General features: G+C 39.6%; 2 protein-coding genes across 6 annotated transcripts; one reads left to right on the top strand and one right to left on the bottom strand.

Annotated features, from left to right (window-relative positions):
* Positions 1-24,341: 24,341 nt before the first annotated feature.
* LOC136881181 (hemolymph lipopolysaccharide-binding protein) lies at positions 24,342-85,218 on the bottom strand. 5 transcript variants are annotated; one of them, XM_067153871.2, is made up of 5 exons: positions 85,175-85,218; positions 73,934-74,059; positions 63,171-63,297; positions 54,022-54,258; positions 24,342-24,511 (listed from the first exon to the last, which is right to left on the bottom strand). In XM_067153871.2, exons 2-5 carry the CDS (start codon positions 74,054-74,056, stop codon positions 24,354-24,356), a joined length of 645 nt encoding a protein of 214 aa, XP_067009972.2. In that variant the 5' UTR covers positions 74,057-74,059; positions 85,175-85,218; the 3' UTR covers positions 24,342-24,353. The 5 variants fall into 5 exon arrangements, with proteins under 5 accessions (XP_067009972.2, XP_067009965.2, XP_067009982.2 ...); XM_067153864.2 differs by lacking the exon at positions 85,175-85,218 and adding an exon at positions 82,490-82,587; XM_067153881.2 differs by lacking the exon at positions 85,175-85,218 and adding an exon at positions 82,486-82,555.
* A 41,533-nt stretch (positions 85,219-126,751) lies between these two features.
* On the top strand, positions 126,752-128,323 carry LOC137502252 (uncharacterized). The gene is made up of 2 exons (XM_068229309.1): positions 126,752-127,123; positions 127,444-128,323. The coding sequence occupies exons 1-2, from the start codon at positions 126,929-126,931 to the stop codon at positions 128,053-128,055; spliced, it is 807 nt and encodes a 268-aa protein (XP_068085410.1). The 5' UTR covers positions 126,752-126,928; the 3' UTR covers positions 128,056-128,323.
* The last annotated feature ends 15,856 nt before the right edge of the window (positions 128,324-144,179 follow it).

Here is a 144,179-nt window from a genome sequence, read left to right on the forward strand (position 1 = left end):
TCCCTAGAAAAATCTAAAATTCTCAAAATTCTCTAAGAGGGACACGTTGGGAGTTTTCAAATCTGCATAAGAACACTGTCGGTGATATTTATTCTGAAGGATGACCTATACGTTTCATGGGCTTAAAAGTTTCCTGAAAGTCCTAATTTTTAACTCCCTCCCCCATATCAAGATGGCAGCACAATCTCCCAGACGAGTTAGAAAATAGAAATTTGGCAAAATTAAAGCTTTTTGCCTGTAATCGATGGAAGATTTACGAGATGTTTAAAAAATAATATTTTACCCCCCAAAATATCGAAATATGGAGGCAATTTTAATGACGGTGCAGACTTTCTTTTCGAGGTGTTTGGTGGCTAGACGGTGAGTGGTATCACAGAACGGATGGCACAATCTCCGTTCAATTTAGAGTGATCTACAACTTTGATCCTATAACTTTTTGTTGTATCTCTATCCCTTATGTTAAATTTGGCTCTATTTCTGGAATTACCTAAATTTTGCACTTTGTACACGTAAATTGATGGTTTGATTCACTTATAGGAAAGATGGGATCATCAAATTCTACACGAATATTGGCCCACCCAGCCAAATTCTATGTTTGAAGCTGTCGCATAAGTATCTGAAAAGTAATTCACTGTATGAAAACCTTACACAAATTTCACCCTATTCAACGGCTCTAAAATAATCTTGCCTTTAAATAGATGAGATACGAGGAAATACCATAGGGTCAGCCATTTAGATAGCTAAATGAGGCCAGAGTCGTCTTTTAATACAATCCATTTTTCAATATGAATGCACCGTTTAGCAGCAGTTATTCTGTAAACGAAGGTGAGCATGCATATACTTCCGTATGTCGATCTACATTTATTAATTTAAGTCGATTTTTAGCGATCTAGAAAGGGGTGTGTCTTACATTGTAATTAATACTTTACAAATCAAAAGTGTCTCTCAGCAGGAGGGCGTCTGCTGTTGTAATCAGTACTCCCCACATCGACCTTAACTAGCAATAGGAAAGGGGTAGTTCTCCAACGCCTGTGTACCGTTGTAATGTATAATTCCCTTCTTGATTTGACTAGCAGAAGGCAAGGGAGCGTGCATTTTTTTTAACTCTTTTACCTGATTCTCTTTATCATTAGGTATAGGTGCACCCAATCATAAACAAATTTACCCATCAAAATGTGACTGACGTTACGCATAGTGAATTGCGGCAGACAAGTGGACCTGTCGTTATCATCACAACTCTGCAACTCGCACTTTACATTGGAAACAACGTCTGCGGACCTCCCTATGCTTTTTCTCGGATAACGCCAAGAGACATGCAATTAAATTTTTTTATTCACTTCATGTACAGCAATTTACTTCGATCCGTATACATTGTAGAATACCGTAGCGAAGCACGGGTACATGTGCTAGTAAGAAAATAAAAGGATGTCATTATGATCTCCTCCTCATTTTGTTGCTTCATTTCCAAGAAACTATTTGCTCCAAAACAACCAAAACTTAGTTCACCTTTTAAAACCAACTATTGTACATAAAAATGCATGCATAATATCAACTACCTGTCTGCGTTAATTCATTAACATGGACGCGAAAAGCAACAAATTACGTTTAAAAATAAAATTTCTGCCACAACTTTAGGTACAATCTTCAAGAAAGAAATTACATTATTAGTCTGTCTTTTTGGCATGTTCTTAACATTTCTACCTACAATAAAGCTTTACAAGTGTATCCAAAATATTTTTACCCTAATAAAATGGGCTATGAAGGGAACATGATTAGTTCAATGGCTTAGCAGCTCGCTCCCTGTCCGGAAGGCTAATGTTCGAATCCCGACCTATGAAGGTTGGCATTTTCATCTCAAAAATCTCATGGTGCCAGGAAGGGCACCCAGCCTTAACCTCAAAACCAAAATGAGCCTGGGTGGCTCCACCGACCCCGGAAATATCTGAAGAACAAATTTGTGCTCTCGAAAAGTACTTCCCCACTCAAAAAATTTGCAAATGGTTTGTGTGTAACTACTTACACTTTTTAGGAAAATATAGTGTTTATAAGTCATCCTTGTAACTTTTAGGTAATTTCAGATGTGAACAGAGATTGCTCGTTCTAGTTCTAAAATGGTTCCTGAGAAAAGTGTAGCTAAATGTTAACAAGAACATCACGTTCAAAATCATGTTAGTTGACAGATGAGGAGTGGTTGTGGTGCTGTTATAATCAAATAGCCTTTTACAATACTCTTTTGTTCCAGGAACTTACACATACTGGACCGATTGCAGAAACGGTATTTATACTATGTTTACCGTTAAACAACGTCTAAGTATGGCTGCTGCATTGGAAAGACGTTATTTATCACATAGACACTGTTTAAAACTGATGTTCAACCGGCCATGTTTAAACACTGCCGAGAACACTGTTTAATCTCAAATTCTAGGATCTAATCACAATCGGAGGTTATGTACCATGAAACATATAATTTATTATCATGTTGAAACGATTCCTGGAAGAAAAGTTAGTCCGACGGCCATCTGTACTTCGTCTGCTGCGAAATCGCAGGAATTCATTTGAAATGTACGGGGATGTACAGTTTAAAATACGATTTCGCTTTTCAAGAGATAATATTATAACGTACTTGTTTCATGAGCCTGATACAAGCGACAGTCCAGTAACTGTCAACTTGACTACAATTCTTGTCAACCGGAATTTATTATATTTGTGATAATTTCTCTGGAATTACAGGTCATGTCGACTATATAAATCCCGACCGTCAGAGGCTGTCACATAGGGTCTACACTAACCGGGAGGGACTTTGTTATATATTTACTGCCGAGAAAGCACACATGATAGTGATACTATAAATCTTTTTCGGATCGTCGTGCTAATTCAGATAAGTTTTCGGCAACTATGAGATAGGGAAAGGTGAGGACGGGTAAAGAAGAGCAGCAGCCATAATAACAGCCCCAGTATTTGGCTGGTGTAAAAATGGGGAGACTATAGTAAACAGTCTTTAATGCTGCCGGTGGTGCGTTTCCAACCTATGATATCCAGAATACAAGCTACATCTATATGGCCCGTAAACCTCATTTACCGGGCGAGTTGGCCGTGCGCGTAGAGGCGCTTGCATCCGGGAGATAGTAGGTTCGAATCCCACTATCGGCAGCCCTGAAAATGGTTTTCCGTGGTTTCCCATTTTCACACCAGGCAAATGCTGGGGCTGTACCTTAATTAAGGCCACGGCCGCTTCCCTCCAACTCCTAAGCCTTTCCTATCCCATCGTCGCCATAAGACCTATCTGTGTCGGTGCGACGTAAAGCCCCTAGCAAAAAAAAAAACTCATTTGGCTACACAGTACTTCGCCGCTGCTCCTTAGATTACATTCAACGTAACAGCGCTATAATTAAAGCTACATTTTCCCGTACAGTGGTATGTCGCTTTATTCTGGATAATATGAGATTTCATCGCCACCGAAAGCGACAGTGATATTCTATCTGTGGCAAGTCATGTTCATGCTTGGCCATATTTGTGTCTAACGTTTGGCGCGTGCACCGTCGAATTTCATTGGTTGCGACAAGCAAAGAGTTACGTGGAAGGTACTTTTATTTCCATTCTCGAACCAATATTGAAACTTCAAACGACGCCTAGCTAAACACCGGCTGAACATTGTTTATGCAATGGAACATCGTGCATGACTTAGATGTTGTTTAGGTAGATGTTGTCTAAGGCTTAAAACTAGTCATCCTTCCTGTAATCGGCCTACATTTTTTTTACTCAGGAAACTTAGGCCTCTGTTATACTAAACACCGGTGTCGCCAACGCAGAAGTTCGGTGCACTAGTATACAGCATTTCGTTTTAAAAGATGTCGTCATCAAGTGAGGACCTACTTTTGCTAGTTCTGCTTATGAAAAAAAAAAAGCAAGAAGAAAGCGTTTGGAATATATCCAATGTTGGCTTCGAGGCAAGAGAAAGGAATGTTCTGTTACTCTTTACGGTGAACTTTGCGCAGACGACAGTAAATTTTAAAATTACTTTCCTATGTTTTATTTTGCCTGCTGCCATTTCTTGATGGATACAGTACTTTTGTATCCATCTCTTAGCACAGGCCAGAGTAAAGTGTAGCTTCCACCGAAGTCCCAGTCTCATCCATGGCTGTGACAATATGGAAGCTGCTGGGGTATGGGTGGTGCTGAGTAATGACATTCAGAGCAAGTCTAGTGCATCTGAGTGTTATGAAAGGTGTTGCTCATAGGGTCAGTCGTGCTGCAATAGCACTTTCTGACCCAGTGAGGAAAGCAATGGCAAACTACCTCACTCCTCGTCTTGCCTAGTACGCCTCATTTTGGTGCTGCCGTTGGTTTTTGCGGTTTCCTTATAACCGCATAACTTTTGGTGGTGCTATTTGAGGATCCAACCAGCCTCTGGGCTGATGACCTAACAGACAGACGTTTTATTATTCATCCACCTATTCAATACAATACAATCTTAAACTTTAGGACATTGTCCTTATCAAAATTGTTAACATGAAATTATATTAGATAGTACATGTTTCGCCTATCAATAGTACGCATCATCAGCCATATTTTTCACCTTAGAAATAGATCAGGTACCTGATTGGAAATAATTTATGAATGCTGTTAAAAACTATGTCGTTTAAAATGTATTGGAGATTTTTAAACAACTAATACAATATAAAATATAGTATGCTGTCACTTGACAATATTTGTGATAATATTAGAGTCTAAAAATATGACAATTATTTGAGGATTATAACATATTAAAAGATATTACAATAAGGATAAAAATCAGAAAACACATTCCATTTAGTTGTCAGATGGCGTGTTGTTGAAAACTTATGGAAAGTTGAGCAATGGTAATGGTCGTTGGTTCTTGAAGTAAATGAATATTGATTTTCATTTATTTGCTTATACATTTTGAAGAATTTTCATAAAGCCTGGTTCCTTTTGAGATAATATTAGTTTGAAATGTTGGTGCCGTAGACTATATTGAAGTCTTTGTAGCCGTCATTAGACCATCTTTGATGTGGTAAGAGTTTGTGATGGGTATGGCTCTTTGCTGTTGGACGTGTTGAGGTGAGCGTATTAGTTGGAAGGGAACGTTGTTGTCATTCGGTGGTTTGGCAAAGGTATGATGAATTCCCTTCGAACGTAAGCTAACATCTCAGCGGTCGAAGGGAATTCATCATACCTTTGGCTAACCATCCAACAGCAAAGAGCCATACCCTTCACTAACTCTTACCACATCAAAGAAGATGGTCTAATGACGCCTACAAAGATTCAATATAGCCTACGGCACCAACATTTCCAACTAATATTATCTCAAAAGGAACCAGGCCATATGAAAATTCTTCAAAATTTATAAGCAAATAAATGAACATCAATATTCATTTACTTCAAGAACCAACGACCATTACCATTGCTGTTGACTGTTGTTAGTGAATTTATACAAGTTACAATGGCATCCACTGATCAGATACCTTCGTGTTTGGGTGGAACGGTGGAGGAAGTGGACTTGAACAACGAAAGTGATGGTAATGAAATAAATGAGGTTTACGGAAGTGATCATAACTCTGAAACAGAGCGTCTACAAGTTCTGAGGTACAAAAGGCATGAAGAGGATATAATTACCAACTGGTAATCCCGCTGCAAATGTTGGAATCCGGAAACAAAATTTACAAAGTGTTCCAAGAAAATTCTGAAAGCAAAAGAAGTTATGTCTGACAGTAAAAAATTTTTGTTTCATATTATGCAGGATTATATGTTCGCATAATTTAGTTCATATTGATCATATTTCTCCTATTCAAATTTGTTAAATGTAAGTATTCGTGTTCTTAAATTAATTGTTTGTCAACTTCTTAGTCTCGTTTCTCGATACGGAGTCGGCAATGGGGTGAGATGAATTTATATCACTTGTTTTACGGCCGGATGCTCTTCCTGATGCCAGCCTCCGTTGAGGAGCTGATGATGGTGAATGAAGTTGGGTGTGCAGATGGATGGAATAGACTGTGGCCTATGAATGGAAACTGCCCCTGCATGTGCCTGCAAGCGTAAACAGCAAACCACAGAAAACCATCCTCAGGACAGCCGACAGTGGGGTTCGAACTCACGCTTCTCCCGAATGCAGGTGTTGGCTCCTTAGCACTCCAGTGTTTCTAAATAAATAATTATCTCAAATTGACGTATTAAAAATACCTCAGTCTTTATATGGGCATATAGTGAGCGCTGTGCTCACTAGCGAGTAACGGCGCACGTAAAGACCTAGAGAGTAATGCTAGACTAACACGAGAAACAAATTCACTGATTACTTTATCTGTGAAGAAGGGGTTCTCCTTTGGCAAATGGACCGTAAAGTAAAGTTTGAGATGTCGGCTATAGCTGCAAATTGGTACTACAAGTTTAAAATATTCGTGAGTTAATAAAATGTGTATTGGAGTAACTGATGTCAATTGCTTTTGAGCACCTTTTATTGGTAGACCTATGCAATGTACAAAAATATCAAATATATTTATGAAATCTTTTGTAAAGTTCCTAACTCCTTTACTGAATTTACAAACATACTAATCTGCATTTAAATTGAAAATTATGAAAATTAATATTCATTAAATAAAATACACAATCGTCGGACCTTGTACTCACAATTACTTCTTACCTGCTTACTTACACAGATGTTATTTGAAGGGCGCCAGCTACAATTCAGTGCAGCAATAATAGAATGAGAATCTTGACTATCTCTAGGGTGTGGGGTAATAAGCTTACTTTTGACAACGTACCATATAAGTTCTGGGAAAAGGAGATTGGCGTTCGGTTTGCCCATTAAATTTGAGGTTAAAAAATTTTACTGTATAAATGAAACGAAAGATTAATTTGATAGAACAAAATATATTCTTGAAATTGTGTATAAAAATAGTAAGTCTTGTTGCGATAAAACAGATTTGAATATGAAATCATGACATTGCAACTGAAAGAAACTAGGCATGAATTTGAATTCTTCTTGACCAGACATTTAACAATGTATACGAAATATACCCCTCACTGTTTCACTTGACTGTACCTTCAACACTTTGAGTGTAATTACGACGTATTCCTTAGATCTGGTGTTTACTGTAGATGTGTCACGCCTAATTTGGTGATGTATCCATGTGACTGCTTCTTCTCCATATCATATGACTTCCTTGTAAGTCTGTATGGTATGAGTTCATTGAAAGTGTATCCTTCTATGACTCCATCACTGTTCACCATCCACTTCTTCTCTCTTCACCTTCCGTTTAACTAATGACTCCCGTTGACTGACTGAGGCCACTCCATTTCGTTCACTTAATGGCCAACTGTGGTCTCTCCTTCCAGTAGAATAATGACTGACTGACCGACTGAGGTCTCTGCATCTCGTTCACTTAATGGCCAACTGTCGCCTCTCCTTCCAATAGAATAATGACTGACGCTACAATATGCAGCCACCTTATATAGACGTTAGGTTGACGCACCTACGTAATCTCCAGAAATAACAATAATCTACTCCCACCTCGCGACAAGTATTACATACAATGGTGAAATAGCCCGGGGCTCCCTAGGTAAATCCAAGACCGTGAGCGCATCGCTAAATGCTCACGATGACGTAGCCATGACGTAGCGATGACTCTGCAGAAACGCCAGCAGTACTGCACAATGTAACAATGTCACATCCACATCTGACATACAGCAACTCTTTACTGTACATGTATTTAGTATTAATCTACACACACGTATATATACATACACTGACTGACAGAGCAAATGCAACACCAAGAAGGAGTGGTCAGAACTTTATGCCAATTGCAGGGTAGACTGACGTCACTGAGGTATGCTCATGATGTGAAATGCGCCGCTGTGCTGCGCACGTAGCGAACGATAAATGGCACACGGCGTTGGCGAATGGCCCACTTCGTACCGTGATTTCTCAGCCGACAGTCATTGTATAACATGTTGTCGTGTGCCACAGGACACGTGTATAGCTAAGAATGCCAGGCCGCCGTCAACGGAGGCATTTCCAGCAGACAGACGACTTTACGAGGGGTATGGTGATCGGGCTGAGAAGGGCAGGTTGGTCGCTTCGTCAAATCGCAGCCGATACCCATAGGGATGTGTCCACGGTGCAGCGCCTGTGGCGAAGATGGTTGGCGCAGGGACATGTGGCACGTGCGAGGGGTCCAGGCGCAGCCCGAGTGACGTCAGCACGCGAGGATCGGCGCATCCGCCGCCAAGCGGTGGCAGCCCCGCACGCCACGTCAACCGCCATTCTTCAGCATGTGCAAGACACCCTGGCTGTTCCAATATCGACCAGAACAATTTCCCGTCGATTGGTTGAAGGAGGCCTGCACTCCCGGCGTCAGCTCAGAAGACTACCATTGACTCCACAGCATAGACGTGCACGCCTGGCATGGTGCCGGGCTAGAGCGACTTGGATGAGGGAATGGCGGAACGTCGTGTTCTCCGATGAGTCACGCTTCTGTTCTGTCAGTGATAGTCACCGCAGACGAGTGTGGCGTCGGCGTGGAGAAAGGTCAAATCCGGCAGTAACTGTGGAGCGCCCTACCGCTAGACAACGCGGCATCATGGTTTGGGGCGCTATTGCGTATGATTCCACGTCACCTCTAGTGCGTATTCAAGGCACGTTAAATGCCCACCGCTACGTGCAGCATGTGCTGCGGCCGGTGGCACTCCCGTACCTTCAGGGGCTGCCCAATTCTCTGTTTCAGCAGGATAATGCCCGCCCACACACTGCTCGCATCTCCCAACAGGCTCTACGAGGTGTACAGATGCTTCCGTGGCCAGCGTACTCTCCGGATCTCTCACCAATCGAACACGTGTGGGATCTCATTGGACGCCGTTTGCAAACTCTGCCCCAGCCTCGTACGGACGACCAACTGTGGAAAATGGTTGACAGAGAATGGAGAACCATCCCTCAGGACACCATCCGCACTCTTATTGACTCTGTACCTCGACGTGTTTCTGCGTGCATCGCCGCTCGCGGTGGTCCTACATCCTACTGAGTCGATGCCGTGCGCATTGTGTAACCTGCATATCGGTTTGAAATAAACATCAATTATTCGTCCGTGCCGTCTCTGTTTTTTCCCCAACTTTCATCCCTTTCGAACCACTCCTTCTTGGTGTTGCATTTGCTCTGTCAGTCAGTGTATATTTAACTACAATTACGCCAGCGACAAGCATTGTAGAATTGAATTGAATAATAATAATAATAATAATAATAATACAGATATCACCTTGTAACGGGATTTGAACCGTTACACTTTATAAAAATATTTCAAACAGGATGGAGAAGTAAAGAAGTTATGACACAAATAAGAATAACTAAATTAAACTGGGACCAACATATCCCCATAAATCATATGGCAATACAATTTTGAGGTTGCTGAGCTACTACAGCCATCAACATAACCATTCTTCGCCCCCTTAGCCGTATGAACATTTGCTTGAAACATTTGCACATGACAGTTTTGAAGATATCTGAAAACTAACAATTTTAATTTTTAACACCCATTCATTACTTGGCCTATAGTTTCATTGAAATCAACAATACAAAAATAAAAATTGATAATTGCATTTTTTATTTATCACATAAATATTAAAATATACATTAATTAAATTAAACTTTTTGTAACAATAACAATAAATATTTCATTTACAAATATTCCGTTGAATTATATGAAATGAAATGGCATATGGCTTTTAGTGCCGGGAGTATCCGAAGACATGTTCGGCTCGCCAGGTACAGGTCTTTCGATTTGACACCCGTAGGCGACCTGCACGTCGTAATGATGAAATGACGATGAAGACAACACATAGGTACACCCAGCCCCTGTGCCAGCGAAATTAACCAATGATGGTTAAAATTCCAGACCCTGCTAGGAATCGAACCCGGAACCCCTGTGACCAAAGTCCAGCACGTTAACCATTTAGCCATGGAGCCGGACGTTGAATTATATGTGGCCTTAGCATATTTCCGCGTAATCACATACTCTGAGCTACTGACGTGGAGTCTCAGAGACGCTTCCATTCAGACCTTTCACTTCACATCCTTTTTGTTCCTGGTGCATTCCTCTTTCATCTTCTTAAGCAATCACGCAGTTTGTCATTATTGAGCAATAATGTGGAACTGAAATAGTGTATGAATCTTGAAGACTCCGCGTCAGTACGGTGATGTACGTGTCAGTTTTTAAATCAGTTATGACAAAACAAATATATTTTGTAAATGTTTATTTATCAAAACTTTATGATGTTGTAATCTGGTATTTATTTATGCACTGTTTAGTTTTTATTTGATGAGAACCAATGTAAAAATGTTAAGAATTTTTTTCGGTCATTAAAATGTATGTCAGCGTATTACATTTCTAAATGAAACACCATACATAAAAATATATAAAAATGTACAGAGAATTGAAATTCGCTTCCCTCAAGTAAGGTGCTGTTTGCGAAGTTGTTTAATTATTATGAAAAAATTAAACATAACTAAAATATTTTTGTCAGCAACATCCTTGTCCTCAAAATCGGGTCAGAAATACACCACAATTTCCTTCCACGCATTATATTTGGCATTTCTATCCCTGTACCCGTCGATTTCATTGTTCCTGATTATTGGGTATTTTCAACTCGGGCTATTAAATCCTTTGTATTTACTTGCTTATATATTAAATTAGCAAACTATTTCATCTTATACCCATCACTACTGTTCTTCATGACGTTTCTCTCAGCCAGCATAAGCACAATACTGTAAAGAGAACAGCTTGAGTCGAATTGATTGAGGAAAAAGCGGGTATGGAGGGGGAAATGGGTCATAACCAGGTGGCGCCATCAGTGGCCTATTAGAGCATCCGCAGTTAAGAAAAGACTACAGGCATATGGGCTTGCTGCGTTCCACTGTTGCCATATTCGCTTACTCACCGCGGTTCGGACACTGCTTGTGAAATACAGTGACGACATAAAATTATACGTCGCTTGGCACAGCTGTTGCAAGACTGTGTAGTAGATATAATCTATATATAGTGTGATTCAGCAGCCCCATCGACATTCTCCGTCAAAGTATTTCTTACGCAACTCGCGCAAACACCCATCTACTATGGTCTGAAAAGTCCGCTGAGCGCTCCGACAACGGATGTTATAGCGAGGCAGATGATCGATCGCTGCAGGGAGCCAGCCAAGGCTAATTGGCGTCATGGTCGAACATTCCTTTGCTTCCATTTCATTATCTCCAAAGTGGAATGTCCAATCAAACTTTTAACCACGTCATCATGTAGATCCTCATAACAGATAATAATGTACTAATTTCAAGAAAATCGGCGGAGGAATAGCTGAGTTATTATTGAAGAATCTTGTATTTGAAACCTCGCAGTCCAATCCACGCATATAAAAGAAGCGTACTGGCTCAGTAGAATTCAGAGTACGAGCTTGACTGTGGTAGCGGAAGGACGTACGTGCCTCTCACTCCGCTCTCCCTCTCCTCGCCAGGCGATCTGTACTTTCTAAGTACTAATCAAGCAGTTGTACTTGTTGGTACACTTCCGAAAGAACATTTTCTACTGTGTGTACTTTTAAGTACGCAGTGAGCTTTGTCAGGAAGCACTTTTTAGTGCTATTTCTCTTTCAGGTTTTTATTTCAGGAAGCAACAGGAACGATGGAACTGCGAGACGACCTACCAGAGAACTTCAAGGAAGCAGTGGAGGAGATTATTCTGTGGGTCGACCACAGGACCGTCCCACTAAACCAGGCCATCCCTGCTCTGTTGGTGCAGTACCGACCGGGGCACGACACCTACAGGGAGGCCTACCTCCTCATCGAGCTCCTCACTATGCTGGACGGGGCCGCAGGGAAGGACCTCTCCACCGACCCCATCGAGAACTGGGCGATAATCATACGCCCCACGGACCCAGGCCAGATCAGCCGCTACGAGAGGTGCTTTTTTGCTTACTTTCAGGTCACCCGAATACCAGGACAGAGAAACTGTCCTATCAGCATCGGCAGCCAGACGTCACAGGGGACGTCTACAGCTGGAACGCAGACAGCCAGGAGGCAGAGGCACAAGCAGGTGGGAACGGACCCACACTTCTTGGCTCCTCCAGAGCCGTGGAACGAGGAAGACGGCGGAGCTCCCGAGCGCTGCGATGGCGCGACCCAGGTTGACTTGCTGTACTTCACGATGTACACACAAACCAACAAGGCCGCCAACCAGGAACGTCCACCATCTGCCCGGGCCACCCAAAGAAGGCCCACCCCCGGGCGCAGACCAGGAAGGCGACCTGGTCGGCGGAATGTGGCGCGGACACGGACACCCTCGGACGTCCAGAGGCTGCTACCCAGACCCGGCCTGCTAGCAGCTCGTTCACGATGCAGGGAATGCACAGAGATGCCAGAAACGAGTGACGCCACCGCCAGCCAGGAGGGAGAAGACGGACCTGCAGTGGGCCACCCGCCACACCACGGTCAGCAGGCAAGGAGGAGGAACGCTCCCAGGACGCGGCCTCTTCCCCCGCCGAGAAAAGACCACCGCCGCCAGGAAGCAGACGCCGTCCCCCGACCAGGAAGGAGAAGAAGAAGACGAAAACGACATCGGTCTACCAGAAAAGGGACAACCGGCCGCAACCCAGGACTGTGACATGGAAGGCAGCCTAACGAGGAGCCAATCAGGAGAGGACCTCAACGTGTAGCGGCAGACAGGTGAGAAAAGAACATCCCCCTCAGCAGCTCTTGCAGTGTTTCCGCTGTTTGAGGTGGGGCCACAGTCAGGTTAGCTGTGGGCTCCAGGTGAGGTGCAACCGCTGTGGTGGTTATCATCATTACACGGCCTGCGCTACACTTGGGGAGGCGCCGGTGAGCGCCAACTGCGCGGGGGCCACCCGACCTCCCATCGCATAGCGCGGCAGAGAGGAAGGAGGATCGGCGCCATGTTCCGCATCCATCCAGCAGGTCTCCGCCTCGCGGGCTTGGCCTCATTCTCCGCGATAGGAGACTGGGTACGAGGGACCCCAAGGATGTCGGGCGTTGCGATAGACTCTAGTGGCTATTGCCGCATGGCTCGGCAACCGGCAAGGCCCGCGCTAGCCACAGCAGTGCTCAGAAGAACTGATCTTCTGAATAACTGGACTGGCGAGGAATAAGCTTATGACTTGTGCATGATTCCTATTCCCAACTAACGCAATTACCTGGACCTCTCCAGAACCACATCCTTGCATGTGCTATCTACAAAATGTCAGGTTTTACATGTAGGCATCTTTCTACTTCCGCCTATGTGGTTTTGTCCTGACCCTTACTACCCTACGAGAGTCTGGGCTGCAATATCAGTCTCCGATACCTTGCTCTCAGAAATACGTGCGAAGTTCTTTCTCACTGCTTTCAAGTTTTGTAAATGGAACAATGTGTCAGATGCTTACATTATAATGTGCTTTAGACTTCCATCACTCTCAATTGAAGTTTGAGCTTCACTAATAGCCTTGATAGCCCTCAGTATACGCCACTGACCCGAACAACTAATCTTACTCTTAAGAGTGACAAATCCCACTGAGAATATCTTCCCAGTCCCCAGTACGCAGTTTAATTTATGGTATTTGCCATCAACTTATCTCTCTGTGGTTGCCTTTCGCTAACATTCTATAAACAAAGCCGAAGCTGGCTGATTATTACGAGGAATTTAGAATTTAGAAGGTATATTTAGTCAGTGAACAGCATGTCTTCGAACTTCCGGAGGGAAGTCCATAAATAGCCACAACATTCAGAAATATAACGTAAGATACACTGTTAAAAAAACAAGACTGTAATCGTAAAATGAGAATATGAGCACCATTTTATAACGCAGTAGCATTTTAAATCTTAAATATTGCCGATTTATATGCTTATTATGGATTTTCTTAAAATACGTATTTGCATATTAAAAATGTTAAAATGTGTGCTATTATGTGATATAAGATTAGGTTTTAACGCTTGGAATGCACAATAGGAATAATAAACGTTAATTGTGTTAAACATGTGCAAAAAGTATGTAACTACATAAAAATCCGCTCCCTAATAATAAGCACCATATAACCCAACGCCCGCGTCTACTGGTGACGCCACCAGCGTCCTAGTGTAATAGGGGCCTTAAAGAAGTGAAATGAACGAACTGTGATATTTTATTACTTTCTACATCCAGGTGCCATAGATAAATTTTATTGTGTATTTCCCTAAACATAGGCTAGTGTCCAAAAGTGATTTAACAAACCAATTACTTTTTCTTCTGCTTCTTATGCCGTCTCTTCGCAGAAATGTTGCAGCCATCATGGAATTTTGTATCGGAATATGCAGTCTCACTTCCTTGGTCTCGCCTGCAGCAACTTTCCCGGCTCTAGCCTACAGTCGGCTCACTGACACCGTAAAGCAGCGTCGATAACACGACTTACCAACGAATTCGGATGTCCCCTGCTGTAGTTACAGAAACACACCCTTTCCAATGCTGATTTTGGTTTGGATTCCAACACCCGGATGCCATTCTTGAGATAATTAGCATATTCAGAATTCAGTTCGATAGAAAAGACTTTATTGTACACACTTGAGACTTGTGTACAGGTGCAATAATTTCGCTGATTTTCGTTATAATGGTGTATACAGTATTGGTAGAAACGTCCACACTACAAGAATATGCCCAGTTACGTAAATGTTCTAGAGAAAATCAGCACAGAATATGTTTCATGTGTTTTGTTTACTCACAGTTCAAGTTATAGCCAACGAAGCTCAGAGAGTACAGTCGGTGGCTGAAAAGCTTGAGATCCCTTGAGTACACTTCCGTAATATTCGGCTCTGTGTCACAGGGGCGTTTTAAACGTGTAGTGCACATATTACCCAAGTCATATACAACCTCTATGTCACTCACCAATGATCTGGATTCAGAGCTGTCGCCCAGGTGGCACATTCCCTATCAGTTGTGTACCTACCCTTTTCTTAAATGTTTTCAAAGAACTTGCACATTTATCGAACATTTCCCTTGATAAATTATTCCAATACCATACTGCTCGTTCAATAAATGATTCTATATATATTTTGTCCTCTTGAATTCGAAATGTATCTTCATTTTATGATCTTTGCTACTTTGAAAACCTCAGCTCAACCTTATTTGTCTACTAATGTCACTGAACGCCGTCTCTCCACTGATAGCTCGAAACATACCACTTAGTCGAGCAACTCGTCTCCTTACTCCCAAATCTTCCCAGCCTAAACTCTGCAACATTTTCGAAACCCTGCTTCTTTGTCGGGAATCGCACGGAACAAATGGTGTTACTTTCATTAAGATATTTTCCGATTCTCGAATCAAGTACAGTAATTTGGTGCGGGTCCCACACTCTGGAACCATACTCAAATTAGGGTATTACCAGTGACTTACACGCTCTCTTCATTTCATTCTTTCAACAACAACCCTAAATACTTTACAATAACAAAGCTTGCAACCCTAGACACCCTCCGAAAACTATGTATAGAGACATATAATCTTTCTTTACAACCTCGTTAATGTGATTACCCCAATGAAAATTATTTCTTACATTAACACCTATGTTCTTAACAGTGATTCCCATCAGGTAGCATCACTCCATCGACACTGCAAATAAAACAGAGAGGACTTCTCCTCTTGATGAAACTTGCAAATCGGCTTTTCATCCCGTTTGCCATCTGCTGTCCATCTCACAACATTTTCTAGGTTTTTGTAGTCGCCCACAATCCTGTAACTTATTTACTACTCTGTACAGAATAGCATCAACCGCAAATAGCCTTATCTGTGGTTTCAGAACTTTACTCATATAATTCACAAACATAAAGGTCCAATAATACCGTCCTGTCGACGCCCCCTCCCCCCTTTAATCATTACAGGATCACATTTCACCTACCATAAGCCTATTCTAATTCTCTTGAGTTCTATTTTCTTAAGATTTAGCCACGCATTCATCCACTCGTTTGTCTAATCCAACAGCCTTCATTTTCGTCTGTTCTCGCATAATATACGATACCTGTAATGGTAAGGGTAAGGATGTACCTGCCCAAAGGCAGGTCCGAACCTCCGCAGAGGTGTGCCTCAGCCGGTGTTTATGTACGCTAGGGTGACCAGTTCCTTTCCGCTCCTCCATTCCCTTACCCCCCACCAACAGCGCATGGCAACCCATCCACATCTTGACCACGCCCAATCTTGCTTAACTTCGGAGATCTCACGGGATCCGGTGTGTCAACACGGCTACGGCCGTTGACTGACATCTGTAATGAAACAGAAAAAAATTGTCCGTTGTACAAGGAAGTACAAAGGCGTGCCAAGCAGCAATACGAACAGAGGAAGGAAATAATGCCAAATCCTGTTCTCTTACTGCTGAAAGATAGCGCAGGCGTAGTAGATCAGTCACTTACCCCAAGTAAGTTTGATGTCTTCAATTTGCACTGCTAAATATACTAATGATAATGTTGTTTGTTTTACGTCCCACTAAATACATTTTTGTGCCTTTCGGAGATACCGAGTGAAGGAATTTTGTCCTCCAGGAGTTCTTGTACGTGCCAGTCTATCTACCGACACGATGTTGGCGTATTTGAGCACTTTCAAATACCACTAGGCTAAGCCAGGATCGAACCTGCCAACCTGAGCTCGGTGAACCAGCGCTTTACCTGTCTGAACTACTCAGCCCGGCGCTAAATATACTTTCAAGGCTTGTACACAGATGGGTTTACGTGTGTTTTGCATCCACCTCATCCTATTTAGTTCCATCACTCAGTAACTAAACACAGCTAAACGGCGTAAACATCTATACAGGAAAGAAAGAACGTGCGGCAATCCATCTGACGAGCCTACTGCTACACCGGGGCGAAACGCTGATAATTTCACGATTGGAAATTTCTTAAGAGCTCGAATATTTTTAGTATTTGAAATCGATGAAATTAAATTATGGTTTCCTTCCGGGAACTTAATTTTTACCGAGCAAGTGGCTATGTGGATTGGGTCACGTAGCTGTCAGTTGCATTCAGGTGATAGTGGGTCGAACCTCACTGTTGACAGCCCTGAAGATAATTTTCCGTGGTTTCCCATTTTCACACCAGGAAAATGCTGGGGTTGTACCTTAATTTAGGCCATGGTCACTTTCTTCCTATCCCTAGCCCATCGTCACTATAAGACCTATGTGTGTCGGTTCGACACAAAGCAAATTGTAAAAAAAAATATCATATTTGAAACTACACTGTAGTATTAAGCACAAAATTTCGTCCCCAGACACCCACTTTCTAGTGTAGTCTAACGAAAGTACCTCGAGTATTGTTAAAAGTATGAACCTGGATATTTGGAAAGCATTATAACATTAGATACATAATAGGAAACCATCGTGATTGATTTCCTTGAATTGGAGTAATAGCTTGCAGTGAAAGCAAGCAGTGCTGAGTTAGCTTCGTTAACTCCCAATAATAATAATAATAATAATAATAATAATAATAATAATAATAATAATAATAATAATAATGAGAAGAAAAAGAAGATTCAACCTTGTGCCATTTCTTGTTGGATGTTGGATGCAGCATGTTTGCATCTGTGTTTTGGCACAGTCCAGAGCAAAGTATAGCTTCTACTGAAGTCCCCGTCTCATCCATAGCCGTGGCAATTTGAAGGCTGCTGAGGTATGGGTAGTGTTGAGTAATGATATTGACAGCACGGCTAATGCGTCTGAGTGCTATGAAATGTGTTACTCATAGGGTCAGTCATGCCACAATAGCCCTTTCTGGCGAATTACCTCACTCCTCATCTTGCCTAGCAATGTATGCCTCAGTTTGGCGCCATCGCCGGTTTTTGCGGTTGCCCTATAACCGTATAACCTCTGTAGGAGTATTTTGAGGATCCGCACTGAATCTGGCCTGACGAGCTAACAGGCAATAATAATAATAATAATAATAATAATAATCTACAGCCTTTTTCCAGTCATTCGACCGGGTCAGGAATGGAATGAATGAAGCCCCATCTAGCGGCGAGGATAGGAATTGTGCCGGCTACCGAAGCCTGCCACACTCCTCTCGGGCAATGATTAATGAATGACAGATTATGAAATGAAATTATATTGGAGAATGTTGCTGGAATGAAATATGACAGGGAAAACCGGAGTAACCGGAGAAAACCCTGTACCGCCTCCGCTTTGTCCATCACAAATCTCACATAGAGTGACCAGGATTTGAACCAAGGAACCCAGTGGTGAGAGGCCGCCTGAGCCACGGAGTCTCACAATAATAATAATAATAATAATAATAATAATAATAATAATAACCAGCATCATACGGCCTCAGCTATCGTGTGCAGGTATTTTGATTGGTGCCATTTAAGCTGTCTGCGTGTCAATTACGACGTTCTGTTTCACTTTACCAGTTGACATAGAAACGGATCTGTATCACCAGAGTTTCACATGCCAAAATCGTACTACATGGAGCGCTGAATGGACTCTGTTCGAACCTCAAAGATCCGTGTTTGAACACACGCTCTTGAGATGCAGAGGCCAGCACTCTATCACTAATCCACAGAAGCAGGTAGTTACATAAAGTAGACAGCTATTCCATCTATAACAAGAATTATTCCTCACTAGACTTGTTTCCGAGTGCTCAAGAATGTTAACAGGCGGGAAGCAGCTGTCTAGGACCACTGAACTGTATAGCAGCGATTGTTTATTGGCCAAGGGATTCCACGCAGGCTTTCAAACATTGTAGATACAAATGCGTTACTGAACGTGAACTATAGAATAATACACCCTCACTTAATCTATGGTATATTTGTTTGGGATTACATGCCAAAGGAATATTTAGAAGGACTCTTCATTCTCATAAAACTCCAAAATTATTTTAGAGGATTCAGAGCTGAACTGGACCAGGTCCGTCAAACCATATTTTGGGTTTAAAGTTTACTTCCCGGCTCTGCTCGGGTACTCTTTTGAATGTTTACTTTCAGGGTTTCATTCGTATTAGGCTACCTGTTTGAAGTGAAATTTTGTAGATATTTTTATTCTGACGTTGATTGATAATTTACGAACACTTTTGTAGGTTTAGAAATATTGTTCTATGTATAATTTTAATTTGAGAGTATGTAGCTCCTCGTTAAACTATTTCTTTGAGGCACCCCAGATTGACTGGGAAACAAATAATAATAGTAAGTTATAACTGTACGTATTTACGCGTCGTGCTATAGATATGATGTACACGAATCCAACTGCAGATAACCAGCCTAGTGGCCCCGAAAACTTTAGAATCAACACTCCTTTTCACCCCTTCTGAACCCTTATGCCGATGGAGGCTGAACTTAGAGTTAAATTGCATCCAGAGTGTTACAATTCATCTCAGCGACCCCATGGATTCGACACTAATATAGGTCGTTCATTTTTACCCCTCCCTTAGGAATGTTAGGGATGTCCCCACAGTATTTTTTCCAGCTATGCTGGAACATACACACATCCAGAATCTCGGTCATTTTAGACATTTCCTTTTTCACCCCTTCCCACCCTCCATGCCGATGGAGGCTGATCTTAAACAACATTTCGAGTGCCACTATTCATCTCGAAGACCCCCAAAACTATGTATTCTACATTAATATGGGTCGTTTTCTATTATTTTTATATTTCAACCCCTTTTCACCCCCTCCCCTAGGGTCGTTAGTGTGGTCTTACCCCCCACAGCAGCTTTTTTTAAAATATAGTATGTCGTATGAATACCAAATTGAGATCTATGCTGGAACATACATCCATAATCTCAGCCATTTTGGACATTCTCCCGTATTTAATCCCTTCTCAACCCCCATTCCGACTAGGGCTGAATTATTACTTAAACGGGATCCTGAGTGTCACAGTTCATCTCGACAACTATGTAAACTATGGATTCGATAATAATATCGGTCGTTTTCGGTTACATTTTTTACATTCCTCCCCCTCTCCTAGAGGTGCTAGAGGTACCTTAACCCCACAGTATGTATTTGTTTTCGGATATCAAGTCATATGTGTTCAATTTTGATTGACAGCTATGTGAAAAAATACTCATACATACATAATCCCGGCCATTTTGGACTTTTTCACCCCTTCTTGGCATATACTGAGGACGACTACTGAAAGATGAAACCTTGGGAAAAGTAGAGGTTAACGTCGAGAAGCACAAATCCCTGAACTCCTGCAGAGGAGTTATCTTCCATAGGGATTTGATTAAGGCTTCCGATTATGACATGATCAGAAACGTTGTTCGTCGGAGTGTAACCGACCTTCGAAGCCCAGACTCTGCAGGAACAGATAAATTTTTCAATGTACCGCCTGACTGTACACCCGTATATTCCAGCACCAATGAGGTGTTAGAATTGCCAGAAATTTGGCCATATCTCATTACGATATCAAGGTTCAGCGACCTGTAAAATGTGTTGGAGATACGGGCATACTGAGGACTACCAAGGTTATCGGTGAAGCCCTAACATTAAATGGGAACGATGGAAATTATAATGTGAGTATCTGGACCTGCAACAACTGTACCAAGTGGTGTATAATTTTATGTTGTCACTGTACTTCACAAGAATTTCCGAGCCGTGGCGAGTGAGGGACTATGGCCACAGTGGAATGCAAGTAAACCCAAAAGACCTGTAGTTTTTCCTAACTCCGGGTGCTCTATAACTACTCGTGGGACCAAACACGGAACCCTACTCTTCTTTTTCTTTCCACAGGGTGGCACCCTCATAACAGCACCCTTGACAGACAAAAAGCGCAAGAGATATTCTGCAGTTTCCGTTGATTACGAAAGTGACGAACGTCTTCCTCGAATCCCGGTTGCCTCCAGGGTCGATGGAAATAGCTTCTTAGACGAGAGCCATTTCTAATCAGCAACGCAGTTGAAGAAATTGTTCGTTGTGAAGTTGACGAGATGCGAAAGCTGAGCGTTCCGGACGACTACTGAAAGATGAAACCTTCGTAAAAGTAGAGGTTAACGTCGGGAGGTACAAATCCCTGAACTCCTGCAGAGGAGTTACCTTCCATAGGGATTTGATTAAGGCTTCCAATGATGACATGATCAGAAACTTTGCTCGTCGGAGTGTAACCGACCTTCGAAGCCCATACTCTGCAGGGACAGATAAAGTTTTCAATGTACCTCCTGACTGTATACCCGCACATTCCAGCACCAATGAGGTGTTACAATTGCCAGAAATTTGGCCTATCTCATTACGATATCAATGTTCAGCGACCTGTAAAATGTGTGGGAGATACGGGCATGCAAGTGTCGAATGCACACAATCACTTGCATGTGTTAGCTGTACATGTGTGCATGCCTCAATCTCAAAAGATTGTCCCACATTCAGGGAGGGGAAGAAGATCAAGGAGATCAAAACTCTGGATAAGTTATCAAGATGCCCGGAGAAAGTTCAAATCCATAGCTGCTCCGGAGTTCTCTGTCTCTTTTCCAGAAAAGATCACAAAAGTGCGGATCACCCCGCAGAGTTTTATCAACAACAAGTACACAGCAAACATCGATAAGTACAGCCCACGAACACGATGGAGGAAGTAAACAACCTAGAGATCCCTGGAAGGTATCCGTACCTCCTGGGAAGCCAACAAGTGGCGTCATTGCCGACGTTGCCTGGAAAGGGTCCTTCCCACCCTGGTGTGGGAAGACTTCCCCAACTAGGGCTGGTAAGTCCAGCCCTCCTACTAATGCCCAGAAACATCATGAAGAGAAGAGGAAGCCACCACGCTCCCCTAAATAGTTGGAGAAGAAACCATTTCCACCCAACTTGGGGGTCATCGCATCCCCGAGGATTACTGACAAAATATCTGCTCGCTCTCCTCCAAAAAGTACAGAGACGGTGGGCAAGAGCGAGGGGCACCGAGGGCCTTCTGATCGATCCTTTTCTTGGGAAAGTAATTCTCCCAAAAAGAAGGCCCACAGTTCCCGGTCAGACGGCTCTGCACCCATGGAGCGTTCGGTGTCCGTGTCTCTCTCATCTGAGGAAAAAGTGGTGGCTGAACCCCTCATCATCGGAGATGGAGACGACGAAAATGACAGCGGAGAATGGCAGATAAGTAGACGAAATAAGGACAATCAATTTTCCTAATTTCATTGTTCTAGTCATTCACACAACGGCACTATTGCAATGGAACTGCTGGATGTCACCATGAGGAGCCGGGCACTAGTTCTCCTGTTACGATGGCAAGTACACGATGACCTCTGCGATAGTGACCATTTCCCGATATTGCTAATGCTCATGAACCAAATACAGCCTGAAGTACCGAAGCGCTGATTACTTCGACGGGCAAATTGTCCAGAGTTTTTCAAACGTGCAGTAATAACCGACGAGCTGCTAGGGTTTCTTAACCACCACGTTTCTTCAATTACAACTGACATTCTGGCTGTTGCAGAGGAAACAATACCTTCTTCGTCCGGTATCTCTCGTCAGGAACAGGTCCCACTCTGGCATGACGAAATTGCAGCGTCAATACGTGATCGTCAACGGGCTTTTAAGTGTTATCGTCGGAATCCTACGATGGCCAGCCATATTGCGTTAAAGGCCTCCATTGCTTGATTCGAGCGAGTAAGGAAGCTACTTGGGAAAAGTATGTGTCTCCCATGTCGGCACATAGTCCGTCGTTACAAGAGTGGGTAAAACTCCACCTTATTGTCGGAGTCCAGAAAAGTCCATTAGTCCCCGGAATCTCCATTAATGGAGATATATTTACAATCCCGTCAGTCATTACAGATCACATCGCGTCACACTTCGCCGATACCTCCAACTCTGGCAGTTATGACCTTGCATTTCTGCCTATCAAGCGTGACGCGAAGGTTCATCACGTCAATCGCCTCTACTGCTTCGCATTCATATAAGGTGTCTTTTGAGGAAAGTACTCGCGCTGTGCAGGGACACGGCTCCTGGGTCGGACGAAATATACAATCAATGCTTAAATATTTGAGAGACAGACGTCTGAGAAAAATCCTCACCCTGTTCAATAGAATATGAAGTGAATATGGGCTCTCGAATAGTACTTCCCCTCTCAAAAAGCGTGCTGGTGGTTTGTACATTACCACTTACATTTTTGGAGGGAGGGGAGAATGCACTGTTTGCCAAGTCAACGTTGTAGCGTTTATAAAGTTAAAGAAGTGTACGGAGATCGCTCGTTCTAGCTCGAAAGGTTCCTGAGAAAAGTGTAGTTAAAGAATAAAAAAAGAATATCACTTTCGAAGTTACGTTAGCTGATAGGTGAGGAAGAGTTGTTGTGGTGTTGCTATATTCAAATTGCCATTTACAATACACTTTTGTTGCAGGAATATACACATATTATATATTTTCAGATTTAGGAAACTTACCCAAAAAAGTGAAAAATCCATACTGTGAATTTTTATGACATTCTACGTTCAGATGCCCTTAAGAATTTGGATCTTTCCATAGGGTAATTTTATACTTTATTTCCTTAACCATAGGCTAGTGTCCAAACAGGATTTAACAAACCTACTTCTTCTTCTTCTTCTTCTTCTAATGCCGTCTGCTTGCAGAAGTTTCGTGGCCATCGTGGAGTTTTGCATCGGAATTAGCAGTCTCACTTCCTTGGTCTCGCCTGTGATAACGTTCGGATGAGCAACTTGTCCGGCTCTAGCCTACAGTCCGTTCATTGACACCAGAAAGCAGCGCCGATAACACAAAATATTTCAGGTCATGCCAACGAGTTTCGCAAGATGCAGCAGTTACGGAAACACACTCGTTGCTATACCGATTCTGATTTTTATTCCATCACCCGGACGCCGTTCCTGAGTTAGCCAGTACATAAGTACTGTAGTCTTATATACAGAATTCAGTTCGATAGAAAAGACTGTTCCGCCTCTGTGGTGTAGTGGTTAGTGTGATTAACTGCCACCCCCGGAGGCCCGAGTTCGATTCCCGGCTCTGCCACGAAATTTGAAAAGTGGCACGAGTGCTGGAACGGGGTCCACTCAGCCTCGGAAGGTCAACTGAGTAGAGGGGAAGGGTTCGATTCCCACTTCAGCCATCCTCGAAGTGGTTTTCCACTTCTCCTCCAGGTAAATGCCGGGATGGTACCTAACTTAAGGGACGGCCGCTTCCTTCCCTCTTCCTTGCCTATCCCTTATCTTACCAACACCCCCCGCCCCCGCCCAATAAGGCCCCTATTCAACATAGCAGGTTAGGCCGCCTGATCGAGGTTCTGGTCCTTCTCAACAGTTGAATCCCCGACCCAAAGTCTCACGCTCCAGGACACTGCCCTTGAGGCTGTAGAGGTGGGAACCCTCGCTGAGTCCGAGGGAAAAGGAAAGTAAACGTATTAAGAAAGAAAGAAAGAAAGAAAAGAAAGAATTTTCTTACATTTCAGCGACAGTTGTTTACATGCATTTCACATATAAATCCCATTTTCCATTTACAGTCTCCATCACACATTTTGGCGTCTGAATAGACGAAACCACAGTTCTGGTCAGGTCCGCCATCCGGTTGTCCAGGTCGCCATCTTGGGTAGTCCAGTGGATCTCCTGCGAAAGGAATTCAGATTATTATTATTATTATTATTATTATTATTATTATTATTATTATTATTATTATTATTATTATTATTATTATTATTATTATATAAAGAGTGAAACCATAATGTCTGTGAAAAAATAGTACATCTTTGTTCATTCTGCATGGATTCTGGCGGTTTGGAACTATGTGAATTTAGTTATCCGATTGATATTGCCATAGTCCATGCGTTACTATATTTTACCTCAGTTTGGATATCGAATTCCATCATTGCTACACAAAGGACGTTGACATTCCGAAGATAATATGGTGCACGTATTCCTCCGAAAAGAGACACAATCCTGGATTTAGTTAGGAAGTTGGAAACAACAGGTTATTTGCTAAGCGATACTGGTTAGCATCGCACATCTCGTTTTCAAAACGCGGTGAAAGATGTCCGGGCCCACGTATAGCAATCTCTTCGCAAATCATTATCTTTTGTCTCAGGAGACAGGTTACACCACACGTCAAATTTATCTCTCGCTGTAAGAGGAGTTTATATGTAACTTGTAAACAAATGATGAAAATTAAAAAACGACCATGTTGTAACCGTACAACAGGGTTACAGACTCCATTCTGTATTTATTATTATTATTATTATTATTATTATTATTATTATTATTATTATTATTATTATTAGTATTATTATTATTATTATTAACCCGATTCATTAGATTTTATATATTCTGTTTCTCATCATTTAGACTGTAATAATTAGGTATCACGTATATTATTGTATTTCATCATAGGTTAAGTGAATATGTTTGTAATTATTCTGTATGGTAGTAAGTGAGATTTGTTGGTTTCATATTGTCATGCTGTGGCTTGTAACTTTGGCTAGATGAGCTGGCATAGTATTTTGCAATCGAGGCTATGTTTAACTGTGCAAGGAGATTTCCCGGTGACGCATTCGGCCTAGTCATTCTCGATCCGCTTGGGTAAGCTTAGACAACGCTTGACTGATGACATCAGTGCGTGGACACGTGATTGCGACCAAGTGTCAGTATTCGCCAGCTACTGTATGTGGAAGTGGAAGGGATGAACAGTGAGTGGGGAGATGAGTCGTCATCGCGAGGTGTTATAAGGTGATGCTACGGTAGGGAGAGGTACTCAGTTCATAAGCAGTTGATATCGTGCAGATCATATGTAACAGTCAGATGTATCAAATGGAAGAAGTGGTCTTAGTGTGATGGTCAGAGCTAAGAGTTGTGTTTGAAGAGGTAATCATCGAGGAAGTCTACAAGTGGTGGTTGTATCCGAGCAGAGACGGGTACTATGCTGATAAAGAAACATCATCTTCTTGTGAGGATGGACTTCACAAGATGTTTCAATAACATTTTCCAATTATTTAAAATATATTGAGTGGACGTAATTACATTGGAGCTCCCTACACGCGTACATGGTATGTAGGCCAACTCCTTGTTATATAAGAAGATTACAACAGACGGCTCCCGACTTCAGCTCACAGGTTTTCCCAAGAATTTCAAGTTCAACAGCGGTGTATGCAGACAACAGGTAATTAAAGCATCAGACATGTTATGCATTCATAACATGAAGAAGAGAGTTATCAGCGGCGATATCACATCTCACTTCAAGTTCATGCCAATAGCTTTTTTTGTTTAGATTAAATTTTCCTTTTCTTTGTACCGCAAATCTCACAATATATTTCTTTTGTTAAATTAAAAGACGTAAATAATTGTTCATTGTGACGTAAATTTAGTCATAAACTCAGTTTTATTTTAATTATAATAAGTGATTCCAGTTCCATGTACAATCCGCAATTGTGGAAATGCAACAGTAATTTAATATTGTCCTGATCCATATCCCTGTATATTGCCAGATATTTGAGTTTATCACCTCACGCCTTGAGATAATTGATATAAGAGGTATGCTCTACCGAATTTTGTTGTTTTTCTTAAAAAAGCAACTGGCGCTCAAACAAATGTTATTTATATTATGTGTGAAGGAGATGTAAGTATAAGAGTAGTGGTTGGAGTAGCCACATCGTGTCGCCAGCAACGTGGGACTCGAAAGGTTCAGAAGAAGTGTTTCTGAATGGCAATATACATGGATCAGTTCTTTTAATGAGTACGCACATGTTAAATTCACCGAGTAATGTTAGGAAGGTCATTTTGTTGAAGTTTGTATTTAAGGGGTAATGTCAGAGGAATTGCAAGGGGAAATAGCTTTGAGATCGCGAAAAATTAGTAGGAAACCGAAGATGGACAAGGATAGCAATATGCAGTCAGGTGATGAGGCTGAGGTTATTGTGTCCAAGGAAATCCAAGGTGGTAACATAAATAGGAAGATGGTGACTAAGGTGGGACCTACTGAAAGTCAGAAAATAGTAGAAACTGAGGAAAACGCTGTCACGCAAGATCAAAGTAAAGGGGTGATTGACCTGGGTTTATTTAATTTGCTGATGTCCAAAATGACTGAGCAGAATAATGCTATGAGTGAGAAAATTGAATCTCAGAATAATATTATGAGTGAGAAAATTGAATCTCACAATAATATTATGAGTGAGAAAATTGAATCTCAGAATAATATTATGAGTGAGAAAATTGAAGCGGTCATTAGTGAGAAAATTGAATCTCAGAATAATATTATGAGTGGGAAAATTGAAGCTCAGAGTAATGTCATAAATAGTATTAATAAGAAGATTGATGATGTTAGTAATAAGATAGATCATAAGGTGTTAGAAATAAGTAAGCAAATTAATAATTTAGAAAGTAAGGTAAATAGGGAGTGTAGTGACATCAGAGCTGAGATGGAATTGGGTCGGAGCAATCTCCATACGGAAATAGAGCAAATTAGTGAGACATGCTTCAAACAGATTGATGAATTAGGCGCCAAGATCGAGTCTAATAAAGGAGAAATCAATGAGTTAGTAGAAGAAAGGTTTGAAAAGATAACCAATACAGTGGGGCAAGAAACTAGGAAATGTATTAGTAGGGTAGAACATGTGGAAAGAAAACTTGGAGAAGTAGGTGATCTAGAGAGTGAACAAAAATCATTATCACAGAAGGTGAGAGAATCGGAAGAAAAGTTGCAAGAGGAATTAAGAAAAATTCAAGAAAGGGCTGAGGAAACAGTGGAAGAAAAATTTCTGAGTTGCCAGAGAGTACTCCAGCAAGAAGTGCGTGATAGTAAGAATGTACGTGAAATAATTGTAAATAATGGTTTAATCACTAGAGATCATGACTTACCTAAGTTTTCTGGGAAAGAATTTAACCCGATGGAATTTATGAGAGTAGTAGAGAAGAAATTTGCTGTTCAATTAAGAGACAATATTATTAGCTGGGAAACTGTATTGGAGATCTTATCTAATGCTTTCGTAGGAGAGACTAAGTCTTGGTTTCAAGTATATAAAAGCTCGATGTCTAGTCTAACTGAATTTAAGGAGAAATTCATGGCTAAATTTTGGAGTGAAGGTGTTCAGAGTAGAGACAGAGAGAGAGTAATGTTTGGCAGGTATAATTCTAACGAGGGTGTTAGAATGACTGAATACTTTTTGGCTCATGTTTTGGTGTGGAGAAATTTAGAATGTATTGGACCTGAGGCTGATATAGTTAGACTTATGGCTAAGCACTATCCCGATAGAATAAGAGAAGCTGTTTGTATGCAAAGAGTGGAGACTATTAAGGAAATGGAGATTTTGTTGGAAAGTTTTGATGCTTTAGGTAGTAGCTTGAATAATAGTAGGACACTAAATAGGAATGTAGAAGGAAGGGGTAACCAATCTAATAATCAGGACAGGACTATGAATAATCGTAACTACAGAAGAGAATATCAGGAGAGACCTAATAATAATTTCCACAGGGAGAGAAACTATCAAAATAGTTCGGAAAATTTCAGGACTGGGAGGCGTGATTATGGTAATCAACCAGAAGCTGGGAGGCGGGAGAATACAGGCCATAATAATAATAATAATGACGCTAGAGGAAATAGGCAACAGGGGAGGCCGACTGAGGTGTGTAACCAACAAGTCGTAACCGAACCAAGTACTTTAAACGCGCAACGGACTGTATAAACAGGTCACTGAGACAGTCCGTAAATGGTAAGTTCACGTATAAGGTAGATAAGTATGTTAATGTCGACCAGCCTATAGTTGTAAGTGAACATGATTGTGACCTAAGTAGCAATAATTCAAATATTTTAAGTGACGACTTAATCGTAGACAATAAATTTTATAAGTGTAATTTAAATTTAGATATAAGGCAAGATTTGTTAAGTGATCTTATATTATGTAATGAGGATAATTTAAGTAGTGTTACTGTTACACCGACGATTGAACTGCTGATATGGGGCAGAAAAGTTAAGATTTTGTTGGACTCTGGTAGTGAGAAGTCATGTGTAAATTCCAAGCTGTATGAGGAAGTTTTGAGAGAGAAGTATGAGGTAGCGGAAATTCCAGTGAGGAATACGTTCATCGTAACAGCTGTTGGAAACAAGTCTCAAAGAGTGAATAAACAAATAGCTGTCCCCATTAGCATAAGTGGAGAATGTATTTTCCAACCATGCTTAGTAGTGCCTAATTTAGTTTATGCCGTTATTTTAGGTACCGACTGGTTAACGTGTCACAAGGCTAAATTAAATTTTGATCTGTGTAATGTCAATCTTATTTGGGGAAAGAGTAGCAGGGAAGTCAGTTTACCATATGATGTTTTGTCAGAAATTAGTGCGAATAAAGTGTGTTCTAGTACGGAAGGATCTTGTGAAATTCCTAATATGAGGAAAAATATTGATGTCTGCCATGTGTCTATACAGAGAGATTCTAGAGATGAATTGTATGAGACAGTGGAGAAATGTAATTTAGCGGAAAGTCAGAAGGACGAATTGTGTGAATTATTGATATCACATAGTGATGTTTTTAGCGATCGGCCTGGTAGAACACATCTTTACGAACACAAATTTAATGTTATTGATAACTCAACTTTTGTAGGACCGAAATATCCCATTCCGTTAAAATACGCTAGCGCTGTTGAAGAGCAGATTGACATTATGCTAGATTATAATATAATTGAACCATCATGTAGTCCTAATTTAAATCCACTTGTTATTATACCTAAGAAGGATAACACGGTAAGACTGTGCATTGATGGCAGATTAATGAATATGAGAATTGAAGCCGATCAGCAAAGGGCGGAGACGGTAGAGGAACTTATTCAACGTATTGAAGGTAGAAAATGGTTTTCTACTTTTGATTTGTCGTCATCTTTCTGGCAGATTCCACTTAGAGAAAGTGACCGTCCACTTACGGCCTTTGCATACAAGAATTGCTTGTATCAGTTCGCCAGGGTGCCCTTCGGGACCCGTACTTCTTCTGCAGCATTAGTTAGAGCCATGAATAAAGTATTAGGGAGAGATACGGATAGTTTTGTGACCATGTACATCGATGACATTGTTATAGCATCCCACACGTTTGAGGAACACATGAAACACTTACAGATTGTTCTACAGAAAATCAGGGAAGGGGGATTTACATTAAAACTGAGTAAATCGACATTGTGTTCACAACAAATCACATTTTTGGGACACACTGTATCTGAACAGGGGGTAAAACCGGAACAGACGAGATTAGACAAGATAAACAATACTCCTACTCCACGTAATGTTAAGCAATTGAAATCTTTTCTGGGAATGTGTAATTACTTTCGACGTTTTGTGGGTAAATATTCTGCGCTGTTAGAGCCGTTTCGTGAGCTATTGAAAGGAGGTGCGAAGTGGAAGTGGAGGAAAGAACATGATGAGGCTTTCCAGAAGTTGAAGGATGGATTTAATGAAGCTGTTATGTTGAGATATCCTATGTCAGATCGTGAATTTATTCTCATGACTGATGGTTCAGAGAAGGGAGTTGCTGGATGTTTATGTCAGAGAAATGATAACGGCAATTTAGGCATAGTTTCCTTGGCAAGTCGTGGGCTCAGTATGACAGAAAAGAGATATACGATCACTGAGATTGAATTTCTTGCAATCATGTATTCATTAAGTAAGTTTAGAATGTATGTTTTAGGTAATAAATTCGAGATATGGACTGACCATCAGGCTTTGGTATTCTTAAATACTTATAAATTAACTAGTAATCGTATGACTCGTTGGATTTTAGCCATAAGTGAATATGATTTTAAGATACGTCATATTAAAGGGAAAGATAATGTTATGGCTGACTTTCTCAGCAGGTATCTCCCTAAGGAGGAAAATACTGTCTCTTTAGAGGTGAAAGAAGGTATTTTGATTTGTGTTGGCTCGATGACTGATAATACTGCAGAAAGAGATAGACTTCGTTATCTGTTGTCCGAGCAGGAAAATGAAGAAGAGTTGGCGGGACTGTTGACCTCGCTTAGAGATAAGGAACCAGGTACTGTTCTAGTGAACGGTAAATTTACGTATAAGTTATGTAATGGTTTTCTCACTCGGAAATGTTATTCTGGGAAGTTCAATGTATGTGTACCTAAAGCCCTGCAAGAGGATATGATTTGGTTTTATCATAAGGAGCTGGGTCATTTTGGAGCAAATAAGGTCTTATATGCTATTCAGGGTAACTTTGTGTGGAGGAATATGGGAAGGCACGTGAGGAAAATACTCGCTACGTGTGATCTCTGCCAACGCTCTAAGCACCCGACTAGACTTCTAGAGGGGCCCAGGCAGGCTGTTATTGTTGACAGACCCGGGAAGCTTATTAGTGTTGATCTGTTTGGACCGTTAGTTAAATCCAGATATGGTTACCAATTTGTTTTTGTCTTGATTGATGCCTTCAGCAAATATGTCAAGATGTACCCATTGAGGAAAGCTACAGGGAGGGGTTGTCTCAAACAGGTCGTGGACAGATATATTCCTGAGTTCGGATGTCCCCTCAGAATATTATCTGATCATGGCAGCCAGTTTATTTCGAAGATCTGGAATACCAAACTTAATGAACTGGGGATCAAAACTATATTTTCATCGGTACGTTGCCCGCAAAGCAATATGGTTGAAAGAACGATGCGTGAAATAGGACGTATATTTAGGGCATATGTGCATGACAAACACAACTCGTGGTTTTCACAGTTGGGTAATGTCGAACGTTGGTGTAACATCACGTTGCACGAGTCCACTGGATTTACGCCCTATGAAATTCATCACGGCAGGAAGCCTACTGATGAAATTGCGAGTATGTTAGGTTTGGACTTGGGAGAGGAGAAAACTAAGGATTTTTATATCCAGCTGGCTAGGGAGAATTTAAAGAAAGCAGGAGATAAACGTATTCGCCAGCAGAAAAAGACTACATTGGATGAATTTGAGCTTGGTGACAAGGTTTTACTCAGAGTGCCACTCCCGTCATCAGCAGAAGCTGGTCAATTTTCTAAGTTTTTCTTGTTATATCAGGGATACTTCACCGTAGTGAAACGGATTGGGAAATGTGCTTATTCATTAGAAGACAAGGAAGGAAATATCGTAGGCACATACAATATAAGAAATCTTAAGAAATATATCATGTGAGTTTGTTGATTAATTTTCATTATTATGTTAATTCACCATGTTTTATGAAGCTGGCATTGCGAACAGGACTACAGTGAAATTAGCGTGTGTTGTGATATTAAGTGAGGCACGGCAGTGCAATAAACTCCAGTGCTTGGAGACAGTGTATATAATGAAATGTCTTCGAGAATTACTTTTGAACACTCAATGAACGTTTGAAACGACAGAAGTGAGAAAGAAATGTAATCTATATGTAAATAATACTGTATAATCAAAGTGAAAATGATAATTGATAAATGTTTTATATGTGTAACAACGAACATCCAGATGGATGATGCTATGTACCAAATTTGTAAAGGGCATTTTTATACATGTATCTATGGTGTACTCGATTTCAGGTGATTGTGTAGATATTTCATGAATCAATCGATTCATTTAATCGATTATTTCATGAGGGAGGCGTTCTGTAACCGTACAACAGGGTTACAGACTCCATTCTGTATTTATTATTATTATTATTATTATTATTATTAGTATTATTATTATTATTAACCCGATTCATTAGATTTTATATATTCTGTTTCTCATCATTTAGACTGTAATAATTAGGTATCACGTATATTATTGTATTTCATCATAGGTTAAGTGAATATGTTTGTAATTATTCTGTATGGTAGTAAGTGAGATTTGTTGGTTTCATATTGTCATGCTGTGGCTTGTAACTTTGGCTAGATGAGCTGGCATAGTATTTTGCAATCGAGGCTATGTTTAACTGTGCAAGGAGATTTCCCGGTGACGCATTCGGCCTAGTCATTCTCGATCCGCTTGGGTAAGCTTAGACAACGCTTGACTGATGACATCAGTGCGTGGACACGTGATTGCGACCAAGTGTCAGTATTCGCCAGCTACTGTATGTGGAAGTGGAAGGGATGAACAGTGAGTGGGGAGATGAGTCGTCATCGCGAGGTGTTATAAGGTGATGCTACGGTAGGGAGAGGTACTCAGTTCATAAGCAGTTGATATCGTGCAGATCATATGTAACAGTCAGATGTATCAAATGGAAGAAGTGGTCTTAGTGTGATGGTCAGAGCTAAGAGTTGTGTTTGAAGAGGTAATCATCGAGGAAGTCTACAAGTGGTGGTTGTATCCGAGCAGAGACGGGTACTATGCTGATAAAGAAACATCATCTTCTTGTGAGGATGGACTTCACAAGATGTTTCAATAATATTTTCCAATTATTTAAAATATATTGAGTGGACGTAATTACATTGGAGCTCCCTACACGCGTACATGGTATGTAGGCCAACTCCTTGTTATATAAGAAGATTACAACAGACGGCTCCCGACTTCAGCTCACAGGTTTTCCCAAGAATTTCAAGTTCAACAGCGGTGTATGCAGACAACAGGTAATTAAAGCATCAGACATGTTATGCATTCATAACATGAAGAAGAGAGTAATCAGCGGCGATATCACATCTCACTTCAAGTTCATGCCAATAGCTTTTTTGTTTAGATTAAATTTTCCTTTTCTTTGTACCGCAAATCTCACAATATATTTCTTTTGTTAAATTAAAAGACGTAAATGATTGTTCATTGTGACGTAAATTTAGTCATAAACTCAGTTTTATTTTAATTATAATAAGTGATTCCAGTTCCATGTACAATCCGCAATTGTGGAAATGCAACAGTAATTTAATATTGTCCTGATCCATATCCCTGTATATTGCCAGATATGTGAGTTTATCACCTCACGCCTTGAGATAATTGATATAAGAGGTATGCTCTACCGAATTTTGTTGTTTTTCTTAAAAAAGCAACTGGCGCTCAAACAAATGTTATTTATATTATGTGTGAAGGAGATGTAAGTATAAGAGTAGTGGTTGGAGTAGCCACAATGTTCAAATATAGCTGGCTATCATAATAAGTGATGAAAGTTTCATTCTTCTATCACTGATAGTTTCTGAGAAAAGGTTCACTAATTTTTTTTAAATCAAACTCTCGGGAAACTAAGTTCAAAGAAAAAATACATTTTAGTCCATCCCTGGCTCGTATGATGGGTTATCTGTATCCTCATCCATGTCATCAGCTAGTTTTCTTTTGACACTCCTCCTCTTGCTCCTAGCAGTCTTCTCTAATTCTTTTTCACCCCTTTTCGCACCTCGAAGCCTCTCCTTATCGATCTTCTTAAATTCTGTCACAGCGTTCCTTCCAGGTTCGATGCCCAGTTTCTTGTAAGATGCTATAACATCATAGACACCAAGGTGAAGAGTTTTAATGCCGACAAATACATTTTTTGGAATACGGCTCCATATTGCATTATTCACGCTTTCATTTGGGTTTTGCGTTTTTCCATGCCTGCATTTGTATTTATCCCAGAAACAGATCAGACAAGTCCTTGAAAAATCGGTCTTGCTTCTTTCATAACAGCAGGCGGTAAACTGTGGACATGATGATATACTTGATTTGTTCCTTTGCATCTATTGTATTTACACCATGTGTTCTGAGAGGATGGGCAGAGTCCCTGGTTTGGTTTTCCATCTGTTGAGATAGAATGTTAATAAATAGCCCACACAGCTCTTCTCATAGCTTCTGTACTATGAGTAATCTCCCTAACAGCAAACCCATAATACCTTTGCAGTCTATCTATTGCGTCATCTGTCAATAGTCCCTTACCACTAATAGGTTTACTGTCTGACAACATACTGCGAGCAAGTGAAGTTTCTGGAGCCCATCCTCGTTTCAACATGGCCCACACATTCCAGTATTTTTACTGCAATATCGGAGCTATACGGTTGATTTTCTGAGACTGCTTTGTATGCTTTCGAATCCCCATCACCTAGGTAATTTATGCAGCGAACGTTATACCAAGCTAGAGAACGCTGAAACATTCTTACGGGTACAAATGTCGTCCACCACCCACACTCATTGCTTGCAGTATGCAGTTCAAAAATTAATTTTGAACCTTTCCAAAAGAATGTCCGTACAAATTATACATCAAATTAATCAGAAAATTCGGCACTACATTTTAAGCCGAAAAAATTTACATTTTTTTAGATTTTCAGGGACCGGCTCCCCGTAATCGAAAATTTCTTTGTTGATTGAATAATTTCACATTTACCAGACTTTTCTTTTGAAGTCACCTTAAATATCGTTTTTCTTATGAAGTCACCTTAAATATCATGTATATCGTAATCGGCCAAGAACAACTGGCGATTTGAAGAAGGATATTGTCATCAAAATCTACAATATTGATCCATAGGCACTGCAACGAACTGCCAAAAACATACTACGGCGGGTACGGATGTGTCGACAGGCAGAAGGAGGTCATTTTCAGCATCTACACTCCTATGATGGTAAGTAATTCTCACTCAGGTACTGCATATTTAGAAACTTATTGTACGTTTGTAGCTATCACCAAACGAAATAACACCCATTTTATATGAATCACTCCGTATGTTGAGTCCTTAGACTGAATGCTGATTGGAACCCCAGCAGGTCTACAATAACCAATCCTATTTCGCCCAGGCATCACTGAAGAGCCGTAGCAGGAAAATGGAGTAGTTTTCTGTAACTTTTCTCACTGGGTCAGAAGGTGCCCTTATGCATCAGTACGCCAAAACCACTGACTCTATGAACGATACCTTCACATTACCCATCACAGAGGCTAGCTACGTGAGGAATTGTCTTACTAGTATAGGCCATACCTCCGTGTCAATTTTATATTGTAAAAGCCAAAGGTGGGGCGGAGATAGATGAGTGAAGGCAACAAAACTGTTCAAGCCAATAACAGAAGATACAATGCAATCGCTTTTGAAACGAACTTCTGTCTCACAGTCATTCGTGTAATCGCCGGAATGTGTTCTTGTTTGGAAGATGCCTATTAAGAAAAGATCTGCGTATAGACGTCGTACTTCTGCTGTGTTACATTCGGCGAGTCCATACATCGAATGTGTATTTTTTGGTTTGAATAAACCATCTTGTCACGTCTGGCATACACCACCATATCAAAGGATCTTATTATTATTATTATTATTATTATTATTATTATTATTATTGTTTTTGTTGTTGTTGTTGTTGTTGTTGTTGTGAATATCCAATACAAATGAAACCTATTTAACAAAGTATTTTAGGGTTATAGTTGAAACACACTGATCTTCTTAAGCATGCAATCTGATGTGACCCATATATTCTACCTAGTCATCAGCTCGTGAGGATATGGAGTATGATGTGGCTGGATGTGCATTGTGCATTGAACGTGGTAGAAATCTAAACAGCGTCCGCCATAATGGGTCTTACACAGCGAAGCGGTTCTTCGCTATACCCACGCGGACATGATTACCTTGTACACACATGCACATAAATGGTGTCACATATACAGTAAATCAAGCATGTCGTCCCCCCACCTCCTCGCTTAACGCATTGCTGCAGGCAGACAGCCTGCTACAAGATTTTGTTTTGATTGAAATGGGTACAGAGGCGGAAGTATAGCAACGCACACACTGTGCTTTCAGCACTATTAAACCGGTTTAATCTCTTCCCCTCCTTTTCGGTACTGGAGTGACCTTCAAGACTACCATTTCATTCTCTCCCCTTCTCAGTACTAGAGTGGGACAGTGTTGATTGTTTATGTCGGGACACCATTTGTGTGCATGCGTGTTGCGTGTACGTTATGGAAGCTTACGCAGCTAAACGAAGGTACCGCTACGAATTGGAGCTCTCCGCGTGGCCCTTGCCTCTCCGCGCCTCCGCTCGTCCGCTACGGATCACATGATTTCACTGCTATAAACTAAAGCGTGCACAGCTAGGCAGGCTCCGCGTCACGACGTTATCAGTCTGGGAGTGTAGTTGTAATAAACAACATATACCATTCGACTTAACACATAGTTCTTAGAGTACGGTAATTAAAAACAGCTGAAGTGTGTGTTTGTGTACTCGATAATCTATATATCTAAAATAACTTGTCCTGACTGACTGACTGACTGACTGACTGACTGACTGACTGACTGATTGATCATCGCCGAGCCAAAACTACAGGCCATAAAGAAATGAAACTTTGGGGATACATTCATACTAAGATGTATGTGCTCGCTAAGAGAGGATTTTTGGATATTCTTCGCTAAGGGGGTGAAAAAGGGGGGTGAAATTTTAAAATGAGTGTATCTATATCTCAAAACTTTGAAAGTTTACAGATGTAAAAATTGGTATTTAGAATCTTCATTAAAAATAAAGAAACACGTATTTCTTGTTTTCGGAAAATCCCAATAGGAGAGATAAAAAGGGGTGAAAAAGAGGTTGAATGCCTTTAATCAGGATACGGGTACTTATATCTCAGAAACTGAAGATATTACAGACCTAAAAATTGGTACTTTTAATCTCTTTTGAAAATAAAGAAACACGTATTTTTTTGTTTTTGGAAAATCCAATTAATGGGAGGGTGAAAAGGGGGATACATTTTTAAAATGAGTGTATCTATATCTCAAAACTTTGAAAGTTTACAGATGTAAAAATTGGTATTTAGAATCTTCGTTAAAATAAAGAAACACGTACTCTTTTGTTTTCGGAAAATCCCAATATGAGGGATGAAAAGGGTTGAAAAATGGGTTGAATGCCTTTAATGAGGCTACTTATATTTCAGAACCTGAAGATATTACAGACCTGAAAATTGATGTTTGGGATCTCCTTTAAAAATAAAGAAACACGTACTTTTTTGTTTTTGGAAAATCGAATTAATGGGGGGTGAAAAGAGGGTGAATTTGTAAACTTGGTGTATCTATATCTCAAAACTTTTAAAGTTTATAGATGTAAAAATTGGTATTTAGAACCTCCTTTAAAAATAAAGAAACACGTCTTTTTTTGGTTTTCGGAAAATCCCAATAGGAAGGGTGGAAAAGGTTGAAAAATGGATTGAATGCCTTTAATGAGGCTACTTATATTTCAGAACCTGAAGATATTACAGATCTTAAAATTGGTATTTGGAATCTACTTTAAAAATATAGAAAAAGGTATTTTTTCGTTTTTGGAAAATCCAAATAATGGGGGGTGAAAAGGTGGGTGAAATAGTAAAATGAGTGTATCTACATCTTAAAACTTTAAAAGTTTGCAGATGTAAAAATTGGTATTTAGAATCTCCTTTAAAAATAAAGAAACATGTATTTTTTGTTTTCGGAAAATCCCAACAGGAGGGGTGAAAATGGGATTGAATGCCTTTAATGAGGATACTTATATCTCAGAAACTGAAGATACTACAGACCTGAAAATTGGTATTTGGGATCTACTTTAAAAATAAAGAAACAGGTATTGTTTTCGTTTTTGGAAAATCCAAATAATGGGGGTGAAAAGGGGGGTGAATTTTTAAAATGAGTAAGTCTACATTTTAAAACTTTAAAAGTAAAAATTGATGTAAAGATGTAAAAATTGGTATTTAGAATCTCCCTTAAAAATAAAGGAACACGTATTTTTTTGTTTTCTGTAAATCCCAATAGGAGGGGTGTAAAAGGGTGAATAACGGGTTGAATGCCTTTAATGAGGATACATATATCTCAGAAACTGAAGATATTACACAACTGAAGATTTGTATATTGGATCTCCTTTAAAAATAAAGAAATACATATTTTTTTGCTTTTGGAAATCCCAATTAATGGCGGTTAAACAAGAGTGACAAATTGGGGTGAATTTTTTGAAAGACTATATCTACAGAATATCTGAGAAACGTAAAATGTTACAGACGTAAAAAGTGGGTATTTGGAATCTCCTGTAAATATAAAGAAACATAGGTGATTTGTTTTTGGAAACTCCACGGGAACTAAAAAGGGGTGAAATTTTAAAATGAGAATTTCTACAGTATATCTCAAGAAACTTAACATGTTACAGAAGTGAAAAATGGTATTTTTATCTCTATTAAATATAAATAAACGTGTACTTTTAGTTTTCGGAAATACCACTCGGGTGGAGGGGGGTAAAAGTGACTGAAAATGGTGTTGAATTCATTTAATTAGGCTACTGATATCTCAAAAATGAAGATGTTACAGACGTGAAATTTGATATTTGGAATCTGCTTTAAAAGTAAAGAAACATGTATTCTCGGAAAATCCAATGAAAGGGGGGGAGTGAAAGAACTGAAAAAATAATTGACTTAATTGTATGAGAATAAAATAAAAATAAAAACTAAAGTTTTTACAAACGTGAAAATTGGTATATTGATCTCCTTTAAAAACAAAGAAAGCGCGTTTTGGGGGGGAACCCTCTTGGGGGGCGGAGTGAAAATGAGTTGAATTCCTTTCATGAGGACACATAAATCAAAAACTGAACAAGTTAGAGTCATGATAATTGGTATTTAGAAGATTATTTACTATTAAAGAAACAAGTATTTTTTGCTGGAAAATTCACTTGGGGGGGGGGGGTTGTGAAAAGAAGTAAAAAAAAAAGTTAATTATTTTTATGGGGATACTTATATCCCAAAACTGAAGGTAATAGACGTGAACATTGGTGTTTGGAATCTCCTTTAAATATAAAGAAATACGCCTTCTTTTACTTTTTTTTGCGGGGGGGAATAAACTTAACGGCGGTGACATGTAAAAGGAGGTGAGACCAATTGATTTTACTGTTCAGAATGTACTTATAAGGAGCCTCCGTTGCTCAGACGGCAACGCGCCGGCCTCTCTCAGCTGGGTTCCGTGGTTCAAATCCCGGTCACTCCATGTGACATTCGTGCTGGACAAAACGGAGGCGGGACAGGTTTTTCTCCGGATGCTCCGGTTTTCCCTGTCATCATTCATTCCAGCAACACTGTTCAATATTTCACTTCATTTGTCATTCATCGATCATTGCCCCTGAGGAGTGCTTCGGCAGCCGGCACAATTCCTATTGCCGCTGCTAGATGGGTCTTTATTCATTCTATTCCTGACCCTATCGAATGACTGGAAACAGGCTGTAGATTTTCGATGTACTTATTCTGATCATAAACCGATCATTTTTAATCTTACCTGGGTTTGTTTTCAACAGCCATCTTTTCCTTCGGAGAACGTTCTTAGATTACAGTAGATTCCCCTGGCATATAAATAACAATGTAAACACACTCGAAATAAACGATAGGAATGAGATTGACCATCAAATTGTTCACCTCTATATAAGGTCAATAATGCACGGAAGTATGTCATTCGTATCGTCAGAAATCCCGCACACTTGCCTACGCGCGACAATGGTGTTGGTCACATTGTCAACAATGACAATGGCAGCAGATGTAATTTACCGCCAAGTAGCGGTCTTGCATCTTACTGTGGGGTCCAGAACATCTAATAATAATAATAATAATAATAATAATAATGTTCTGGACCGTCGTCAAATGTGCGGACCGCGCTGGAAACGGGTCCTGGACGGATGATGACTACTATTGCAGTCCGGCCGCGGGTTCAGTACCGCGAAGGCACCCAAGATCTCCTCAAGGATTTGATCCATATTTAAAATGCTTATAGGAAAAGGTGGCAAAGATTTAGGGAGCCAACTGATGGGTGGAATGCCTGGACCTAGCCCGGTAAGTACGAATCCCATTGCTGGAAATAAAAATTGAAAATGGGAGGAACTTAGCCGTAATCTCTCAGAAAACGAGTCAGATCGCGAATTTCGGCGGATTATACATAAAACGTTAAGCATTCAATTATAAATTTCAGTATAATACCGTAGCGAAGCACGGGTATCTTGCTAGTGTACGGATAAAAAGGTGTATATATTCAAACATATTATTTTCTCGTTCTGTTTTTTTAATATTAATTAATATTATTAATCTTGTAGACGTCACCGAAATTGAGTTGTTTTAGTAGAAACAAGTACTTACAGTAAAGTAACAGCTAGGCGTTCCACAGGACATATTGAAACTTTGTATGTCACAACGTCTTAAATGGAGTCCAGTCTTCGCAATCAACTCATCGAACGATCGAACAGACAAGCGGAAGTAGTTTAAACAATTGCTTTTATCTTCACGCAAGTTTCTAAAGAGTTATAAAAGCACCCTTGTTGTTCCTTGAGCAACTATCGGATGTATCCAAACAGGTTTCCTCCGTTTCTTCCGCCCCATGTTTTGGGATAGATTGTCAGCAGCTACTACTTTAGTGTATAATGCGTTCATTTTGAAGCACTGGATCGGAGTGACATCCACTGTTTTTTCATGGTAGTTATTTTATTTCTCATAATTTACAAGGTATAAAACTAACAAATAAAAGTAACACAACAAATAATACACAGCCGTCAGTCAATCTCTTGTTACAGTATAATGTTCACTTGTCACATGTCCCTTTGATCTTTGAACAATACACTTTACATTATTTTTCTCTTACACTATTCGTTTAGAAAATAGTTAACTCAACTAAAGGAAAAATAAGAGCATTGGTACAAACCACACCATAAAAAACAGATTGTGTGAAAAACACTGTACTGTTCACTACACGATCATTGGAATGTTATAATGCAACACTCTTGAGTTCCTTAACGTGATTTTTCTCTGTCGGTGGCACACGTTTCAATAATTTTTGTTTAGCATCTTTTAGGAGGAGGATGAATGAGTTCAGGGATCACTGTTTGTTTTTCTGGACATACACTGACTGACAGAGCAAATGCAACACCAAGAAGGAGTGGTGAGAACTTTATGCCAATTGCAGGGTAGACTGACGTCACTGAGGTATGCTCATGATGTGAAATGCGCCGCTGTGCTGCGCACGTAGCGAACGATAAATGGGACACGGCGTTGGCGAATGGCCCACTTCGTACCGTGATTTCTCAGCCGACAGTCATTGTAGAACGTGTTGTCGTGTGCCACAGGACACGTGTATAGCTAAGAATGCCAGGCCGCCGTCAACGGAGGCATTTCCAGCAGACAGACGACTTTACGAGGGGTATGGTGATCGGGCTGAGAAGGACAGGTTGGTCGCTTCGTCAAATCGCAGCCGATACCCATAGGGATGTGTCCACGGTGCAGCGCCTGTGGCGAAGATGGTTGGCGCAGGGACATGTGGCACGTGCGAGGGGTCCAGGCGCAGCCCGAGTGACGTCAGCACGCGAGGATCGGCGCATCCGCCGCCAAGCGGTGGCAGCCCCGCACGCCACGTCAACCGCCATTCTTCAGCATGTGCAAGACACCCTGGCTGTTTCAATATCGACCAGAACAATTTCCCGTCGATTGGTTGAAGGAGGCCTGCACTCCCGGCGTCCGCTCAGAAGACTACCATTGACTCTACAGCATAGACGTGCACGCCTGGCATGGTGCCGGGCTAGAGCGACTTGGATGAGGGAATGGCGGAACGTCGTGTTCTCCGATGAGTCACGCTTCTGTTCTGTCAGTGATAGTCACCGCAGACGAGTGTGGCGTCGGCGTGGAGAAAGGTCAAATCCGGCAGTAACTGTGGAGCGCCCTACCGCTAGACAACGCGGCATCATGGTTTGGGGCGCTATTGCGTATGATTCCACGCCACCTCTAGTGCGTATTCAAGGCACGTTAAATGACCACCGCTACGTGCAGCATGTGCTGCGGCCGGTGGCACTCCCGTACCTTCAGGGGCTGCCCAATGCTCTGTTTCAGCAGGATAATGCTCGCCCACACACTGCTCGCATCTCCCAACAGGCTCTACGAGGTGTACAGATGCTTCCGTGGCCAGCGTACTCTCCGGATCTCTCACCAATCGAACACGTGTGGGATCTCATTGGACGCCGTTTGCAAACTCTGCCCCAGCCTCGTACGGACGACCAACTGTGGCAAATGGTTGACAGAGAATGGAGAACCATCCCTCAGGACACCATCCGCACTCTTATTGACTCTGTACCTCGACGTGTTTCTGCGTGCATCGCCGCTCGCGGTGGTCCTACATCCTACTGAGTCGATGCCGTGCGCATTGTGTAACCTGCATATCGGTTTGAAATAAACATCAATTATTCGTCCGTGCCGTCTCTGCTTTTTCCCCAACTTTCATCCCTTTCGAACCACTCCTTCTTGGTGTTGCATTTGCTCTGTCACTCAGTGTAATAGAGATACTCCATGACAAGCCAAGTTCGCGAAAATTTCAGGTGCTGAGTACCGTAATCGAGCTCTAAATTGTTTTGTAAGGTTCATTAGGTATGTCATCCGTCTTAGCACACACAGAAAATGCCAGGACTCAGCTAAGGGCCCCGTGGTCGCCAACCCACGCTCCGAAGTTCAGAGCCCCTGGGGGATGGAGGGTGGGAAGGAAAGAAAAATGGAAGGGATCCGATACTTCGAAAAATGAAGATATCAGCCAAAGGAAGACAAGGGCCACGAAGGGCATGAAAATGAAAGACTCCCTAGCCCTCGGAAACCTAATAGCGTCGGGGTCGGAAAAGAACAAGAGTTGACCAAGGGAGGTCGGACAGGATAGATGAAAGTGAGGAGCCTGGCACAAGTAAGTGGAAGCAATGCCAGGACTCAGCTTCCACTTACTTGTGCCAGGCTCCTCACTTTCATCTATCCTGTCCGACCTCCCTTGGTCAACTCTTGTTCTTTTCCGACCCCGATGCTATTAGGTTTGCGAGGGCTAGGGAGTCTTTCATTTTCACGCCCTTCGTGGCCCTTGTCTTCCTTTAACCGATATCTTCATTTTTCGAAGTGTCGGTTCTCTTCCTCTTTTTTCCTCGAATTAGTGTTATATAAAGGATTGTTGCCCAATTGTATTTCCTCTAATAACAATAACCACCATCACCACCCTCTAATAAACGTTCCCCACCCCCTTTCTCTATTTATCATTTCTTTATCAATTACTACGGCAAGTTGTTTCGAGTTGAACCTCGTATTTCTTTCATTATTTCCTATTTTTTAATATATTTTTATTTGGCTTTATTCTTTTTTAACGTTTTAAATTATTTTAAAACCTATATATCCACTTTGAATTTGACGAAATTAAATCCTACACTGTTTTCCTAAGACTTCATTCACGTCACCTTTTACTCTTCGGCCGGAGAAACAAATGCCTACAAGACCTGCCTAGCAACGACTTTACATAAGTGCATACTTGATCTGCTTATGGACTTCAACTATATTTGTTTTCGGCGCAAGATAGTGATGTTCTGTTTACTCTCTTGACTGTGATTATTGTGTTTTGAACATTAACTGAATTGCTACGATATGATACAATGTTAATATTTTGCCTGTGTTCAATATATTAGTTGTTTTAAGATCTTCGCTAATTGGCTGATGATGACACTTGAAATGTGTTGAAACCGGTCCCAATAAACAGGTTGTAACTACTTTTTAGTTCAACTTACTACGGAGTATTGAAAGGTGGATCCTTCCCTATAATATTGTACATCTTCTTGTAACAAGAGATTGACTGATGGCTGTGATTTATTTGTTGTGTTACTTTTATTTGTTAGTTTTATACCTAGTAAATTATGAGAAATAAAATAAATACCATGAAAAAATCACGTGTCGGCACTGAATAACTTGGGTTTTGTTGACTTGTATTCCAGAAATACGTATCATGATCATCTAATTCTGACTTGGCAATCATTAACTCTCGCATTAAGAGCGCTTGGCATTTTTCACCGACTGCGATGGGATCCAGTCCTCCTTTATCTACTGCTTTTCTCACTTGCGATCGTGCTACACGAAACATATATCTTCGCCATAAATAACAACTAATACACAGTTCAACTTGCTGGATTATTTTTACCGGCATGTTTTTAAGTTATGCCGCATACCACAATTTAGATAATGCAAACAGGTTTATATGCCACACCTATTGAATTATGTCCAGGTTTCTACTCAAGCTGATTGACATTGTGGTGCGTAACCTTGAAATTATGGTTGTCCGGTAGTTTATGTCAATATTTTGGGCCATATTAGGGGAGAACACTAATCCCAAAATCTTAATTCTATCTTTAAAGGGTACTGACGCTATTGTTGTCTCTTTGGACCAGCTGCCAAGTGGTAATATCTCGGATTTTTATAACTAACTAGGGCGTTAGAGGCTTTCTCGTAAGTTGTTATTATGTACTTCAACTAAGGGGCAACGGTTGGTGTCTGCGGTAATATGGTGATGTCATCAGCATATGCTGCAATTGTGAACATTCTATGGGGATTGGGTATGGTGCACATTATACAGTGGACTGCTCGAAGAAAGGGCTCCGTACTTAAAACAAAAAGAGTCATTGGTAGGGGACATCCTTTCCTTAACGACGTTTTAATTGGAATTGGTCTGGAGAAGTGTCCATTAATAAGAGGCGCGAGAATGCGCCGAAATGTAAAGGGTTCGAATAATATTGCATATTGCGGTTGGGACACCCAATCGTTGCAGCACTGCTAACAAGTATCCATGATGCACTCTGTCGAAAGCTTTCCGGAAGTCCAGGTTGAGAATCGCGCCCATTTTAGTTGGTTCTTCTTTGAAGTGTAACACGGCATTTCTTACTGTTTTCAGGATGTGGGTTATTTTCCTTTCGGGAATAGTATATGTTTGCCCTACTTTGATTATATTATTAAGATAGTGTTATACTCTTTTTTGCCAGTATTTTCATGAAGAATTTGTAATCTGTGTTGAGGTGTGTTATCGGGCGGAAATGCTACACAGTTCGTGGTACTGGGACTTGGGTATAACGATAGTAATTCCTTCATTAAAGCCTGTGCGCTATTGTATATTAACGAACAATATTTGCATCAGTGTTAAGAGGGTTGTTTTCATGATGTGCCAGTACTTTTTGTAGAAAAAGTAAGTCAGGCCATCAGGGCCCGGAGCTGATCTGTTACTGGCTGTTCGCAGCAGGCCCTCGAATAGTTCACTTTCTTCAGTCGGTCGTAAGAGGTGCTGCCTTTCATTATCATTTAGTTGGTGATTTAGTTGTTGATCTAGCGGAGAATTTTCACAGTCCTGGAACGTTTCCGTAAAGCATTCCTCAGTTTCATTTAGACAGTCTTTGGCAGAAAAGAGTCGTCTGTTGTCATCTGTATGAAGAGTAGATATCATTTTGCTCTTCACGTTTCTTTTTTCATTGGCTACATGATAGAGCTGTGCTTTTTCTTCTGCTAAGGGTGATTTAGAACACGAACGAACTAATGTTCCCTTTAGGATGTTTTCCTGAATGGCTGTTATTCTTCGTTTAACTGCGGATATTCGACTGTTTACGTTGTAACCTGCTTTTTGACACACCAGAAGGTCATTTAATATCGTGCAGTAGGAGTGTAGAGTGTTCCTTCTGTTAGTTGCTTTTTCTGCTCCATGTTTCTTAAGGAAGGTTTGAATGGCTGGTTTAACCTTATACAACCATTTGTGAACAAGTTAAGGGTCCCTGTCTTGTGAGAAGACTGAGCATATCTGACTACATCTGTTGAAAGTTCTCTTTCACTTGCTCGTCATATAGCAACGCATTATTTAGTTTCCAATATCCCTTCCCGATAGCAGGTATTCTTCTGGTGGTACTAATCTTCAGTAGGACAGCGTGATCACTGAAGGGTATTATTTTAGCACTGATGCCATGTACATTGGATGCTATGCATCTGGTTATGTACAATATATCAATTCTAGAGGCAGATGCTCTTCGTAAAAATGTAAATTGTACGAAGTTGCCGTGTTTACTTTCCCATGCGTCGCGAAGCTGTAAGTCCTGATACATCCTTTCAAGCGCTGGAGAAAGGTTGAATTCTTTTCTCTGGTCTTTTGCGTGTAAAACACAATTAAAATCCCCAACTAAAATTAAATCTTTGTAGTTATGTCGTAACTAGGAAGGTAGTTGAGAAGTCAGAAACTAATCTCGCTCATGGCGACGATGTGTTCCAGACTGCAGGTAGATGTATATGTAAAGTATGTTATCTTGTGTTGACGTGATCTTCCCACTCTGGTGAGTTTCACAAATTTAATGCTTAATCCAGATCTGTATATAATTGCAGTACCTCTCGAGCCTTCCCCAGGATTGGCAATATATTGATAATTGTTCCCAAGGTAAGGCAATGTAGGCCTGAAGACGTTAACTTCTTATTGGAAAAGTATATCATGTCATAATCTCTAATAAATTCTTGTAATAGTACCTGTTTGCTACGACTTCTCAGACAGTTAACATTAAGTGATGCTACGGAATGAAGAAGTAGAAAACAACACAACGCCAATCATAATGATGAGTTTGGAGGTGAAGACGAGTGCGGAATTTGTTTATTCAGAATATGTTTGATAATTTTAGTGCCTTTATTTTTGCCATTGTCATCTACCGGCTGCTTTAACCTAGGATCCCTTTGGCTAACTTGAAGTAGTTTTGTTTACGTAATTTCCATTTCTTCTACTGACTGAGATTTCTCCTGTTCGAGGGTTGGTGATGTATTATGCTCTTCTCTACTGTGCACTTTTCCGTCTTTGTCCGTTGTTGGTAGTGTCGTTACATCTCCGCCCTCTGTTTCCAAATCCCCAGATAGTGGAGGCTGTAAATGATGATGGTTTATTTCTTGGGATAGCTGTGCTGGCATTAATACCTCTGACTCAATTGCAGGTGGTCTTTTCGGTTGCAGTAGTTGATTATTATTATCAGTATTTTCTTTCTCAGTTATCTGTTCCCCCACCTGTTGACCTAACACCTCTGTCTCCCTGTGCGACTAAGAAATGGCCGGAATAGTTTTCTGTGGATCATTTTGTGTTGCCTGTGTAGCTTCGTGTAAGTCGCTAGGTGATGATCTGTATGTGTTGTCTTCAGGTGCCAACTGTGTGGCTTGCAGCGGAAAGCGCTGTGTAGGTAATTTACCACTCGCCAAGATCGCCCACGTGGGACTAGCAGGTTGTTCGGTTAGCTGGACAGGTTGTTTACGTCGTGGGCATTGACTCCGTAAGTGTCCCACTGCATTACAAGACGAACAAGTAGTAGGCTGATTTTCTTAACTGATCAGGGTTTTATGCCCACCAACATCTAAGTAAGACGGTATATGTTGCTTTAACATTAATCGAATTGCTCGAAGACCATTATGAACCTTGTATCGGAAGCCTGAGCTCCATGTTTCATCCTGAATCGAAAAAATAGTCCCATATTTACTAATTTGTTCCGCACGTATCCTAAGAGATACCTCCATCGGAAGATTAAAAATTCTCACCAATTTTGTACCAAGACCAGCAGAATCAATAGTCACTTCGCTACGGAACCCATTACTGTGTAAGAAGGAGTGCTCAACTGCAAAATCCTGTAGCAGTTTTTCAGTTTTTTCCTGCTTCTTGCATTTAATATACACTATTAATATTTAATATATACTATTAAGCTGGACCATCTCGATGTCACTTTCTTCAAGCTCCAATGTGTCAAAAATCCGGTCATGCACTTCGTATGGGGCTGGTCGGGGCGTGTCTCGGTCGGTGAAGTTGATCACAATGGTGTTCTTCCTTTCCACTAGCTTGATGTTCTTTTAACTATAAACACTTAGATTTCTTTTAACAACCCTATCTTTCACCATTGTCAAGAATTTATCAGTTAGTAACTCACACACAAGTAAAAACAGACTCGTTAAGTGGTACACTCAATTCGTGAGCTCTTGGACTGGCCTATAATGGCGTATGGCCTCCGGAGTGGCCTGGTGCAGGTCTTTTTCCAGTAGACGGCCTGTTAAGCGACCTGCATGTCTGTGAAGATGAGGGCCCTACCTAGGATGATTTCTAATGTTTAATACGCCACACATACCCAGCCCCCGAGCCATTGGAATTAAGGTTAAAGTCCCCGACCCGGCCGGGAATCGAACCCGGGACGCTCTGAACCGAAGGCCAGTACGCTGACCATTCAGCCAACGAGTCGGACCTGGACTGGCCTGACTTGCACGCACGCTGTTCCAAGCAGAACTGGCCTCGCTGTGGAAGACCAGTCTAATCATCCGTCTACCGCGCCACGCTCGCGGAGGGCGGAGATCCGCTTCGCTGTGTAACGGGCCTAATATGCGCCTTACACACATGGGAACCTGGTTCGCCGTTCTCGATTCGCACCAGTGTTGCCAACTCAGCGGATTTTCCGCTAAATTTGGCGGATTTTTAAATGGAATAGCGTAAACATTTTCAATTTAGCGGACAGCGGATTTTTTTGACGGATTTTCAAACTTCTATTGACGGTTTTCAGCGGTAACAATATCACCTTTCATCACCAGTAGAAAATATAATCTAGAACTTACTACGGTATCATAGACTAGTTAATACCGTTGTATTGAAGTTATGCTGCATACTACCACTTGCTTTCTAGACCAACTCTGGGCCACAGCCTCAGTCAGAATTTGTTGCAATCGTTACTGTACTCTTGATGAGCCGGGTACTGTCGTGTTTGATATCGTGTTTCTTTTGGCATGAGGTTCTTTTTGGTACGGTACGTCAATATGTCGGAAAAAAAAGGTTGAAAAGTACAGTCAGACATTTCGCAAAGACTGGTTAAATAATTACACTTTAAAAGACATAAAAATGCGAAATTATTTGACATTATTCTTTTCTTACTTATCATAAACTTATCATAAACAATGAAAACAGTAATGAAAGTGAAAATAACTTTCGAAATAGATTTGAAAATTTCCGTCTGCGCTTTGCTACAGTGAACTGTCGGCATGTACAGTATTTTCAAAACATATAGTACCATGTGGCTTCATATGAAACCTCAACCGAGCACGTCTGCTTTAGAGGATACAGTGCTGGGAGGAAAATATGATCTCCTGTTCTGAAACTGGCGAGTGTTGAGATAATCTCCGCTATTAAAACAGCTGGTATATGCTATTTTGCTTCAGTTCGAAATTTAGCGGAATTTAGCGGATTTTCATCTACAATTTAGCGGAGAAAAGCAATACTGATTTGCACGAACCAAGTATGCCGTTTTTTGCCTGTGTGTTAAGGTTCAACGAACGAAGTTCATGATAAACTTGGCTCAGGGTGTTCACCTGTGTGTAGGGGACACGAACAGTGTTCGTCATTTAATCAGTGGAGACGCTACCACAACTCGGAACAACTCACTTTACAGTTGTTTGTGTTTACATTGTTTTTCTTTTCACTCGCTGATAAAATGTCTCATAGTGATAGTGCTAAGCTTATGAACGATTTTATTGAAGCCTATTGTCAGTACCCGTGTAGCCCTATAGTATATGGAAAGTGAAAATTGACGAGTACAGAGACAGGAACAAGCGTGACGAAGCTTTGAATAACATTCTCTTCATGACTCGCGAGGCCACTCCCTGTACTGACATTTTCTCAAAAACAGAATTGAGTCACTGAAGCAGAGTTTAAGAAGAGAATTGAGAACGGTAAAAGATTCCATGAAATCTTGTGTGTCTGAGGAGAGTGAATATAAGCCACGATTGTGGTAGTATGACATCCTTTCGTTCATCGCCGATCATGAGGCTTTTCAAGGTGAAGTTCAAGATGAAGCAGCGCACGAAGGAATTCGACGTGAAAGTCAGGTAAGAATATTCCGAAACTTTTTGTTTGTTTTTATTGTTTATTGACAACTCAAATTTTACTTTTACAGAGATAAATATAGTTCAGTGTAGTCCTGTGAATACAATTCTCCCGAACTATGCAATAACACGCAATAAATATACGAAAATTTAAGCAATATTTTTATTTACTTAAGTTTTATGTTTTGCTTGATAATATAGCTTAGAAAGTGGTAAGTAGATAAAAGAAGACAAGTTTAATTAAGAAACAAGAGTAACTTCGAACAACTCATCTCGACCGCATTCAACGGAAAAATGACTTTCTGGGCAAACTGTTGTTGGCATTTCCCTTTACTGTGTGTAAAGAGCAACGCTCACCATCTCGGTTTCCTATTTGTTCATGAATTTTGTAAACGTAGGCCTATAGGAATGTGAAAACAATTGCATTTTGTGAGGAGCGCTAGGGTTATTCTATGACTCGAATGGAAAGCTTGTCTTCTGCAAGGAAAGATGCACTGAACGCTTAGGTTGCACTAGCTAGCTCTGCAAACCTAGGGCATGTCGAACCTACAGGCATAAAAAGAAAATCTAGGAAGATGTAAACAGGAACGGACTTCTTATATTGCAGCAGTCAATGAGTGACGTTATGACTGCTCACGCAGTATATTTTTCTTTGTGAAACAGTGTAGAAGAAAGTGAGACGGTGATCATGTCTAAAAGCTGTTAACGTACGATTTAATATGGTTTTAGCTGTGGATATTATTTTTTTGCTAACATTTCTCATTTAGTGAAATGTATAGTGTAACGGCATTCATTGTATGCCACCAATCTTCAAGATTAATAGCTCGTTTTGGGACAACAGTCTGTATGTTGTTGAGTGTGCTCAAGTCAAGATTATCAACAATTTCATCGGAAGACGAACTCGGCTCTCGTATGCGTGCTAGCGTACAAAGAAGAAAGAAGCTGTTCGAGTCACGGAAGTGGAACGAGATGTCAACTATTTCGTATCCGCGTGATACAAAACTACTGGACAAGTCGAATCTCATCAAGTAACGAGAAATGTATGAGAATAAACGTGGGCCTGTTAAAATCTCGAATGAAAAGACAACAAGGTATTTCCGACAGAAGATTAAGTGAGAAGTGCTAAAAGTGTGTAAATTGTTATGAATGCTATTCTGATCGGATTCTGTTGGTTATTCTTTTTGATATGTTGTTATGAAATATTTATTTTAATGTATTTATTTTCCAAACTTGTTTGTTTGACGAGAAATCCTCGTGTCATGTTATTCCCCAATTATACCATTTTCAGAAGGTATTAGGCAAGGCCCAACATAATACTAGATTTTCAATTCATGAACGCGAACTTGGGTGTGATTTTCAGTTGTTCTACCATTATTATTACTATTATTATTATTATTATTATTATTATTATTATTATTATAAAAATTAATTAGAAGTGATATTTAATTGACGTTTGACTGTGAGGCTAATTAATAAACTTAATAATAAAATCAAGGTAGTTTACAATGAGCGCAAAAACGTCCCCACGTAATAGTACTATCAGTAGTAGTATTAACTACAATTAGCGACCAACGTAGTTACAAGGAATTTGGCAACTTGTGGACACACTGATAAAGAGTATACTCTTAGAATTCAAGCTATAGGTGGTAATGGTTCTTCGAGTCCCTCCTCTCTTTCAGAGCGACTGATTAATAGAAAAATCCATTTAATGTACTTCGAAAGTTTCCCCGAAAAGCATAAAAGAATATAAGAATATAAAGAATATAAAGCATATAAGAATGACATTAATCTCCAGAGCTGAGGACGTTATAATTGTCCTTCAAACTGTATTATGATTTTCAATAGCACTTTAGATATTGCACAGAATAAAATAACAACAACTGTCAGTAACTTAGCATCTTGAACTACAAAAGAGATTTGTTTGAACGAACATATGAACTATTGGTGAGCCTAAAAATATTCCATTGATTCTTATCGTTGTTTTAGCAGTTTCATTAATCTTATTGAAGTAAAACTTGAACCATGCTTATCGCATGTTCCACGATTTGTCATTTAATTATGCAAATGGCTTCCTTCAGTTTTGTCTTTCAGTGTTTACATGTGTCAGTCTAATGACGTCCAGTAGGGAGCAGCACACGCTATGTTTTTATCTGTGAGGTCGTTCGTTTTGCTGAGCGATAATTTTTACTCTGTGGAGTTCTTCTGCTGTTCTATGTGGGACGGTTACTAACAATGGCTGCCGCTATGTTTGGTGTGGCATTTTTATGCCTTAAATATTCATTCAATGTGTTCAAGCCTGGACCTTTCACGCTAACTGCTATCCGATTTTACCATTGATAATCACAGGTATGTGATAGTTGGTTTATATTTAAATTTGGTGAGGAGTTATTCCCGTATGTTACGGTCGATGGCATACATCTTTCCGCTCCGTCGTACGATGTGCTTTGAATGAATGTGTTTGTGGGCTTGTCGTTATAATTGAAAAAGGGTCTCTGTGGTTATGATTTGGTGCACTGCGTGCTTTAATACGGCGTGATCCTCATGATGTGCCCCTTGTCTCGACCGCAGGAGATGCCAATCCAGGTTGTACAAGGCGCAACATGCCAGTGATGTGAATAAAGTAATGTTCAATTCTGACCTTATGTGTAATTGCACGCCGCACGCAAACATTCGAGTACGTGAGACCCGCTGATAATGACCGTGGAGTCATAATTTATGGTTTGTATTTGACTACGAAATCTGAACGGCCGTTCGTGTTTTATTTTCCCGATACCCTCATTGTGTGTGCGTGAATGTGGTATGCATGTGAGTTCGGATGTGTGGGGAAGGAAAGGGTGATATGTCGGTCGACCTGTTGTATTTGTCTTTCAAATTCTGCGCCTTGTTTGGTTTTCAGCGCAGAGCTATATTTATTTATTATTCATGGCTGATGCTCAGCTTGAGTACCCGCCATGTTGGTTTCATGTTTGCACATGGGCGTACCGATTGTATTCTTTGATCTGTCTTGGCTTTGATTGGTCCATGGAGGCTGTGCTCAGTCTCATCTATCGTTATTCTTATCTGCCTTTTGTTCTCCGGCACGGCTTATTGTTGTGCTAACGTTTCGCATTGTTAGTTGCCTGATGTAATATGTGGTGCAGTGCCTTGGATATTTGAATCCTGGTAAAACGGGCGACCTGGTTGAATAGTTTGTGATGAAAGGAAGCTGCTGGTATTGTAATAGCGATGTGTCGAGGAGCAGTGAGCATTTTAAATTACGTATCAATATTTTTGACGAGTATTAGCTTGAGTTTTCACGCCATGTTTCAACTATGTGAAAAAGAACAAGGTATGTCCATGAGTATTACGATTCATTTCCTTATTCATTTTGTGTGATTTGCTTCTCCTGGTTTAAATTTTTTCTCTCATATTTATTTAATAAATCCCCTGGTTTAAACCATTTCTTCTTTTATTTCAAATAGATGTAGTCTTGCCCTCGTTACCTGATTACAAGGGGAGGTTTTCAGCTCAAGGTTATGTCTGCGCCTTGCCCAGTCGGCACGATCCGGGCCTCAAATATTGTTCCCCATGAATATTTCACTAAGGTATTGCTTGGGTCGCTGATTTATGTAGTGATAGATGGGATGGGTGTGGCTCAAACTTTACCTAATACAGTAAGAAAATGTCCCTCGTTGTCTCGATCATGGATGCCGATGTGGATACCGGTAGTCAACAGGTTCTTCTTCTCTCGTGCGTACAGCGCCTTCACAACCTCCGCCTCTTCCTCTGAGTCGATGACCACGAGATGCGCTCCCTCTGCGCCGCACGTCTCTTCAGCTTGTTCCCACGATAGCGCATCAGTGTGTAGTTTATAGAGGCCTACGCCGTGAAAATTCTCGTAACCTAAACAAGACAAAAAATAATCCTCTTTGACTGAATTCAATTCAAATTACTTCTATCCTCCAGTTATTTCTTTTGGGACTTTAATGAGGGATTATACTAATTTGGCTCAGTTTTGCAGTATTAGTCGATGATTAAAGGTCGGATGTCTATCCTGCTAGGCAATAATATTGAAAAGCTTTTCTGTAGTAAAATGTGATGTTTGGAACATCACAGTATGTACAAATTTATCGAATTATGTAATCAATTGAAAAGTTGTACATATTTAATTAGTGGTAGGTCATTTTAATTATTAGGTTTACATATATATATATACATAGTGTATTTAGTCATCCATTTGATATCATCATCTCATTTCTTTGTATCACGGCTATAACGTATTCCGAACGACTTCTTGAGTAAAGTATTACATCATTCGTATTAATAGCTGGTAGTAAATTTCCAGTAGCCGAGGTCAGGTGACCGGACTCACCATGCTAATTTTAGCCCATTACCAGGAAATTTACGTCATCAAGCTTGCAATACACCTTACCCTTTCCATACTCTGAAGAGACAGTTAAAGCCTTGTTAACGCCTACCTTTTGAAGTTCGCTACCTGACGCTTTGATTGCCCGGGAAAGTTAAACTTATGTGAATGGACGTTATGGAATAAGATGACGGATATACAGCAATAGATAGGAGAAGGGATAATACATCAGATCTTACTGGACCATGTGATATGGTTCATGGAGGGAGACTTTGGAGCCTATATACATCAACGACAAGAGCTGGAGAGAGTATTTTCCTATCGGACAATTCTAATATATTCCATCATTACATCGGAGGAGGGCTGCACGTCTTACATCGGAGAAGGTCTTAACTGCTGAAGATCTTAACTTAGTTCACTTCGCATCTGAGTAGAGCACTACTCAAAATTACTCTCATTGAGACCTAATTATCTCAATGACGAGAGTTAAAGTCAACGAGAGACCGGTTTTGACTAATATAGGACAGGACAAATTTTGTTATGTATTTAGTTACGCTACACTTCTGTAATACGGATGAATACAAGTGTATTCTCTCCATGAACATCACCCCTAGTGGTTTTGCTATTGAAATTAGGACTCATTACAACTTTATGTAAGGAGTACTCTAGGAGGTGTTGAACTCAGGAAAGTCGTAGTACAACTAGTGGACTATGCACGAATCAGAAATAGGACTGGTATCAACAACGAGAGATGACGACGCCTGTACGAGAGGTCCATCAAACATCAGCTGCTACACAGATCGTGTCCAGATAACAGAGTCTACAAATGGTGCGCTAATGGCATAAATTACTGCAAGTCTCCGCGTAACAGTTAATTTTCTTAAATTGTATTTCATCCCATTTTTCTTTTTCTTCAGTAAGTTCACATTTCGTAAATACGCCGTCACGTTTTTCATCCTCATAAATAGTTGTTTTAATTTGTATTTTCTGAAATTCTTATTAATGATCCTTAACTTCCAAGTTAGTGTGTACTTAATGGTTAGTGGTCCATCACCCCACCTCTAGGAATATTTAGAGTCCCATTACGTATTATTATTAGTATTATTAATTATCAAATATCGTCTTCAAGCTATAAGTTTGAAGGCTGGCGCCCATGAGATACTGTTTATGGAGAAACAATGAGAGATTTTTTATTTATATTAAAATTAAGGTGACCCTCCACGTCACATATTGTCACACATGTGGGCAAGAGTGAATACGTCACAAGCGCATCAGTGTGTAGTTTATAGAGGCCTACACCGTGAAAATTCTCGTAACCTAAACAAGGCAAAAAATAATCCTCTTTGACTGAATTCAATTCAAATTCTATCCTCCAGTTATTTCTTTTGCGATTTCCATGAGGGATCAGACTAATATGGCTCAGTTTTGCGGTCTTAGTCGATGATTTAAGGTCGGATGTCTATCCTGCTAGGCAATAATATTGAAAACCCCTTCTGAAGTCAATAAGATTAGAACCCAAAGTGTCCGGTTGGAATGTTAGCAGTTAGGCCACTGTCTTTGAATCTCCTTTCCGTAACTGCACGATTGATTAATATAACAATAATGATAATAATATTCATAATATTCATTCATAATATTCATTCTTTCTTTCTCTGTGGTATGTGATTAGCTGTCACCTCCGGAGGCCCGGGTTCAATTCCCGGATCTGCCACGAAATTTGCAAAGTGATACGAGGGCTGGAACGCGGTCCACTTAGCCTCGGGAGGTCAGATGAGTAGAGATGGGTTCGATTCCCACCTCAGCCATCCTGGAAGTGGTTTTCCGTGGTTTACCACTTCTCCTCCAAGCAAATGTTGGGATGGTACCTAACTTAAGGCCACGACCGTTTCCTTCCCTCTTCCTTGTCTATCCCTCCCAATCTTCCCATCCTCCCACGAGACCCCTGTTCAGCATAGCAGGTGAGGCCGCCTGGGCGAGGTACTGGTCATTCTCCCCAGTAGTATCCCCGAACCAATGTCTCACGCTCCAGGACACTGCCCCTGAGGCGGTAGAGGTGGGATCCCTCGCTGAGTCCGAGGGAAAAACCGAACCTCGAAGATAAACAGATTAAGAAGAAGAAGAAGAAGAACAGAAGATTAAAAAAACAAAACAGGCTAAATCAAGAAACTTACAGACAAACCGGATTACAAACCAAGATCAACAGACGGACAATGAGATGGGTGATTTCAGACGAAGAAAGAAAGTTAAAATCCGAGAGAATGAAGAAGTATTGGGTTGACAGAAAGCTAAAGATCCTGTTTTAAAAAATTGACTGAAGTGGTCTAATGAAGACCATAAAATAATAATAATAATAATAATAATAATAATAATAATAATAATAATCATCATAATAATAATAATAATTGTACCGGGCGGTACACCTCCACGCCGCTAATTTAAAATTTGCGCCAATTGAAACTCCTCTGCTGGAGGAAGCCTGAACTTTATCTACGGAATTAATTTTCAAGTTTCTCTGAAGATGTCACTACTGGGAAATGTTGTAGTTTCTGAACTGGGTCGTTTTCGACGCATTTTTGTTTCCCTATTGTAAGAAGTGTGAACTTTCTCTTCTAGAGGACACTACTGAAGATCAACAATAGTGCACCCTAGTGCGAAGTGAAAGAACTGTTCTTTTGGAGAAAATTTTTATTTCAAAAGTTTGTTTCTTGTTAAATTTCTTTCTGTTATTGTTTAAGTTGGCTGTATACCCCTTTCTTTCCCCTTGTTTTGTATTTAGCCAATCCCGAATTTTTAAAATTAATTTCTAACCAATCAGGTGTATCTTCTCCAAAGGGGATATGTTGCTGTACCCTAGCCAATAAAGTGATTGTGGGCGGGTGTTTTCTTCCCTGAAACGCCTCGAACTTTCCACGAGAGTATATAAACTGCTGATTTTGGGGTCTCTGGGCCACTTCTGTTCCATCTTTCAGTGTGTAAAGTACTTAGCAGGGGGCGGGAAGCGCCTCTTTCTTCGGGCAGCAGTTCAACAATAAGGTAATGACCGTATAATAACTTCTTTTCTTGCTAGCTCAGCAGTTTAGCTCTCGGGGCGGGTCCGAAGCGTTTCCACCATGTAAAGATACCTTGTATTTATTCTATCCTTTAAGCTACATATTGGGATAGAGAGTGCTTTACCCTCTCGATCTCCCACTCATATTGTTCTGAGGTGAACTTATTTTTCTCAACCGATTCCGTAACAGTAATGTAAATTGTTTCTTTCTTAAGTCACCTCTTTAGTATGGGATTAGCCCTTGCATTAGTGGCCTAGAGCCAGATTAGGTTTTTAAACAAATGCATTAGGAGTGCAGTTCGCCTCCTCTCAAATTGGTATTTTAGAGGCCATGTAATTAATCTTTTCTCATTTAATAGGCCTCAGTAGGTTGGGTATCTTACCCCTGTGTTTATGTCTTAGAGGGCAGCTTGAAAATCAAGTTTGGTGTGGTCTTTTATAGGCCAGAACATTGAGAGCGTATTGCTCTTTTGAAATTTGATTTCTGTGTGCCTCGAGCAGGCTTTACTGTGTAATTTTGGAGCAAGTGCTCCTGGGCATAATTGGGGTCTTCTGCCCCTTTGTTGAATTCCTGTATATTGTAAAATTGGGCTAATTGTTCACGTATTGTGGGTTTGGCTCTCGGAGCCCATCCGGTAACTCTGTAATTGTACATTCTCGAATAGTGGCCTTGCTACTCTGTACCTGCCATGCTTGTTATTTTTTTGATTTTATAAAGAAAATATAACCTTGTTAAATTTTACATGAACTCTAATTTCGTAGCTTGAGACCCGTTCACACCCGCACCTTCTTTCACCTCTAACTACCACGGAATACTCCGTAACAATAATAATGGCACGAATAAGAACACCGAAGGGACTAAGTTTTGGCACCTCACTGTCTGTGAAAACACTTAAAAGAATAGTTAATAGGAAAGAGATTGCATTTTACGGAAAGAAACGAGGCTTAGGTGTACCAGGACAACCGAGGATGAAGAAAGATCATGTGCTACAAGTGCAATATGGGCTGGAAGGGGATCATTCTGCCTCGTGAGACCAACTGTCTGATACGCGAGACAGTACTGTATACTTGGTCATGAAAACCAATGAATATGGTTAAGGATGTCTCCATGCTGATGATGAAGCACTCCACGGCCATCTTGACTGGCGAGTTGGTCATGGGCACTAGTTCTTTTCATATAAGGACCGAACGAGTTGACTATGCGGTTAGGATCGCGAACTGTGAGGAAGTGCATTGCAAGGTGAAACTGGACGAATTATTAAGTTTAATAGTGCATATACACATGCTTATTTACTTATATTTGAGATTAGTGCATACATTTCAAATTTCGAATTTATTGTGCATGTTTTCGACTTTTATTATGCATATTTTTAACATGTTTTTAAGCAGTCTTCAAGAAAATGTAAAGTAATTAATGCCCTGAACTCTTGCAGAATGAGTTGCCATTTTCTGAATGAACATTACAGTCGTGTTAAGATTTCAAGGGCCGGGCTGAGTGGCTCAGACGGTTAAGGCGCTGGCCTTCTAACCCCAACTTGGCAGGTTCGATCCTGGCTCAGTCCGGTGGTATTTGAAGGTCCTCAAATACGACAGCCCCGTGTCGGTAGATTTACTGGCACGTAAAAGAACTCCTGCGGGACTAAATTCCGGCACCTCGGCGTCTCCGAAGACCTTAAAAAGTAGTTAGTAGGACGTAAAACACATATTATTATTATTATTATTATTATTATTATTATTATTATTATTATTATTATTATTATTATTATTATTATTAAGATTTCAAGGGAAAATTTAGGCAAGAATACAGCGTGCGCTTTCGAATTCAAGTACTGCCCTGTCACATCCGTGGATGAAGATTTATACCAGAAAACTTGGAGAAGATGAAAGAGGAATGTGTATTTAAGTGTGTTTCTTCACGTTTGTATCTCTTTTAACACGGTTTTCTTACAGCCTTACTAATTACGATTTAACATGTGTGTTAACAAAACCAAACCACATGGCACTACAGCCCTTGAAGGGCCTTGGCCTACCAAGCGACCGCTGCTCAGCTCGAAGGCCTGCAGCTAACGAGGTGTCGTGTGGTCAGCACGACGAATACTCTCGGCTGTTATTCTTGGCTTTCTAGACCGGGGCCGCTATCTCATCGCTGAATTCTAATCACGTACGATGAGCGGACATCGAACCAGTCCTCAGGTCCAGGTAAATATCCCTGACCTGGCCGGGAATCACCCGGGGCCTCCGGGTAAGAGGCAGGCCTACACCACGGGGCCGGCGTGTTGATTAACACACTGGGTCTTGTCTGGGGGAAGTGTGCATGTGTTTTAACAGTGAACACTGATAGAGTGATACGTCTCACAAACTATGCTCTTTTATTTTTGCTATTTGTTTTACGTCGCACCGACACAGATAAGTCTTATGGCGCCAATGGGATAGGAAAAGCCTAGCAATGGGAAGGAAGAGGCCGTGGCCTTAATTAAGGTACAGCCCCAGCATTTGCCCGGTATGAAAATGGGAAACCACGGAAAACCATCTTCAGGGCTGCTGACAGTGGGGTTCGAACCCACTATCTCCCGCATGTAAGCTCACAGCTTGGCCGCACGGCCAACTCGCCCGGTTCATAAACTATGCACGGATTGTTTGTACTAGTGGAACAGCCGCAGTTGTAAGTAGAGTGCCATTTTTTCATTCAATTGTTTATTCATGATTATCATTTTATGTATTGGTGTGGGTGAATTGCGTGAGTCTAGTAAAATATACTTACATTTGCATTTCATAAAAGTGTTTAATAACATGAAAATAAGTGCATAACTCACCACTTCTTTGCAGTATAGTTGCATGCTTATATTGGTGATTTAGACATCATATAAATCCGATGTCTAGTTATGAGTGTTACTAAAGACTGAAAGTTCCTCTAGCGTTATCAGATGCAGGCCTAGATGCTCGATTACTGTCTTAGCAGAGTTTAGTAGTAGTACATAAACGATAATGAAGTGGACTATAGAACTTGGTTTTGTTATCTTCTTTATCACCTCCTTGCGTTTTATCATAGATGAAAGGCTCGCCTGCACCACCACTACTAAATGTTTTCATTCGTCCCCTGAAGGGGGAGGCGGGCCTCCTAGACGGTGACGCCGTCTCTCAGGCCAGGAGATTTGTATCGGAGAAGGAGATGTGCGGAGAAGGTGAGAGGGTTGGCGGCCGTGGCCTATAAGAGGAACTGTCCCGGCATTCGCCTTAGTGCACGAGAATGGAAACCATTCTCAGAACAGCCGACGATGGGGACCAGTCCCTCTACGTCTCCCGAATACAGAGGCGTAGAGCCACGGTGGCGGTTGACCGGTCGGAGTGCAGAGCTGTCGGACCACGGACCAGCCGTAGCCACATGTGGGCTGAGACCCACTGTGCATCCGCCAACCGGTGACTCGCCTGCATAACGTTTCACTAGATGATAATATTTCGATTTAACTTCATCCAACCTTTTAGCTCGTTGGCTGATATTTTTTTTTAAATGTCCACGAATATGATTTGTTTACCTTGTGATGTCTTATTGCAAAAATAAATTCTGAGCTCAGAATGCAAGCTCACATTTACGCGACTTTAACCGCACAGCCAACTCGCTCGGTCCTTATACGAAAAATACTCGTACACACTTACTCCAATCTGCGGGCAGAACGTTAATCAGTGCGCTTCGTGTAGCTGGGTCTACGCTGGGCCGAGTGAGAAATGAAGTCTGGCAGCGTGGCAGTAGCTTCTGCAGTAGTCAGTGTCGAGTAGACATGTTTCACATGCGCGTTCTCCTCCAACTTTCATAAACTGTAATTAACAAACATCTGTAGCCTATTCGACCATACTTCTTTGCTTATCATCCTCCTTATCATCGTTCCAGTCACCTCCTTGCGTTTTGCCAAAGAGGAGAGACTCGCCCTGTATGCATTGTACAGGTGATAGTCCACTTGATATTAAATACACTGAAGAAAAGGAAAATTGTAACACCCAGAAGGAGTGGTGCTACATTGCTGCAATTGAACATGCAGGACAAGTGTTCGGTTGTGATTCGATGATTACACTTTCAGGTCCCTCTGACCAAAAGTTTGGACAACAATCAATACAGGATGTGCCCACCACGAGCTTCAATACACTGATGAATTCGTCGAGGCAAGGAGTCAATAAGGCCCTGGATCTCTTCCTGAGGAATTGTGGCCCATTCTTGCTGTACTGCACGGGTCAGTTGTTCCACAGTTGTGGGTGGCTGAGGACGGTTGGCCAGCTGTCGACCTATCATGTCCCACACATGCTCAATAGGACTGAGGTCCGGGGATCTCGCGGGCCATTCTAAGGTTTTGATGTCGTGAAGAGCTTCTCTGGAGATGCGTGCAGTGTGAACCCGGGCATTGTCCTGCTGAAACATCCCATTAGCAATGTTCGCCATCATAGGGACAACCACTGGATTGAGTACCCTATCAACGTACTCTCGAGCAGTCATGGTGCCCTCAAGAAGCACTAATTGTGATTTCACATTAAAGCCAATTGCTCCCCAGACCATAATGCTTGGTGTTGGCCCCGTGTGCCTCTCGACAATAAGATCTGGGCGGCCCCTCTCGCCGGTACGTCGGCGCACACGATTCCGGCGATCACTGCGGACAAGACAGAAGCGCGATTCATCACTAAAGATGACCCTATTTCATTCGTCGACCCACGTCGATCTTTCTCGACACCAGGCCAGCCTTACACGTCGCTGTTGTGGGGTCAATGGAACACCTTCTGCAGGGACACGGGCTCGTAAGCCAGCTGCACGCAGGCGATTACCAACTGTTTGTTGTCTAACGTGGGGTGCCACAGCTGCTCGAATTTGCGCTGCTGTTGCATGGGGTTCCATCCGGGCCATCCGAATGATGCGGCGATCCTCTCTCACAGTTGTCTGTCGCGCTGGGCCTGTGCCAGGTCTACGAGTGTGGGTACCTTCATTTGACCACTGCTGCCATACACGTTGTACCGTAGATGCCTGTCGGCCAACACGTGCAGCGACAGAACTTAGCGATAATCCAGCCTCACACAGCCCAATTATCCGAGCACTCTCAAACGGCCACAGTTGTTGATAGCGTGCTCTTGTCTGTCGTCGAGGCATCTTTGACGGGGAACACTTCACTGCATAGACTGCAAGTCAACTACGCTACACCAGAGTCCGTATACTGGAGTTGATTCTTCCGCGACCAATCACGTGGGAAGACCTGTAGCAACAATCCAATGGCTCTGAAACTTTGATCGTTTACATACCTACATGGCATCGTTCCATATCTTGAACATCAACACAAACGACCAATGCCTTCATGGTGTTGCAATTTCCATTTTCTTTACTGTACATTTAAAATTATGTAAAATAAAAGTGATACTTAAATTTACCTAGTGGTGGCATTGATGATGTTTCGTTCCTATCTAGTGAAATATTCTGGTATCCGCAGAGGCTGACTTCCTGTTTTATAGACTGGCCCTTCCAGGTGTCAAGTGACGATACCTTCTCACTGTGGATCTGTGAAGGTAAATAATTATATGAGTTAATATTTGAGCTTTTTATTGGAAACCAACATAACACAGTGTCCAAGACAAGTCTGGGTTTGACAAAACTATAATGAGCTCATGAGACCTGCAAAGGAGGCATGTTGGAAATGTGTTTGAGTGAATACACAAAATTATATTGATAATAGAGCACTTGTTTATAATAGATAAAATCAATATTCTTCTTAATATATGCCTTCAAACCCTACATATCGTCGTGCCAAGGCCTAAGAGTATAAGTCGTGTTATATTGGGTCCTCACGATACAAGGCATTGATTTAACTTTCAACAGTTATCAGGAGAAAATTATAATTATGAAAATAAATCAGTGTTTTAAATATATTGTTTTATTCATTTCAAATCCTCTACAAATCCTCACTGTTTATAAAACTTCAAACTTCTGTTCTGAAATGTAGCTATTTTGACTCATACTTAGAAGCTTGATTGTTCCTCATTAACAATAAACGCGACGAAAAATATTTTAAAGCAATTTTGAAATATCTTAACGAGTCATATGATTCTGGTTAAGAAATTAGTGATTTTATTTTTGTGAATTACAGCGAATTAAAGCAACATTGTCAGTTTAAAGCAAAATTTACTTAAGTTATTTTGCGATAAGTGTGAAAATGCAGTGAAATTCATGGAAAATAACGATCTTGAAATTGTATTCCAATGTCACGTGTGAAGGTAAATAGAAGACAGAATAAAGATTTCTCATTTCGACAGAATTTATCTCTTCGTATTTATCTATATCTATATATAAAATAACATGTCCTGACTGACTCATCAACGCCGAGCGACAACTACTGGACGTAAAGAAATGAAATTTTGAGGATACATTTATATTACAATGTAAGTGCTCGCTAAGGGAGTATTTTTGGTTATTCCGTTGCTAAGGGGTGGAAAGGGGGTGAATCTTTAAAATGAGTGTATCTATATATCAGAAATTTAAAAAATTACAGATTTAAAATTGATATTTAGAATCTCCTTTAAAAATAAAAACCACGCAAATTTTTGTTTTCGGAAAATCCTACTAGGAGGAGTAAAAAAAGGGCGAAAAAGGGGTTGAATGCCTTTAATCAGTAAACTTATATCTCAAAAACTGAAGATAAGTCCTGAAAATTGGTATTTGGAATCTCCTTTAAAAACAAAGAAACACGCACTTAGGTGAGGTTGGTGGTGGGGAAAGGTCTGATAAAGGGGTTGAATTATTTTTATGGGGATACTTATATCTCAAAAACTGAAGATTTTACAGACATGGAAATAGGTATTCGGAATCTTCTTTAAAAATAAAGAAGCATGTTTGTTTTTTCCGAGTTTAGAGAAGACTTTTCTCACATGTACAGTTCTATGTCGCTTGCTCATCTTAGCCCCAAAAGACAGTATCTCAAATGTTGTTTACAAAGAGTTTTTGGGGTAAATAAAGCTCAATTTTGCGGTGAGTTTTTATACTTTAGGGATTTTTCAGATAATGTGTTAGTACAGTACTGAGGAACGATTACTTTTATCAAATTACGAAATCCACTGCCAGTGTTGTAAAAATCCCTTAATGCTATGGCCATATAAGGTGAAAGCTACGGCCTTGTAGGAAGAAACGGCAATTTGTTACGTAATCTTGATTAAGGCGATTAGGGCTATAGTATAGTTCTAACCAATGTTACATAAGGAATAATGGTTCTCAATATTGCTTCTCTTTATTATCCATCTTTCCCACAAATAATTCACAAATCTTACGAATTAAACTTTTTGTGAATAACTTTAGGAAAGGATTAAAGTGATGGGGTCAGTCCTACTTCACGAAATAACGCGAAGTTTCCTTTTCGCGAAATTGAACATAAATTAATGCGAAAAAAACATGCCTCTACTTAATTACAGATATAAATATTTGGCTAGTGAACATTGTGAACATTGCGATTCTTCAAAATGATGAAAACATGAGTTTTTGAAAATGAGCTTGAGGACTCAAGACGGGGCAAATGATCTGTTAGTAGAGTTTGGGATCGATCCGTGAAAGCCACATGATTATCCAAACTGTTCGGGAGACAAACAGGACGAAGAGGAGGAGGACAAGGAAGAAGAATAGGAAGTCACTACAACTTCATCATCACCATCACCATCATCAGTGTCGTTGGAGAACTAACAGGTACCGTTTTTACATTATTATTATTATTATTATTATTATTATTATTATTATTATTATTATTATTACCTCCATTGAGGGTGTGCCTGAAAAGAGCTTCACCACCTCGGTTCGAGGAAACGAGTTTGCATTTTTGCATTATTATTATTATTATTATTATTATTATTATTATTATTATTATTATTATTATTATTATTATTATTATTATTATTATTATTATTATTATTATTATTGTAAGCGCATGTAGGGAAGAACGTGAAGTGGCATGTATTTTCGTACCAATAATTTCTGTTCATTCAAAGTAATAGCCCTACTATAGGCCTCTAAATCTGATACGTTATCGGTGGAACACTGAAAAGCGTACTTTTCTCTCACATTCCACTTCTTCTTATGCCTTCAAATTTCAGTTCGAGTGACTGTACATTCGTTTATGATGAAGCGATTTAATACTTAAAAGCATTTTCTTAATTCGCATACCAAGCATTAGTAACATAGCGTCAAAAGAGCCTGTGTATATTACTTCCTGACGGGTGACACAATGCCTATGCCAAAAACCATGAGTCTGCCATTCAAATAACTGGCTGGAAGATTCTTAACACGCCGAACAGACTATAGATGTAAAAAAAAGACAAGGTTTTAAAACATTCCAGATCTACAGGGTTTGAATGAGTGTTGGAAATGGAAACAACATTACTCATTCTACCAAAACCGTGTGACGATGTAAGTTGAAATTGTACATGATAGTCGCTTCTGCGGTATGTCCTAGATGTTAAATAACAAATAATTTGAAAACATTCAAGTCTTACATTGTTTGAATGGTGTTAAGACACGAAAACCAAAATTCTATAATTATTTCTCGGACCGCTCGAAGTACGAAGATGACAGTTCACATGGTGATTGCTCATTTATGTCTAAGATATTAAATTGGAAATAGGTTTAAAACATTCCACCACTAAGGAGGTTAGATGGGTACTAAGAACTGAAAACAACAATATATTCATTTCTCTGAAACTGTTTTATGTACGAAGTTGAAAATTTCTGTGGTTGCTCTTCTTTTTGCGGGGAACAAAAATAAAGGATTTAGGTATTCAACTCTGTGATTCAAGGGGATTCACATGATATTACATCCTGAAAATCAAAATTGTTCACCCCTCTGCAACCATTTGGCACAATGAGTGGGCATTTAACATCATAGCTCTTCTTATTTCCAGAGAATAAGAAAACAAAAGGTCTTACAAATTCCAAACCCTAAGTGGAGTAGGGCAGGAAGTAGATATGAATTCCACAGCGAAAATCACTCGGTGTCCGTGCGTAACTTCGCGGAAAGAGGCATTTTACGAGTAAAATTACCTGTTCATTAAAAGCAAAGGAAACACAATTTCAGGGTTGAACAAAAGCGGTCCCAAGTAGGAGCATACGAAAGAAGAAATTATTATTATTATTATTATTATTATTATTATTATTATTATTATTATTATTATTATTATTATTATTATTATTATTAGTGCACCTAGTCGACTGACATTTCCCGTGGTGACTTTCTCTATTTGCCACACGCATGGGTGACAATTAATGCTCCTAACGGGGGTACATTATTCGTATCGTGCCTTTTTCCAATGCTTTATCATAAACTCCGGCCAACAATCCAATATCTAATGTTAGGCGGCCAAATAAATATAATGAATTCCCGCACAAATCAAGTTATCATGCGCATGGGAATGAGACATGAGTACATCATCCTAACTCTGTGACCTTATATGAATATAAGTATCCAGTCTTGTCCTAACATTTGAATATTTCATCCCGTCCGATATAAATACTCCTTCGCCTCCATCGATTTTTACTTATTCTGTGAAATATCACTTACTTTTCATGTTATGATATCAATTACATATATATTCGCTGCACGATACCTCTCAGGGATAAAAATAGTGATAAAAAATATATATATCCCTTTTTGTTACGTGGACTCAACTGAAGGTAATGCACAGCCTCATTTTCTCAAATGAATTAAATATCTTTCCTCAAGAGTTTCTGACATAGCGTAAGCAACATAAGCGAGTTCCAGAAATCATGGCTTAAAAATTGCCATTCATTATCATACTGTCGTAAATCACCTCAAAAATAAATATTACGTCTATTAAATAAACTTAAAAATCCATAATTTTTCTTGAAAAGTGTGTATGAGTAACCTAATACAACATTCATGTGTCAACAAGCAAGTTATTCAACTGATAGTGCCATACCATGATTCAAAAAACAATCATCTATCTGCGAATGATTTCGAATAAAATCGTAAATGAAGGTCATCTATTCACGGACGGTAGCTTTATAGATCATGAAAACATTTCCTAGTTCCAATCATGTCTTTGACAGGAAATCATCCTGAAGATAGCCTAGCACGTGAAATATTTCTAGAAAAATACTAAATTTCTCTCGTAAATACGTTATTTCTAGTATATACTCTCGATGATCGTACACCATAAACAGCCCGTAAGTTTAAAAACCTCATATGGTCGTATTGATATTCCATTTAACCCAACATGACATGCTACTGTATATATCACATGACAATAACAACAACATTAACCTAATATCGGCGTTACGCTGCATAAATATCACCAATTATTAATATATGCTCGTATTTTCGCCATGTACGCAGCTTACGTATCATAATTCCCCATAAATCATATATTCTACCATAAATCCAACCTATATTCTTGCGCACAATATCCTCATTTCCAAGGTACGTAGAATACAAGGTAGGGATCACGAGAGAGATGCGCAGTGGCAAAGCAGAGCTGTGACGTCACGCAGGACCCTCGCGTTGAATCTGCCTGAATGAGGTGGAGGTAGTTCGAATAAGAATCGCTGTGCACGCAGAAGCTAGGTGCTAATAATACACAATAGTAACATATCTGTGGTGTATAAGAAACCGTGTGTGTTTATTTTATGAGATAAAACGTAAAAAGCAGTAATAGTGTACACTTACTTTTCAGTATACTTTGTCATGCCATTGCAGGCTGCACAAATCATAGCAGGCACGCGAAGGAACGAAACATACACTTTCATGTATTTCCTAAAACCACTGACGTAAATAAATGGTGACAGAAGTAATCAAGACATTATCGAAAGCTATCTTTCTCAGCTTCGAGGGTTCGGAAGGCTTTATGACGATCCTCTTCCGACAGCTGTGACGCGAAAGGTGAAATCATTGCTTCTAGCCTCAATGCTTCCCAGGCGATAAGAAATTCCAGCTGTTCTCCGGAAGATTATGGAATATTACGCCCAAATATGTATTGATGAACTCGATCAAAACTCGGATATCGTGTGCCAGTTGAGCCCACAACATCCTATTTTTTATCAGAGGATAAGCAAGGGTTCGTTAAAGCCCTTGAAGATCTAGTAAAACAGTTCGAGGGCAGTCGTGAAACCAAGGAGCTGCTTGAAGACTTCACTGGCTATATAGCTTTTAGGATAAAGCAAAAGAACCTCGATATAGAAAGTAATTACGGAGAGAAAACAGGTCAAAATACAAGGGGTGGAAATCAAATTGCAAAAAGAGTCCCATTTTTTTTTCAAGTTGCTTTACGTCGCACCGACACAGATAGGTCTTACGGCGACGATGGGACAGGAAAGGGCTAGGAGTGGGAAGGAAGCGTCCGTGGCCTTAATTAAGGTACAGCCCATGCATTTGTGTGGTGTGAAAATGGGAAACCACGGAAAACCATCTTCAGGGCTGCCGACAGTGGGGTTCGAACCCAATCTCCCGAATACTGGATACTGGCCGCACTTAAGCGACTACAGCTATCGAGCTCGGTAGTTTCAATTTTACCACGGGAAAGAACTGAAAGAGGGTTCTAACATCATCACAAACCTTACGGATATCCTGAAAAAGAAATTCCCCGAAATTTATGAGCTTGCAAGTTGCTTCGTGAGAAGCCGTTCTTTTATTCGAATGGACGCTTTAAACAAAAGTAAGACATTGAAGAGACCGGGTTTCAGTTAATACAACACCGATAAAGAAAGAAGAAAAACAAAGAAATTCCACTGATGCTATGGATAAGTGTGTTTGATATTATTTTTTTAATATTAGCATTATTCTTTGTGTATAACATACCTGTTATTTTTTTATGAAAGGCAATTTATTACGTTGTATATGAAACCAGTGCTAAGAATGTTAATATACAGGCTCATTCATTTATATGGCCTATCTAATGTTAACGTGGAATTTGTCAGTTCCTGGCACTTGGAGGAGAACATTTACTGTACTGTTTGTTTTGTGGACAGTTTCTTAACATTTGCTGTTTGTGTTGTTGACAGTGTATGCAGTTTCCCAATATTGCTTGTAACAAGGGACATATTTCTTGCAGTCATCAAGCTTTAATGTTCGAGTCTGTAACAATAGAGCCCCTTGTTATTGTTATCATAGGTGTTGAGAACATGAACATATGGAATGGTCATTCCACTGCGATCACAGTCTTAGCATTGTTACAACCTTTTATACAGATCGAAATACTTCAGAAACGCTGCTAGATTCACACTGTATTTGATCTCCTATTATTACTCTACTGTAATAGTGAAGTGCAATGCATTTTCTTAGGTGATGTTAAAATATCAATGAAGTTCTTTTATCTCTATCTTGTGGCTAAAAACAGAACAGCTTACAGCTGTGTATTAGCCTACCTCATACAGAAAACAAGGCGCTGAGGGTTCACGTTGACGTCATCGACAGCCAAGCGTGGTGGGGAGACCTGCGCGTGATCCCTACCTCTTACTCTATCTACCTTGGTACATATCAACAATCTCATTCAATTACATCATTTGTTGCTCTACGAGTGTCACGATGTACGTACTATATATTCCACTAAATACAATATCATAACATGTCATAAGTTTACAACATTAAATAACACAAGTAACTACATTCCTCCTGCAATTAAAGGCATGTGTTAATAATTCAGGCTATGTTACTCACGTTTTTGTGACGATTAAACATTATGTCATTTCCTTCTGTCTTAGAGTACGATCTCATTTCGTTCAACATTGTATTAAGCTTGATTTGTATTATGAAAGACGTATAATCCTGTCACAACTTTGTAATACTGATTTTCAAGTAAACAAACATTCCTATACATGGAGTATAAATTTTTGGTTTGTCAAAGACTACCTAGATCCGAGTTCTCAAACGATTACATGGATTATTTTTCAAAGACACTATTCATGGAGTTTATATCTCGATGAACCAGATATTAACCTTGCTGTACAATTATTTCAACTTAACACACACTATTATTCACACAAGTCTAATAATTTAACTACATAAAATAACTACAAGGAACTCCACTTATCTTGTTTCCGCTATTCCGCTGGGCTGGATTTCATCCTGGGTCTTCTTTGGACAGCACCTCGCGTTCATGTGCTCGTCATTGCCGGTAACTGGACTCGGGCTTCGGACATGCAGAACGGTTGGCTAGAGTTCCCCCTGATTGTGACCCCATATCCTTGAATTACTCAGCCATGATATCTCCGTCGATTACATGCAATAAAAAAACATATTGAAGGTGTCATTGGATGCATATTTGAATTATGAACTGAACAATCCTGGGTATATTCTCTATCTTTTTAGCAAACAATTTTGAAGGTGTAATATTTTATATGGTAGTCAAAATGTTTTCTGCTTGTCGCTGACTTTAAAATGTAAACTGGCGACTTCTAACTTTTATATACGGTATATAAGGGCTTCCAATTATCTGCTTTGAGTTTAACTTGGCGACTTCTGCGAGATCAGATCTTCCTTCCTTACTCTTCTTCCGCGCCAGATATTACTAATTCGTATTTGAAATTTGGTGAAATATTCTTTACGTTTCGCATATGGTCGTAACTGTATTAATAACAATTCTCTTCTCCAGCTTCAATCCCTTCTCTTCTTGTATAGAATCTCGTTCGATACTTCGTTCCGAAATTGACTTCTTTAAGTTTCTTTTTTTTAGCTCGGGATAACAATACAATTTTTTTTTTACTCACGGCCTCATGGATTCGTTAGGTCTGTCCGTCTCAAGATTTATTCACAGCCTACTCGACTTGACATGTCTGCAGTTTTTCTCGACGTGTTCACGGCCGCATGGACTTCTCAAGTCCGATCGTCACAACTGTATTCCGCGGCTTATTTGATTCTTTATGTGGGTGTATTTTCCTAGTAATATATTATTTTATCATACAATTTTCATCATTCCATCGCGATGCATGGCGACTGTCAGCGATGTAACTGCCGTTCATGACGCAAACTGGGCAATGAAATGGTACATTAGCATGGGGTATTGGTAAGGTACCTTCAGATTGGACAAAAGCAGTAATCGCACATATCTATAAGCAAGGGAACAGGAAGGATTGTAACAACTATCGAGGTATCTCATTGATTAGACCAGGCAAAGTGTTCTCTGGCATTTTGGAAGGGAGGGTGCGATCAGTGGCTGTCAGGATTAGATTATCAGTATGCGCCAGGTAACTGAAAAATGCTACGAGAGAATTAGACAGTTGTGTTTATGTTTCGTAGATCTAGAGAAAGCATATGACAGGGTACCGAGCGGAAAGATGTTCACCATACTGGGGGACTATGGGATCAAGGGTAGATTATTAAAATCAATCAAAGGCATTTATGTTGACAGTTGGGCTGCAGTGAGAATTGATGGTAGAATGAGTTCTTGGTTCAGAGTACTTACAGGGGTTAGACAAGGCTGTAATCTTTCACCTTTGTTGTTCGTAGTTTACATGGATCATCTGCTGAAAGGTATAGGCAGGGAGGGATTCAGTTAGGTGAAAATGTAGTAAGCAGTCTGACCTATGCTGACAACATGGTCTTAATGGCAGATTGTGCCGAAAAAATATCTTAGAACTAAAAAATAGATGCAATGAGTATGGTATGAAAATGAGCCTTTCGAAGACTAAAGTGATGTCAGTAGGTAAGAAATTCAACAGAATTGAATGTCAGATTGGTGATACAAAGCTAGAACAGGCAGATAATTTCAAGTATTTAGGATATTATGTGTTCTCCCATGGTGGTAATGTAGTAAGTGAAATTGAATGAAGGTGCAGTCAAGCTAATGCAGTGAGCTCGCAGTTGAGATCAACAGTGTTCTGTAAGAAGGAAGTCAGCTCCCAGACGAAACTATCTTTATATCGGTCTGTTTTCAGACCAACTTTGCTTTACGGGAGCGAAAGCTGGGTGGACTCAGGATATCTTATTCATAAGCTAGAAGTAACAGACATGGAAGTGGCGAGAATTATTGCTGGTACAAATAGGTGGGAACAATGGCAGGAGGGTACTCGGAATGAGGAGATAAAGGCTAAGTTAGGAATGAACTCGATGGATGAAGCTGTCCGCATAAACCGGCTTCGGTGGTGGGGTCATGTGAGGCGAATGAAGGAGGATAGGTTACCCAGGAGAATAATGGACTCTGTTACGGAGGATAAGAGAAGTAGAGGGGGACCAAGACGACGATGGTTAGACTCAGTTTCTAACGATTTAAAGGTAAGAGGTATAGATCTAAATGAGGCCACAGCACTAGTTGCAAATAGCGGATTGTGGCGGCGAGTAGTAAATTCACAGAGCGGCTCGCAAACTGAACGCTGAAAGGCATAACAGTCTATAATGATGTATGTATGTATGTATGTAAGTATATTATTATTATTATTATTATTATTATTATTATTATTATTATTATTATTATTATTATTATTATTATTATTATTCGCAAATGACCCATTAGGCATTGTAATTGATTTATCACTAAGCTAGCTGTAATTTGTAACCCGACCAATACAAACTCTGCCCGTGCGTAACTTCTCTGTAAGAGACATTTTACGAGTACAATTACTGCTAACCTTTTGAGACCCACCATGCACAGATACAGTATGTACATTGACTTTGAAGCTTGTATTTGGCTGCAGAAATCACTTAGATACCTCAAGACGTGTTGATCACAATTCTGCAAATCAAGCCATCGCTCAGCTCGTCGAAGCAAGGATGCAAATTTTGTTTATTTTTTTAACATAGAAATTCGTGTGGTTTGAAGTTATTACTGCTGACAGAACAGTAAAACTTAGTGGTATCTGCTGTGCAAAATTGAAAACTCAAATTTTACTATATTCTAAAACTGAGCTCATTAAAATGATAATTATGCTCTCGAAGTTTTGGATTTTCCACCTCACTTTTTCAGAAAGCAATCATTGTTTAGCTTTCTGGAACACAATATGGTAATAAAACTGTATTGAAATTACTTTTGTACAGCACACCAAAAATTGGAGTTTTAAGGGGTTAAATTAAAAGTCACGGTCCTGTGGTTCACATTAAACGTAAAATTGTAGGTCTCCTGGTTGATATAAAAATCAGAAAAAACTAAAATCTTGCTTACTTTTCTTAATTCACTGAATTATTAACTTGCATGTTATTTATCTCTGCATTGCTTACCATAAATGTCCAGTTCCCCGAAAGGATGCTCCTACTAGGAAAAATAAGACTAGAGGCTGAATCCTGTGAGTAGAATTCAGAGGAATCTCCGTCCGCCATACACACTCCAATCAATTCGCACATCACCTACAACAAAACATCAACATCACAACGGAAGTAAGTACTGACATTGCACAGTTTTCGATAAATACTCTAAATAGTATTTTCCTCCCGTTTTTCTCGACCATTTGCTAATTATTATTATTTTTATTATTATTATTTCTTCGATTTTGGCCTACTTTGGACCACAGTAAACAATTGACTTGCTGGTTAGTCCTTTTTTTCTTCTCCCAGAACTTCTTCATTTCGCTGTGGTTTCTCTTCCTCTCCTCTGACCGCATGTTCTTGGACTTTTCATTTTTCTTTTCCTGGAACCCCTTGAATTAATCAGTTTTAGCTCGAAACCTATCTCTATTAACTATTTCTTTTGGATTGATGCCAGCTTCCTCCATGTCTTTTCTGTTTCTTCTTCCCATTTAGTATGAAAGTGAAAATGAAAATCCACAGCCTGTTTCCAGTCATTCGACCGGGTCAGGAATGGGATAAATGAAGCCGCCTGTCGCACTCCTCTGGAGCAATGATTAATGAGTGACAGATGAAATGAAATGGTATTGGAGAGTGTTGCTGGAATTAAATATGACAGGGAAAACCTATCTCCCCTCCGCTTTGTCCAGCACAAATCTCTCATGGAGTAACCGGGATTTGAACCACGGAACTCAGCGGAGGGAGGCCGGCGCGCTTCCGCCTGACCCACAGAGGCTTTACTCATTTATTAATTGATTTTAATTTTATGATGTGTACAATATTCGAATTGTCGAAATAAAGTCCTACACTATTTTCCTAAGACTTCAATTACGTCACCTTTTACTCTTCGGTCGGAGAAACAAATGCCTACAAGACTTGCCTAGCAACAAATATACACAACTGCATATCACAAGTTCAATTTCATAACGAGTTATCCTTCAAGTTTTCATATTAGAACAAGTCCTTTAACTCGTTATCGATCTCAAATACATCATCTCCATACGTCTTCATTTGTGAATGCGGCATAACAGGATTGTACTAGAGCTGCTTATGAACTTCAACTGGATTTGTTTCGGCACGAAATAGTGTTAATTTTTTGTCTGTGATCATTGTGTTAGTTGTTTCTAGATCTTTATGACTTCATTTTTGCACTTCTTTGTTAATTGGCTAATGATGACACTTCAAATATGTTGAAACGGGTCCCAAATGAACAGGTTGTAACTTCTATTTGGTTCAACTTAACAACAGAGTACTGAAAGGTGGATTCTTCCTTCTATTTAATATTGTATATTTCTCTATTCAATACGGAACAATCATGAAGTTTTTGACTTTAAATTATTTAATGATGTAATTAAAGATTTTCTTTGTTAATCGACTCTCGTTCATTCTTGTGAGGTGCCCATAAAACTTCAGTTTTCTCTTACGTATGGTTTTGTGATCTTCTGTGTCTGTCTGTATAGATCTTCATTTCTCCTCTTCCTCCATGCACCATCCTTTCATTTTTAGGCTCCTAAGGTCTTTCTCGAGATTTTTCTTTCTTCTGTAGCTTATTATTATTATTATTATTATTATTATTATTATTATTATTATTATTATTATTATTATTATTATTATTATTATTAGTATTATTATTATTTGTTTTATGTCCAACTAACTACTTTTCCCTTTCCGAAGATGCCAAAATGCCGAAATTTATCCCCTAGGACAATGACCGTAAATCTACCAACACGAGGCTTGACGCATAAGGGACAGTCAAATGAAAACCGAATACCCGCAATAACACACATTCCGCGCGAAAGGGGGCATCATTGCTGGTACGTATCGATACAACTTAAGGCGCTATAAGATGGGTATGCTTAGCCGCCATTTTGGTTCATACATGCTCAATGGGCCACGTGATCAAACTCTAGTTTTTCCTACGAGCGCTCGCTTCGTCACATTGAACGCATTGCTTTAATCAGCACGTGCAGAGACAGAATAGTGCTATATTTGTGTGGATATATATTTACATAATGGTCGATTATTCTGCACCTAAGTGTAGTAACGTTTCTACTGCGGGATACAGGTTGTTTAGATTCCCTTCTGGTCTGCATTATGCCTCCACTGAATCTGCTACAGCTTCTACTTCAACTGCTGTCTTAAACCTGCATCCAGCTCCCACTGACATTACTACACCCCTTAATTCAGTGACATTGATCATTCAATATTCAGTTCTGTCCCCAAAGTGCGGCAACAGGAGTTCAACATCCAAACACCACAGTTACAATATTTGTCAAAACTAACTTCATATGACAGAAATAATGTGTTTAATGTTGGTAGTAGTACAACAAATGCATTACTGAAAACCAAGATCTGTGGTAGGCCTATATGCAGACAGGTTGTAAACGATCAGCTTTCTGACTCAAGCTCTGAAACACCCGTACATTTTTTTTTTGATTTGGGTGGTCTAAAGAAACCAAATTGTGAAGTTATGAAATTAATTTGTAATTGTAAGGTCTTCTATAGGAACTATAAGCATTATTTAATGCAAAATGGTGCAAATCTTGTAACGGAGAAAATTTTGAGTGATAAATTGTACCAGTACATGTTCTCCAACGTGCTGTAATTTAAAAGAAAAAATATTAGACACTTCTTCAAAATTCGACCCCCTGTTGTGAAATTTAACAAGAATGTACGGAAACAAGGTAAAATATAAATATATGGGGCTGCTTCGGAAAAGAAGAGAGAAATGTAAACAACGACTGGAATGTTATTGTTTTGTAAATACTGTAATAAAAGGAGACAGTAAATTTGTAAAATATGACTTAAATATATATGTGTGCTGCCTGAGCAAGTTAACCAATGTTGCAACCCTTCGAAGTTTAATAAGGTGAATCGTGTTGAGAAATAATACTGCTTCTCCTCAGACCACATGAATCTCTGTAAAAAAAATTTTAACTTTGCCAAAATCAAGAATTTTCAATATTCTCCACAGCTCGTGGGTCACTCTCCTTACAAGTCACTGGTAACTGATTATCATACTTTCTTCCCGAATGTAATTTATAATAACACTTGTTTCATGAATATTAGGTTGAATAAACTAAAATCATACAACTGCGTAAGCAGATAAGATTCATAACACTCACCAAAAATTAAGTTTATTTTGCACATAGAATGTATTTTTTTAAATACTGGTAAATAAGAAAAGAGACTAAATTTTAGAAAAAAGAAAGAAACTTAAAGAATACCGGTACCAGTTACGTGGGTGTGTTCGTCTTCGTACATCATATGTCAGCGTTATTTGTGTTCGAAGAGTATTTTTCTTATTATTTTGACAAGACTGAAAATAGCACTGAATCAATTTCACGCAAGTATGAAATACCGACTGAGATCATATGGTATCGAAATCTTCTATCACAATTTATATATCTTCGACACTGACCGATTGCCAAGTAAAATTCCAAGATTAAAGAATGACAGTAGCCTATAGTATATCAATACCACGGCGTCCCTCATTTCATTTGACGGTACCGCGGCGCATAGCTTACGAACAACCTGTTCTGCTTATCAATAATAATAAACCGGTTTATTAGTAAGCTAGAGCTTCCGTGGCTCAAACAGCAGCGCGTCGGCCTCTCACTGCTGGATACCGTGGTTCAAATCCCGGTCACTCCATGTGAGATTTGTGCTGGACAAAGCGGAGTTGGGACAGGTTTTTCTCCGGATACTCCGGATTTCCCTGTCATCTTTCATTCCAGCAACACTCTCCATTCTCATCTCATAGCATCTATCAGTCATTAATAAATCACTATGGGAGTGGCGACCACATCGTACTAATAGCCTATAAATATGCTTCATTCATTCCATCCCTGACCCGGTCAATGACTGGAAAACAGGTTGTAGGTTTTCATGTTTCATTAGTAAGCTATGTTTTCTAATATTTCTCCAGTGAGAGTACATGCCTAGTTTCTTTGTTTATTATTAAAAGGCAAATTATCAACGACCTTGCTTTTACAATCACCGTCTCGAGTAAAAATTACACAATAATGTACGAAATATACTAATATTTATGTTGAGTAACCGTTTGAGTAATACTGAGAATGAGAATTTTTACAGTATGTTAGTTTAGCATTATTTTCTAGCGTAGAGAGCAGTGAAAAAGTGGGATATACAAGGTTGGGGTGGTCAACTGCCTTACCAACGTAGTGTAGGAATGAACCATAATAGCGGGCGAGCATACCTAGTCTTTAGAGAGCCCTAATACAACACACAGGTGCACGCAGTGTTGTTGGGTTATGTCTTTGTTGGTGCGCGGACTGGTCTAGTGTGTTCGTCCAGCTGTAGAAATAGAGGCAAGCAAAGAAGTGTGCTCCGTTTTCTGGTGACTGATGGTGCTGGAGTACGCGAAACTCGTCCTCCCATGTCTGCTGTGTATGGCGAACACTGCATGTCCATGTCGAGTGTGCACGAGTGGCATACGAGATTCCGACAAGGGCGCACATCACTGCAAGACGATGCGCGTCCAGAACAGGCCCATCGATCCATTACTCCCCATGTGATGGGGCGGATTCATGACCTTATCCGGGAAAACCGACGAATCACAGAGGAAGAAATTCGTTTTCAGGTCGGCATTAGCGCAGTGGGTTCCGCATCAACTGACGGAGGGAAAAAAGATTGACAGAATGGCGTTATGTCTGAGTCCTCTGCATCGGTACCACGAGAATGAGTATGCGTTTTTGTCCGGTATCATTACAGGGGACGAAACATAGTGCCTCCATTTCGAGCCCGAGAGCAAATGGCAAAGCCAACAATGAAAAAATCGCAATTCTCCTCCGCCAAAGAAATCCAAAGCTATTCACACAAGTTCCGATAAAGTCATGATGACCTTTATTCTTTTGACTGTAGAGGCCCTCTGCTTGTCGACTTCCTCGAACGTGGAACCACACTCAATGCGCAGCGCTATGAAGACACTTTGCAGAAACTGCGACGCGCCATAAAGTCAAAACACGCTGGAATGCCGATGGACGGAGTCACCCTGTTGCATAATAAAGCTCACCCCCGTACTTCCAATCTGGCGAAGGCTACGATTCAGCGATTTGGTTGGGAAACACTTCAACGGAGGATCCGCACAGGCCGGATCTTTAACCTTGTGATTTTCACATTTTTGGCGACCTCAAGAAAGACATTCGTGGACGTCGGTTTCATTCGTACGAGGAAGTGCAAGAGTGGGTGCTGTTGTGGATCCGTCAGCAACCTACCGCCTTCTACAAGACTGGAATTGATCGTCTCGTCTCCCAGTTGGATAAATGTTATTAACGCATTTGGTAATTACTTTTCAATAATACCATTCCATGGTCAATCTGTAGCGGGTGTTCGGTTTTCATTTGACTGTCCGTTATACTTGAACACCTTCAAATGTCACCAGGCTGACCTGGGATCGAGCGTGGTGGTTCCAACTCAGAGAGTCGGCACTCTGCCGTCTGAACCACTCTGTCCGGAACTAACACTTTCTTTAGAAGTTTCTGAAAAAATAGTAATTATGGACTTGCACCATAATGGGATCAGGAAGTCAAAGTGAGTTATTATGGCTTTCGATAGATATTCTATACAGCTGCAACAAACAAAGGAACCGTCGTCTAGTTCGGTTCGCTCAGCTTACTTCGGCCCTCCCCGATCTTCACCGACAATACAGGATCAAGGATAAGCGTGCGCACGGCTGCCTGGCTGGCTGTCAAGCTGCCGTAAATACTGTGAGTAGCTGCTTTTAGGCTCGTCGATTGAAGTTCATCTCTCATTAATGCTGGATACGCAATGCAATTAAACGAACGGAAGTAAATGTGTAGTGACCAAAAGTATAAAGCGTGAAGATGAATTGGCCTTTGGCCGAAAATGTCTTCTCTTCTGCTATTATACGCTTCAACAGTGACTATGAAACCCTCGTTCCTTCACTTGTTGAAGCCACAACATTATCATTCAGTTTGTGAAAGGTTTTCTGTTCTCACGGGTGAGCAGATACGTTGTTCTGGCGTGTACCCTTAAGAGCCATCCAAATTTGATATCAGACTTCGAAGTAGCAGCTCAAATGACACTACCGTATCACTAGAACAATAAGTTTCACAAAACTATATAAATAAAAACATTAGGAGAGAATGCGCGAGGAAGTGGCTTTGTGCAGGTTTATCATTGCGATTCCTTGATTTCAAAATAAGTACGGATACGACCTCCAAAACATTAACACAAGCTTTATCAGTCACGCATAATATATTACGACCACAAATACAATAAATATTAAGCTACTGCAACAGTAAAAGCAAATGATCAAGTACGGTTTATTTTTTCACGTATTTATTTACGCTCATTATATATATATCTTCTATATAAATAAAATCGTAACGACCGTGAGTCTGTACATTGACTATTTTGGCGAAACTTCCGTACAGTTATCCGTTTCAAGTGTAATAATGACCATCTACATATTTTTTTAGCTTGGTGTCTGTTTGTCCGTTTGGCTAGAACTTGAAAACTACTGGATATATTTCCATCAAACTTCATATTTAGAATTCAACTGGCCTTGGGTAGGTTTTAGGGTCAATATTTCTAAACCCCTGAACTGACTGGGGGTTTATACGAAACCGAAACCGTGATTTTGCACTCCCACAAAATATACAGAACCAAACTCAATGGAAATCTACCTGCCTTAATGGAAATCAATTTCTAAACCTTTTTTCTCATGTGCATCATTTCGATACGAGGATTAATAAGGAAGATATCATTAATGGACCGTTTTTCGGTACAAGTCCCACCGGACTTTACTCAAGAGCAGGTGCATGTAAAGCATATTTCGTATAACTTGAAAACTACTGGAGATGTTTCAACCAAACTTTATATTTAGCAAGGTAGGTTTTAAAGTTATTTCAAATTCCCGGAATGGGCTGGGGGTTTATAGGGAACCGGAACAGTGATTTTACTCTCCCACAATATATACGAGACCAACCTGACTGGAAATAGACCAAACCCGATGGAAATTCACTTGTAAAAATTTTTTCTCATGTGCTCATGGGAGATATAATTAACGGACGTTTTTTCAGTACAAGTCACACCGGCCTTAACTCAAAAGCGGGTGAATGTAAAGCGTATTTCTTATAACTTGAAAACTACAGGAGACATGTCAACTAAACTTCATATTTAGCATCCACCTCTCCTAAGGTAAGTTTTAGGACCATACCATTTCATTTTCCTGGAATGGACTGGGGGTTTACAGAGAACCGAAATAGTGGTTTTACTCTCCCACAATATATACAAGACCAACCTGACTGGAAATCGACCAGCCTTGATGGAAATCCATTTCTAAAACTTTTTTCTCATGTGCATTTTTTCGATAGGAGGATTAATAAGGAAGATATCATGAACGATCTGTTTTGCAGGCTAAGTCCAGCGGACATAGCCCGCAAGGTGGTGTGCATAGAGTAGATTCCTTAACGACCGTTTGTCTGTACATTGACTATTCTGGCGAAATTTTCGTACAGTTATCCGTTTTAGGTGTAATAATGACCATCTGCATATTTGTTAGCTTTAGTTTCCTGGAAGTCCTCACTTTTAAGCCTCCTCCAAAGCAAGATTGAGGTACAATCTGCTAGGCGAGCTAGAAAACTGAAATTTTGCAAAATTATATATCTTAGCCCGTAATCGACGGAAAGCTTCCGAGATACTGAAATATTTCATTTTTTAGCCCCGAAAAATATCGGAATATTGAGGCAATTTTAATGTCGGTGCAGACCTTCGTTTCGAGGTATTTCGCGCCTAAACGGTAAATCGTATCACAGAACGGATGGCACAGTCTCAGTTCAATTTGGAGGCTAGTTTTAAATATATCCCAGTTTTTGTGAAGTTGTAACAGAAAAGAGTCCGTTTTGTTTGATATATTATGTCGGATATATGAACATTCTTCCTTCTTCTATTCAAAATTGTGTCGAGAGATTGCAACAACTTCATTTCAAAGACTTTAACTTAAATTATGGGCGTCCAGAACTGTGTATTTGATACTGCAGTCTATAGCAGTCTCTCTGTGATGACGTCACGCGCGCGAGCTGTTGTCTACCGCTAGCGAGTGGCACTACCTTATTACTCTTCTTCTCCTGTATACCCTTGCTAAAAGCTGGGACTGTACCTGTACGGCCGCTACGTTCTCAATCCTAGCTCTTTCCCACCCCTTCTTCGCTGAAAACCTTCGATGTGTTAGTGCGACGTTAAACCACCAACAAAACATTAGGCAGAGAATCGACAACGCTGGATCTTTACTTGGAGAAGACCTGCCCAGTGCCCGCCCGCAGGCCAGTCATACTTCAAACTCGTTGATTGTCAATTAGAGAAACGCAAGAAATATTCTTACAGTAGATCGTGGAGTTAGCGCGCTGGACTACACCAACTTAACAATGAGAAACTTTCGTTTCAAGACCAGGACAGGAGTTACAGATCAAATTCCATGAATATGACATGTCTAATGCACATACCTACCCAATAAAAATCCATAACCAGGTTTTGAGAATTGCCTTTATGTGGACTTCTTGCTCGAGAACTCGAGAACATACCAAATAAAACTGACTGAAACTCAGCTAATGACACACACACACACACACACACACACACAGAGAGAGAGAGAGAGAGACAGACAGACAGACAGACAGACAGACAGACAGACAGAGTTCAAAGGGAAACGATAATTATGATAAGACTTCCACTGTTTTTGTACGAAATCTTACATTGAATGTTTTTATTAACTAAGATAAAATTTATCACTTTGATGATGACATGTATAGTTTTTTCCTCATTAACTGAGTCCATATCCACTCATCAGTTAACTTCGTTTAGAGTGTATTTCATTTTGATTCACATGGGTATTTTTTATGCATATATGCTATAACAAAGCAAAATCAATTCAACCCCTTGACGACTTTTTGAAATTCAAAATTAATTCGTAAGTTGGATTAGCCACCTATAGGCGTCTGACTATTTTAAGCGCTTCTGTCATCCATTGGTGTGTTTTTGAAACTCTTTCCTGTTTATTAGGCTTCAGTATTGCTCGTCTTTTCGTAGATTCTCTGATTCGCATTAGGTAAACAGCGCGAATTAAGGCTGCCAACTTTTTCATGTCTAAATAAGGGAGATTTTGATGCTTGTAACGATTACTTTTTAGAATTTGTTTACTCGTAATGGTTACTTTTTACAAAATGTAATTTTTACTCGTAATTTACTTTCGTTAAAATCTAATTGCAACCGTTTCATTTCAGTAGGCCTAACCGTTACATTCTAGAAATCGATTCACATCGCATCGAGAGCTTGGCAATTTCGGAGCCCCAGCACTAGTTCATTTACTCGCAGGTTATTACTGGTTGAGATTTAGATAATCGTGTACTACGTGGCCGAGATGCTGGTGGTGATTACTGTTTTAGATAATGTACAACCGGACAACCATCCTCTGTTACCACTAATCAGAAGGAAAATAGAAGAGGGCCGATACTTCGAAAAATGAAGGTATCGGGAAAAGAAAGGTAAGGGCCACATAGGGAGTGAAAATAAAAGACTCTCTAGGCCTTGAAAAAATGATCACCACCTTAGTCAATATTCAATTCAAACAATAACCTATATAAAGGTCGCATACTACTTGATCAGTAGACTGGATCTGTATAATAACTGGATAGCTCATGGAACTACAGAGAAGAACGCTTGAAGGCAGTAGACGCCCCTGCTTTCTGTTCGCCGAGAACAGTTGACATCACTCGCACACTAAGTTATAATTCGATTCCTGAGATGCTGTAATATCTTCAAAACCTAGGGTATTAAAGATTATAAAAAAATATTAATCCGCTCTGAGTTTGAACCCACCGATTGAAATAACTGCTTAACGTACATGAAAGAACATTATTGATACTGAGCGTAACTTGAAACTGTGACAGGGAAATTTTAGTATAAAAGAAAACTGGAAATATGATTTATTATCCTAGCCTCTTAGTACATAAGTTTGGAGCTACAGGTTCTTGAAAAAACGAGACGATTACATTGCCTTCTGACGTCTCTTTTGACTATCTCAGTCCTCTTCTTACGTTGTAGTTTAGGGGTTGTAGTAAGGATGTAAAGGAGAGGGCATATAAGTCTCTGTTAAGACCCCAACTAGAGTATTGTTCCAGTGTATGGGACCCTCAACAGGATTACCTGATTCAAGAACTGAAAAAATCCAAAGAAAAGCAACTCGATTTGTTCTGGGTGATTTCCGACAAAAGAGTAGCGTTACAAAAATGTTGCAAAGTTTGGGCTGGGAAGATTTGGGAGAAAGGAGACGAGCTGCTCGATTAAATGGTATGTTCCGAGCTATCAGAGGAGAGATGGCGTGGGAGGACATCAGTAGACGAATAAGTTTGAGTGGTGTCTTTAAAAGTAGGAAAGATCACAATATGACGATAAAGTTGGAATTCAAGAGGACAAATTGGGGCAAATATTCGTTTATAGGAAGGGGAGTTATGGATTGGAATAACTTACCAAGGGAAATGTTCAATAATTTTCCAATTTCTTTGCGATCGTTTAAGAAAAGGCTAGCGAAACAACAGATAGGGAGTCTGCCACCTGGGCGACTGCCCTAAATGCAGATCAGGATTGATTGATTGATTGATTGATTGATTGATTGATTGATTGATTGATTGATTGATTGATTGATTGATTGATTGATTGATTGATTGATTGATTGATTGATTGATTGATTGATTGATTGATTGATTGATTGATTGATTGATTGATTGATTGATTGATTGATTGATTGATTGATTGATTGATTGATTGATTGATTGATTGAATAAATGGTACATAGTTTTGATGTACCACACTGATATTGTGTTAATTAAACTGAGCGCAAGATTTTCTACTTCAGGATGTGAACAAAGAAGTCCAAATATATCTTTACTTGCATAGTTTTCGCGTTTCTGTGGTGGTTGGCATTGTGGATGTGTGGGGAATATTAACTAGTAAGACGTAAACTAATGAATGGAAGCCGAACTCCGTACCTGAGAATCTGAAACTTCCAAGATTAAAAGAAATAACGAAAATTCCCAATTATCCCGAAGAGTAGTCTATATGCAGTACAATGGAATGCCGGTATTTTCAGTCAGTCTAGAAACTTAAAGTATGGTACTAAGGAACTTTATAACTTACTCATGAGCAACCATCCTTTCTTAACACTAAACAGAAGGAAAATGGAAGAGATCCAACACTTCGAAGAATAGTTATCGGCAAAAGAAAGAGGAGTAAGTGAAAATGAAAAACAAGACTTGAACCAGTAAGGTCGCAGGGGAAAGATAAAAGTGATAATCCTGGCATAAGTGGAAGCAGTACCACACTCAGTTAGGAGGACCATGATTGTCAACCCATACTCCCAAGCTGAGAGCCTTTGTCCCCCACCCCCCTTTTAGTCGATTCTTATGACAGACAAAGGATACCGTCGATGTATTCTAACGCCCCCACCTAACAAGATTTTTTCACCTGATGGTAAACTTACTTTCCAAAACAATGACCTATAGTTTTCGTGGGCTTAAAAGTTTCCTAAATATCCGAATTGTTTTAACATTAATCAGTGAATCTGTCAATCAATCAATCAATCAATGATCTGCATTTAGGGCTGTCACCAAGGTGTCAGATTCCCTATCACTTGTTTACCTGGAATTTCTCAAATGATTTCAAGGAAGTTGGAAATTTATCGAACATCTCCGTTGGTTTATTATTCCAATACCTACAAACGAATATTTCCCCAATGTGTCCTCTTGAAATACAACTTTATCTTCATATTACGATCCTTTATTTACTTTTTAAAACTCCGAGCTTACTCGTCTACGAATGTCATTCCAAGCCACCTGTCCAACGACAGCTCGAATCATACCGTTTAAGCGACCTGTGTGTCCCCTTATTCCCAAGTCTTCCCAGCACAAAGTTTGCAAACTTCGCAACTCTTAAGTCGAAAATCACCCACAACAAATTGTGCTGCTTTCTTTTGGATCTTATCGAGTTCTCATATGAAGTAATCCTGAAGAGGGGTCCAATTCAATGGAGCCATACTCTACTTGGGAATTACCAGCGACTTATACGCCCTATCCTTTACATCCTCACTACAACACCTAAATAACCTCATAACCTTATGAACAGATCTGTAATGTTTACAATCCCGTTTATATGATTACTCACATGGAGAGCTTTCATTATATTAACGCATAGATAAAAGTCAATGACACCCTCCCAGATTCCTTCTCAACTACTGCTGGTGTGAGACAGGGCTCCCATTCAACATCTCTACAGTGAGTACATCATCAAGGAGGTATTTGAAGACCTGAAACGCCGGCGTTGTATTTGGAGGCAGAAAAATAAGTCATCTTAGATACGCAGGCGATACTTTGATAATTACAGAAGATCAGCACGAGCTAGAAACTATCACGCAGAGGTTAGACGAACACAGCAGAGTGTATGGACTTCAAATTCAACACCATGAAGACCAAAGTGATATTATTGTAGATCGCCCTGACAACAATTTGCCTGAAGTCGCGAGGGTTGATAACCACGAAGTGATCAGCCACTCTGTGTACCTAGGATCTGTTGTTTCGGTAACACTGGAAACTGCAAACCTGAGATCCGCACGTGCAAGGAGTTCAACAGCAAAGTTTACTCGCATATCGAAAGAAACCTCCATCGTTGTAAGGACGAAACTGATATGCTTTGGCGGTGACTCGTTTTACCAATTACCACCTACGCAGCAGAAACCTCGCCTGTAACAGTGACACACCGCCGCAGGATCAACTCTTTGTAAATGTGGTGCTACAGAAGAATATTTTGAATACCTTGGGCGGTACACCAAACCAACGAGTCAATCCTGAAGCAGCTAGGCATCAAAATAAGGCTATCGACATTTATCAAATATTAACAGTTCAGGTACTTCTCTCACAATGTCAGAAGAACCAGTGGACTGGAGAAGACGATCATTTGAAGTGAAAGGCGCTGGCCGATGGCCCAGAGTACGTGCTCCTTTGAGATGGGTGAATCAACAAAAGAGCCCAACTGGAGAGCACCTGCAACAAGAATTTCACCATGCCCAGGACAGAGACTCATGAAGACAGGTCGTCGAACATAGTAATTGAAAATGACAGGACTTCTCCTCTTACGAGGGAACTCGTACATTTGTTCAGCATAACATAATTCACAAAAAGATCAACTGCTCGATTGCTCCTTTTAATCACTACAGGATCAGAAAATGCTTCACCTACTCTAATTCTCTGAGCTGATTTTTTTCTAGAAATTTAGCCATCCATTCAGTCACATTTTTGTCTAGCCCAATAGCCGTCATTTTCTTCAGTAGCTTCCCATCAAAAGTCTTGGATAGGTTAATAGCGATACAGTCTATTTGACCTTCTGAATCTTAAAAATATCTGCTATATCTTGCTGGAGTCCTACAAGTTGAGCCTCACTGGAATAACCGTTCCTAAACACGAACTGCCTTCATCAATTAATTCAGTCATTAATTAGCTAGCTTCATTGATGTCTTGCCATCGTTGAAAGGCGTGTTAATGGTTTCTCTCGTCAATGTGGGAACGTCGTGAACGAGGTCATCTTTAAGTTTTGCGTACCTTGTATACTTCGTGTCCACCAATGGAAGAATATTTCCGAGTTTTGTTGAGCGCTTGCTTTACGAGGAAGTGGGGACAGGTGAGAGAGAAGAGTGCTGCTTCGGCGTTCTTTTCTGCACCATTGCCAACCAAAGAGATTGTGCATAGTGCGTTATTGTAGATGTTTGTAGCTGTCTTACATACACTTAGCAGTCACGAGAAACGTTCGCAGAAACGTGACAGAAATGTACATAGAGAATCAAAATTTTGCTATATAGTATTTTTCTCATGTTTCAGTAAATAATCGACTATCAGTATTTCAGATGAAGATATCAGACCCATACCCATACAAGGTGAATTAATTATGCGAAAACTTCTGCTACGTGGTGCCATATTTTATTTCCTTCTTTCCGAAAATGATGTTTGTTCCAGCATGACCTCACACCACTCTTTTATAAAGCTTTTTGAACATAGACAATACAGTATTGATTAGATCTCTTATCATATGTATACGTCGCGAAACAAGACTTTTCAGCTTCAGTGATAAGCAAATTACGATAAAAATACAAGCGTGCTGCTTGTTCCACTTAGTGAACATCAACATATTGAAATCTTTATTAATCAGTAATGGAAAACAACTTACTGACGTAACTGGCATTGCTCGGTCATTATCACAGTGTTTTCCTAGATTTGGATAATCTTTAGAATAATAATAATAATAATAATAATAATAATAATAATAATAATAATAATAATAATAATAATAATAATAATAATAATAATAATAATAATTGTACCGGAGGTACAACCACCCCGCGCATTTAAATCAAGCGCCATCTGAAATATAAAGCTTGCAACAACTAGCACAAGAAGTTTGAACATTTCTCAACAGATGTGCCCTCTGGTGTGAAGAAGAACTATTAAGATTCAAGAGTAATTTTGTATGTTAAGGTTTCCTAAACTGAACTGTTTATACTTTGTTTTCGGTGTGTTAAAGTTTACAACACCTCCATCTTTTCACGCTAACTTAAGATGTTGGCCAATGAAAAATTCTGTACATTTATTTTTCAGCCAATCAAAACCTTCTGTTATTTATTTGATTATCCAGTGAGAACTGGGGGTGTGTTGGGCCCTTGGCCCAGAATTTTCTGGAAATTTCTTTGTATCGCTCCATTCTACACTCTAGTGTGTGTTCGTAACGGAAGCGGAGGCACCTCGTCAATCTTCGGGAGGTCCACCAGCAAAAGGTAATGACAGATCCAGCTTAAAATCTGATAGTCTTTCAAAGCTAGCTCGAGGAGATGTTTTCAAATCTTTAGTAATGTAACTTTATTTTCTAAAATGTAAATTTCAAACTCTAAATGTAAATTTCAAACTAGTCAAAAGAACTTAACCGAAATCAGGGAATAGAGAGTGAGGTACCCTCTCGTATTCCCTTTCAACTTGATTTCGAGTTGACTATGATTTTGTAACCTTTTCTATCTTATAATTTCTGTAACTCAAATATTTTTCTCTATCTAGTCACTTCTGTAGTATAGGCTTAGCCTCTGTAACGTCGGGCCATAAGCCCAAATAGGGTTTTAAGCAGTTAATGTAAATTTTAAGGAGCGCAAATGTTCGCCTCCTCACCCTTTTTGGTTTTTGGGCCATTAATTGAACCTTTTGTATTTACCAAAGGCCATGTGGAATGGCTACTTTTCACCTCTGTTTAACTCCATTTATTTCATGTTAAATATATCAGACTGTTAAGACAGTGAATACTGTTTAATTTTGTTAAACGTAGGTTGTACTTTTGATAGGCCTGGAAAGTGTGAATTTTCGGAAATAGATTCCTAAGTGTTAATTGATAGAGCAAATATTATCTTACCTTTAGCGTAAAAACTGGGAGATCCGTCTCCTTAACTGTTGATTGAATGGAGCATTGAATGGAACATTTGTAATTGGGAGCTTCAAGGTCAACCTGCAAAATTGTTATCCGATTATTTTAGACCTCTCTAAAGGTGTTTTTCAAGCTTACGAGTTAACTTTTGTAATCGATTGTTAAATACTTGTCAAATTATTAGGATTTGAATAAAGAGGCGGGAAAGGTTAAGAAAAGAAAAAACTGCCAATTTTTAAAGTTTTAATTCAATCTTTCGATTCTGGTATATCCACCCATTCATGTCCGCACCTTCTGCTCTCCATAAAATCTTCGTAATAATAATAATAATAATAATAATAATAATAATAATAATAATAATAATAATCATAATGGCTTGTGGCCTCCGGACAGGCCTAGTGCAGGTCTTTCGAGTTGACTCCTGCCGGGCGACCTGCGCATCTTTGAGAATGGAGCCGTACCACTGATGAATTCTAATGCTAAAGACGGCACACATCCAGTCCCCGAACCCTCGGAATTAACCAATTAACGTGAAAATCCCTGACCCGGCCGGGAATCGAACATGGGACTCCTTGGACCAAAAACCAGCACGCTTACCAAATAGCCATACATTCGTTGGGGTGAGACGAACAAACTGATTTGATTCTGCAAATAGTGCTAATGATTTTTCCCACATTAGTAGCAACTCGTTCTGTAGACATGAGAGCGGGACCATCAACAGCAGTAGCGTATACTGGGGTCTATCAAGACTATCGCTAAAGCCCAAACCTCAAACGAAAACGATGGAAATCCAAAGCACGTTATAATGTAAGCATTTGACAGAATGTTCCATTTACAAAACTTGAAAGTAATGAGAAGAAATGTCGCATATATTTCTGAATGCAAGACATCGGAGACTAATGTTGCAGCCCAGGAGCTACGATCGCTCTCCTCTCGCCTCACTTGGCATGGCTTGTTGCTGCGGGGGACCGAGCGGATAGGCGTGCTCAGCTCCGGTCCGCCAGATCACCACTGCTAACGTGTGAGAGAGGGCGGTAGAAAGAGAAAGCATTACGTTTCTCTCTTGCTCAAACACTCGAAGGTCTCCGAAGGTCTCCGAACTGACACGATTAACCCATGTGCTTACGTTATCACATGTTTGTTGTTTGCTTGTGCAGAGCATCTTATGGATTGTTTATAGTTTAAAATTATTCGTGTATTTCATAATATTACTGTTCTAAAAATGATTTTTGTTTATTTGAAATTATAGAGTTTAACGTGACTGTGATCGTGTGGTGTTATTTTTGCGAAATGGCTCAACCGTGGGTAATAACACAGTTACTGGATAAATTATTCTCGCAACTCAGGTATCAAGATAATTTCCAGAGGACATGCATCATCATTATTATTATTATTATTATTATTATTATTATTATTATTATTATTATTATTATTATTATTATGAAATTAAAACGTAGAATTGTACAACATAACAGCGGGCGTATTCATTGTTCACTGGTTTATTAGCTTCGTAGGTAGATCAGTGGTGGCGTCCGAAATTGAATCTAGCAAAGAAGGCAGCTAAGGACAACATGATGGCAAGCATAATTGGCAGTCATACAAATGTTAATGAAAGATGGAAGGTTATGTATAGGTGGCAGAAACAGGTTCAAAGAAGGACATTCCAGGAATCATTAATGAACGAGTGTGTATGTGAGAATCTTCAAAAGGCAGAAGTATTCAGTCAGCAGTATGTAAAGATTGTTGGTTACAAGGATAATGTCGTGATAGAGGAGGAGACTAATGCTAAAGAAGTATTAAAATTTACATATGATAAGGATGACATTTATAATAAGATACAAAGGTTGAAAACTAGAAAAGCGGCTGGAATTAATAAGATTTCTGGCGATATACTAAAGACAATGGGTTAGGATATAGTACCATATCTGAAGTATTTATTTGATTATTGTTTGGTTGAAGGAGCTATAACAAATGAATGGAGAGTTGCTATAGTAGTTCCTGTGTATAAAGGAAAGGGTGACAGACATAAAGCAGAAACTTACAGGCCAATCTGACCCTGTAATAATTAAGAGAGGAATTCAATCAATCAATCAATCAATCAATCAATCAATCAATTCAATCAATACTGATCTGCATTTAGGGCAGTCGCCCAGGTGGCAGATTCCCTATCTGTTGTTTTCCTAGCCTTTTCCTAAATGATTTCAAAGAAATTGGAAATTTATTAAACGTCTCCCTTGGTAAGTTATTCCAATCCCTAACTCCCCTTCCTATAAATGAATATTTGCCCCAGTTTGTCCTCTTGAATTCCAACTTTATCTTCATATTGTGATCTTTCCTACTTTTATAAACGCCACTCAGACTTATTCGTCTACTAATGTCATTCCACGCCATCTCTCCGCTGACAGCTCGGAACATACCACTTAGTCGGGCAGCTCTTCTTCTTTCTCTCAATTCTTCCCAACCCAAACTTTGCAATGTTTTTGTAACGCTACTCTTTTGACGGAAATCGCCCAGAACAAATCGGGCTCCTTTTCTTTGGATTTTTCCAATTCTTGAATCAGGTAATCCTGGTGAGGGTCCCATACATTGGAACCATACTCTAGTTGGGGGTCTTACCAGAGACTTATATGCCCTCTCCTTTGCATCCTTACTACAACCCCTAAACACCCTCATAACCATGTGCAGAGATCTGTACCCTTTATTTACAATCCCATTTATGTGATTACCCCAATGAAGGTCTTTCCTTATATTTACACCTAGACACTTACAATGATCCCCAAAAGGAACTTTCACCCCATCAACGCAGTAATTAAAACTGAGAGGACTTTTTCTATTTGTAAAACTCACAACCTGACTTTTAACCTCGTTTATCAACATACCATTGCCTGCTGTCCATCTCACAACATTATCGAGGTCACGTTGCAGTTGCTCAGAATCTTGTAAATTATTTATTACTCTATACAGAATAACATCATCCGCAAAACGCCTTACCTCCGATTCCACTCCTTTACTCATATCATTTATATATCTAAGAAAACATAAAAGTCCGATAATACTGCCTTGAGGAATTCCCCTCTTAATTATTACAGGGTCAGATAAAGCTTCGCCTACACTAATTCTCTGAGATCTATTTTCTAGAAATATAGCAACCCATTCAGTCACACTTTTGCCTACTCCAATTGCACTCATTTTTGCCAGTAGTCTCCCATGATCCACCCTATCAAATGCTTTAGACAGGTCAATCGCGATACAGTCCATTTGACATCCAGAATCCATGATATCTGCTATACCTTGCTGGAATCCTACAAGTTGAGCTTCAGTAGAATAACCTTTCCTAAAACCGAACTGCCTTCTATCGAACCAGTTATTAATTTCACAAACATGTCTAATATAATCAGAAAGAATGTCTTCCCAAAGATTACATACAACGCATGTCAAACTTACTGGCCTGTAATTTTCAGCTTTATGTCTATCACCCTTTCCTTTATACACAGGGGCTACAATAGCAACTCTCCATTCATCTAGTATAGCTCCTCCGACCAAACAATAATCAAAAATAAGTACCTCAGATATGGTACTATATCCCAACTCACAGTCTTTAGTATATCCCCAGAAATCTGATTAATTCCAGCCGCTTTTTTAGTTTTCAACTTTTGTATCTTATTGTAAATGTCATTGTTATCATATGTAAATTTTAATACTTCATTGGCCTTAGTCTCCTCCTCTATCTCGACATTTTCCTTGTAACCAACAATTTTTACATACTGCTGACTGAATACTTCTGCCTTTTGAAGATCCTCACATACACACTCCCCTTGTTCATTAATTATTCCTGGAATGTCCTTTTTGGAACCTGTTTGTGCTTTAAAATGCCTATACATACCCTTCCATTTTTCACTAAAATTTGTATGACTGCCAATTATGCTTGCCATCATGTTATCCTTAGCTGCCTTCTTTGCTAGATTCAATTTTCTAGTAAGTTCCTTCAATTTCTCCTTACTTCCACAGCCATTTCTAACTCTATTTATTTCCAGTCTGCACCTCCTTCTTAGTATTTTTATTTCTCTATTATAATAAGGTGGGTCTTTACCATTCCTTACCACCTTTAAAGGTACAAACCTGTTTTCACATTCCTCAACAATTTCTTTAAACCCATCCCAAAGTCTGTTTACACTTTTATTTACCGTTTTCCACCGATCATAGTGAGGGAAGCCCGTCTCCGCTGGTACGGCCACGTCATGAGAAAACAGGACGACTCAGTTGCCAAAACAGCGCTCCACATCAACCCAGAGGGAACAAGACCACGAGGAAGACCGGCAAAGAGATGGACTGACAACATCAGGGCAGACAAGCACAGTGTTGGCTTAACACCAGAAGATGTCAACGACAGACAGAAATGGAGGAGATGTAGCAAAGCAGCAGACCCTGCAAGTCGGGATTAATGCTAAGAAAGAGTTACTTTTTAGAAACTGCCTCATGCCTGCTTTATCAGCCATATGGTACTGCCTAATAGTCCTACTTTTAAGAGCTTCCTTTCTATCACATTTATTTTTGACTACGACAAAAACAGCTTGGCAGTATTATTGGACCTTTATGTTTTCTTATATATATAAATGATATGAGTAAAGAACTGGAATCAGAGGTACCGTATAGAGTTATTCTGTATAGAGTAATAAATAAGTTACAAGATTGTGAGCAACTGCAACATGACCTCAATAATGTTGTGAGATGGACAGCAGGCAACGGTATGATGATAAACTTGGTTAAAAGTCAGGTTGTGAGTTTCACAAATAGGAAAAGCCCTCTCAGTTTTAATTACTGCGTTGATGGAGTGAAAGTTCCTTTTGGGGATCATTGTAAGTATCTAGGTGTTAATATAAGGAAAGATCTTAATTGGGTAATCACGTAAATGGGATTGTAAATAAAGGGTGCAGATCTCTACATATGGTTATGAGGGTGTTTAGGGGCTGTAATAAGGATGTAAAGGAGAGGGCATATAAGTCTCTGGTAAGACCCCACTAGAGTATTGTTTCAGTGTATGGTACCCTCAACAGGATTACTTGATTCAAGAACTGGAAAAAGTCTAAAGAAAATAGCTCGATTTGTTCTGGGTGATTTCCGACAAAAGAGTAGCGTTACAAAAATGTTGCAAAGTTTGGACTGAGAAGAATTGGGAGAAAGAAGACGAACTGCTCGACTAAGTGGTATGTTCCGAGCTGTCAGCGGAGAGGTGACGTGGAATGACATTAGTAGACGAATAAGTTTGAGTGGCGATTTAAATGTAGGAAAGATCACAATACGAAGTTGGAATTCAAGAGGACAAATTTGGGCAAATATTCATTTATGGAAAGGGGAGTTAGGGATTGGAATAACTTACCAACGGAGATGTTCAATAAATTTCCAATTTCCTTGCAGTCATTTAAGAAAAGGATAGGAAAACAACAGATAGGGAATCTGTCACCTGGGCGACTGCCCTGAATGCAGATCAGTATTGATTGATTGATTGATTGATTGATTGATTGATTGATTGATTGATTGATTGATTGATTGATTGATTGATTGATTGATTGATTGATTGATTGATTGATTGATTGATTGATTGATTGATTGATTGATTGACTCATGATCACAGGTTCGATTCCAAACAACCATACATTCCTCATCGTATACACTTCCGACTTAATTATACATATAACAGAGTGCTGGTATTTCTCTCCCATCTAATTCTACATCCGAGTAGGAAGACACTGCAAGGCAGGGGCGGTTTTTGGGTGGAGGCATGGGAGTCCGGGCCTTCTCAACTTGTATTTCAAAAGTATTCAGATTTTCCTGTGAAACAACTGAGGACCTAATTTATTTCCTTCCAGAAGTTCACGGCCAAATTGTAATACCTTCTTTTTGGATCCTTCCCGCGTAGCTAATAATACATTAATATTTTCATATGCGCAATGCAAGGCGTACGGCAATGATTCGTGTGGGAATGATGATTCTTCTTATTTTTCTACCGCTTTTCCCACACCTGTGGGGTCGTGTGTGCGAACTGTGTCGAACATGTGGATATGGCCCTGTTTTCCGGCCGGATGCCCTTCCTGACGCCAACCCTATATGGAGGGATGTAATTACTATTGAGTGTTTCTGTGGTGGTTGGTAGTGTAGTGTGTTGTGTTGTGTGAATATGAAGAGGAACGTGTTGGGACAAACACAAACACCCAGTCCCCGAGCCAGAAGAATTAATCAGAGGCGATTAAAATCCCTGACCCGGCCAGGATTCGAACTCAGGACCCTCTGAACCGAAGGCCTCAACGCTGACCATTCAGCCAATGAGTCGGACTCGTATATGAATGATTATTTGATGTAATTTACCGTATTGTGCAGGCTGGTACGTACGCTGGTTGACACCTGTAAAAGTGAGACCATGCTGACATGAAGGTGTGTGGCCAGGCATGACCAGGCTACCTGAGACGATGCGCGTGAGACGTCTTCGTTGCCATGGTAACCAATAAACCTCCCATGCTGGCAATCAAATTCAACAGAGGCCACTCTCGTTCTGGCCTCATAGGCTATGTGATGAATGGTACCGAGAGCTACTTGTAAGCGTAAGCTCAGAAGTTTGTGCCGTAAACAATGGCTTTGTTATTATTTGTTAGCCTGTACTTAAACTCTAATTTGGTACAATTAATACGTATGTGCAGTTACTTTCATTATCCCTGGTCTTCTCATTTCATGAACCCCTGAGTCGCTGCTGCAGGGTTGCTGTTTTCGGAGTAACATAATTTTCTTTTTATAGACATATATTCTCAAATCTTTCAGGTTCAGTATTCTCTTTTGTTGTTTGGAATCGAACCCGTGATCATGGGTCGGATACCACCACTGATCTATCGAGGAAGCTAATAAACCAGTGAACGACGAGCACGACTGTTGGTAATTTGATGATAATAATAGTAATAATAATAATAATAATAACAATAATAATAATAATAATAATAATAATAATAATGCATATCCTCTGGAAAGGTTTGGTGGTGACCTAATGAGGATGAAATGAATGGCGAAGACGGTCATAAACAACCAGTGCAAAAGCCAGGGAAATTAAGACTACGAGGAGGTTGACTCCGAGAATTGAACTATGGCCTTCGGACCAAATGCAGGCGTTATATCCATTTAGCCACAAAGCCGGGCTTTAATTTGCTAAACTCTAGGCTACCATCTCCACTGATGAGGTGTTGAGTATTGGCGGTGCCAGTAGCTTATGAAACAGCCTTGATAACACAGCAGGCCACTCCGCTGGCTATTGGCTGCAACTCAAAACGCTTAAGGCTTGACGTTCACTAAACCAACTATCAAAAAGGGATAACCTAAGTCTAGTGGTAACCCACGCCTTGATCCCAGCATACGCCACTGATCAACTGATGGTTTTCCTTTCCAAAGTTACAGGATTTCGGCTACTTGATTTCGTTGGGCGCGGTTGTACGTGTATATTATAGTTCGAAGCTCCTGAGGAAGTGTTGCTTCAGCCATGGTGAGGGCTAGGGAGTCGAGCGAAAAACCTTCACGGGTAGTATTATTTGGTCTGAGACTAAACGACTTTCGACAGTTTCGACCGACTGAAACTCGTTTCTAACTTGCAACAATGCGTTAAGTCGTTAAAGAATTCAATAGTGTAGTACACTGGGTTTTTCATCTCCATGGTTACGCGATGAGGGAATGAAACTTAAGAGATAACGCAAATAACAGCCTGTAGACGCCTCCCAGCCGTTGGCATGTGCTGCCATCATGAAAAGGTCCTGGGCACTGCCCGATTTCTCCTCACCAACTACCAGCACTCCGGACGATGACGACCAAACCAACACCTTGGGCTTGGAGGAGCGGCTAAGACCATTTGCCGAACATGTCACCATACCTACAGTAGACTCTATTTTGGCAAGCACGAATCTTGACATCTGCCGAGTGGCGAGGGAAGAAAACGTAAGTAAGTAGCTACATGCCATTGATCACACAGTAGACACATACGGTAGCGAGTAGAAGGAAGAAATGTGATCACTCCCCTAGTTCATCGGCTCCTCCGCTAGACCGCTCTCCCAGCAGTATTTGAGCTTGAGCTTACAAGTGAGCATACAAATAAAAGACAATTATTGCATGCAAAATACTATGCTTTTGCTTACCATTCCAGAAGTCAGTTTTCAGATAGTTTAGATAGCTTCCGCGTTAGACTTTGTGGTCTTAGCAGATTTGAGTTCCTTTCTCATCTGCCTTGTTACAAAATAAAATCTACATTTCATATAATGTAACACAAGTTTAGGGATAATGCCCGCAACATGGTCATCGCAGCACCCTAATTATTTCTAATTAATAGTGATACTGTGCAAACTGTCCAAACACTCGTAAAATATATCGCTCCATAGACTATGTTCACAGGAGAGTTTTTGTTCCACTACACTTTCAAGTTGCACGAACACATTATAAACTGAAGGGTCGGGGGGAAAAACCAGGTAAGTCACTTTTTCATCGAAATTGAGATATTGTTACAATCCGCTTCAGAATGATCATGCGCATCTATTCAGCAGTCGCAAATGGAAAAAAAAAAAAGCAGGCGAGTCAGGAGAAATTAGTACTCAAAATTTCGCTGTTAGGGGAAGGAACTAGGGAAGTCAAGCACAAAAGTTGCTTTTTCTCAAGTTGTACACATATTGACTCTCCTGCTTTTTTCCCCTGACCCTTCAACTGCTCTTGAAGGATGGTTGAGAAAAGTGCTGTCAGTGCTGTATTTATTGCTATAGTCTCTAACAAATGTGAGGGCTGCGGCAAGTATTCCTTCTGTAGGCTTTCCGTGAAGCAGGCTGACACATTTATGACATTTTGTGACCTTGGATACATTGCATACTATATATCTTCCTAGACAATTTGTTTTTAGCATGGTGTCAATAATCACCTTTTGCTTTCTGCTTAATGTCGGCTCACTTTAATAATTTGGCTGTAATTTGGGATCTCTTAGTTGTTTTTCTAGCACCAAAATCTTAGCATTAGCTATTTTCAATATATTACGGATAGTCATTAATTATTAGAATAATTGTGATTAACACCATTTTTTTTGTTTATCTTCTAATTAGGTGTACTATTTCACTTTCATTATGAGTTTAAATGTTAGTACATTTAATTTTCATCTTTTAACAGTGATTTGGAATATTTATTGTCTTACAAAAGAGTAATTTCAGAATAATTGGGACATTTCTTCGAAATTGTGTCATGTTACCTACAATGTGTGTTTGAACAGTTGACTTCAGAATTCAGGTTCTGTCATTGTGAGAGTGTTTTAGTGTTGTTATGATTGTTGTTATATATTACCATAGTTTCCCAGCTGATTTCTTTGCCTAATTTATTACGATTTAGTGGTTTTTATCAAACTGTTCATGTTTTTAATTGTGTGGGTGTGTTTTTTTGACAATGGGCAAGAAAAGTGACCTTTCTCCTTGGAAAGTGGCTTTGGTCAAGTGTCTTCTGAATGAAAAACGTTACACGCAAGGAGAAATAGCAGATAGATTACAAATTTCACAAACATCTGTGTGTAGAGTGAAGAAGTCTTTGAATTCTGGTTTCGAACATGCAAACTCTCGGGTAGGAAAATGTGAAAGAAAAATTAAATTCAGTCCTAAGACTGAATGGAAATTACTTCAAATGGCAAAGAGACATAGAAGAGACACTAACAGAGATTTAAAACGGAGTTTGGAGAACCACGGAGTAAATGTCTGCGATTCAACCGTTTGTCGAAAAATAATTTCTGCTCATCTCCCTGCACGCCGTCCACGAGAGAAGGCTAAGATCACACCTGCAATTGCAAAGAAGAGACTTTCCTAGGCAAAGGACGTCAGACAACATTTCAGAGATGACTGGAGCAAGGTATTATAAAATTAGTATCAGTTACTTATAATGATACCAGTCAAAGAACCTGAATTGTAATATGATATTCTGAAGAAGGAAAATTCCAAATTTAAAACAAATGGATGAAGCTCTCTTTGTAAGCAACTTATTCACTTCAGTTTCATTATACTGAAGTGTGTATGGTATTATATTATGTTTTTAAATTTTCGGATATGTTTTCCCAACGAATCAGTGTTTGCAAAAGTAGCTGATACGTGAGGAGAAGCACTGATTAAGAGTTCCTGCCCCAATGCATTGCACAAACTGTCGAGCATCCCACCCAGGTTATGGTCTGGTGTGTTACGTCAGTTCATAGTACAGTACGTCTGTACATAGTAGAGGGTATGATTAACTAGCATCAATACAAAACAGTACTTGAAAGAGGATTTTTGCCGCAAATGAGAGAGTGGTTTCACAATGGTGGCTTTGTCTTCATGTATGATTGTGCTCCGTGCCATAAAGCCAAGTCTGTGACGAAGTTTATAAGTGAAAACGATGTTAAAACTCTTCTTTGGACTGGCAGTAGCCCAGATCTAAACCCTATTGAGAATCTCTGGGACATTGTGAAGAGGAAACTGAAGAAAAACAGCACTACAACCAAGATAAATCTCATAGACACTCATTAAAATACCAGTATGGCATCATGATACGGAAAACAAAGATTCCGGCAAAAAATTGTAGAAAGCATGCCAAATCAGATTGAATCTATCATACAATTCAAAGAGCATGCATACCAAACACTAAATATGTGATTAATTTCAATTGGAAGTAAAATATCAATGAATAAATATGATTTTATACAAAATTTTCAAATTATTCTAATAATTTTCACACCTCTGTATAATACGTCCATGTCTTTTTAGTTTGTTTCTAAGTGAACTTATTGTCTTTTTAGCGGTGTATGAATCTACTGTATTTCATTTCTTTTTAACACTCTCAGAAAAAGCATCGAAATTTTATTCGAGGTGAGGCCTGTGTGATTTGTTTCTTGAACCTTCCTTCGTCTTCGGAGGTTGTCTTTTACAGGGTGATTTTCGTTTGTTTAATTGTTTCGTGAGATATTGTGGCAAATTGGGGAATATATGAGGGACAGCGCCAGTTTTCGGTTTCGATCTATCTCAAGGAATTTCTACCTCTTCGCTTTGTATTACAAATTAATCTGATTTAACAATAAATTCATCAAAAAAATTTGAATCGCACACATAACACGTATCAGAAAGCTTTTTGTCCTTTCTGGGAATCGCCTTTTGCCATTTTGAAAATTCTGCTTCATTTTTAGGTGGTTTGAAGAAGTGTTTACCTTTTGTAGTTTTGTAGCCAGACTTAACATCCTGGCACGAAGCAAGTAGGCATTTTTTTCCTCGTCGGTATTTTTGTAAGTTTTATAAACTCAGCACTATATTTACACTAAATAAAAGAATACCATCACCAAATTACACGCTCTTCACTTTCACTTAACAATAATGCACGACAATTAAGTTCTTGCCTTCACAGAACAACATTACCGAACATAACCACATTACGCAGATACCAACTCTCGGATAGCAATGGTGCTGCCCCTAGCGGACGATTCATCACCGTCCCTATAATAGCCAACAGGGAACAACTTTTTTTTTTCATTTCAATATAGGCACCTGAGCCAAGGCTCTTCTTGGTGCAATACAAATAAATGACAATGGCAGCTATATTCACAATCTGATTACAAAATAAAATACAGTAAATATATAATTTAACATGGTGTAAGAGATAAGATAGGACAAAGCTTCCTAACCATATTTACCATACTACTTCAGGTATTTAGTTACATTACTCTTGAAGATAGATAAAGTTGGTAACATTTTTATATTTTTTGGAAGCGAGTTATACATAGTTATAGAAAAATGCCAAAGAGAGTTTTGACCATAACTAGTGGAATGAATCTAATTGTAGTGAATATTATAAATAATTCTTGTTTCATAATTATGAATCTGTGAATTGGTAATTACTGATGTGTTTGAGCGGACTAATTTGTTTTGAATTTTATAGATCATAATTATAGAAGCCTTTATGCGGAGGTTTGGAAGTGATAATATATTACAATATTTATACAGATCTTTAGTCGGTGTCAGAATGGGCAGTTTGAAAATTATTTTTAGTGCTCTCTTCCTAAGGACCTCTACCTTTCCAAATAATTCTTTATTACAGCATGCCCAGACATGTATCATATAAGAGATGTGGCCTTCAATAAGAGCACAGTAAATACCCTTCAACAACCCACGAGAAAACTTATATCGCAATCTACTGAGGATACCAATCACAGGGATAATTTTATTACAAATAGTCTCCACGTGATTACTCCACGACAGATATTCATCTATAATCAGTCCTAAGAATTTAGTACTGTGCACTTTCATTACTTTTGATTGAAGAAAAGCAGATTTTTATCCAAATTTAATACATATAAAGGTTTGTGAAAATTTATGTAGTTTGTTTTTGTTAGATTGATAGTTAATCGGTTGGAATTAAGCCATGTTTCAAGTAATCGAATATCCTGCTGCATATTTTGTTCAAGTTCATGATTGCTAGAGCCTGTATAAAAAATATTAGTGTCATCAGCAAAAATGGATAGTCTTCCATTTAATTTAAGGTGACCAATATCATTAATGAAGATAAGAAACAATAAAGGCCCAAGCACAGAACCCTGAGGCACACCAGTTGAGATCACCTTCACATTACTCTGATTATTATTACATGTAACAAACTGCTCCCTATTAGAGAGGTAATCAACAAACCAATCCAATGCAATTCCTCTAATGCCTGCTACTTCTAATTTATGTAATAAAATTTTATGATCAGCTGTGTCAAAAGCCTTTTTAAGATCTATAAATAAACCAGCTGCTAACATACCTGAGTCTAAAGCTTGTTGTAGTTTAATAATAATATCCTCAATAGCATTCTTAAGAGCTCACACTTTCTCTTCTACTCGTTATGGTAGACAGTAACAACTTCAGCAAGCCTGGAAAAGTACCCCGAATTTCATTTTTAAATTGGGGGTACTTCTTGAGAAATGTGTGTCCTAGACCTGACGTTGTCAGAACTGCTTGCACTTCGTGATGTGCTTTCTAGTAGGTCAGCACCGACCTTTGGCGCCAGGAAGGAACCGCATCAGGCACAGACTGGGATCATAAAGAACGCAGGTACACCCAGTATAAAGCAGAATATTTTGTATTCATGTGTAAGAGACCTACATTTTAATTATAACATACTTACAGGAATGTATATGCTTTGCATATATTTCTGCTTAAATAACTTCCCTTTTGCGTGTACCGTACGTAAAAGCTTGTTTTCAATGCCAAGAAAATTCCAGATAGACTATTTAAAATACGTAATTAGTAAATTAGGTACCTTGGCAGTCTAGATTACAAAGTCTTACTTCAATGAGCGTTTTATAAATTTAGATTTTTTTACTATTTCGCTTCTTTCATCTTAGATGTGTCAAATTCTTGAGTATTGACATGGTGGTGGTGATTATTGTTTTAAGAGGAAGTACAACTAGGCAACCATCCTCTGTTAACACTAATCATAGGGAAAAATGGAACGGATCCGACACTTCAAAAAAGAAGGTATCAGCCAAAGAAAGACAAGGGCCACGAAGAGTATGAAAATGAAAGACTACCTAGGGTTCGCGAACCTAATAGGCCTACCGTTGGGGTCAGAAAATAACAAAAGTTGACCAAGGGAAGTCGGATAGGATAGATGAAAGTAAGGTGGTAGTGGTGGTGATTTTTGTTTAAAGACGAAGTACAACTAGGTAGTCATTCTCTCTGAACAAAAATTAAGTGGGAAAAAAATAAAAATAAAACAAGAGCCTGACACAAGTAGGCCTAAGTGGAAGCAATGTCAGAACTGCGCTAAGCACCCCGTGGTCACCAATCCGCGCTCGCAAGTTAAGAGCCCCTGAGGCCCCCTTTAGGACAGGCAGGGGATCTCGTGGGTGCTATTCTACCACCCCCACCCACAACGCGGAGTATGATATGAAGAGTGGTGTCAATGTAAAGTGAATTTTCTTATTACGCTTCGAATTTTGTTGTATGTACAGCACCTAGCCATACTCTTATCAACAATGGAAACGTTTCCTCCGATTCAGGATTGACAGCTGGAAATGAAATGTCGTATGGCTTTTAGTGCCGGGATATCCCAGGACGGGTTCGGCTCGCCGGGTGCAGGGCTTTCTATTTGACTCCCGTAGGCGACCTGCACGTCGTGATGAGGATGAAATGATGAAGACAACACATACACCCAATTGGAATTAACTAATTAAGGTTAAAATCCCCAACCCGGCCGGGAATCGAACCCGGGACCCTCTGAACCGAAGACCAGTACGCTGACCGTTCAGCCAACGAGTCGGACTTGACAGCTGGATTGGAAAGTCTACTTCGTTTGGACGGTTCAGAGTACATCACTGCATGACTATAAATAGCCTAATGCCTGGCTATATTGGCAAACCACCAAATGTTTCTGTGTAGCTGTGTCGTGTACTACTACCGAGCATGAAAATTCCGGTAGAGTCTGTTTATATTTGGTGCTTTATGTATTTTTTCAAATCTATCCCTTCACATAATTTCCTTTGTTTGCCGTAGAATCGTACCACCACCACCAACAACAACAACATTCGGCATTTTTTCTGTTTAAATTCCTATTACGAGTGAGTAATTTTGTTTCAATCATTATACACTAGTCATTAAGAAGCATAATTGATTTTGTTAACAAATTGAAAATACAGTTAGAATATACGAAATACATCTAAATCATTTAGAGCAAGAGTAGGTCCCCTTGATTTGTAACAGATGCAGACGATAGGTACTGTATAAGGAAGCAAATGGGCCTCAAAGCTGAACAAGATAGTAGCAAAAAAACCAAAAAATGCTTCATTTGCAAAATATTGTTTCATTAATTTATTTGTGTTCTGAATTTTCAGTTAACAATTCAGTAAACAAGTAAATAGAGTGAACTCAAGCATTTCCAATAAAACTATAGATATGGGGTACAAACATCTTTATGTTTTGAGAGAACCGGCGTTAAATAAATTCTAATTGAAAAACAAGCCAAGACTTCCAAGAAATTTAAAAAATTAAAATATCTCCCTCAAAAAGGAGAGGTGTTACAAAAATAGTGGAGCTTTTTATATTTCGGGCATGTCCTATCCTACTAGGCCACGAGCCATGGCGAAATCCAGCAGTCACACACAGAGAGAGAGAGACACTCGGAGGAAATTGACGGCTCTTTTATACCTAGCTGGCCAGGCATAGTGACGACATACAGTAGGTAACATCCTGCTTTTAGTGAGTACTAATTCTGTGAAATTAGTGAAAGGTTGTCGATAAAGCAAGACTTACCAATAGAGAAATAAGATGTATGGTGTGCTGGCTAATGGGTATCTATAGGGTGGGCAAAATAAAACTGGCTCGGAAATATTTATAATACTGACGCGGAATTGCCTCTTGTTAATGAACAGGAGAACTGCCCGTCATAAGAAGTGCTGGAAACCGTGATTTCGATGCACCAATCGGTTGCTGTGAGTGCGCATCTCCCGAGTACATCTCTGTGCCATTACATGTGAGTGGGTGAGAGGAGCAGACGTGTTTAGTGACCAGTTGAATGCAACGCAAAACAGCGCATGTTCATTGTCGATATATCAGATCAGATATCTCAAAGATATATCAAAGCCATCATCTTCATGGTCTCAGAATATTTTTGGAAATAGGTTTCAAAAAAAAGAAAACTTAAACATAATCATGTATATCAATGCCAGCACTTTCATGACTGTGTCAGACTATTTGAGAAATAAGATTTACAAAAATAAAACATTGTCATTATACATAATCAGATATATCAAAGCCATCATCTTCATGGTCATGTCAGAATATTTGAGAAATAAGTATCGAAAAAGAAAACACTGTGAATACTTAAACCTAATATATATATATAAAACTAGCAAGATACCCGTGCTTCGCTACGGTATTATACTGAAATTTATAATTGAATGCTTATCGTTTTATATATAACCCGCCGATATTCGCGATCTGACTCGTTTTCTGAGAGATCCCGCCAAAATTCACGATCTGACTCGTTTTCTGAGAGATTACGGCAAAGTTCCTCCCATTTTAAAATCTTTTTTCCAGCAATCGATTTCGTACTTCCCGGGCTAGGTCCAGGTATTCCGCCCGGTCAGTAGGGTCACTAAATCTTTGCCACCTTTTCCTATAAGCATATTTAATGTGGATCAAATCCTTGAGGAGATACGGCGTGGTGTCGTCTTGGGTGCCTTGGCGGTACTGAACCGGCGGCCGGACTGCAATCGTAGTCATTACCCGTCCAGGACCCATTTCCAGCACGGTCTGCACTTTTTGACGACGGTCCAGAACATTATTATTATTATTATTATTATTATTATTATTATTATTATTATTATTATTATTATTATTATTATTATTATTATTGATGTTCTGTACCCCACACCAAGATGCAAGACCTCTACTTGGCGTTAAATTACATCTGCTGCCATTGTCATTGATGACAGTATGACCACCACCATTGTCGCCCGTAGGCAAGTGCGCAGGACTTCTGGCGATACGAATGACATACTTCCATGCATTATAGAGGTGAACAATTGCACGGGCAATTTCATTCCTGTCGTTTATTTCAAATGTGTTTAATTTTTTATTTATATGCCAGAAGAATCTACTGTAATCTAAGAAGGTTCTCCAAAGGAAAAGATGGCTCTTGAAAACGAACCCAGGAAAGATTAAAAATGATCGGTTTATGATCAGAATAAGTACATTGAAAAACTACAGCCTATTTCCAGTCATTCAACCGGGTCAGGAATGAAATGAATAAGCCCACAGCTAGCGGTGAGGATAGGAGTTGTGCCGGCTGCTGAAGCCTGTCGCACTCGTCTGGGGCAATGATTAATGAATGACAAATGAAATGAAATTATATTGGAGAGTGTTTCTGGAATGAATGATGACGGGGAAAACCGGAGTACCCGGAGAAAAACCTGTCCCGCCTCCGCTTTGTCCAGCACAAACCTCACATGGAGTGACGGGGATTTGAACCACGAAACCCAGTGGTGAGAGGCCAGCGCGCTGCCGCCTGAGCCACGGAGGTTCGTTATAAGTACATTAGGAACAGTAAAATCAATTGGTCTCACCTCCGTTTTCACCCCACCGCGGTTAAGTTGATTTACCCCCCCCCCCCCCAAAAAAAAAGAAGGCGTGTTTCTTTATGTTTAAAGGAGATTCCAAATACCAATGTTCACATGTGTTACCTTCAGTTTTGAGATATAAGTATTCCCATAAAAATAATTCACTTTTTTCACTTACTTTCACACTCCCCCCCCCCGCCGCCCTTTAAGTGAATTTTTCTGCAAAAATATTATTCTTTAATAGTAAAGGATCTTCTAAATACCGATTATCTTCAGTTCTTGAGATATGTGTCCTCATGAAACGAATTCAATTCCTTTTCATTGGCCTTGGAGTTTTGTGCTTTACAGGGAGCATAAAGCAAAGCAAAGTCATCTCCGTACAGGCCACGAAGGCCCTTGGAGGGGTGGAAGGTAAAGGCTTCCAGCATTCGTAACCTCGGCACTTGATGGGGTAGAGTGGTTAGCTCTACGCCCGGCCGTCTTTGCCCCCAGGAATTAACCTGGTACTCATTTTTGGTGTAGGCTGAGTGAACCTCAGGGCCATATGCACCTCCGGAAGTGGAAATCTCGTTTCTTAAATTTTACGACTTCCTGACGGGGATTCGAACCCACGTCCTTCCGGGCGAACCGAGCACGCCTTTACCACCTCGGCCAGGCAGCCCCTACAGGGAGCATAATGGTACCAAAATCAAAAGTGTGTTTCTCTCTACGTATTTTCCCCTTAGTATCATTTACTGAACTGTAACCCTCTAGTTGTGACTGTGAATGTTTATAAAAGTATTTCCATGGGTGGTCCTTAGTAAATTTCAAACATGAAATTTTACTAAAATTAACAGCAGCTTTATCTTATTCAGAAAACTTTCTATTACACATTTTATCCACTAGTGGTTGTGCTGAAACAAAGTCATGCTTCTTCATTTCTTTTACCTTGAATGGATGTTTAAGTCTTGATTGCAAGATTACACTGACCCATTCTGAAGGAATAAATACATACTTATGTACCTTTTTCCTCTTTTCAATAAGAGCAAAGTCTGTGTCACAGGGTAAATAGCTGTGGCCAGAGACAAGATATTTATGCTCCACAGATTCAACCAAAAGTTTGTGAATAATATGTAGCCAAAATGCAACAACAGTAATGTTCTTGTTCTGACCACAGCAGTTGTCTGAATATGCAACTAATGTTTTAATGCCCTGTAGGCGTTCATCACAAAATTCACCCAAACAAGTATTATCTCATCTGCACCCCTTCCTGCATAATTTTCAGGCCACACATACATATAAACTTCATTACTTGTACAGTCATGTATACAAAAGTTACATGTCCATTACTGACGCTCATAAAATACTTCATTAGTGTGAAGATGAGGGGTCGGTAGTGCTTGTTGCATATCAACTGTAATAACCTAATAACCTTCATATCATTGATTCCTTTTGACTTTTTAATGTCATCCTTAAGATTTTCATAGGCCTGTGTAGCCTTTCTTTGGTGCAGTTCTAAATACGCTTTTAATGTCATTCTACCTTCCTCCTCATCTGCACACTGTAGCTTAGCATTTAACACATCACATGTTTTACAAGTGTCAGTTGCAGGCTTTTGGAAAGAAAGGTTAAATTTGGTATTGAAAATATGTCTATTCATATACTCACTCACAACAGGTTCGTTCTTACGCTCAGTTTTCATCCATTCAACATATAACAAATAAAGTCTAGATACATTTAACCCCTCTGAAAGATATCTTCTGTGAGGAATCACTTTCACTGAATAATGAGTTGCACGTTTAGGGATGGACTCAATTAGTTCCTGAATATATTTTTCTTGGTTTTCAGTAGTTTTATTAGGCCTACTGTTGTGTTTTCCCCTACCATCATGTTTGGGAGTTCCTTCAACTTGTCTTGTGGAAACACAACGACTCAGTCTACCATTACTTAGTCCCAGTAACGAAATGAAGGCTTCTTTACAAATTTTCCTACCGGGAGAGTTGGCCGTGCGTGTAGAGGCGCGCGGCTGTGAGCTTGCATCCGGGAGATAGTAGGTTCGAATCCCACTATCGGCAGCCCTGAAGATGGTTTTCCGTGGTTTCCCATTTTCACACCAGGCAAATGCTGGGGCTGTACCTTAATTAAGGCCACGGCCGCTTCCTTCCAACTCCTAGGCCTTTCCTATCCCATCGTCGCCATAAGATCTATCTGTGTCGGTGCGACGTAAAGCCCCTAGCAAAAAAAAACACACATTTTCCTATCACAACCCTGAACACAAACAAAATATTCTCGAGAAAATTGACGTCTGCTGTTTACTTCTGCTGTTTACTTTATCTTCACCATAACGTTTGTTTACATTACTCACTTTTACACTGCCATTTATAAATGCATTTTGTATAGCGAAATCTCCTAGTCTCCAAAACCTTTCAAAAATTCCCTTTCTGTCGTTCTCACTGGTCCCTTCATAGCACTTAGCCTATTTACACAGTTGCAAGGGTGGACCTTGTTGTCTCTTGGCAACTGACTTTCCCGTACGACCGACACATTGTTCTCCAGTGTTTCTTTTTTCTTCCTCATATTTCTAGCCCACATTTCTACGCTTCTTGTCCTCTTTCGACTTCTTGGACTGTCCTTTTCCATTGAATTTTCGTCAGAACTATTACTTACATCACAGACAACACTAACACCGTCAGCCATTTTGTTTGTTTGTGCACGTGACCTCATATACCAATTCTGATAGGCAGAAGTGGCTTAGACCGCAGTTGCACTAAATATTCATTGCTTATTTTCGGGGACAAAAAATAACATAGCTGCCAACGCACGAAAAACGACTTTATTCAGTATGTATAGATTCAAAGTTAATAATAACAGATGGCGAGTTAGAGGAGAGTTAGACCACTGTTGCGCTCAGCCTTTCAAGTAATCTTTTGTCCTTGGAAAATTCACTTAAGGGGGTGAATTAATTGAAAAATTAGTTGAATTCTTTGTATGAGGATACTTATATCTCAAAAACTAAAGATGTTACAGACGTAAAAATTAGTATTTGGAATCTCCTTTAAAAATAAACACGCATTTTTGGAGGGGAGATTCAACTTGGGGCGGAGGTGGTGAAAAAGGAGTTTAATTCTTTTTTATGAGGATACATATATCTCAAAACTGAAGATGTTACAGTCGTGATGACTGGTATTTGGAAGCTCATTTATATATAAAGAAACAAGTACTTACTTTTGGTTTTCGGGAAATTCACTTAAGGGGGGAGGGTGAAAGGAAGTGCAAAAAATTCATTCTTCTTATGAAGAAACTTATATCTCAAAAAAATGTTACACACGTGAAAATTTGTATTTGGAATTTCCTTAAAAATGAAGGAACACGCATTTTTGGAGGAGGGGAATCAACTTAACGGGCTGGGCTGAAAAAGGAGTTAAATTCTTTTTATGGCGATAGTTATATCTCAAAAACTGAAGATGTTCGAGGCATGAACATTTGTATTTGGAATCTTCTTTCAAAGTAAAGAAACACGTGTTATTTTGTCTTCGGAAAATCCACTTAAGGGCGGATGAATGAATTGAAGAATTAGTAGAATTCTTTGTATGAGTATACCGGAACCTTACATCTCAAAAACTAAACTTAACGGGCTGGGCTGAAAAAGGAGTTAAATTCTTTTTATGGCGATAGTTATATCTCAAAAACTGAAGATGTTCGAGGCATGAACATTTGTATTTGGAATCTTCTTTCAAAGTAAAGAAACACGTGTTATTTTGTCTTCGGAAAATCCACTTAAGGGCGGGTGAATGAATTGAAAAATTAGTAGAATTCTTTGTATGAGTATACCGGTACCTTACATCTCAAAAACTAAACTTAACGGGCTGGGCTGAAAAAGGAGTTAAATTCTTTTTATGGCGATAGTTATATCTCAAAAACTGAAGATGTTCGAGGCATGAACATTTGTATTTGGAATCTTCTTTCAAAGTAAAGAAACACGTGTTATTTTGTCTTCGGAAAATCCACTTAAAGGCGGGTGAATGAATTGAAAAATTAGTAGAATTCTTTGTATGAGTATACCGGTACCTTATATCTCAAAAACTAAAGACGTTAAAGACGTGAAAATTTGTATTTGGAATCTTCTTTAAAAATGAAGAAACACGCATTTTTGGAGGGGGGGGATCAGCTTAACGGTCTGGGGTGAAAAATGAGTCGAATTACTTTTATGAGGATGTGGGAATAGGTATTTGGAACCTCCTTTAAAAATAAAGAAACATGTATTTATTTTTTCGACTTGAGCGAAGACTGTTTCTCACTTGTACAGTTCTATGTCGCATGGACGTCTTAGCCCCAAGAAAATGGGTTGAATACCTTTCATGAGGATACTTATATCCCACACAATGGTTTACAAAAAAATTCTGGGGTAAATGAAACTCAAGTTTAGGAATTTTCAGATAATGTCTTAGTCCAATGCCGAGGAATGATTACTTTGATCACATTACGAAATCCACGCGAGTGAATCCGCGGGTAATTGCTAGTCTATATATATAAAATAGCATGTCCTGACTGACTGACTGACTGACTGACTGACTGACTGACTGACTGACTGACTGACTGATTCATCATCGTCGAGCCAAAACTACTGGACATAAAGAAATGAAATTTTGAAGATACATTTATATTAGGGTGTAGGTACTGACTAAGGGAGGATTTTCGGATATTCCGTCACTAAGGGGGTGAAAAGGGGGGTGAAATTTTTAAATGTGGATATCTATATTTCAAACACTTAAAAGGTTTACAGACGTAAAAATTGGTATTTGGAATCTCCTTTAAAAATAAAGAAACACGTACGGTATTTTTTGTTTTCGAAAAATCCCACTAAGACGAGGGTGAAAAGGGGAGAAAATGGGTTGAATACCTTTCATGAGGATACTTATATCCCACAAACTGAAGATGTTACAGACATGAAAATTGGTATTTGGAATCTCCTTTGTTTTTGGAAAATCCAATGAATAGGGGGTGAACGGGAGTGACAAACGGGATGAATTTTTAAAAAGAATATATCAGGGCCTACAATATATCTCAGACACGTAGCATGTTACAGAATTGAAAACTGGCACCTGGAATCTCCTGTAAAAGTAAAGAAACAAAGATAATTTGTTTTTGGAAAAGCCACTTAAGAGAAACTGAAAAAAGGGGGTGAATTTTTAAAATGAGCATATCTACGGAACATCTCGAAAACTTAACATGTTACAGATGTGAAAATTGGTATTTTTAATCTTTTAAAAGTGAAGAAACATGTATTTTTTGTTTTCGGAAGAAACCACTTAAAATGGGGAGGTAAAAAGGGCTGAAAAGGGGGTTGAATTTTTTTTATTGGAGTAGTAATATCTCAAAAACTGAAGATGTTGCAGACGTGAAAATTTGTGTTTGGAGTCTCCTTTAGATATAAAGAAATATATATTTCTTTTTTTTCAGAAATTCCACTTAAGGGGGCTGAAAGAACTGAAAAATGAGTTTAATTCTTTGTATGAGGATACTTACATCTCAAAAACTAAAGATGTTACAGACGTAAAAATTAGTATTTGGAATCTCCTTTAAAAATAAACACGCATTTTTGCAGGGGAGATTCAACTTGGGGCGGAGGCGGTGGAAAAGGAGTTTAATTCTTTTTTATGAGGATACATATATCTCAAAACTGAAGATGTTACAGTCGTGATGACTGGTATTTGGAAGCTCATTTATATATAAAGAAACAAGTACCTACTTTTGGTTTTCGGGAAATTCACTTAAGGGGGGAGGGTGAAAGGAAGTGAAAAAAATTCATTCTTCTTACGAAGAAACTTCTATCTCAAAAAAATGTTACACACGTGAAAATTTGTATTTGGAATTTCCTTAAAAATGAAGGAACACGCATTTTTGGAGGAGGGGAATCAACTTAACGGGCTGGGCTGAAAAAGGAGTTAAATTCTTTTTATGGCGATAGTTATATCTCAAAAACTGAAGATGTTCGAGGCATGAACATTTGTATTTGGAATCTTCTTTCAAAGTAAAGAAATACGTGTTATTTTGTCTTCGGAAAATCCACTTAAGGGCGGGTGAATGAATTGAAAAATTAGTAGAATTCTTTGTATGAGTATACCGGTACCTTACATCTCAAAAACTAAACTTAACGGGCTGGGCTGAAAAAGGAGTTAAATTCTTTTTGTGGCGATAGTTATATCTCAAAAACTGAAGATGTTCGAGGCATGAACATTTGTATTTGGAATCTTCTTTCAAAGTAAAGAAACACGTGTTATTTTGTCTTCGGAAAATCCACTTAAGGGCGGGTAAATGAATTGAAAAATTAGTAGAATTCTTTGTATGAGTATACCGGTACCTTACATCTCAAAAACTAAAGACGTTAAAGACGTGAAAATTTGTATTTGGAATCTTCTTTAAAAATGAAGAAACACGCATTTTTGGAGGGGGGGGGGGAATCAACTTAACGGTCTGGGGTGAAAAATGAGTCGAATTACTTTTATGAGGATGTGGGAATAGGTATTTGGAATCTCCTTTAAAAATAAAGAAACATGTATTTATTTTTCGACTTGAGCGAAGACTGTTTCTCACTTGTACAGTTCTATGTCGCATGGACGTCTTAGCCCCAAGAGGTAATACCACAAACATGGTTTACAAAAAAATTCTGGGGTAAATGAAACTCAAGTTTAGGAATTTTCAGATAATGTCTTAGTCCAATGCCGAGGAATGATTACTTTGATCACATTACGAAATCCACGCGAGTGAATCCGCGGGTAATTGCTAGTCTATATATATAAAATAGCATGTCCTGACTGACTGACTGACTGACTGACTGACTGACTGACTGACTGACTGACTGACTGACTGACTGACTGACTGACTGACTGATTCATCATCGTCGAGCCAAAACTACTGGACATAAAGAAATGAAATTTTGAAGATACATTTATATTAGGGTGTAGGTACTGACTAAGGGAGGATTTTCGGATATTCCGTCACTAAGGGGGTGAAAAGGGGGGTGAAATTTTTAAATGTGGATATCTATATTTCAAACACTTAAAAGGTTTACAGACGTAAAAATTGGTATTTGGAATCTCCTTTAAAAATAACACGTACGGTATTTTTTGTTTTCGAAAAATCCCACTGAGACGAGGGTGAAAAGGGGAGAAAATGGGTTGAATACCTTTCATGAGGATACTTATATCCCACAAACTGAAGATGTTATAGACATGAAAATTGGTATTTGGAATCTCCTTTGTTTTTGGAAAATCCAATGAATAGGGGGTGAACGGGAGTGACAAACGGGATGAATTTTTAAAAAGAATATATCAGGGCCTACAATATATCTCAGACACGTAGCATGTTACAGAATTGAAAACTGGCACCTGGAATCTCCTGTAAAAGTAAAGAAACAAAGATAATTTGTTGTTGGAAAAGCCACTTAAGAGAAACTGAAAAAAGGGGGTGAATTTTTAAAATGAGCATATCTACGGAACATCTCGAAAACTTAACATGTTACAGATGTGAAAATTGGTATTTTTAATCTTTTAAAAGTGAAGAAACATGTATTTTTTGTTTTCGGAAGAAACCACTTAAAATGGGGAGGTAAAAAGGGCTGAAAAGGGGGTTGAATTTTTTTTTATTGGAGTAGTAATATCTCAAAAACTGAAGATGTTGCAGACGTGAAAATTTGTGTTGGGAGTCTCCTTTAGATATAAAGAAATATATATTTCTTTTTTTTTCTTTCAGAAATTCCACTTAAGGGGGCTGAAAGAACTGAAAAATGAATTTAATTCTTTGTATAAGGATGCTTATATATAAAAAACTAAAAGTTGCAGACGTGAAAATTGGTATTTGGATCTCCTTTACAAATTTAGAAACACGCATCTTTTTGTTTTCGGAATATCCACTTAAGGGGGTGAAAGAAATGAAAAATGAATTGAATTATTTGTTAGAGAGCACTTACAGTACATCTAAAATATCTAAAGATGTTACAGGCGTGAAAACTGGTATTTGGAATATATTTTAAAAATAAGTAATCATGCATTTTGGGGGAAATTGAACTTGGAGAGGGGAAGGAGTTGAATTATTTTTTATGAGGATACATATATCTCAAAAACCTGAAGATGTTACAGTCGTGATAATTGGTATTTGGAAGCTCCTGTATCAATGAAGAAACAGGTACTTTCTGTTTTTGGAAAATTCACTTAACCCAAGGTGAAAACTGGTAGGCTATTTGGAATCTCCTTTAAAAATAAAGAAACATGCATTTGGGGGGAGGGGGAATCAACTTAACAGGAGGGCATTGGGGTGAAAAAGGAGTTGAATTATTTTCTATGAGGATACTTATAACCCAAAAACTAAAGTGAAAAATGGTACTTGGAACCTCCTTTAAAAATTTATAAAACACACATTTTGGGGGGATCTACTTGGGGGAGGGGGGAATGAAAAGGAGTTTAGTTCTTTTTATGAGGATACATATATCTCAAAAACTGAAGAAGTTACAGTCATGATAAATGGTATTTGGAACCTCCTTTATACATAAAGAAACAGGTATTTTTTTGTTTCCAGAAAATTCACTTTGGGGGACGGTGAAAAGAAGTGAAAAAATTGAATTATTTTTATGGAGAAACTTATATCTCAAAAACTGTAGTTTACAGGCGTGAAAAGTGGTATTTAGAATCTCCTTTAAAAATAAAGAAAACACGCATTTTTAGGGGTGAAACAATTAACAGGCGGGGGTGGTTGCGGGTGAAAAAGGAGTTGTATTAATTTTGTGAGGATACTTATATCTCAAAAAATGAAAATATTACAGACATGGAAATCAGTATTTGGAATCTCCTTCCATAATAACGAAACATGTATTTTCTTTTTCGGCTTGAGACAAGACTCTTTCTCACATGTACAGTTCTATGTCGCATGGTCGTCTTAGCTCCAAAAGGCAATACTACAAACGTGGTTTACAAAGAGTGTCTGGGGTGAGTACAATGCTGAGAAACGATTACCGTTATCAAATTACGGAATCCACGCGATTGAAGCCGCGGGTAACTGCTAGTCCTTAATAAATTTATATTATTTACAAAAATTTTATTTTTCTTCTTCTTTATCTGTTTACCCTCCAGGGTACATTTCTCCCTCGGACTCAGTGAGGGATCCCACCTCTACCACCTCAAGGGCAGTGTCCTGGAGTTTCAGACTCTGGGTCAAGGGTTAAACTGGGGAGGGTGACCAGTACCTCGCCCAGGCAGCCTCACCTGCTATGCTGAACAGGGGCCTTGCGGGGGGATGGGAAGATTGGAAGGGATAGACAAGGAAGAGGGAAGGAAGCAGCCATGGCCTTAAGTTAAGTACCATCCCGGCATTTGCTCTGAAGAGAAGTAGGAAACAACAGAAAACCACTTCCAGGGTGGCTGAGGTGGGGATAAAACCCACCTCTACTTAGTTGACCTCCCGAGGCTGAGTGGACCCCATTCCAGCCCTCGTACCACTTTTCAAATTTCGTGGCAAAGCCGGGAATCGAACCTAGGCCTCCGGGGGTGGTAGCTTCACCCGCATTTATTAATTCAACCGTGTTAGATGTTTCTAAAATATGCTGGCCTTGTGTCTCTAACTTGGCAGCTTCGATCCTGGCTCAGTCCGGTGGTATTTGAAGGTGCTCAAATACGTCAGCCTCGTATTGGTCGATTTACTGGCATGTAAAAGAACTCCTGCAGGACAAAATTCCGGCACCTCAACGTCTCCGTAAACCGTAAAAAAGTAGTTAGCGGGACGTAAAGCAAAAAACATCATTAATTTTCTTTTTCGCCTTTTCTCATCACCTACGCAAAAGGAGGCTGAACTTGAACTTTAATAATAAAATTCAAAGTGGCACTATTCATCTCAGAGACCCTAGAAACTATCGATTCCACATGATTTTAAATCATTTTTATATCTCACCCCCTCCCATCGCCGCGCACGCTAGGGCTGTCATACCTCCTCACATTTTGTGTCCTGATAGTAAATCTTAAGTGTACCAAATATGGTTGAAATCTCTCCCATAGTCCCAAAAACACAAATATAGGTCATTTCACTGCCTTCCTTAGGGGTTCTAGAGGCATCTTGCCACCAGAATATTTTTTTCACATAGTAGGTAACATATTTACAAAGTTTATATGACAGCTACAATATGCTGAAACTTGGAACATACACACAAACATCCATATTCTCGGTCACTTTGGACATTTTCTTTTCTTCACCCCTTCTTACCACCCTGCTGATTGGGGCTCAACTTGGACTTAAACGACATCTGGATTGTTATTATTCATTTCAGCGACCCCGAAAACTATGGATTCGACACTACTTTTGATTATTTGTATATCTCACCCCCCTCCAAACCCTACACCTAAGGGTGCTAAAGTTGTCATACCCCCACACTGCTATCTCCTGACAGTAAGTCATAAGTGTACCAAGTTTGGTTGAAATCACTCCAGTAGTCCCGGAAACTATAGATTCAACATTATCATTGGTCATTTTTAGTTATATTTACATTTCAGCCCCTACCCTGGTGGTTCTAGGGGTGTCATACCCCCACAGTATATTTTTCAGGGTGTAAGTTATACCTGTACCAATTTTGGTTGATAGCTGTGCTATAACATTCATACATCCATTATCTTGGTCATTTTGGACAATTTATTTTTTACCCCTTTTCATTCCATATGCTAAAGGGTTGGACTTAAAAAAACTGGAGTGACACTATTCATCTCAGCGAGCCCGAAAACTATGGATTTTCAATTATATTTATACCTAACCCCACTCCCACCCCCACCACGACCCCGCACCCCTAAGGGTGCTAGGGATAGCTTACCCTCACAGTGCTCATCTCCAGATAGTAAGTCATAAGTATGCCAAGTTTGGTTAAAATTGCTCCAGTAGTTTAGGGGGAGATGTGTCATTTACACACACGCATACATCCATTTTTATACATAGTAAGATAAGATACATTATATGGACTCGCCCTTGCTCATTAGGGCTATGCCCCAAAACCCTAGTAGCTCTTCATTAGGAGTGGGTGATAACTCCTGTCATTCCACTGTTGATATTCTATATTTTTCACAGTTTCAGACATTTCTTCACATCTAATACACACCTACATTATTCAAACTTGACAGACATATCAAAGTTGGTCCTATGACATGAAAGTCCATGTCGATCACGCCATGTTTCATTTTTATTTCCAAATAAGAGGTACGGTCATGAACCTCCTAGCAAGGCGGCGTGTTCCCATCCTCTTATGTATAGCATTTCTTACCGGACTGTCATAATATAGCGTAAGCTGCTGTCACCTTGCGACAATTTGTCCACCAAGTCGATCCAATCTTGGTGCGGCTTTGCAATTAAATTAATTACATAAAATTACTCATCATAAAAAGCTACCCATCAGATTTCATTCAAACCACTTCCTAAACTGACTCAGGAGTACAGTAATAAGAACAAACTGTAAACATTTCAGCAAAATCGGTCCAGTAGTTTTGGAGTCCATATTAGCCAAACACACACCCACTTAGCTTTACTTTTATATATATATATATATAGATGTATGAAGCCATTGCTCTCTGTAATTTCAATGTTTGTTCTATGGTGGCATCAATCATTAACATATCACAATAATTAAGTATGGGAAATATGACGGTACAAGTATATGTATAAGTTTAATTTTCATGCTTAATGGAAGAAGTGATTGGTGAGTTTTAAGAGGGTGAAATGATGAGTGAATTTTCCTAGAGATGCATGTTATGTACTCACTCCAGTCTAATGGGTCATTTATGATAATCCCAAGATACAGTACTTTACAGACTTCTGAATTGATATAGCTATACCACAAAGCAAAAGTGAAGGCAATGACCTCTTGTTTAGGACATTTAGCTGCCGTTGCTGCCCTATTATAATAGCTTGTGTCTTTTTAGGTTAATTAATAAACAATTCCCATTAGCATAGGTTTAAAATAGAATTCATCTGATGAATTCCAAACTCAATATCAGGTGCTTTATAGTGATAATATATTTGTAGATCATCTGCATATTAATGGTAGCTACAGTTGCTGAACTGAGGAGAGATTTCATTGATATATAGAGTAAACAGAAGAGCTCCTAGCACAGAACCCTGTGGCACTCCTGTTTGCTTAGTCTTCCAGTCCTTTATAATAATATGTTGTCGCCAATAGGTTAGGGATTTAAATTAAATCTTGCAGTTTTGCAAATTATATGTCGATATTTACTGTGTCAAATGCACTACTGAAGTCAAGTAAAATAAGTATGGTCACTTTCTGCTCCTCTATAGCTCATCTATACACGTCCCTGTACTATGTCCTTTCTTGAAACCAGATTAAAAGGGGTCACACACAGAATATTTTTCCAAGTATTGTTCAAATTGTTTATAGATCAATTTTTCTCGAGCTTTAGACAGTGCTGAAAGAATGCACATAGGATGAAATTCGGATGATATATTAGCTGGCGACCTTTTTGGAACTGGGATAACTTGAGCATTCTTCCACTTTTTCAGAAAATAACCACACGGGAGGCATGCATTAGATAGTCAGTAATAGTCGGCAATATAATATCCATAATGTTTGTAATAAATATAGGGATTTCATCAGCCCCCATGGCCTGGAATTTAATTGACATCAGTTCTCATCTCACTTCAGACTCTGAAGCAATTCAAAATTCGAAGAAAAAAAGGAGATCAGATGAATCTGTTGAAAAGTGTCTATTAATCTCGTCAAGTGCTATTTCTGGTTTAGCATGGTTCACAGGAGGCAGTCTAATACCTAATGAATGAAGTTGTTGCCAAGTACTCCCAGCATTTTTATTATTCGATAGATGCCAGAATTAATCAAATTTATTATTGCGGATATTTTGTTTAATTCAATTTCGAAGTACACGCTATTGTTCAAATGTGTCTGCTGATAAATTTTGTCTGTAATGTCTATATAATGTATCATGCTGAGCCATCACAGATTTGGTTTCAGTTGTCAGCCACAGACAGGGCGGGCATGTTATTTTCACACAGCGCTTAGGAGCATGTATATTGTAAAATCGATGAATATGAGAAATAATATTTTCCATTTTCCATCTGTCTTCTTTCTTCTTTTCCTACCACTTTTCCCTCACTTGTGGGGTCGCGGATGCGAACTGCATCACACATGTGGATTTGGCCCTGTTTTATGGCCAGATGTCCTACCTGATGCAAACCCTATATGAAGGGATGTAATCACTATTGCATGTTTCTGTGGTGATTGGTAGTGCAGTGTGTTGTATGAATATGATGAGGAGAGTGTTGGGACGGACAAATACACCCAGTCCCCGAGCCAGAAGAATTAATTAGAAAAGATTAAAATCCCTGACCTGGCTGGGAATTGAACCCAGGACCCCTCTGAACCAAAGGCCAGTATGCTCACCATTCAGCCAATGAGTCGGATCTATTTTCTCATCTATATCTTTCAGTAATATTATGACCGAGCTCGATAGCTGCAGTCGCTTAAGTGCGGCCAGTATTCAGTAATCGGGAGATAGTGGGTTTGAGCCCCACTGTCGGCAGCCCTGAAGATGATTTTCCATGGTTTCCCATTTTCACACCAGGCAAATGCTGGGGCTGTAACTTAATTAAGGCCATGGCCGCTTCCTTCCAATTCCTAGGCCTTTCCTATTTCTTCGTCGACATAAGACCTATCTGCGTCGGTGCGACGTAAAGCAAACAGCATTAATATTATGCCACCCGAAGGACATTTATTGCATTTTTTTTTTTTTTTTAGGTGTTGGGAATCTACATTTTTAAATCTCTAAAAATGACATACACTGACTGACAGAGCAAATGCAACACCAAGAAGGAGTGGTTCGAAAGGGATGAAAGTTGGGGAAAAAACAGAGACGGCACGGACGAATAATTGATGTTTATTTCAAACCGATATGCAGGTTACACAATGCGCACGGCATCGACTCAGTAGGATGTAGGACCACCGCGAGCGGCGATGCACGCAGAAACACGTCGAGGTACAGAGTCAATAAGAGTGCGGATGGTGTCCTGAGGGATGGTTCTCCATTCTCTGTCAACCATTTGCCACAGTTGGTCGTCCGTACGAGGCTGGGGCAGAGTTTGCAAACGGCGTCCAATGAGATCCCACACGTGTTCGATTGGTGAGAGATCCGGAGAGTACGCTGTCCACGGAAGCATCTGTACACCTCGTAGAGCCTGTTGGGAGATGCGAGCAGTGTGTGGGCGGGCATTATCCTGTTGCAACAGAGCATTGGGCAGCCCCTGAAGGTACGGGAGTGCCACCGGCCGCAGCACATGCTGCACGTAGCGGTGGGCATTTAACGTGCCTTGAATACGCACTAGAGGTGACGTGGAATCATACGCAATAGCGCCCCAAACCATGATGCCGTGTTGTCTAGCGGTAGGGCGCTCCACAGTTACTGCCGGATTTGACCTTTCTCCACGCCGACGCCACACTCGTCTGCGGTGACTATCACTGACAGAACAGAAGCGTGACTCATCGGAGAACACGACGTTCCGCCATTCCCTCATCCAAGTCGCTCTAGCCCGGCACCATGCCAGGCGTGCACGTCTATGCTGTGGAGTCAATGGTAGTCTTCTGAGCGGACGCCGGGAGTGCAGGCCTCCTTCAACCAATCGACGGGAAATTGTTCTGGTCGATATTGGAACAGCCAGGGTGTCTTGCACATGCTGAAGAATGGCGGTTGACGTGGCGTGCGGGGCTGCCACCGCTTGGCGGCGGATGCGCCGATCCTCGCGTGCTGACGTCACTCGGGCTGCGCCTGGACCCCTCGCACGTGCCACATGTCCCTGCGCCAACCATCTTCGCCACAGGCGCTGCACCGTGGACACATCCCTATGGGAATCGGCTGCGATTTGACGAAGCGACCAACCTGCCCTTCTCAGCCCGATCACCATACCCCTCGTAAAGTCGTCTGTCTGCTGGAAATGCCTCCGTTGACGGCGGCCTGGCATTCTTAGCTACAAACGTGTCCTGTGGCACACGACAACACGTTCTACAATGACTGTCGGCTGAGAAATCACGGTACGAAGTGGGCCATTCGCCAACGCCGTGTCCCATTTATCGTTCGCTACGTGCGCAGCACAGCGGCACATTTCACATCATGAACATACCTCAGTGACGTCAGTCTACCCTGCAATTGGCATAAAGTTCTGACCACTCCTTCTTGGTGTTGCATTTGCTCTGTCAGTCAGTGTATTTCGAGCTATATTTAGGAAATCTTAACGTATACACTAAGTACATTAGGTCATGAGTTGATATTTCAGGAACAGGTATTTGACTGTGTTTAAGGACCTTCTGTGGATTATTGGTTATCAGGAGATCAATGAGTGTATCAGAAGAGACGGCGGAAATATGAACGTGGTTAGTTGGTTCCAAGGGGAATATTGTCATGTCACAAGAGAGAAGAATATTGATTTGTTATAAAAGAAACAATTTTTGTCTACTTCTTGCTACCCTGACAATATCACCAGTGTGCTTAGTTTTAAAATTATGAAATATATCAAAAACTAATGTTGGATTTTCCTAACATCAGGAATTTCCACAAGACTCTGAAGCACAAGATCTTCAAACAGAAGCAGCTCGACAACAGAATCATCGCCAGCAACTGCTACAACGACAGCAGAAGTTACAGGAAGCCCATCGTGAAACGGTAATATTCTCAGAACTCGTAATAGAAGAGAGATGGGCAGTGATCAAAGGGTCATGAGCTCATTTTAGCTTTGGTTCTACCTGTTGCTCTCTTTTAATCATTTGTTCTCTATCTTAAAATATTATCAGGTTACTAAGGGATAAATTGTCTTTTTTTAAACTTGTCATGGTAATTCATATCTTATATACCAAGAGACTTTACTCACCTGAGGTTCATAATCTTGATATTTATCACTTTAAATGTCACAGCTAATATTTTACTTAGTTCTAAATTACTGCCCTTTAAAATTTAATCATTATTCAGACATCTGCTATTCATACAGTACCAGTAAGTTGGTTTTTCTTTCTTCAGCATTATTATTTCCTGTGTGGGCTTGAAAAGAAAACTGGGGATGTGTGATGGGCTTCAGGGAGTCTGTGAAAGTCAAATAAAACTTTAACATTTTTATTTACTACAATTTCAGCGTAAACAGCAGAAAGAATCTGAGAAATTTTACTCTCAGCATTGTATATTAATAAAAGCAACACAGTTAAATTACATTTGCCCCTACAGTTTCCACTGAAATACTTTTGTGAGGCAGGGTTTTCAGCTCTTGTATCTATCAAAATAAAATGTTGAAATTGTTCACAAACATGACTTGTGAGTTGCCTTGACAAAGATCATTCCACAGTTTCATCTTCTTATTCACGCCAAATAACAAAAAATGTTCTCATTGAAATGTTTTAAAAAAATAAAGTTTTGTTTTCTTCAATTTGCACTTGATGATTGCAGGTTGTACCATAGGCATTAACTTTTTATTTATCCATGAATCAGTACCATGATGCCATGATGCCAATGACTTTAATTTCCAAATACAAGCCTACAGTATATAAACATGGTGTACATTTTATATATCTGTTTACATCACTACATGCATACAAACATCCAGTTATATAGTTAACATCATACTTATAAACTTAGTCTTACATGCGGTTACACTTTACTGGACCGAGCGAGTTGACCATGCTTAGGAGCGTGCAGCTGTGAGCTTGCATTTGGGAGATAGTGGGTTCAAACCCCACTGTCGGCAGCCCTGAAGATAGTTTTGCTTGGTATCCCATTTTTATATCAGGCAAATACTGGGGCTGTACCTCAATTAAGGCCATAGCTGCTTCCTTCCCACTCCTAGCCCTTCTCTATCACATCATTGGCATAAGACATATCTGTGTCGGTGCAATGTAAAGCAACTTCTAAAAAGAAAGAGAAAAGTGCTTTACTGTTGGGTGCATATTTAAAAGGAGAAAATCATGCAAAAATGATGTGAAATAAAACCTCAAGTAGCAGAGATGAGAGATCCTTTCCTTTATGCTACCAGGGACCTACCAACTCCTAAAATTATCATTACTTACATAAAAAAATTATCAATCAATCACCACTGCTCTGCATTTAGGAACAGTTGTTTACCTAGTCTTTTGCTGAATAATTTCAAAGAATTCGGAAATTTATCAAACATCACCCTCGGTAAATTATTGCAATCCCTAACTCCTCGCTTTATAAACAAATATTTTCCCCAATTTGACATACTGAATTTCAACTTTATCTTTATCATCCTTGTCAAGTTGTTTTGAATATGAAGGAAAAAAAACAAAGACTCTTTAGATATTTAGACCTTTCATCTTATATAAATATGAACATATACTGTAATTCCAAAGAAACTTAAACAGAAATTAACTGAAGCACTTGTAATGCCACATTTTGACTATTGTGATGTTGTATTCAATGATGTGAGGCCACAATTGTCCCTAAGGCTATAACAAGCTCAAAATTCACCTGTAAGATATATACAGTTTTAAAAAATATGACCATTTATCATCATCTTTCATAAAACTAGAGTGGTCGCAGCTCCCTGTTCATTGTAACCATCATACTTTGTTTCTCTTCCACCAAGTTCTTACTACATCTTACCTTTCTTCGCATTTCCATTACTTATTATAGATAAATGAGATAATCCACTAAATCAATACAATATATGCAGTAGTACTTCAATTTATTTTAATCATGGTACTACTTTTGGCTTATTGATATTTGGCCATCATCAGCCATAAGGTCGTAAAACACTTACCTGTTATAGGAGGCTTAGAGTTAAACCCGGGCCCTGTTCAACCAGCTTCAGAAGAATTAGTGACCGTGAACGTGAAGCGTATGGGTTGTAAGAGGAATTTAAGATCTGGTGCTAAGTGTGATACGTGTGGAATGTGGTTTCATTTCAAGTGTGGTAAGCTACAGGCCCTGGACAGTGATAAGGAAAGAATGGCATGTAGCAAGTGTTTCATGAATGGGAATGTGACTAGCGAGCAAGAATTGACTAACTACAACGAGAATTAAATGAAGCAAATCTCACGATTGCAGAGCTACAAAAGAAGTTACAGGAAGTGTATATGAGAAATGTAGGCACTCATTCATCTATGGAGAATATGAAACCTGTAAATTGCGTGGTGATAGGCTATTCTATCGTGCGGCATATAGGACAGGAAAATAGGTCAGTGAAAGCGATATGCATGCCGGGAATATGAGCAAAACAGTTGAACAGGAAAATAGAGAATGAATTGCGGCGGGAATGAGGAAGCAGCAATTCGCCACGTAGGAACTAATGACTTAAAAAGGCAACGGACTGAATATATAATGGGGGACATCTATGACCTATTGAACTCGACTAGGTAAGAAAAAGTTCCCAAAGGCAAATGTTGTAATTAGTGGTATACTAAGGAGACCAGATGTATCATGGAAAAGATCGGCCGATTGAACAAAGAGCTTCAGTGGGTTGCCGAAAGTTCTGGATCACTATTTGTAGACGGCAACAGTTGGATCGACAACAGGGACTTCAGCAGGGATGGACTTTATCTGAACCAGCGAGGAGTGGCGATTCTAGGTGAACTCTTTACGAGGGTTACCAAGTCCTTTTCCACCCAAACAGATGACGGTGCAGAACAGGCAGCCGAATGACGATCTACAATGGGAGTAGATTCGATGCAGCTACAACAACATCGAGGGCCACCAACAGGACATTGTGAGACGCAGTGATACCAGATCGGGTAAGTTTCTTAGATTGCTGCAGGTAAACTGTGGAAGTATTGGTAGTAAAATTGCAAAACTTGATAACTTAGTTGATGCGAGCGACCCTGATATGTTTGTGGGAATGGAAAGTTGGTTATCAGATCATATGTATAATTCAGAAATATTCAGGTCAAAATTTCTAATGTTGAGACAGGATAGCGGGTCTAAAGGAGGAGGAATTTTCATTTGTGTAAGGTCAGAGCTAAGCAGTACATTAAAATGTGTTCTTGATGACTGCAAAATAATTGGGGTGGAGGTAAATAATGCATCCAATAAACGAAACATAGTCATTATTGGAGCTTATCGCCCACCAAAATCAGGTTTAAATAAGATCACTCGTATCTCAGAATTGACATGTGCAAATATAAGCTACGGGAAAATAACTATAATTGCAGGGGATCTAAACCTACTGTTGGTAAACTGGGCTGGGTCAACCACGGGGGCCTATCACAGGAAGCAGTTAACGTATTAGTGTGGAATAATGGCTTTTCCCAAGTCGTTACAAAGAACACATGTAAACGAGCACTCTTAGATATTTTTCTAGTCAGACCGGATGACATAGTTATATCTTGTGACATTATTCAGTTGGATTAGTGACCACAGTGCAGTGGTACTCAATCTTTCTTGGGAAACTTGTAATACGAGGCATGTGGGAATTTCTAAGACATACATCCGCAGTTTACCTGCAACAATCTAAGAAACTTACCAGATCTGGTATCACGTGCTATGCGAGAGGCGACAACATAGATTTTCAAAACTATCTGAGGTTGTACTATACTAATTGGTTAAAGGAGGACAAGGGGATGGATGATATTTGGGAGAACTTCAAAATCATTTTAAATACCAGACTGAATAAATTCGTTCCCAAAAGAATAATTAGGAAAAATTCATATCTGCCGTTTTACACCGCGACTATTAGGAAGTATAAACATAAGACTAGGAGAGCGTTCAACAGAAGAAATAACAATGCGTGAAAAGCAGGAGTATAGATGTCTGGTGAAGCTTTTGCTAACAGAAAATAAATGGCAGAAGAGAAATATCTTGACAATATCCTAAATGAAAATTGGAATTCCTGGAACCCTTTTTTAAAATATATACGAAGATTGAAGGGAGAGTGAAAGTCAGTTCTTTCTCTTTGTATAGGAGGGGATTTATTGGCAACAACAGATACAGATAAAGCAGAAGCATTAAATAAGCACTACAGAAAGGTTTTTAATCTGGCGGCACAGTTATTCAGGGACAGTTTCCTGAAAACTAATAAAGATTTCCAAATTAAAGCTTCATTATTGCGTAAAGGTCTTTCTAAACTCAGAAGAAGTAAATCTTGTGGGTCAGATTCTATTTCTGGAGAGGCACTTAAACTCGGGGGTGAAGCGATACTACCATATTTGAAGGGTATGGGGAAAGACAATGGCAACCCTCAAATTTGAATATTTCAAGGTAAGTACAGTAATACAATGGTAACCCATATCTACACTAATTGGTGCTACGAGTTCATCTTATTGATGACAGATGGCAGCACAATATTGGTTTGTTTCTATGGGAACCCACACTCTCTAGTGATAGACAATGGTAACCCACAAATTCAAAATGGAGGCAGCAGCTGGCAGTAGTAAGGGAAGTTGTGATATTAATGCAATTTTAAGTGAATTGTCTAGTGATTCCAGTGATTCTGACTGTTTTGATGACGACATTAATGATCCAGACTTCAGTTTACAGAAGGAGATGGAAGATTCTACTAATATTAATTCTAGTACAAGTGAGGTAAGTTTTGTTTTCCACCACATGTTGTTATTTGCTGGTTACCATTATCTTTGTGCGGGCTAGTTAAGCTGCGTTTTTATTTGGATTTTATTGGATATTGAACTATTATACGAGATCATGATACTGAGATACATTTAATATATATTTTCATACAACTATACTGTAATGTATAAATCACACGATGCTTACAAATGCAGTATACTCGTATTTGTGGATTACCATTTCACTCATCATTTCATTGATGAGGTTACCATTTCATTGATGTAACGAAGCTAATAATTTAAAATGCCTCTTTCTATACAATATCATTTTGTTACCAGAATGAAGAGGACCACAGCAGGATTGACCCTCAGAATAAATACATCCCAATGAAGACATCAAGAAAAAGAAAAAGGAAAGTGAACCAACAACAAAGGAAGAAACTTGCAAGGAATAGTGGACTTGAGTACACAACAAAAAAGGGTACAGTGATCCAGGCGAGAAATGTACTTGGTGCTTCTTGTAAATGTGCTAAAAAGTGTTTTGAACGGATTGGGGAGGGGCTTATACAGAGTATAAACAAGTCATTCTGGAGATGTTTGTTTAGTCAGGAGAATATCTCAGAAGGGCACAAGGTGTTACTCCGAGATAGTTTACGTCTCATCCTCACTGAAGACGAGCCAGGGATCATGATGGTATCAAATACATTTAATGGGGAAGACTGGCAGAAAGTAAACTTAAACAAACGAGGTCGTCCTTCAACCTTACAAAGTACCAGTCTTCAAAAGAAGTATTCCGGGTCACTTCCAGTTGACGCAAAAAAGAAACACGACCTCATTTCTGCACTGAAATGGATACCTCGTATTTACCACGACTTCTACAGGGCCATAAAAACTAAGAAGACATCTACAATTGAGGATGAGTATGTAGATGCCTCTGCGGATGAGATGTGACAACATTCAGCAGTCTTGTGCTAGTTGCAGGAAAACAATGGTATGCCACAAAATAAGTTGCCATTGCAAAGAAAATAGAATCATTTGTACATTATTAATTCAATGTTTATATTTTTTTCTATTGATTTGTATGCTTCAGTCTTTGAACAGCAAATACCAGTTCCATTACTAATAAAATGTCAATAACGTTTGTATGAAATATTTTTTTAAACCTTTCCAATTGAATATCTCCATTCATGGCTAATGTGGGTTACCATTATATTTCCCCATACCCTTCATTTAATAATCTTTAATATATCACTGAACAATACGAAGGTTCCAGAAGATTGGAAATCGGCCATTGTAGTTCCTATCCACAAAGGGTGTGACAAGTGTGAATAACCACAGACCGGTAAGTTTGACGTCAATCGTATGCAAACAAGTGGAACAATTTATAGTAGATTATTTGAGGTTAAAATGGGATTCTTCTGGAATGATATTTAATGGGCAGCATGGTTTAAGGGAAGGCTTCTCTTGCGAAAGTCAGCTCTGTTCCATATGTCAAGATATATCGGATAAGCTTGACAGTGGGTCAAGGATTGACGCAATAGTAATTGATTTTGCTAAGGCATTCGATCTTGTGCCACATGACATCCTCTTTAACAAGTTAGCACGTACGGGCATTGACATCAGAGTTGTGAAATGGATACGAGAACTCCTCAGTGGAAGAACTCAGAGGGTGCGCGTGGGAGAAACGCTATCTTCTCCAATAAGTGTTACGTCTGGTGTGGCTCAGGGTAGCATTATTGGGCCAATTCTTTTCATACTTTTCATGAATGATATGCCTGATTCGATAAAATTGGAAGTGCACCTCTTTGCCGATGATTGCATCATATATTGGGAGATAAAGACAGAGGAGGATGAACTATTACTTCAACAGGATTTAAATACGATTGAAAAATGGGCGCGTGAAAATCGAATGAAAATCCACAGCGGAAAAAGCAAGAAAATATGTTTCGGTAAAAAGAAAATGACAGGAAAGAGGGATTACAAAATTGGAGGAGAAAGTGTTGTTGAAGTTGATAGTTGTAAGTACTTAGGTGTTACTATTAGAAAAGACTTAAACTGGTCACAGCAAGTGGAAAATATAGTTAAGAAATCCTGGAGATCATTACATTTTATTATGCGGAATCTCAAAAAAGCTAATTCTGGTGCCAAATGTAAAGCTTATAAATGTTAGCTAGTAAGACCGATTCTCGAATGTGGATCTGCGTGCTGGGATCCATACAGGGTGGGTTTAATAAATTCCCTAGAAAAAGTTCAAAGAAGGGCGGTGCATTTCGTAACCGGGAATAGGAGGAGTACCATTAATTGGGAAAGTCTTGAATCTCGAAGGACTAGAGCTCGCCTGTGTTGGTCTTTATAAGAGCTATACAAGAAGGGCTGCCTAGAGTAGTATTAGGAATAGGTTGGAACCTCCCTCATACTTATCGAGAAATGATCATAAGCATAAAATTAGGGCCAGAAACCAGCATACAGACATGAGCAAGCAAGTTTTCCTTTGTTAACAGGACCATAAGGGTTTGGAATAAATTACCTGCACCAGTCTTTGATAGATTCCCTTCTGGTATCAAGTCATTTAAGAAGACCATTAGTGCTACTGTAAAGTAAAAATAAAAGTTGTAAATTACAGACTCTGAATTTGTGATTTTCTGTTTGCTTTAGATTGTGAGTTTTTCTTGTGGTATTCTCTTTACAGGAAATTGCTTGTTGTACTCATGTTGTTGTTGTTGTTGTTGTTGTTGTAGCAGCAGCAGCAGCAGCAGCAGCAGTAGTAGTAGTAGTAGTAGTAGTAGTAGTAGTAGTAGTAGTAGTAGAAGTAGTTGTTGTTGTTGTTGCTGTTGTTGGGTAATTACCAATGTTTTTAACATTATTATCACTTGTAATGTTAATGTAATGTTAAGCAAGTAGTAAGTTCAACCTATAGTATTGTAAGCTGTAGTGTTAAGCACTGGGAAATACTTAAGTTTTGTGTGAATTTGTACATGATGATGATGGATTTAAAATTCTAAATTTAAACTAGTAGTATTTCTTGTAATATAATCTTTCCAGGGATTTGCTTGTTGTACTGTTGTTGTTCTTGTAGGCTAATTATGTTTTTAACATTAGTTTATTAACAGTGTAATGTTAAGCTAGTAGTATGTTCAACCTATAGTATTGTAAGCCATAGTGTTAAGCACTGGAAAACTTAAGTTGTGTATGAAATTTTATAGCTTAATGCTGGATTTAGAATGTTAAACTAGTAGGTAGTATTTCCTGTAATATTTCTTTTCTGTGAAATTGCTTGTAGTACCGGTACTTCAGTTGTTGTTGTTGGGTAGTTATATTTTAAGTTTACTTTATTATCACTTGTAGTGTCAAGCTAGTAGTAAGCTCAACCTATAGAAATGTAAGTCATAGTGTTAAGGTACGGTACTGGAAATACGTAAGTTGTGTGTGAATTTGTGTATGATGCTGGATTTAGAAACTTAAACTAGTAGTATTTCTTGTAACATTTTCTTTCCATGGTGTTAAGTATTGAAAATAATTAAGTTGTGTATGAAACTGTACATGATGCTAGATTTAGAATGTTAAACTAGTAGTATTTCTTGTAATTTTTTTTTTTCATGGAATTGCTTTTTGTACACAAGTTGTTGTAGTTGTTGGGTAGTTATGTTTTTAACTTGACTTTATTATCACTTGTAGTGTTAAGCTAGTAGTAAATTCAACCTAGAGTAATGTACTTCATAGTGTTAAGTAATCGAAATACCAAACTTCAAATAACAGTTAAGTAAAAGGTTCCACCTGATCGATACTTTTTATTATTTAGCCTTCGGCTAAATTTTATGTCATTAAAAACTAACAGTACATGTTTTGATTGCTTAGCAATCATCATCACCTTTTTTGCTTAAAGCTTAGGTGAAAAAGCACAAAACATTTCATAATTAAAATTAAAATTAAAATGTGTTATTAAGGGACACTTAAGTGGTGTGGGAGGGTGGGGGGGTGGTTTGTTTGTTAGTTAAGATTAAAATTAGGTTTAGAAATAGTTTTAATTTGTATCATTTTAATCTTAACTAACAAACAACCCCCTCCCACACCAATTAAGTGTCCCGTACTAACACATTTTAATTTTAATTTTAATTATGAAATGTTTTATGCTTTTTCACCTAAGCTTTAAGCAAAACAGCTGATGATGATTGCTAAGCAATCGAAACATGTACTGTAAGTTTTTAATGACATAAAATGTAGCCGAAGGCTAAATAATAAAAAGTATCGATCAGGTGGAACCTTTTACTTAATTGTCATTTGATTACAATATCGATACGGAATGAAGTGGATAGTATGTAATACTTACTTGTGTGTAAATTTTTATATAATGACACTGGATTTAAAAAGTTAAACTAGTAGTGTTTCTTGCTTCTTCTTCTTGTTGATGTTGATGTTGTTGTTGTTGTAGGGTAATTATGGTTTAACTTCACTTTATTATCACTTATAATGTTAAGCTAATACTAAGGTCAGCCCATAGTATTGTAAGCCATAGTGTTAAGCACTGGAAATACTTGTGTGTGAATTTGTATATGATGATGCTGAATTTAGAATGTTTTTTTGTTAGTGGTTTTACGTCGCACCGACACAGATAGGTCTAGTGGCGATGATAGTATAGGAAAGGCCTAGGAGTTGGAAGGAAGCGACTACGGCCTTAATTAAGGTACAGCCCCCGCATTTGTCTGGTGTGAAAGTGGGGAAACCACGGAAAACCATCTTCAGGGCTGCCGACAGTGGGATTCGAACCCACTATCTCCTGGATGCAAGCTCACAGCTGCATGCCTCTAACCGCATGGCCAACTTGCCCAGTGATTTAGAATGTTAAACTAGTAGTAATTCTTGTAATATTTTCTTTCCATGGATTTGTTTGTTTGTTTGTTTGTTTGTTTGTACATTTGTTTGTTTGTTTGTTTGTTTGTTTGTTTACTTTACTTTATTATTACATTACTGTAAGTGACCATTGCCACCGGAATACCCATTTGCAATGTATTTGTTAATAATAATAATAATAATAATAATAATAATAATAATAATAATAATAATAATAATAATAATAATAATAATAATAATAATAATCTCTGATTAGTGTTATATAGAGGGTGAGGTTAACTTCCGAAAGTAACCAGGGGAACCCAACCCCTACAGAGCGCGTCCCCAGGTGGCTGATAGGGGGCCCCTACAGTTTGTAGGACTGGTTCAAATACCCAATACAACCTGCAGACCAACGGGTAGCCCAGTTCCTGGGGGCTTTAAAATACTGGGACACCCTCTCTCCAGGGGTCATAAATATGGCGGGCCCTTAGCCTGGGTTATAGGTGAAGTCCTCAATAGCATCTATGGCGGAGAAGATGACCTTCGGTATGGTAGAGAGGGCGGAAGGGGCAAACCTTGCCTAGGTTTACTAGGTGAAAACTGGTCAACGGTCTCAATGGAGGATGAAGAGAAGAATCTCCCAACGGCAGAGAGGGCGGATAAGCTACCTCCAAGAATTGAATCTTGGTTGAAGAATATAAAATTCCCCAGACGTCTGTTCCCAGATTGGGCAGCCTTAGGTCAGCATCTGTACCCCAGGTTAGGGGCAGCTGGAAGAAACCTCCAGGGCTCACAACCTTGATTGTAAACTGGTGACTCAAGTAGTTACCCCAAACTCATGTTTATCGTTCATGGGAAAGTGTAATGTAAAACAAATTACCTCAGGTGCACCGTTGTGCACAAGCAGACATTCGGATTCTGGGGAGTCTGCAGCGTTACACAGAGACGAGTCAGAGCATCTTGGAACCTCAAGCAAAATCAAATGCAAATACCCGAATTTCATAGCCACCTTCAATGCTAATTCTCTTCTTAAAACTAGAAAGTTAAAACACTTTACAGACACACTCGAAATCATCGAATTATCATAACAGCACTTCAGGAGACCAGATATACAGGTGAAAACAACTTCGACCTAGGAACTGGCTTCATAATAAACAAGAATGTCCTGGATTCCAGAGTCCAGTTTGAGTCCCAATCTGAAAGACTATCAACTTTGGCTTTCAAATCTACCAATAGAATATACACTATTGTAAATGCCCATGCCCCCATAAATGAGGACAACAGAAAGAACAAGGAGAAAGTGGAACTCTTTTGGGATCAGTTGGACGATGTCATCCAAAGGGTACCTGAAAAACACAAGACCAGCTGTTAGAAAGGAATACATTTAGGAACACACTGAAGAATTTGGAAGATGTTCAAGCCGCAGGAAGAACTAGGAAGGCTGGAAGAGCCTGGGCAGATGAACAACAGAAGCAGGCCAGCGAACGCATGAAGGAGTATTGGACACAGAGAAAACTCTGCATGAAGAGAAAGAAATGAAGTTGTAGCATGATCCTTAGTGGTCCATTCATTTGTAAATAATAATAATAATAATAATAATAATAATAATAATAATAATAATAATAATAATAATAATAATATCACAGATGAAATAATAGTAATAACAATACAGATGTCACCTTGTAACGAGATTTGAACAGTTACAGTACGTTTTGACTCTGGGAACATTTCAGTCGAGAGCTGGACTCCGTAGTCAGTCACCATTTTTTATTCTTAATCTGACCTTTATTATCCACTGTACACACTAGAAAATAGACGGCTCAACTTCAATAACAACTTACATATGTCAACCTATGAATGAACACAATAATTAAGTCAACAGTATACAGATATCAGTTGAACTGCATCAGGGGACAATGAGAATATTTCAACAAAAAGCCTCCAGTTCAAAAACTGTTTTAACTACCAGCACCTCATATTTTTAATATTCATCATGTTTTTTAAGGAAAAACCTTTTAACAAGCACTTCATATTGTGTGTCTATTGTTTTTAGTTTATTAGAAATATTTTTTACTGAGGATGTCCCTATGCCAGGTCGAAACATGTCTATCTCAAATTTCATCTTAATTGGATGTAATATTGAGTATTGACTAGGAGGATAATCAACACAGTTTTGTATAATTTGTAAGAAACTCAATTGTGTCACGGTGTGTGCCGGACATATCCGTAGTATGAAGTCATGGTGTGTGCTGGATGTATCCGTAGTATGAATATAAAGTCCAAAAGAAGTGAAATTCACTGATATTTTAGCCAACGTAATGGTCTTTTCATTAGCCACTACTATCACAGGGGCTACTAGAGGCCTGTTGGCTGCTTTGTGGTTCTAACCTGGGGGCTTGTGCCCCCAGACCTCCACTTTTTTGCCCCCATACCGATGGTCTAACCTATCCAGACCAATGGTCTTGCCACTAGCCAATGATCTAACCAAAGTAGACAATTCGTCTTGTCACTAGCCATACCTACCGGTAAATTGGTAGCCATGTGTGGCATGTTATTACATCATGCAAGTCATGCTCTGTTGGATTTCTAACATCTCTTTTGCACCCCTATTAGTGAAGCTTTACCTCACATATGGAGACATTTTACACGCGTAAACAAAGATTTCATTTTTGTATGGAATGGCCATTAATTTTTGGTTTATACTGTTTATTTAATTTATGCTTTGTGTATGTCTTTGGAAGGATATTATAGAAAAATATTGATGTCTTTAGAAATACAGAAAAAGTAACAAAGTTTCTTGCCCAGCACTGCTGAAGCTTCTAGTTCTCTTGTAGTGCAAGTGAAAAAGTTACCTTTGTTCGAGTAATTGATTTTCAGCAGAGGAAAGACAGTGTTTTGTTCCATTTGTGTTATGTAGTTTCCTTGGTTATAGTTTTGAAAATGGTGTTGAGTAGTATGAATAAAATTGTGATTATGCTAAAGGAAATGATTTGTTATTGTAAAGAATATTGCGTGCTGGTGCAGTATGCCAGACGAGTCTCTCCCCTCCCCCCCCAGATCCTGCCACAATTTTGCTAAAGCAGGAGCACAATTTGTCCAAGAAAACAAATGTGATTTGCAGTTACAATCCTAGCCTTTTCCCATCCTTTCATTGCCAAAAACCTTCAATGTGTTAGTGCCATCATAAACTTCTAACACAGAATTACAAAAATATATATATATATATAATATAATATGTTATGACTTTAGGACAATATTCTCCTCACTTCTGTTACAGTACCTCGTTTGGCTGCCTCGTATCTGGAAACATATATTTATATGATCAGTCATGAGATCAAATAGACTCTGTATGTTATCATGTGGCAGATTTACCTGCAGTTGTTGCAAATCAGAAACAATTCAGCATGGATGAAGGTGGTGCCCAGTGCCCATCTGATCCCACAAATGTTCAATGGGCAACAAATCATTTCATTGTGGAGAGCCTATGCAAGTGTTGAGACATGACATAAATATTGATGACAAAAACCTGAGCTGTGTGCACATGTGTACATCTTTCTCTCATCCAGGAAAGGTTACAGATCTCTTCACATGGTTATGAGAGTATTTAGGGGTTGTAGTAAGGATGTACAGGAGAGGGCGAATAAGTCTCTGGTAAGACACCAGTGTATGGAACCCACACCGGGACTTCTTGACATGAGGACTGGAGAAGATCCAAAGGAAAGCAGCACGATTTGTTCTGGGAGATTTCCAACAAAGTAGTAGTGTTACTAAAATGTTGCAAATTTTGGCCTGTGGAAACTTGGGAGTAAGGAGACGAGATGCTTGTCTAAGTGGTATGTTCAGAGCTGTCAGTGGAGAGATAGCATGGAATGATATTAGTAGATAAATAAGCTGGGGTAAAACTTTCAATATAAGAAGATAAAGTTGGAATTCCCAAGAGGACAAATTGAGGTAAATATTCATTTATAGGATGAGGAATAACAGATTGCAATAATTTATCCAGGGAAATCTTCAGTAAATTTCAAAATTCTTTCAAAACATTTAAGGAAAGGCTAGGTAAACAATTAATAGCATAAAGGGCAACAGCCCTAAATGCTGATTGACCGACCGACCGACCGACCGACCGACTGACTGATTTAGCACATGGGGACAGGATTTCTTTAACATGCCACTTTGCAGCCAATGACGTTTGTGTCACTACCAATGATGAAAGACAACCATATGTTGTATCTGCAGACCATTATGCCAGTATTAGGTGACGTGCTGAAGTATATTGAGGTAGGGATTGTAGTACTCATATGCATCCTCCACACTCCAGCACAGTGGTCATCTGCTCCCAAAGAAAAGCATGAGAAGTTGCTTAAATCAATATGTCACCAGTCCATAGCATTTGATGTAGCTTTACAGACGTCACTGCAAACAAAAGTAATCACACGGCCAACTTACTCAGTACTTTTAAAACCTTCCTTTCCATCATATTTATTTTTAGTTATGACAAATGGCTTCATGATCACTTATACCATCTATTACTTCAGTTTCTCTATAGGGCTCGTCTGGTTTTATCAGCACCACGCCACATCTAGAATATTTCTCCCTCTAGTTTCCATCATTTTCTGATTCAGCAGTCCTTCTCAGACTAATTTATTATTTGTTGGTCATGCTTTCAGTAATTTGCATTACCATCCCAGCTGACATTTGGTAAACTGAGATCACCCGCTACAATAACATTCTTTTTTGTGCCGTTCCTCACATACCTAGCTGGCAATCTATATAATTATATAAAATAAGAGTTTTGTCTGTACATTGCTCAGAATTTAAAAAGGATGGTATTTCTGCATCAGTGTGCCCTCAGTAACAAGGAAATGCACTTTTTACTTTTCCATAATTTCTTTCTGTATGTATGTACACGCATCACGAGAAAACGGCTGAAGAGAATTTAATGAAAATTGGTATATAAAGTCGGGTAATGAGTCGCTATAATCTAGGCTATAAATAATTTTACTCATGCTGAGTAAAATGGTAGCTTAGGGGAAGGCCTACAATTTAATTCTCAAATATTTGTTATTAATGGTCTTATATTAACGAAAATCCGTAGGGAAAGTCGAGGAATAAGTCGCTACAATCTAGGTCATAAATAATTGTACTCACGCTGGGAAAAACGGAATGGAATTCTCAAATATTTATGTTATTAGTGGTCCTATCTTAATGAAAATCGGTATGCAATGTCGGGGAATTAGTTGCTATAATCTAGGCCATAAATAATTTTATTCATGCTGAGTGAAATGGTAGTTTAGGTGTAGGCTCAAAATTTAATTCCCAAAGAATTATGTTGTTAGTGGTCGTATCGATAAACACTACATAACTAATGTTATACAGTATTACATTTCCAATCACTTATGTCTTATACATTGTTACCATACCGGCTATGATCAGAGATATTAATGAATTTGGATTTTTATTACTAAGTCCTTATCAGCACCGAGTCATGAGAAAATGGGTAGACAGTATTTAATGAAAATCGGTATGTAAAGTCAGAGAATAAGGAACTACAGTCTAAGCTAAAAATAATTTTATAAGATGCCCTAAGATCACAGAGTCCAAAAACTGAGTGTGAAGGCCTACAAAATAGAAAGCTCATAAAATTGACCAACAATAACATAACATTGACCATTGTTTGTTGTGATGTGCTTTGTCTCTGTTGCCACTCATCTCCAATAGATAGGATTACTGCTGCGTACTGAATACTGTATTTTTTTAAATTTGCCTTACGTCGCACCAACACAGTTAGGTCTTATGGCGATGATGGGATAGGAAAGGGCTATGAGTGTGAAGGAAGTGGCCTTGGCCTTAATTAAGGTATAGCCCCAGCATTTGCCTGGTGTGAAAATAGGAATCCACGGAATAACATCTTCAAGGCTGCCGACAGTGGGATTCGAATCCATTATCTCCCGGATGCAAGCTACAAGTCGCGCGCCCCTAACCGCACGGCCAACTTTCCCAGTCGTACGAGTGTAACAGTCTACCTAAATATTGGCAGGAAGTAGCTGGGGAGTTAGGTAACTTTCTTCTTTAGCATGCCATTCCTGTGTTTCATAAATTTTCCGATATTACTGTCCAGCTCCATGGCTAAATTTACAATGCTTATAAAGTTAAAGGTTAATGTATTGAATAGGTGGAAACCTTGAACTTTATAAGCATTATAAATCTCGAGTCAATGCGGACAAAAAATGAAATTCTTAATATTAAATCCATGGCTAAATGGTTAGCGTGCTGGCCTTTGGTCACAGGGATCCCGGGTTCAATTCCCGGCAGGGTCGGGAATTTTAACCATCCTTGGTTAATTTCGCTGGCACGGGGGTGGGTGTATGTGTCGTCTTCATCATAATTTCATCCTTATCACGACGCGCAGGTCGCCTACGGGAGTCAAATCAAAGGACCTGCACCTGGCTAGCCGAACATGTCCTCGGACACTCCCGGCACTAAAAGCTATACGCCATTTCATTTCCAATACTACTGGTAGCCTACGTAACACACTGATTCATCATAGCATTCGAGCTATTCAATCCCTACTCTGAGTCACTGATTGGAAGAAGTGTGCATATTTAACGGAATAATGACAGAGAAGTGTTCACGGCTGTCTGCGGCCTGATCATTCCAGCTCTGGAACTTTGGACTGTTAGATCAGAACTGTAATATTGTTCGTTAAAAGTGAGAAAATGTGCAGTTTTTCATTTGATCGAGTATTTTATATGATAACATTGCTTTTAATCACTACATTCCTACTGACATTTTTGTAATGACCTATACTGACTTCAGTTAGGAAAACCACACAGTCAGTCTTTCTGAGAATCCCGTAGCGAAGCACGGGTACATCACCTAGTTTTATTAAATAATTCCTCATCAGTGTCAACTGTTGCAGCATAATTGTTTAAATTTTAATTTTATTTCACAGCTGCAGGTTGGCCATTCTTGCTGGTGATTTCCATAAATTACATTTTAATTATTATTTGACTATTTTTGACTTCTGTATAAACTAAATGTTTTAAAATCTGTTCAAGGAAGAAAAAAAAAAAAAAACACAGATAAAAGTGGGAGGAAAACATGCTGAAGTGTCAAATAGCAGGGAAAAGGTGTCGAACTGTAGGAATCTCACAAAAAGGTGCTATAAATTGTATTTATTTAGCTTCATTTCATGTCCCCAAATAAAATATATTGACCTCTCTGTATGAAAATAACTGAATTTTTGAAAGGTGCTGCACCTTAAAATCCTTTTGCTAGTTATGACTAACACCATTTTTCCTCATGATGATTTTGAATGTGGAGAATCCAGATATGCCATTAACTCAGTATTGAAGGAAAGAGTGACTTACTCCACTATTACGTTCACTGCCTCATTTCTATACTCTCCCTTCTGACCAACTAATTGAGCTACCCTGTAACTCAGAATTAGAAGACACCTGTGAAGAGATTTTCAGTGGCTTAAGCAGACACGATGCAGGATTCCACATGGAAATTGCTTTTACAATACCTCACACTTCAAATTTATCAAAGGACAGGAAACTACAGTAAAACTTGCTCAAAGCAGAATCACAAGGGTCCGAGTTTCTTTTCCGAATGAGACAAGTTACCGGATTGAACAAAATTATACAAAAATATTCACAAATTACTTACCCCTGATCCATTAGCCTAGTTTTGGTGATTCAAACCTCATTAACACAATATCTTGATGTACAGTACGTTTTATTACTCTCGCATAGGCCTATACTATAACACACTCAACATATTATTTATAGTATGTACTGCATGTACTGTACTCAATGAAATCCAGACAATTTTTGCCTTGTTCCACATGTTTAATAGACAAACTACAATATACCTATAACACATTACACACTATGTTTTGAATAGATGGGGAATAAGTTACGTATACCTTACGTTGCACACTGTTTTATTCAACTACATTATTTACAAGATGGCTACCGCTCAGAGAGCAGGATGTACAAAGATATGTTACTCAAAGATATGTCACTCTTGAAAGTGGTGTCTTCATCTGTTCATACTGAATCCCCAACATCCTCCCCACCCTGGTCAACCTCCGGAGGTATGACCAGCTGAAGAGGCCTGACAATGCGGGCGCCGTCCGTCTCAGAGAGCACAACTGTCCGGGCGTGTCCATCTCGTCCATGACGTAACTCCACGATACGAGCCTCATTCCACATATGACGTGGTCGATGATCTTCCTGCAAAAGAACGATGTCTCCTACTTTGACAACAGGGCGTGTTCCTCTTGGGCATCGTACTTGGTGGAAGTTTTGCAGTTGCAGCAGGTACTCTTTATTCCACCATTTCCAGAAATGATCCGCCAGTTGCTGCTGGAGCCTGAATTCTTTAATGGGAAAGTTTACCTGAGGTTCAGGTCCAGAGGGTAGTGCAGCGAGTTTTCCGCTGACAAGGAAATGTGCTGGAGTAAGAACATCTACGTCGTCATCCTTGGTCAGTTGTCTGGAGTTCAGCGCAGCTTCTATAGATGTCAATACCATCTACAAACTGTCTTGATCTATTGAGGATCGTCCCAGAGTCTTCCTCAGACATCGCTTGGTGGAGCCAATCATCCTTTCCCACCAGCCTCCCCACCAAGCCGTGCGTGGTGCAATGAACTTCCATATGACGTTACGCTGTGACAGATACTGATGAATCTTTGCATGCGAGATTGTTGTCCATAGATCTGACAGTTCTCTATTTGCACACTGAAACGTCTGGGCATTGTCAGAGTAGATACTGTGCGGAATGCCATGTCTTGTCACAAACCTCTGTAGTGCCTGTATAAACTTGTCGGTGCTGAGATCTCGGCATAATTCTAAATGAAGTGCTCTGGTCGTTGCACATGTGAAAAGGACAATGTAGCATTTTTGTGCGGCGTGCCTTTCCTTGATGTATAATGGTCCGGCAAAATCAATACCTGTTACCACAAATGGTTTCTGTGGAATGACTCGCTGCGGTGGAAGATGTGCCTCAATTGCTTGTCCAGCAATGCCTCAGGCCATTTTGCAAGGTAGGCAGCGGTGTAGGATCTTCTTAATGGTGCGTCGTGCTCGTAGTATCCAGAAGTTCGTTCGGAGTTCTGACAGAACTATTCGCACTCCCAAATGATGGAGGCGAATGTGCGTGTCCCTAATCAGCAACTGGGTAAAGTGTTGACCGCCATCAAGAATTATGGGATGATGCTGTTCGTGGGTAAGTTCAGCATTTTCTAGTCATCCACCAAGCCTCAGGATTCCATTTTTCAGAAAGGGATTGTAGCAACATAGTTTGGATCCTTCTGGAAGAGAGGCGTTGGTTTGTAGTGGGCTCAGTTCAGCAGGAAAGCAATCGATTTGGGTGGCCTGTATCCAATAGTTGCGTGCATGATTAAGTTCTTTAGCAGTGAGTTCTCCAGTTTCATGGTCTTTGCAACAAAAGACACGTGCCAGGTGAAGTACCCAAGCAGTGACCCGCAAGTGGCGAACGTAAGAACTGAATTTTGTGCAATTAATTATTGGCAACGGCAAATCCATGTAGAGGACCTGTTGGGCAGTGCTCTTCACCTCTGGAAGTGATGAAGTTACTAGCAGATTTCGAGGCCAGTAAGAATCTGCCTTTGCTAACCAAGATGGCCCATGCCACCATATGTTTAGGTACTGTATCTGATCTGAAGAAACTCCACAAGATAGGTGATCTGCAGGGTTGTCAGATCCTGGGCAGTGTCGCCATTGTGATGATGTTGTATAAGATTGGATCTCCGTCACGCGGTTACAGACGAAGGTCTTCCATTGATTTGGATTACCACGTACCCAACCCAAGGTCACAGCAGAATCTGTCCATAAGATGGCTTGAGTGACGTCACAATCAGTTGCTTTGCTGTAATATCGTAGAAGTCGTGCTCCTACTAACGCTGCTAGGAGTTCAAGGCGTGGTAGGGTTACTTTCTTCACTGGAGCTAGTCTTGATTTACTACAGGCTAAATGAACTTGTACAGCACCCTCATTGTCTGCACGAATGTACAGGGCTGCCCTGTAGGCTCGCTGAGAAGCGTCACAAAAAACGTGGATCTGGGTATCTACCTCGCTTGAGATATGTACCCAACGGGGTATGCGTACTTGTGAGAGAGAAGAGATAGTTGATATCCATATTTGCCACTGAGCAGCAAGATCAGAAAGTAACAGTTCATTCCAGTGAACACCCCAACACCAAGTATCCTGAAATATTCGCTTCCCGATGAGAGATACTGGCGTTAACAAGCCAAGTGGGTCATAAAAGCTGCTCGCAATCTTCAAAATCTGTCACTCGTCCGTATTTATCGAAAAACAATCACTTGAAGTGCACCAGTTCATGCCTAGAACTTGGGTCTGTAGTATACTGTCTCTTCCTTCTGCCTTCCATATGTCCCGCAGCTCATCCGAATTAGTAGCCCATTTTGCGAGGGGGAGGCTAATGAACTTCATCAAGTCAGTGAGTTCATAGTAAATCGTGATCACCTTGGTCATCACTCGTTCCAATAAGGATGTCGTCCATGAAGGTGTTGCTGTTGATTAATGATGCAGTATTTGGAAATGCTAGTCGGTGCTTCTCAGCATGTTCCCTGATAGTCGCAGAGAGTAGGAATGGGCTGCACGTCAAGCCGAAGGGGAGCCGAGTGAAGCGGTACGTAAGGTCACTCTGTACCAAAGAAATCTGGTAAGGTCTCTGTCTTTCTCATCGAGGACCAGCTGAGGGAATGCCTGTTGTATATCCGCGATGACTGCATGTCAGTAAAGTCTGAAACGCAGGAGAATGGCGAGGGTCTCTGACAAGAGATTAGGTCCCATTTCGAGCATGTCATTCAGAGAGGGTGCGTTAGCCTGATAAGCCGAGGCACTGAATACTGCTCTCCACTTGGTCGTACCACACTTCTCTTTCTTTACAGCTTTGTGTGGGAGGTAGTACATGACGTCAGTCACTCTCGTCGTATCCACTTCTTCCACTTGTTGTTTCTGAATGTAGCTCAACATCTGGAGGCAGTACATCTGGTTGAAGTCGTCATTGTTTTGAAGTCTCCTCTGAAGGTTCTTCAAGTGAGCTTCTGCATTCTGTAGGTTATGGGGTAGTTCAAGGATAACTTGTTTCTTTGGTAAAGAGACTACAAATCGCTTATCTACCAGCGATTTGGTGATAAAGCTTGACTGACTGCCTGCATTGAGAACACAGCGAGTGAGTCTGCTTAAACCCATTGGACCAGTAATCCACACCTGAGCTGTTTGCAAATAAGTAAAACCGGGGGACGTAACATTTACCCTTCCTACAGCAGTTTGAGAAGGCGGAGTAGATAAAGTCTTCTCATTCTCGTCACAGATTGCCCTATGGTGTGATTTCTTACAGTTGGCGCACTGTGCTTTACTTTTCTTGCTGCACTTTGAAATGGTGTGCCCACGATATAAACAAAGAAAACAACGGTTATTTGACTTCAGTTTCTGGATACGATCGTGTATGGTAGTTATCGTTCTAAAATCTTGACCCCAATAACCGCACTTTTCACAGAATACGCAGAATGGATCATTAGATTGTTTAGTGCTTTTTGTGGGCCCCTTTGTTCTAGAATGAACTTGAAATGCAGCTGTAGTTGGTAACACACTACTAGAGTTTAGGGGCTCTCCTTGAATCTTCTGTGTAACAAGAGCATATTCCACTTCTTCTCCTAGAAAATCCATTAATTGTATGATGTCAGACTCCGGGATCTCGTTTCGTCTGGAATGAATTATCCACCAAGTACAAATGTCGTCAGGAAAGGCTCGAAGAATTTTTGGAGCTAGCATTCGTCCATATCCGTTGACATTTTCGCCTAGGGTTTGTAATGAACGAATATGCTGGTTACATTCCATGTAGGTAGAATTCAGTGATTCAGGTGAAACAAGTGTTATGAGTTTAATTTCTTCCAAATAATCAATGTGCGCCTGAATAATTCTGCTTTTATTTCCATACCGTGCCATTAGTATTTTTTCGTGTCTTCGTATGTAGATGCAGGTCGACAACCATCTTAGGCTCTGCCTTGAGGTAGCTGCACAGGAAAATGTGCTTGCTTATTGTCAAGAGGGTGGGGTTTTTATCTACAGACGATTCAAATTGTTCCCAGAAGGGCATCCAAGTTTCTACGTCGCCTGCGAATGGTTGTAGTCTAATAGTTGGAAGCTTAACAGTGTGAGTCATTGTTGCGTCAGACGTAGGAGTGGGGG

The sequence above is a fragment of the Anabrus simplex genome, chromosome 1, assembly GCF_040414725.1.
Source record: "Anabrus simplex isolate iqAnaSimp1 chromosome 1, ASM4041472v1, whole genome shotgun sequence".
Lineage (NCBI taxonomy): Eukaryota > Metazoa > Arthropoda > Insecta > Orthoptera > Tettigoniidae > Anabrus > Anabrus simplex.

Bases quoted from the DNA above. Each gene is read 5' to 3' on its own strand.
- LOC136881181 (XM_067153864.2), bottom strand. From the start codon at position 82,561: ATGTTCTCGAGTTCTCGAGCAAGAAGTCCACATAAAGGCAATTCTCAA. The intron at 54,259-63,170 runs GTAAATTTAAGT...TGTCTTGTTTAG, and splicing joins ATCATCAATGCCACCACTAG to GTTACGAGAATTTTCACGGC. The intron at 24,512-54,021 runs GTAAAGTTTGAG...TTCCTTTCGCAG, and splicing joins ACATTTTCTTACTGTATTAG to GAGATCCACTGGACTACCCA.
- LOC137502252 (XM_068229309.1), top strand. From the start codon at position 126,929: ATGGTAACCCACAAATTCAAAATGGAGGCAGCAGCTGGCAGTAGTAAG. The intron at 127,124-127,443 runs GTAAGTTTTGTT...TTTTGTTACCAG, and splicing joins TTAATTCTAGTACAAGTGAG to AATGAAGAGGACCACAGCAG.